Source organism: Abramis brama (genome assembly GCF_963993115.1).
Source record: "Abramis brama genome assembly, chromosome: 22".
NCBI classification, from domain to species: Eukaryota; Metazoa; Chordata; class Actinopteri; order Cypriniformes; family Leuciscidae; genus Abramis; species Abramis brama.
In genome coordinates, this window is record NC_139984.1 from 8,780,957 (window position 1) to 8,893,071 (window position 112,115).

Below are 112,115 nucleotides of genomic sequence, written 5' to 3' on the forward strand. Positions count from 1 at the left end.
GATGAACCACTGATACGATTTTGGAAACATTATTTTAAGGTAAAAAATGTTCCTTAGTGTTGCTTTAAATATATTCTGAAGCACAGAATATATAAAAAAAGAACTCTGATCAAAATTGGAGAATACTTTCAGATTCCTCCCTATAACAGTCGGGTTCCGGAAGTACTAACTCCATTCGTTTTCTCCATAGGGATATTGATTTTAAACAACAAAAACCCACTGAAGTACTGCGAATGATGTAATCGAGCTGGTCTCCCTATGCTCTCAAAATAATTAAATTTTTCAATAAACTTAAAATATATATTGTTTCTATCGATATAATCATAATTTTGAAATGAGTAGTTTAATATTTCTACTTCGGCTAAGTCATCTATGCTGTTCCAATATCAGACTGAGGTCGCATTTCAAAACAACTGACCTGTATCGGATTAAGGACCACATTTGGAAGCGGCACAAATCCAGAGGTGGACGAAGTACACAACTTCCTTACTTGAGTGAAATTATATAGATACCACTAATCAAATATTACTCCGTTACAAGTAAAAGTTGTAAAGACCGATTTTTACTTAAGTAAAAGTACAGAAGTACTCGTTTTTAAAAGTACTTAAGTATCAAAAGTAAATGTCAATGCATTGTTTTATTATTGTTGCATTGTTGTATGTAATACTTAAAGAAACCGTATGCCTCTGAATCTATGCCTACCTGCCCTCATATCAATATCAAATTTATTTCTAGAACACAGTTCCAGTAGTGGGATTGAATGTGAGATTGAATAAGTCACTCAATAACGTCCACAATGGTTTCCGACACCCAAATGGCTGTTCCCTCAAATAGTGCCCTTTTTAAAGTTTTTTGGCTTTTAGTATGAATATGTTAGCCTTACTGTTATCTATGAGCTAGTGTGCTCCAAAAAAGTGACAAAATCTGCATTTAGAAAACCAAACCCAGCGTTGAAAATGAAAATCAGGTTTATGTCAGAATCCAATGTCAGATTGAAATTGATCTCCAACGTTGGACAGACGTTGTATTGTGGTTGAAAATGAAAATCGGGTTGACGTCAGAAACCAACATCAGTCGGGTTCTGACGTCAACCCGACTTTTATTTTCAATCAATATCCAACGTCAATCTGACGTCGGGTTCCGACTTCCATGCAAATGCAACCCCTGCAACCAAAATCATCCACTGACTGATGTTACTTTCTACTCAAGGACCTTGACAGAATTGTAGTGGAGTAAAAGTATAATATTTGTCTTTCAAATGTAGTGAAGTTAAAGTAAAAAGTTTCCAGAAAAAATAATACTCAAGTAAAGTACAGATACTCAAAAAGTGTACTTAAGTACAGTACTCAAGTAAATGTACTTTGTTACTGTCCACCTCTGCACAAATCAGAATGGAAAAGATCAGATTCCATGTGGTTTGTGCTGTTCACACTGTCATGACAAGATCTGAGTCACATGTGAGCAAAAAAAATTGGGCTACATTTGCGTGCAATCGGATTTGGGCCACATGTGCCTGCAGTCTGAATGTAGCCTCAGTGGGGAATCGGCTGAATAGTGTAAGGATCTGTCTCAGCGTACAGTGACGCACAGTTTAAGAGAATTCAGACTGAAATACCACTCTTGGTCGAGCCAAGAATCAAAAGACTTGGCTAACCTTTGCTGAGGAGCAAGTTGTGTGGACAGAGGAGAACTGGTCCAAAGTTAATTTAGTGATGATGAGAGCAAGTTTAATTTGGCATCCAGCTGGGGAAGACTGAACACAAAGTGCGAAAGAAGTCAGTGGAAGGTGGAGGATGAAGTGCCATGGTTTGGGGGATGTTCTCTCCAGCAGGAGTCGGGCCTTTTATACAGCAACATGGCAGGGTGAATGCAACTGTTTATCAGAACCTCCTTCGGCAACATGCAAAAATCTCCCCATCAACTCTCACTTTAAATGCAGGACAATGGCCCCCTGTCATACTGCAAAACGGGTAAAGTAGTTCCTTGAAGCTAATAACATTGAAATAATGAAATACCCAGCCCAGAGTCCTGATCTAAACCTGACTGAAAATCTCTGGAAAATTCTTGGTGACAAAGTTATGACTAAAAAACCCACTACAGTTACCAAACTGTGGAAGAGACTCTGAGTATTATGTAGACACAGAGTATATTATGTATTTAATGTCAAATGTAGGCTACTGTACTTAATCATATGAAATTCACAATAAACAGTACAACACCTTGAACAAGTGAAACGTACATTTCTCTGTATGGAAACCAACAGGACGTTTAAAAATATAGCTAACATAAAAAATAAAGTAAGTATAAATGGTTCATAATTAAAACACAAACACACGACAAATAATCAACTTGAAACACAAAAAAACGTTTGACCCTTAAACCCACTGTATCAAGTCATTTCTGCAGAAAATCCTCACTCATCCCTGAAAATGAAATGATTATGATTAATATAAATAATGTCTTTACTTTGACAAATGCAAAAAAAAAAAAACTTTATATTCTTTAATAATAATCATTATTAATTATTCATTATAAAGGCAGAAGTTCATTGTAAAAGCAAGTAATCGAACTGTCTATGGGAAAATCAAATCTATAAAAAAAGGAATGACAACAAATTCCAGCTTCAATGATAAAATGAGAAACAGATTCAATATTTTTAGCAGATAAAAGCTTAATATAAATTAGTTCACTATATCATGACAGCAATATTACAGACACGACAACTCACTGTATTCCCTGTTGTTCTGTTGTCAGTTTTGTCTTATTGCCTCAAAGCACGTTTCATTCATTCAAGTCTGCATTGATTAAATTGCATCTGACATTAAATGCCCATACTCTGTGACTTTAAGCACACTAGTAACAACAACGCATTTGTAAAAATGAAGGAAATAATATTAGCTATCACATAATACAGTCAAATGGGAAACATTTTACAATACGGTTACACATTTAATGTATTTTCAAAATGAAAAAGTTAAAAGTAGCCCATTTGTTCTCACTGCTTGAATTAGTTTGTTCAGTGCATTGTCTGTATATCTTCTTTGCTCTGGGATTTTGTTCCACTGCATGAGAACATGTGCATGTGTTGTGAGAACAGCGTCAATTGCGTGACTTTCACAAATCTGAGACCCGGTTCATAGTCTTTAAGGGACTTTCTTTTTTTCTTATTGTGGTTAATTTAGCAGAACTGAAACTGAAGGTGTAGGGAAGACTGAGTACAGTTGAGACACTTTTTGCATTTTGATTTTTCACAGAAATAGATACTGAAAAGAAGTGAATTTCCACATGACATTTCGGTTTCACTTTATTTTGAAGGTCCCTTTAACACGTTCTGTTGACTATAAGTAACATTGCACCTACATGTCTACTAACTCTCATTAGAGTGTTAGTTTAGTATTAGCAGACTGGTAGGGTTAGGGTTAGATTAAGTTGACATGTAGTTGCAAAATTACTTATAGTCAGTGTCTGTTGGAGGACCATCACAATAAAGAGTTATCAGATATTAAGCAGACAGTACACTAATACTCCAGTGAAAGTTAGTTGACATGTAGTTGCAAAGTTACTTATAGTCAACAGTACATTCAAAAGGGACCATCAAAATAAAGTGTTACCGATATTTCATTAGCTTGTAGTAGACTAAGATATTATCAATCAATAATACCCACAAGTAGTTTATATTTTCCACAATTAGCTCATAAAAATAAGGTGCTTTTTGTCTAAACTGCACCCATATGTGGTACAGTTGAGACACCCATTTTTAATGATGTAAAAAGGTAACTAACTATTCATTGTAAATATAAAAAATAAAGACAAATAACAATTGGACAACATTTTTGTTTATTCATCCATTTATATTCATTCATTTTATTTAAATTAGCACTGGTATAAATTTATAAAGCAGGAACAATGAAACAATATTTATTAATAATATAGGCTACACAGTTTAAATATCACAAATATCAAATTTTATTTTCATTTGAGTCCTATGCTGGCTAATTACGACGTTTTCCTGTTATCATAACACTGAACAACTAAACAGTGTGTTTCCTAAAGAACTCTATCGGGGGTACAGATACAGGGGCGGGTCTACGTGGTGGCCAGGGGGGGCAGTCGTAACTTAGTGTCCATTTACGTCAAAACTAGGCTAAGTTATAGATTGATTATGCTGACATTTACACTCATTTTAAGAGAGAGAACATTATGTGAAAAGATTAGGCTACTTTGTTAGCGGCTATCTTTAACACGAACCCATCCTAAACAGCACGCCGCTGTGTGCATCGGTCCATGTTGTGCATGTCAAATATCAGTCATAATCAATAAACGTAATTTCTTATGTTTTTTGTAACAATATTTATTTATTGATCCTTATTAATTTCATTTCAAATACAGTTTCTGAATGTTATTTACATATAAAAACACTTATGCTATTCATGATCAAGTATCGTATTTAATGGAAACTTATTTTTACCGTTAGTAACGTGAGGCAAAAGAATTAAGGATAAACTGAAATTCACAGCATTTCAACAACTTCTGCTCACGTAGGCTATTTGAAGCGCGCGTCAGAGTGAAGACTGTGCGCGAGCCACAAACAAACACAGTAAGTTATCCGTGCCACTGATCGCAGCGGCAACGAGCACTTTGATCACTTGATTTAAGAAACAACACATTTCAGCGCTATATCGCCTCTTATTTAACAAACAAACGAAATGAATGCTCTGCTAGTTAACTGAAGATGTTTTGTTTATTTGTATTGGTAGCCTACATTCGTGCCGCGAGCTGTTTCAAAAGTGGTGGGATATGTAACCCGCAAATTACGGCGTCTTTTTTCGCCTGTAAAAGGATATTTTGGGGTCTCCTTTTTTGTTGTTGCACCCCACCGCACAACATATTGAAGATATAGCTATTTAGTTCCTTTGCGACTGACGTGAATCAGGTACTCAAAATGGCGGCAGACAAGTTTTAGAAGTGAGTGACGTCAGTGAGGAGACGTTGGTGACATCATCTGATATTCATCTATAATCATCGAGGCTAAACATCATATTATGCGACTTCGCATTACTTTACGGAGAGCTTACGACCTACTAGCTGCGTTCTGCCTTACGAACAAATGGCGCAACGGAATAAAGTTCAGTTAGTTACAAACTAGCTAGTAGTTACTAACCCAGCAAACATGCCAGTGTGGTCCCACTGTGGGTAAGTGTGGGTTTTCTGTGGGACAGTGTGGGCAAGGGCAAACCCATTTGGGCCCCTATGTGGGCTTTCTGTGGGCAAGCCCACTGTGGGTTGGCCCACAGAAAACCCACAAGGGCCCCCAGTGGGTTGGCCCATGCGGGGCCCATAACAGTTTTGCCCATTTGGGCCCCTATGTGGGCTTTCTGTGGGCAAGCCCACTGTGGGTTGGCCCACAGAAAACCCACAAGGGCCACCATCCCCTCCATCCCCTCCGTCCCCACCATCTCCGCTGTTGACACCATCTCAACGAATTTCACCAGCCCCTGCACCACCTGGCCCACCAGTACCAAGAAGGCAGACAGTTACACGTAAGCACTGATTTCAGGTTTTTACGTCTCATGAAAAGAGGATATTGTTGTATTAGTTGCAGAATAATTGTAAATTAACAGTACATTAATGATTACAATGAGTTTTTGGAACCTTTTTCAAGATTTCATATTTTCTCTCACTGTCTCACTGCTTGTATGTCTGTCTCTATCTCTCCAGCAACAGAACGTCTAATCATCTCTCAGTTAGAACACCTGAAAGGGGAGGTTGCTGTTATTAAGCAATTGCTTTTAAAGCTCACAAAACAGAGCACTGTGGATGCAGACCTGCCAGAGGGTGTCCATTTGCCTTTGAAAAGCATGCTAGACCTTCAAAACCTAGAACTCCAACTGAAGGATGAGGCTTGCTACAGTGCAATGGTACACTTGGTTTTATTAAATATTTGGTTCTTTAAAAGTTGCTTTTGATAAAAGAGCCTGCTAAATGAATAAATGCATTTAAATAAATAAAGTTTTGTACTTTTTCACTACAGTTTCATTATAGCTGTCCTGTGAATACACTGATGTGTTACTGCTTTAATTTAGGCAAAGTATCTGGCAACAGTTGGGGGTACAAGCCCAACCTCCAACACCAGACGTCTCCTGGTCTCCATGCTGACCACCCCACTTGCCCAGCAACTGTGCTGGAAGGGCTCTGGCCAGAAGATGGCCACATATTATTCAAACGTAGTCAGAGAAGGGCCTCATCGTTCTCTCCGATCACATATAGGCCTACGTTCCGAAACACTCAAACTGCGCTGCTTTCACAGATGCTTTCTGTACTCCAGTAATGTGCCGCCACATTTTTAGCTAAAATCCAACGAAATGGCTGACTTCGTTTAAATGTCAAAGAACAACAGTTGCAAAAAAACAAAACAAAACAAACAAAAAAAAACCCCGCAAAGACCCGGCCCCTTTAGTTACTGTTGCTATGTCCGACAAGCTACACCGCGCTCACGCCAAACCATGATCTCATGCAATGAAAAACACATCGCGCAGCAGAGACACTGACAACACGCTGACAGACAAGACAGTCCAGGTTACTTTTGATATTAAACAAAGTCTCAACGTTAAAATTTGGTCATTTTTAAAGAAATTTAGACAATACCGTTTTTTGGCTCTGTAATGTGTCTTGACAGATCGCTGTGGTGCCTCAGTTAAAGCTGCTCGTGAACCGATCATCTCTTCCTTCTAGTTAATTTATTGAGAATGAGGACATACTCATAGGTAGCTTGCGGTCACGTGACGAATTGAGCCCGTCCACCATTTTGGGAGGATACGCTATCGGTTGCCAGGGGCAACAGTGCAAGAGCAATACAGAGACGGAGCAGGAAAGACGGCTCGAGGAATTATAATAGAAATTACGAGAAAATTAAGAAGAAATGGAGATGAATGCGGCAAAAGAAAAGGGTCCTTACAGGGAGAAACTTACTACCAATGCCAAACATTTTTTTTTTTTTTTTTTTACTTTTAAAATTTAAAATACGAAAAAACTGTAACACATGGTTGCTACGGTTTCCACGACAATCGTGTGAGACACTGGAGCAGTTTTTTTACACATCAGTGTTTTCCAGGCATTCTAAAATAGTGCGACAACCTCCTCTACTACCAATACAAACAATGAACGGCGCTGGCGGGTATCCTCCCAAAATGGCGGAAAGGGGAGGATGACGCGGTCTCTGAGGGCGGGGCGCTGTGTCGTGACGACATCTCCTCATTCTCAATAGCATCAAATAAACATGAATGAACATAAGAAGGAATGTAGTTTTAACTGCGGAAAGATGTCAGTAGGCCTACTCAGTACACTACTTTTCAAGTTCAAATCCTCCAACGTTGAACTCTCCTGACTGCTTTGTCGGACAAAAAAAGGCGGATTCGGCGGATTATGATTGGCCAGATCGCCGTCAATCAAACTCCCCGCGAAGGGTCGATTCTCATTGGCTACCTGCCAATGTGGCAGGTAGATTGACAGTGTTACCCGCCAATTGCAGAATTAACCCGCATTTGGCGTGTGGTCGGGTGTTAATTTCAGGCCCTGGGTACAGTATATAATGTTTATATGTGATAAGCCCTTATAACAGGAATAAAAATAAGACAGCTCACCAGTCAGCACTTACGCTGCAGTACACACTACACTACACTACACTACACACTACAGAAGACAGCTGTCTATACCCTCACCAGTCAGCACTTACACTGCAACTGAACGTTATTATAAAGTGTTACCCAATAAACCATTGTCCTATTCAGTCATTCACAGTACTTGAACAACCCTTATTTTGTTTTTAACATTTGTATTTCAATTGATCCTTTCTCTCTTAGATGCTGTGACAAAAAGCAGTCAAGCCACAGCATGTGAGACGGAAGCCTCTATAAAAACGTGGCTCCGTAATGCCAGGGACAGAGATGGGGGAAGGCAAGGAAGGGCCAGAGCTGCAGAAATACATACTGGTGCCCCTGAGGGGATTGGTTTTTAATTTACTTTGACGTGTTTTAAGTGTTCTGTGTTTCTGTTTTTGTGGTTATTGCTGTTTTAAACTGTATTATTATTATTAATTATAATTATTATTGTCCGTAAATAAATTATTAAAAAAAAAACATGACCCTCGATTTATTGCTGCTAACAAGTGCAATTATTCTGCATATAGTAATATGGGTGTACCTACACGCTGTGTGCTCAAAATATGCACCTGCACCCACAGTGTGCCCACATGCAGCCCATATGAGGGCCTGCTCTAATTTGTGTGGGCCAGCCCAAAATCAGCCCACACTTTGGGCTGTCCCACTAGGGCCCCACCTGGACCCCATAGTGTGGGCCCCCACACGTGCCCCGCATTCCACGCCGGTATCTGGGCCCACAGTGGGCTGCCCACAGTGGTCCCACACGGGCCCCTAAGGGGTTTGCTGTGGGCCCACAACTGGCCCCAATGGGGGCCCACTCTACTTAGTGTGGGCCAGCCCACAGTCAGCCCACACTTTGGGCTGTCCCGATGGGGCCCCACCTGGGCCCCATAGTGTGGGGCCCACATGTGCCCCGCATTTCACGCCGGTATCTGGGCCCACAGTGGGCTGCCCGCAAGGGCCCCAAAGGAGCACACACACACCCTTAAGGGCCCTTTCACACCTGAAAGTCCGCACCAAGGTCCGAACCAGAGTTCATGTTTTGATACTTTGTATACATTTGGTTAGTTTTGGTTTGGTTTCACATTGCAATTATGCGAGCGCACTAAAGAACTTTTCATGACGTACTTGCGTCCTGTCGTCATCATCTACATGGCTGCATATTGACATTGCTTGGTTTGTAAACGGACGTGCGTCTGACGTCAGCGTGTTGTCAATTTGGCGGGTAACTTTGACAAGAATGAATGAACAGACGCATATCGTTGCCAATATACTGTTATTATTACGGCATTACTCCCTCCAGCACCAACTATACTCGACGCTAGTTCAAATTCGCCAAATGAACGTCCTCGTTGTGCGAACATTTTATCATCGCCGGCAGGACGCTGGACAAATGTGTGTGTGTGTGTGTGAAACGCTGTGGGCAGGACTGACAGATCTGCACATAAATATTCTTCTTCAGTTGTTTAGGCTACGCGGGAACCACCGGGACTTCCTGTAAATAGTCCGAAAGTCCGACTCCGAACCATACAGAAAATGCTTTCACACTAGAAACGAACCAAACCTTTGAACAGTTTGATCCGGACCGAGACCACCTCTTTTCGTCTGACCAAATTTCGTCTGTTTGGTCCGGACCGTGGTCCGGGGGAGGTTTCACACCTGTAATTTTGATTCGGACCAAACTGAAAAGTCCGAAAGTCCGGACCAAACAAGGTAGGTGTGAAAGGGCCCTAAGCCTCTAGTGTGGACTTTACGTTCCAACTTGTTGGATTACATATTTTATTAAATGTTTAATTTAGTTTTAATTTAGATAGTATATAAACTGAAAAAGACAGCTGTGCTTTTGTCTCTGTGATCATGCGAAGATATGGGTGATACCGTCAGGCTGATTGGATGCTGATTGGATTGAGACTGCCGGTCTGGGGCGGGTTGCTTAACCTGTCACTCATTTACATGCTTTGTTTGAATTTGTCTCCACCTTCAAAAGTCCCTCCTCCTAAAATGCCTATAAGACACAATGTAAATTTATGTACGTCAGATCATGTTGGAAGTTTCTACAGCCGCGTACAGCGGAGTTCTCAATAAAGAATAACTTCTGTTGAACGCAATCCCGACTGTCTCACTGGTCTCTGCTTCGAACAAAGAAAACTTTACAACAAACTTAAGAAAGAACTTACGAACGGCTGGTGCAACCCTACCACGGTGCGTGTCCACTACAGCGGCAAAAGTCCGCTCAGTGCCGCTGGCAACGCTGTCTCCGCTTTGGGGTGTGTCTGTTGCGAGTGTGTTTAATCGAAGTTTTTTTCAACACACGGACAGTATAATCATCAGCGATGCACGCGATTACATTTAGAAATAGACAAGCTTTGTCGAGAACTGCCCAACCTTTTGACGCTCTCGGTCGCTCTCAACGCTTTCTCCGGTCCGCTGTCAATCCCAAAATGCAACTGCGCGAGCGTGAAGCTCGACTTCCATAGGAATGAATTGAAAACGCTAGATGATTTTGTTAGACGGTTTGCCAGTCACCACCGAAACAGAAAAATCCAGCTGTTTTAGTTGAGGTCTGCCTTCTTTCTTTTTCGACTGTTTTCCTCTCTTTCTGCTACTGTTTTTATCGTTTCTAAACTAAAGACTGTTCTTTAATATATTAGCAGAGCACAATGTAATGGTTCCATATTTTATTTTTAAAGGGTCATGAAACCAACGTTTCTGAGATTTTAACAGAGGTATGTGTGTTGAACACCATTGAAGACAATGTTAGCATCTGTTAGATTTAATAGTAGGGGGAAAATGGTTAAATTTTAGTTTTTATATGCTATTTTCTTCTTCCGGGTTTAAAATCTTCATTGTGTCCACGTCACAGGCTGTGACGTGGCAGAGCACTATAGTACTTTGATGACTCATCGGTGTCTCATAATTATTAATGAGACTGAGTTTTTTATCCAATGAGAAGACACTTTCTCTTAATTATTCATGACACCACGTGGAACTTTCCAATGTACATGTCAAACTATGATATCGCGTAGTAGATGAGAGAGGCAATGATGGGACGCGCGTTTGTTTTCGTGGTGCAAAAGTTCCAGTGCATCTTTCCCCGCGATGCTGCCCGGGATGGACTCTGACTGCGGGCGGCTGGTTGGCCATCAACCACGGACACTTCTAAACTATGTGTGTGTAGCAACCATTCAACGGGAGAATGGTGGACTTCGGCCTTGTACGTCACCAATGCAGGTTTCATCTTGCAAGTGATGCGGTCCCGAGGACTTTTCTATCGCTTCAGAGGTGTGTGTGTGTGTGTCTAAAATGTAACCCTGACCGTTTTACTTGCCTTCTGTTAAATCACTCGTTATTAAAATTTAGATATTTCGATAATACCTCAATTGTATGGAACGTATGCTTAATTTGTGCAAATTTCTGTCACTGTACATCTTTATTATGTGGGTTTAAGGGGGCGCGTAGATCTAGGATATGTAGGCTACTGAACGTTTTTTTTTTTTTTTAAGCGAATTTTTAAATTATTTTCAAATATATGCATTTATAGTGTGTATATAAACAAATATATATTTTATAATGACATAATTATACATATACATGTGCATTTATATGTTTTAAATACAATTATAAGGTGTCAGTGTATTTCATTAGACTATAACTTTGCCAGCTATATAAAAAAAAGCTGTGTGTTACTCTGTGAGTAACTCTGTGTTACTCAGCTTTTTTGTAAATTAACCTGAAAGAAATGTTGAATGAAACACTATGATGTTTTGGCCAAACCATTTGAATTATTACAGTGGAGGTATTTATTTATTTAATATTATTTGAAAGAGATTGTGAATAAAACTACTGTATATTGTAATGGCCAAACTAATTAAAATAAAATAGTTGACATCGTTTCTGCTTCTGGGTTTTTAAAATTGCTCATTATTAAAATTGCTTTTATTTTATAAACTTGTTAGTTTTATGAAAACACTAAAAATAATAAACAATTAACTAAATTAAATTAATCAAAAATGTGCTTTATTACTACATTTGTTTACAAGTAAGTTATAAGTTTACAAGTAAGTGATCAAGTTAAAAAAAATAATAAAATCAATAGGATTTACATAATATACTGTAGAATTTAGTTGTTTTTTTTGGTCACTGGCGGCCACCAGTTTTTATTTATGCTGCCTAAATTCAGAAAGCCAGGGTGGATGTAATTATGATTAAAGGAAATCTACATATCAAGAGAACAAAACCCGTCGTTTGATTGACTCATGACACCATTCATTTCCTCAATGGTAATCACTATCGATAAGGAAATGCTTCATAGCCACAATGACCAATAACCGGGTTAACATTTAAACGATCATCACTCCTCATGACAGCAGCGCTTGGGCAGGGCCATCCTTTGGATACACGCATAACACACTTCACTGAAGGAAAGAAAGACCGTGTAAACACGAAGAGTGACTCAACGACACTAGAAGTGATCTAACTCGTGGACAGAGACATGCGATCTATAAAATAATCTATTTTAAGATATAAAATATCACTTTTACTTTTAGGCTACAGCTGCATAGGTGATATAAAGGTAAGTGGATTAAACACATTTGCTTGAACTTTGTGTCAAAGCATAGGCTAACTGGACAATATTTTGGAAATAGCCTACAGGCGCTTTCGGACTTTTCAATTTTTTTTTTTTTTGTTTATTTTGGTATCGTGGATGCGTTCAGAACGTTCGAATGGAAAATTTTGTCATTCATTGGTGCGTTCAGGACTTAAAATGCTTCTTTTTTTATATATATAACATCGTATTTGTACTCCGAATAAAAAACGGTCGTTTTCTTTGTAGATAAGAAGAACAAGATAAAAACGTAGGCTACTATATAGCCAATTATATATATTTCTAAATATTTATTTTGGTTTGTTTGCTTTTAATGTGTAGGCTACATAATTATGGTCTGATGTGACGGTTCCTTTCACCTAGGCTACCCTGTAAAACCGGCTTATAGACAAAAAAACTACCCTAACTTGTTTGCATTGCAAATGTAGGCTATAGTTTTAAGGGGCGCAATGTCAGCGTCAGTGAGCTCAGGTCGACACACATGCGAGATTTATTAACTAAAACCTGTTCGCCTCGTGTAGCCTACTCTTCATTTTGCTTTGATCTGTAGGCTACATTAGCAACAAATATGTTTCATTCAGTTCCAATAATAGTAAAATTGTAGATGCTAAAGTTCACCTTTGCTCATGAGGAAACAGTCAGTCATGGTTTAAAGAAAGGCATGTTTCAAAATGTATCAGTAGGCTAAACATGCAGTTAAAACACATAATGGCAAATCCTTTTTCTGCTAAACATTTAAGGATTCCTTTACTGCACAACCAGTTCTTTTATCGTTGAAATTACCTTTCAGATTTACAAGGAAAATGAATCAGTAAAAACAAGGAAGTAATTATTACAGCATACTCAAACACCCAGGGAAGCTATGTGTAATAAGAAATTTGACATGTAACAAATCTGTCAGTTTGTAAACTCTCTCTCTCTCTCTCTCTCTCTCTCTCTCTCTCTCTCTCTCTCTCTCTCTCTCTCTCTCTCTTCTCTCTCTCTCTCTCTCTCTCTCACACACACACACACACACACAATCATGTAGGCTACAGTAAAGAACTTTCAATGGAAGTCTATGAGAACATTCTGGAAATGTGCAGCCTATAGTTTTGATAAAATGCGTTTATTAACTAAAAATAGTTTTATTTGAGCAGTAAATTTGTCTACGTTGTCATTTTAGCTGATATTACTGCTCTAAGCAAACTTTGTGCGTTAATGAAGTACAGTAATGCCTGCAGGTGTTTTAAATTATGTAAACACGTTATTATGTCATGTGGCAGCTTGCAGGTTTCTGGCTTAAGGAGGAGAAAAATTGGATGTAAGATTAGTACACTATTCTGTCACTCTGTGAATATGTGTTATGTTCCTCAGCACAGTTCATTATTGAACAGGGAAAATCCATGGAAACCACAGAATTCTGGATTCTACAGAATAAATTTGATTACATAAATTGATTAAATCAGAAATTATTGACTCCAAACACTTTTTGCTGAAAAGTGATAATAACACAACCATGAATTTTGAAAAACATTTCTGCTAATTTGCAAAAAAGGCCTAATACTAGCTAATTTGATTATGCTAAGTTAAAAATATAAATAAAAACTTTTCCATCGAGTACCGTTTTTTTTTTAATTCACAAAATATGAATGATTTTTCAAATTATAGAAATGTATCAACTTTAATGCACTTAAACAAAATGACAAAAAGAAGTATTGAAAATGGATCATTTAACTTACAATCTGCAAAGGAGTGGAAAATATATGTTCAAATACGCCATTTAATGTCAAAGAGCTTTACATAAACAGTTTATAAAAAGAAAAAATTCACAATCTGTAATTTCCCAACGCTGTTTGGATGAAGTAAAACAACCACAGATGTTGCAACAAACCAGTGTTGGGCTTAAGTTACTTTCAGAAGTAATGCATTAGAATACTGTGTAACTTAGTTACTTTTTATGGAAAGATATGCGTCACCTTACGTTTATGTTTTTGTCACCTGGGTTGGGCTGGGTTATGCCAATAAATGGGAAAACAAAGTAACTTGCGTTACTTCTTTGAAAAAGTAACTCGGATATTTAGTTGTAAATGTTAAAATAAAGCATTACTTTACTAGTTACTTGAATAAAGTAATCTGATTACGTAACTTCAGCAAACACCTGGAGCATGTTTGCATTTTCTTCTGTCACTGGCCATAAATCTAACTTTGAAATCAGGATTAGGCTTAAAATAGTCATACAACTGAAAATCGGCTGACAATTGAACAAAAATAAGTTTAATCTGGCTCAGAGGAAGATAGGAATCGTGTCTTTGTGTCAGTTTTTCTGGTGATTAAGGGATGACTTTTTCACCTTACAAATGGTTGTCGAAAGCAAAAATACCATGAAATGCTCAACATGTGGCCATTTTTGGAATCAGCACCCCAAATTTAGTTTGAAAATATTGCATTTTATTGAGAAAATATGATGCAGGGTGATGTAATACATTTTCATGTTCACAAATATATCTTTACCCTCTTCTTGCAGCTTTTCCCTGCCCTCTGTTTGACAACTTACTAGTTTGAGAAGCACTATTTTGCTCTTCTAAATGGCAGTGTTGAATGTGTCAGCTGAATGGTTCATAATCGGACATTAATTATTCAAACTGGGTCATGTGAATAATTGAACAATGCAGCTACTGATTAAAGACAATCAAACATGTTGGAAAAACAGCATTTGGAGCGACAAGTGACACAAGTCAGACTTTATTGTTGCTGGTACAGTATTTAAGTGCATATGTGTCTTTAACAGAAAAAGGTGGGTGATGAGATGCTATCTGAAAAAATTCGTCCTGGTCGGAGCTGGTCTTCTCATTATGACCAGCGTCTACATCTACACGCAGAGAGCAGAATCAGGACTGCTCAAGGTAAGCTTGTGCTAATAGCATGATTATTAAAAAACTGGCATCATTTTCTCACCCTCATGTCGTTCCAAACCTGACTTTTCTTCTTTCGCGTAACACAAAAGAAGAAGAATGTTGGCAACCAGACAGATTCCATTGACTTTCACTGAATGGACAGAAAATATTTGTTTAACAGCAGAAAGAAAAAAAGTCAAACAGGTTTGAAACGACAAAAGGGTGGAGTATCTCTTCAAGATATCCACTGAATCTTTACTTAAAAGTGGTTGATTCTGTTGAATTGAATTCTGAGTTTGTCAAAAAAAAGTTTAACTTTCTATATTAGTTGTCAAAATAAATAATTGCAACAGTTCTATCATACCGGAATTAAAAAGGAAAACAAAAGTTCTCATTTGAATCTCCATGTGCAAGAATGTGAACAAGGCGGAAGTCAACAGCACATAATGTAAAATGTTATGTTTTTCATAATGTAATGTTGCCAGAATGTAAAATTAAGTTATTTTATGGATTTAAAAATTATCCATTTTTGTTTGTCCTTTACAAATTAACGCAAAATGAATGCCTATCGTCTAGTACAAATGCACAGTGCTCACATTTATTTGGGACATTAAAACATTACATATCAGTTTGTGCCTTATATTGTGATCTCACATAGCAGAATATTTTAATCCAGACACATGTGACGCATATAACAAATACATGCATGCAGTTTTGACAGCTTTAATCGCCTTTTTGATTCTTACATGAGTTAATTGACGACAGAACTATGGCTACAGCACACCACATTTGCACGTGATGTGCGTACCGCAAGCACAGTACAACAGCCGTCAGCCGTATGACAGGAAAGTTAGTTTTGCTGACATTTGACCTGACAACATCTCATCTTCCCGAAGATAGCCAACTGAATAACGCCCTTTTCTCAGCATCTGACAGAAGTGTCACAAGCTTTCACACACATTTTCTAAAATAAAAGTATCATCAGAAAAAAAGAGAATTACATTTGTTGTTGACTGCACACTATTCGACTTCCTCAAAACGGTCTTGCAACCCACCAGTTGAGAAAGATTAACTCTATATTTACTATGTGCATATCACTGTCTGATGTTCTGCTGAAGCTCATTCGGCACTTGCTCATTTCCGCACTCGTTTGGCTTGCGCCTGGCGCTGAGGTGAAATTGGAGTGTGCATCTGAAAAGTCTCATGTTTTTTGTGGTCTTAAAGAGACGGTTCAGCGTTTTAAGAAACGCAATTTTTGTCAATAAAAAAAGAGACAGAAACAGCAGTTGTGAGAGGGGTGGCCAAAGGGGTGGCCAAGCTTAGACCAAGGGTGGCCACGGCCACCCCTGGCCACCCCCTAGCTCCGCCAGTGACCCCCCATGTTAATATTCCCAACTTTACCAGTAGCACCTCAATGCAATACACGAGATCCAGGGGGCGGAGTTGGATCCAGATATAAGGGGTGGAGATTGGTAGGTTTAGGGGTGGGTTTAGGGATTAAGGGGTGGAGATGGGTAGGTTTAGGTATATGTAAGGTGGGAGGAGTTGGATCTGGATCCGACTCCTCCCCCTGGATTTCATGTTCTGCAGTGAGGACCATCTCAACTTTACAGCAGAAAAAAAATATGTTTACAGCCTGGTGCAAAAAGCCCTTCATGCCAACTGTGAGGGGGTGAACTTTTTTATAACTCATCCGTTTAAATTATATTAAGCTTGGTGGAAAACGAACCAAATCACAAAATCATCACTAGAATTAAACAGGTACACCCCACTCTGGCACAACCCAGAATTCATGATACAGAACAAACCTCTTTATTTCCCCACATGGGCACAAAAAGGAATCACACATCTTCACCACTTATTTGAGAACCAACATTTCATGTCATTTAACACACTCACACAGAAATATGGGGTTGGGAGAGAACAATTCCTTCAATATCAACAACTTAGACTTCAAATTAAAGATAAAACCACACTTACAAACAATACATTACAACCTTCCCAGCTTATAGAAGAAATTTTGAAAATTAATAACTTCAAAAAATTAACCTCCCAACTATATACATTAATCTCCAACCAAAACACAACAATAACACTCCCAACAGCCAAGTGGGAAACCGACCTGGCCGTCTCTTCCAACCCTGAGTACTGGGAACAAATCGGTAGGAATACATTTTCCATGACCGATAACACAAACCTGCAGCTTATACAATATAAAGTCATTCATAGAACTCACATCACCCAAAGTAAAATGTTCAAAATGGGCCTACACAACACCGAAATCTGTTCACAATGCACTTTGGGTAGCACAGACGACTATTTGCACGCCATGTGGCACTGCCAACCAGTTCACTCTTTTTGGATTACAGTCACTGAGACACTGTCCACTATCCTGAGCCACAGAATCCCATCATCACCAACACTTTGTCTCATAGGCGACTCTTCCGAAATCCATATCCCGCAAAAATACAGGAATCCGTTGCTCATCTCTCTAGCTGTCGCTAAGAAAGTAGTTCTCCAAAACTGGAAATCAAAAAAATCTTGCCACATCAAACACTGGACAAATTTAATCTCAGAATACATTTCAATGGAAAAACACAATGCATACAGAAGGAAGCAAACATCAGCCTTTGAAGACACCTGGTCACCATTTTTGACATTTCTTAATACCACACAAACATAACTACAAGCCGTGTACATTACCAACTTTTGTTTTTGCAGCCATCACTTCATACATACACATAGGCATACACTTACGCATAACATGTTTCCAAACCCTTTTCCCCCTCAAACACCCTAGCCATGACCAACTAATATAAATCTTAGATTAACAAATAAAATTTGCTTAAGATCATTCTACTTAATCAATAATAATACGTTTTTGTGTTTGTCAACTGTCTTGTCCCTCTGTTGTCTGTCTATCACCTTGTCATGTCTTATATGTTATGTGTTACACTCTGTTCGTGGTGTTATAATTCCCCCCCCCCCCCTCATGTACCGAGGGTCTTACTAAATTGGTTGAATGGTCACGCACTGTATATAAATCTGTCATCAGTATTGTAATATATTGTGTATATAATTTGCTTTATTAAACAATAAAGTTGTCCTCCGAAGAGGGGGGGTGGTGGCGGGCCAAAAAAAAAAAAAAAAAAAAAAAAAAAAAATTATATTAAGCTTTAAAGTTCTGCATAATTAAGGGCGTGGCCACTTGATTGACAGGTGGATTGCCGCTGATGACACTACTAGCCGTTTGTCTGTTGTCTGTTAGCGTCACGTTACCTCAGCTAATCCGCCTCTTTGCCCGTTTTCGGTTATCCGGGAGTGACGCGCTGCCAAGATGGCGACGGCCGGCTCCGCCCACTTTAGGCTTCAAAATCACTCTTCAGAAACCTACGGGTGACACTACGTCCATATTATTTTACAGTCTATGGTTGTAAAACATTGTACAATGGATGTAATAGTTCCGTCAAACTTGCTTATGGCACTTCACAAAGGTTTGATATTCATCGTGGCATTAGGCAAGGATGTCCGCTCTCTCCTTCTTTATTTTTGTTAGTCACCCAGGTTTTGGTAATGCACAGTGTTGTAGTCGAGACCAGCTCACTCGAGTCCGAGTCGAGACCGAGACCAAAGAGAGTAGAGTCCGAGTCGAGACCGAGACCAAAGAGAGTCGAGTCCGAGACCAAAGAGAGTCGAGTCCGAGTCGAGTCGAGACCGAGACCAGAGAGGTTGGATAACCTAAGGTTGGGTCTAAAAACCAGACCTAAAGATATCTATATAAGGCAGACATTTTCAATACATAGTTGAGCTAGAGGCTCCACATCACATCTGACCAGGCTCCTGCTGCATTTGCGTGGCACAAACGTTAGTCTCAAGTCATGCGCAGTTGCGCACAAGAAAGTCAGCAATCATTGGACGTTTCAATCAAACAACAATTTAAAGAAATATTAACATACAGTAACAATCATGAAATATTTTGAATGGGACTCGAGTGGACTTGGGAATAAGTCCGAGTCCTAATATGTTCGAGTACGAGTCAATTCCGAGTCAAAATGCACACGAGTCCATGACAAGACCGAGACCATTAAAATATGGTCTCGAGACCGAGTCCGAGACCGAGTCCGAGTCTCGAGTACACAACACTGGTAATGCATGTAAAAAGAACAAATGCATTAAGTTGAACTTACTATTAAATTCAACGAATCATTTTTTTCATTTTTTTTCAGTGTGATGTTACTCTTAAAAAAGTGTCTTACAAAATACTTCACAGAATTTATCCTGCTAAGCATGTTTTGGAAAGATTTAAGCTTAATATTTCATTTACTTGTGAATTTTGTGCACTAGAAAAAGAAACAATTTTGCACCTGTTTTTTCACTGTATTTACTCAAAATTATTTTGGAAAGATTTAGAAACCTTTATTAATAGAAAACTGAAGTATATGATGGAAATTTGTGTTTTTGATGTGCTTTTTTATACTCAGAATGACATTTGGAATGTAAAGAACAACATATTATACAGTTATTTATTTTATTAGGAAAATACCATATACATAAATACATAGAAGAGGTCTCAAGGTAAACCAAAATTTCCACATTTTATAAATGACTTTACGTTATATGTACATCTTTTGGAACAAGCAAAAAACAAAACAGCAATGAAAACATGTAATGCTTTGAAAGCACTGGATTTTATGTAAAACAAGTTTGCCCCCAATTTTTTTTTTGTCATCATTTACTCACCCATGTTGTTCAAGACCTGAGTTTCTTTCTTCTGTTGAACACAAAATAAAATATTTTGAAGAATGTTGGTAACCAGACAGTTGACGGCATAGCCATTGACTTCCATAGTTTTTTTTTTTTTTCCTACTATGGAAGTCAATGGCTACCGACTGGTTACCGACATTCTTCAAAATATCTTATTTTGTGTTCAACAGAAGAAAGAAACTCATACAGGTTTGGGACAACTTCAGGGAGAGTAAATGATGACAGAGTTTTCATTTTTGGGTGAACTTTCCCTTTAAGTGTGACACCTAAACCGTGTGTAGCAACTCATAATGTAATAACTGCACATAATGTAAAAACGGCACATAATATATACACTACCGGTCAAAAGTTTTAGATCGGTAAGATTTCTAATGTTTTTAAAAGAAGTCTCTTCTGCTCACCAAGGCTGCATTTATTTGATTAAAAATACAAACAAAAACAGTAATATTGTGAAATATTATTAGAATTTAAAACAGCTGTTTTCTATGTGAATATCTAGTAAACTGTAATTTATTCCTGTGATCAAAGCTGTATTTTCAGCATCATTACTCCAGTCTTCAGTGTCACGTGATCCTTCAGAAATCACTCTAATATGATGATTTGATGATCAAGAAACATTTTTATTTCATGATGCTATGATGAATAGAAAGTTCAAAAGAACAGCATTTATCTGAAATGGAAAGCTTTTGTAACATTAAACACTACCGTTCAAAAGTTTGGGGTCAGTAAGAATTTTAATTTTATTTTTGGGGGAAAGAAATAAAATAAATCAATACTTTTATTCATCAAGGATGAGTTAAACTGATCAAAAGTTACAGTAAAGACATTTATAATGTTAGAAAAGATTCTATTTTAAATAAATGCTGTTCTTTTGAACTTTCTATTCATCAAAGAATTTTGAAAAAAAAATGTGTACACAACTGTTTTCAACATTGAAAATAATAATGAATGTTTTTTGATCATCAGATCATCATATTAGAATGATTTCTGAAGGATCATGTGACACTGAAGACTGGAGTAATGATGCTGAAAACTCAGCTTTGATCACAGGAATAAATTAAAGTTTAAAATATATTAAAATAGAAAACAGTAATTTTAAATTGTCATAATATTTCACAATAATACTTTTTTTTTAATTTATTTTTTTTATCAAATAAATGCAGCCTTGGTGAGCAGAAGATACTTCTTTTAAAAACATTAAAAATATTACCGATCTAAAACTTTTGACCGATAGTGTATATACATTGTTAAGTATTAATAATAAGTATTACATTATTATTGTAAAAAATGTGTACATCATGAGAAATGTTTTACATTATAAACTCACCAAAAACGTCATATTTGCATAATTGTAATAGCTTTTAAAACATAAAAAATATTAGTATACCCTTCCGTTTTAAAATATCTAAATCCAGTCTTAAACCACCTGCAAAATGCAACAGATTTAAATATTCAATGCAACAGATTTAAATATTCAATTATCATTATTATTATTATTATTATTAAACAAAGCATTGGTATTCCTTTACAGTACATTTAAAATATCTTAAATTCAGTTTTAACCTGCCTACAAAATCCACTAGATTACTGATACTACTACTACTACTACTACTACTACTACTACTACTACTACTAGTAGTAGATTAATGGTGCAAAAGTTCTGATTTTATTTTTCTTTCTTTTTTACATCACAAAACCAAACAGTTTTAGCAGAGGTGTGTGAACTTTGTATAACCTCTGTACGTTGTATGATTGTTTGTTGTACTGTATTTTTCAACTTGACCTCTGATGTACATTCATTCAGGCTTTGTTTTGCTGTAACTGATATTAAAGTCTCTGTGCTGACGTTGGCTGAAGCAGATAACGTTTTATCACACACGCACGCCTCATTTTTACACAGTATTGGTATTTAACACTGTTTGTCATTTAACAGTGTGTATAAAGTATGTATACAAGAAGTTGTTATAGTAGTAGTAGTAGTAGTAGTAGTAGTAGTAGTAATAATAATAGTACTTGTCTAGTGGATTATGTTGGCAGGTTAAGACTGGATTTAGATTTTTTAAATGTGCTGTAAAGGAATACAAATGCTTTGTTTAATAAAAATATAATAATAATAATAATAATAATTGCATGAATATTTAAATCTGTTGCATTTCGCAGGTAGGTAAGACTGGATTTAGATTTTTAAAAATGTACCGTAAGGGAATAGTAATATTATTTATGTTTTAAAAGATGTTACAATTATGAAAATATGACATTTTTGGTGAGTATATAATGTAATACATTTCTCATAATGTAAAAATTATTACATTATGAGCTCAATATTTTATTACTTTGTGAGAAAATTATTACATTATGAACATTTTATTACAATTAAAATATAATACTTATTACATTATGTGCAGTTATTACCTTATGAGTTGCTACACCGTGTTTTCCCCTTACCTTGAGGGAATGATTTATTTGAGGATGTTGCTTATCATTTCTTAAACACTTCTCTTAGGAAACCATTAAGTGATTCATGACAGAGACTCGGGATATGTCAAATTTCTGTTGTTGCCATGCACACGTTATTTGTTAACACAGATAGCGGTAAGTTTTCACAGAAAACAACATAACATGGATAAGGAAATCAAAAAAGAAAACTAAATACAAAAGAGAAGGACCATATGAGATGGATACTCAAAGAATGACAGTTAAGGGGAAATATCCAGTATATCTCATGCATAAAGCACCTTAAGTGTAATTTTCCAGTATGGGCACTGGACCTGGGTCTGTTTACACGATAGCTACTGTTTGCAATTAAAAATGGAAAACTTTAATGTGTTTTAGCCGTTCATATACATGACAACTGTGTTTTGGGAGATTGAAAACACAAACTTTTGAAAACTGGTTTCAAAGTGCAAGTTTGTTAAGACAATGGACCACTTGCACTGAACTCCATGACGCACTTCCGTTTGGAAACAATACATATCACTTATTTCCTGTTTTCCTGACATGTTTACTTTCAATGTACTGTGGTCAATGAGTTGAACCTAAAATAAGTGTCTACAATAAGATTTAAAAATTTGGACATTTTTATTGACAGAAGAAGGGATTTTCTGATGTTTACTTTGTGCAGAATTTTCCAAACTCATCGGAACATGAAGTTTTAATCCAAACCAAGCCAATCTGGTGTCAGTGTTCGTCTACGCTAGTGACCGCGACGCTGAAGTGTGTGAAAACAGATGAATAACATCAGTACGAATCACGAACATTTATTTATTTGGATTAAATATTTTAATCATTCTGTGTCATTTTTCAATGTCAATCTTTTTACTATTTACATGTCCTTGCCCAAAATGCGTAATTAATATTCAAAGAAGTTGACTGTCATTCTCCTCTACGCTGTGCGTTACTGTTGAAGATTAATTAAATAGCCTAGCCTATATTTAACATCGTTACAAGCACCTCGCGAGCATTCATTCATTCAGCTATTTTAAAAAGACTGGAATAAAGCACCAATGCACACAAGCAATCCTTTTTATTAGTCAAATTCATTAAAAAAAAAAAGCAAACTCAACAGGTATAAAATATAAGTAGGCTAAGAGAAAAACACTGCTGCAGGTTAGTGGATAAATATATTTAGCTTATTTATTATTCAGAATGAACAGTTGGAAAGAAAATATATTTATTGGAACATTTCAGTATGGGACGCCATTTGTAAAGCGGCTCATGCTGAAAATAACAGCAACATTTTGTCACATTTAGCTTCAAACAATGTGTAAAAAAACTGGTATGAATTTTTGACGGTCACATTTTACCACATTTACAACAATATTTGTCAACTTAGAAATATTTTAAATAGTTAAATATAAATATTAAATGTTACACCTAAATGTTAAATGCTAAATCTAAATGCTAAATCTAAATGTTAAATCTAAATCTAAATGTTAAATCTAAATGTTAAATCTAAATCTAAATGTTAAATATAAATATAAATGTTAAATATAAATATTAAATCTAAATCTAAATGTTAAATATAAATGTTAAATCTAAATCTAAATGTTAAATATAAATGTTAAATCTAAATCTAAATGTTGAATCTAAATGTTTCGGGTGAAACTAAATATTTAACTAATATGCAAATTCCAAATGCCGGTAACCGGAAGTGCCAAAATAAAAGCTCGAGGAGGTCAGTGTGTGTTTATAGCATGGTTTATAGTGTCAAATAACGAATAAAAACCATCTCATAATAATAACTATAATATAATGATAATAACTACCTAAAATAATAAACACGTTTGGAGAAACTGTAGAGTTTCGTGATGAGAGTGATGACATGATATTCAGTCAAAGTGAGCCCCCTCGTGGCTATTATGGCTACAGGTCATAAGTCCCGCACTTTTCATAAAAGTGACACTAGCCTACTCTTCAAATACAGTTTCTCCAAACGTGTTTATTATTTTAGGTAGTTATTATCACGATAATCCATGTCCAAAAGTCCATTTCCTCAGATGAGATGTTTTTTATTCGTTATTTGACACTATAAACCATGCTATAAACCACTATAAACACACACTGACCTCCTCGAGCTTTTATTTTGGCACTTCCGGTTACCGGCATTTTGAATTTGCATATTTAGTTTCACTCGAAACATTTAGATTCAACATTTAGATTTAGATTTAACATTTAGATTTAGATTCAACATTTATATTTATATTTAGATTTAACATTTATATTTAACATTTAGATTTAGATTTAACATTTAGATTTAGATTTAATATTTAGATTTAACATTTATATTTAATATTTATATTTAACATTTAGATTTAGATTTAACATTTATATTTAACATTTAGCATTTAGATTTAACATTTAACATTTAGGTGTAACATTTAATATTTAGATTTAACTATTTAAAATATCTCTAAGATGACAAATATTGTTGTAAATGTGGTAAAAAGTGACCGTCAAAAATTCATACCAGTTTTTTAAACATTGTTTGAAGCTAAATGTGACAAAATGTTGCTGTTATTTTCAGCGTGAGCCGCTTTACAAACGGCGCCCCATATTTCAGCAGGCTCAAGATAATTAATACAGAGTTATTCATTGTTTTAATCAATTGGCATCCATAAAACGTAGTGATGATCTGCATTCTCACGTATGTGCGCTGAACGCTCCAACCGGAAACTCCCGATATGCAATAAGTAGAACGCGGAAGTAGTTGTGCAAGTAGTCCATACCGTTATCGTCTCTGTGTAAACTACAAAAAACTTGAATTTGTCATGCGCATGTGTATTACGTGTTCAGTCGGAGCGTAGTGTTTCTTTACAAAGTGGCATCGCCATCTACTGGCCTGGCATGAATAATACAGCGATTTTAGTCGTTTTCACAGACCCATGTGAATGGGAATCATTTTGACAATGTTGTCGTCTGTACGCGAAAAAGGGCAATGGAAAAACGTTTCTGTTTATAGTACATCGTTGTCGTGTAAACGTGCCCTTAAACTGCCTTTCCACTGCACACGACAAATAACAGCCAATGGATTCTTCTTATTGAAGTGTTGTATAATGTGTGTGGTATGCTTACTACAATACTTTATATTGGATTGCAATTAAAATTAAAATTTCAGTTTTTGTGGATACACATCTTTTGTGTTCAGTCGGCACGACACCACAATGTGTGACCCCCTGTTGCCGATCTGTTGTGTAGTGTGAGAAGAACAGCAATCCGACGACTTTGAAAATCATGTAGTGTGTACCCACCTAAAGCTGTGTTCACACTGCCAGTGACTGTCGCTGCATGTCGCCAGTAGCTGGCGGCGAGGTCGCTGGTGGGCGTTCCCACTACTGTTGTCTAGGAAAGTTTATGAATGAAATTCACAGATCTTATTTTGTAGACACCGAATCAGTTTTCTTGCAGCTAAAAACAAACATTTCGGAGGGAAAATACTAAAAATGGAATCAGTGCATAAAATGCTTAATATTAGAGATGAACGAGAAACGGCAAGTGTCATCGCGGCTGGAAATCGTGTCGTTGGAAATCTCCAGCTCTCCATTGAAATGAATGGGATCTGCGTGTCGCTGGCAGTGTGAACGGGGCTTAACACTAAACCTCCTGTAGGATCAAGTTTGTAGTTGATGTTGATGTAATATGATGAACTAGACCTGTAAATTTGATGATTTATGAATTTTTTGTTGTTGTTGTTGTTTTGCTACAGGGTCCAGAGAACTGGATTTGGGATAGAGAGACTTGGGTTGAAGATCTCCAGAGCCATTACCTGCATTTCAATGTTTCCATTAAAGTTCTGGCAGGAGACCTCCAGCAGTCCAAGAGTGAGTTTATCTATTCACAACTAGCAGAGAATTTACCGGAAGAAGTTCTGTTTAGATACAACAGATTTCGGAGATAATGCTTGAAAATCACTAAAGGAAGTGCAATTGCAATTTATGTCCATAATTTTATTCGATGTAGTTCTTTAACTAAATTACTCTTAAAATAATCAACATATTTATGAATAAGTGCATAAGTGCAGCTTGTGCGGACCATTCACACGAAACATCTGCAATACTTTGAAATCAATGGTTAATGTACATGTGCGCCAGGCGGATGTCCTCGTTTTTTTCACCAGTTCTTAAAATAACTTTTCAAGCTGAATTCCGGACACTGATGCCTGACTGTTTCTGCAAGACTGCATCCTGTGTTAGCTCTGCTAGACATGAAAGTTTTGTTTTTCAGTAAAAGGGCGTGCTGTATTGAAAGCTAGCTATTTGCAGCGCCAGCATTTTTGATCATTTTCACAAAACTTTCATGGCCCCCAAAATCTTCTATTGAATGAACAGTCAATATATCAAAAAACATTTTCACACTTTAAAACATTTTTTAATGAACTCTTGAATGTGGGTAAGTTTCATTAAAAAAAGCACAATTTTGAACAAAAAGCTGAGAAAATCACATTGTCCGGATCAGATGGAGTAGATCGAGTCCATCAACAGCCCCAAAGCTTCACAGTCCTGTAGCTCGTCCTGGGTGGACATTTCATTCAGTAACATTAGGCCGTTTTGATTTATATGCTGTTGAATGTTTGGCCCTGTTCACACCTGGTATTAAGATACGTTTCGATCGATCGGATCACAAGTGGACGACTCTAAATACAGGAGTAAACGGGTCTAAAACGACCGCTTTCGATCACTTCCAGAGGTAGTTGAAAACAGATTTGACCGGATTGCTTTCGTAGTGTAAACGCTCATGTGGACGAATACGTTTGAACAGCCACAAATACTGACCTGGGCCCGGTTCCCCAAAATGTTCTTATCGCTAAGTAGTTCTTAACCTATTCCTTAACCTCTCTCTTAACGTTATGGCACGATTCCCGACACATTCGTACAGTATATCTTCTGTAAGTCATACGTTCGTAAGGTTGGTCTGGACCACTCTTAGCTTTACCTTATCACTGTTGCAGGTCTATATGAATATAATTCTGAAGTTTTAATACACCCAGACAGTGTTCAATTAGGCTAATTCAAGTGTTTTCATGCAAAGAATAAAATTGTCATTACACTGATTGTTGTTAGATTTTTAATTATATTATTATACAATATTATTAATTTAATTAAAAAGCGCTTTTAAAGGCCAGTGAAAGCATAGGCTACTGTCAGTTAAGTCCTATTCGGACGCTAATATTGTTTCTCATGGGCTCGTCCGGTATTTTAAACATTTACAGGGGTGAGTCTGTGATTTTAGTGCCATCCGAATCCATAATATCAGTGTTTTTTCTCACCCAACCCGCGTAAAAATCCCTGTTCAAATTAGTACCTTCTGTTTTTTGACAAACAGGTCGTGTGGTGATTTAATTGCCGTCTGAATCCACATCTCTGAGTTTACAAGAGATTCAAAATCCACTGTTTAAATCCTTTTTGATCACCGAGCACCGAGATGTAGGCCTACACAATATTTCATCGCAGCTCCACCTCAGCAAACAAAAATGGGAAAGAGATGAAAGCACGTACAAATTTGAAATGGTTATTATGGCAGCAATATATGATGCAATTTAAAAATATGTAGGCTAGGCTATTATAGGCTATTATAGTTTGGATTATTTTTTATAATATCCCATGAGTCCTAATAAATGCAATGCAACTATTTCTGAAGTGCTTCATTTATAAAGATCACCGCTTTCTCACATAAACAGCCCCTGCACGAGAGAATAATTGATTCTCGAGCCATCGATATCAGCCAATTCAGCACCATCGCCACGGACAACACCCGGTAACGTCGCACGTAAGAAGGTATATCTTAAGCAGCTTCCTAAGGTATGGTTCGGGGAACACACTTAGGAACATAAACAACTTTGGTAAGATATATCTTTCGAGTCTTCTTAGCGCGCTAAGAGTGAGCGTTATCGGGGAACCGGGCCCTGATGAGTAAACATTATGGGTAGTGCTCTAGCCAGACGAGATTCAAACTTTGTTGGCTAAAAACCCAAGGTTTAAAGATAAAAATGTACCAAGCACAATGTTCTCTCACCATTCCTGATTTCTAACACACACTCAGTGTTCGGCTGGTCTTGTGTCTGTCAGAGCAGAAACTAAAGCTGCTGTTCTCCGTGTGTTTGTCCGTCGCCTCCAGTCGTGTTCATATCTAAACTGCGCAAGCTTATTTCAACCATTAGATCGAAAGATTTGAAAAAGCCCATACATTTCCCCGCCCATAGACCCTCCCCTCGAAGAAATCAGGACAGAAGTGGTTGAAAGTGGACAAAAGAGATGGATTAAAACACCAGGTGTAAATGGGAATGTCTCCCTCGTCTACTTGTGATCCGATCGACCGAAACGCATCTTAACACCAGGTGTAAACAGGACCTTTGATGATCGTGTTAGTTTACATGTGTATAAGCCATGCTTCTATGGCTTGTTTCTTCTTCACCTGTTTTGATCCGGAGATTCTGTACTCTTTCAAAAGATGCGTAATAGCGCGCCCCCCCCCCCGTATAACCATGAAAACATGGATTGCTGGAAAATTCCATCAATGCTGGGGAAAGATTTATGACTTTGTGAACTTAATGAATCCTAGTAAACAACTTTGTAGTCACATCCCTGTGGTTTCATCCATTTTCAGAGTACCTAACGGTGGGCCTCTCGTCTGTGAAGAGGAAAAAGGGCACTTATCTTCAGGACACTCTTCAGTCAATCTTCACCCAGTCCTCAGAGGAAGAGCTGGATCAAATGGTGGTGGTCGTCCTTCTCGCTGACTTTGATGTGAGCTGGATCCGGGAGACCTTACAGAAAATCACAGAACAATTCCACCTGCATCTGTCGAAGGGTCGACTGCTTGTTATCCACGTCAACGAAGAGAACTATCCTCCCCTTACAGGACTGAAGAGGAACTTCAACGACGCTCCCGACCGCGTGTCCTTCCGTTCGAAGCAAAACGTGGACTACTCCTATTTGCTCCATTTTAGCAGTAACCTCTCCCAATACTATATCATGCTGGAGGACGACGTGAGCTGTTCGAAGAACTTTCTCTCCGGTATGCGTGAGCACATCCGTTCGATGGACAACTCGAAGTGGGTCACGCTGGAATTCTCCAAGTTGGGCTATATCGGAAAACTCTACCAATCCAAAGATCTGCCCATCCTGGCCCGTTTCCTTTATAATTTCTACCAAGAGATGCCCTGCGACTTCCTGCTGTCGCATTTTCACAGATTGTTGATGCAGGATAAAGTCATTCGTTTCCGCCCATCTCTGTTTCAGCACATGGGCACTTACTCGTCATTTAGGGGGACATACAATCACCTGAAGGATGAGGACTTCATCGAAGAAGTTGCTGATAACCCTCCAGCAGACATTCGCACGAACATTGAGACTTTTGAGACCAATACAGCTGAAAAGGCTTACAGTCAAGATTTAGGGTATTTCTGGGGCGTTTCCCCTATTGGCTCAGAAAACTACTTTTTAGTGGCCTTTCATGAACCGGTTCTTATCTCTCGTGTCCAAATACGAACAGGATCGGATGGAAAAGATCAGCTGGTCTCTGCTGATGTGGAACTTGGGAAAACTCTGGTGAAAACGGAGTCTGCGTTGGATTGTTCGGAATTTCACACGCTAGGTTCTCTTCAGAACGGACAGTTTAATAAACCCGATGTCCAGAAACTTGTGCCCACAACCGTGGCATGTTTACGAATTCGAGTCACAGCACCCCAAACGGACTGGGTTATGATAAAGAAGATCCAGGTCTGGACTGTTAAAGCTGAAGAAAAACATGAGAAAAGCGGTTTCTAAAGCTGTTCTGCGGCAGAAATGAATTCTTTATCATCGCTGATGTAGATTTGAATCTTTAAAATCTGTGTGTGAGGATCAGGGATATTATTATAACAAACTAAAACTAAAAACATTTGAAAAAAACTGTTGTTAACTGGAAAAACTTATTGTATTTCAGCTAGTTGCCAACATTTCTCATTTTCCTGTAGTAACTTGATTTACTAAAAAAAGTTAAATTAAAATTGAAATGAAAACACAACAAAATTACCTTTGACTTAAAATGAAAACAGAAAATATAAATATAAAATACAATTCAAAGTATTAATACAAACTATAATAATTATCTTAATACTGCAAAAAATAATTGTATTAATCTGTATTTTGATTGTGTTTTCAAGTAAAAATATTGTAATAAAGCAGAATTGAACAGGATATTCAAACTTTCAGAAAATATATGTTGAATTAAGTTTATTTTTCTAAAATATTTTGTTGTTTTGAATTAATTTGAACTTAAATATGTTACATTTGTTTTAATGAACTTAGTTTTAAAGTGAAATTAACTTTGAACTTTTCTTAAAACACTTTTTCTTAAAACTCAAAAGATTCTTTTGATAACTTTTTGCAAGGTTTCCCAAGATAATACACATTAATTTTCATGCAAGTAATGTTAGTATAACAGGAGTTTAATTAATTAATGAAGAATTTAGTATTTTGTCTGAAGAATTCAGACAAAAGAAGAATTTAGCCTCTGGTCAATCTGCTGCCTTACATATAAGTTACAAAATGTTAACATTTTAAGAGATAAAAGTACCACAAAAAAAACCCATCCTCAATTAATATAAATTAAGGCCTGGTTATGTGGTTGAGTGGTGAAAGAGGATACCAAGAAGTAAAGAACATTTTACAGTCAAAATATTTACATTTACAAGCCTTTTTTAAAGTGAATGTTTGTTAGGAATATACTGCCCCCTAGGTGTAGTAGCCTTGAAATACATTCTGAAATACTATTTTGTAATTTCATGGCTTTAAGCACCAGTGAGGGGGAAGTGCAGATACTGCACGCGCGCGCGCGCACACACACACACACGCTCACACACACACGCTCACACGTTGGGTTTCCATGTTTTATGGGGACCTTCCATAGACACAATGATTTTTATACTGTACAAACTATATAAACACACACATTTTACTTGAACTTAATTTTGTTCAGTATTTGGTGAAAGGACTCTAAAAGACCTAGATTTTATATATTTGGATATTTTATACCAAAGTGACGTTGCATTCATCATGTGTCTGACAATCATATCCGCATGTGTGATTTATCAAACTAAGCCTTAAAAACAGGGTACTGATGCTCGCTGACTACTGTATGTTCTCTCCACCTCAGAACTTCTGTATATATGAATGTTATAATTCTGAGATAACTGCACAACTCAATTGCATAAAACTGTATGCTTGTTGCACAATTACGTAACACCAGAAACCAATCTGTTTCATATGTTTGCTCTATGAATTTAAGTGTTCTTTTTTGTTTTTGTTTGTGTGACACTTGTCTATATGACAGCCAATTAAACACCTTTCATGGCTGTGGAGGCAGGATAATTTACATTCTTTTTGTCATTATTGCAAAAAAAAAAAAAAACCTTTTAGGATGGTACTCTGCTTTGCATTATGTGTATTGAAATAATGAACTGCTAACTGTATGTTTTGTGTTTATGTGTGGGTGGTCTTTAATGAACTGTATATTGCACTATTTTATATAGCCTTTTGTTGAAAATATTTGATGCTACACTACAGGATATGAAATGGTTTAAAATTTTAAATTTTAAAATTTGAATGTGTCTGTCTTTTCATTTTTTTCCCCCAAATCCTAAAACGCTCTGTTTATTTCCGAGGTTAAATGAGGTTTTAATTATTACAGTGTTCTCTGACTTTTGGAGCCCACTGTAGATACAGTGTATATTGTGTTAGATACATCATACACTAATAGGTTTTGTTTTATTCATTACCAAATCATGTAATAGTAATTTTAATTGTAAGTGTAAGTGTGAACACGATTTAAAAATGATAAATAATAATGGAAAATATGCTTTGCGTATTCTTTAACACCAGCCTCAATGACTGGTCGAAGACACTCCTGCCCGTGGATGGTGCTTGAGGGAATTTCGTTGAGAGTGTGGAGTGGGTGCTGGTGCAGTGGGACCGTTTACCATCTGCCTTGCAAATGAGGACAATGCCAGCCCTGCTCCCCCGCTCCAGACCCAGAGCCCAGTCAGCCTTCTATGGGGTGAGATTTCGGTCACAATTCTGCGCGCGCAAGATCACATTTTGAGCGTGCAAAAGGGCATTTCGCACGCGCGTGAACTGAGTTTTGCTGAGAAATGTTCGTCTCGCAGATAAGAAAATATTGCGAGCGAACGAAAATCAATTTTGCATTTAAAATAAGTATTTGGATGTGCGCGGACGTTCTCTTTCGCGTGTGCAAAGTTTCACTTTCTTGCTCCTTTCATACCAGCCGTGAGCGCTCTCTAAGCGCAGACGGCTCGCTTGCTCAACACAACCCAGCATTACAATATGCCATAATTCCAGCCAATCAGAGATGAGATGGCTAAATTCTGATTGGCTGGCTTGAAAACCAATCACAAGACTCCAGTAAAGTTGGCAGTAAATTCACAGATTCGAACTAACCGGGTCAATAACTCGTGAGCTAAACGTTGTTACTGCACAAGTAACACCTCTTTTTAATCGTAGTAATGTAGACAAGCAGCTACAACCTAATTTTCCTCCAAACGAGCTTTCCCTCGCAGTGGACAAAATACATTGATCTCTATGCGCAGGCGGCAGCGAGACAGATCCGAAGGGACCGTCTGAAAAGTTCAAAACCCGAAAAGCGTTACTACGAAAACAGTCAATAACTTCACTGGCACACACTATAGTGTCATCAAATTCAGTTCACACATCACTGCTGTCCTGATGGTTATACTACAAGACTTATTTTGTATAAATATCGTTTTGCATATTTTTTATGATTATTATTTATGAAAAATATTCAAAAACTTCACTGTAATTCACTGTATTGTTGGCAAATTCAGTTCACACATCACTGATGTCCTGATGGTTATACTACAACACTTATTTTGGGAAAAATATATATTTTAAATTATATATACAATTGTAAATGTATAATTTTTATGAAAAATATTCAATAACATAACTGTAATTCACTGTATTGTTGCCAAATTCAGTTCACACATCACTGCTGTCCTGATGGTTATACTACAACACTTATTTTGGGGAAAATATATTTTAAGTTGTATATACAATTGTACATTTATGATTTTTTTATGATTTTTATGAAAAATATTCAAATTTACTGTATTGTTGCCAAATTCAGTTCACATATCACTGCTGTCCTGATGGTTATACTACAACACTTATTTAGGCAAAATATATATTTTAAATTGTATATACAATTGTAAATGTAGAATTTTTATGATTTTTATGAAACATATTCAATAACTTCACTGTAATTCGCTGTATTGTTGCCAAATTCAGTTCACACATCGCTGCTGTCCTGATGGTTATACTACAAAACTTATTTTAGGGAAAAATATATATTTTAATTTGTATATACAATTGTAAATGTATAATTATTATGATTTTTATGAAAAATATTCAATAACATAACTGTAATTCACTGTATTGTTGCCAAATTAAGTTCACACATCACTGATGTCCAAAGTTATTGAATATTTTCATAAAAATCATTTAAAAAAAATCATAAATTTACAATTGTATATACAACTTAAAAAAACATTTTTTCCAAAATAAGTGTTGTAGTATAACCATCAGGACATCAGTGATGTGTGAACTGAATTTGGCAACAATACAGTGAATTACAGTAAAGTTATTGAATATTTTTCATAAAAATCCTAAAAATGATACATTTACAGTACAATTGTATATACAATTTAAAATATATATTTTACCAAAATAAGTGTTGTTGTATAACCTTCAGGACAGCAGTGATGTGTGAACTGAATTTGGCAACAATACAGTAAATTACAGTGAAGTTATTGAATATTTTTCATAAAAATCATAAAACTTCTACATTTACAATAGTATATACAATTTAAAATCTATATTTTTCCCAAAATAAGCGTTGTTGTATAACCATCAGGACAGCAGTGATGTGTGAACTGAATTTGCCAACAATACAGTGAATTACAGTGAAGTTTTTGAATATTTTTCATAGTTTTTGAATATTTTTCATAAATAATAATCGTAAAAAATACGCAAAACGATATTTATACAAAATAAGTCTTGTAGTATAACCATCAGGACAGCAGTGATGTGTGAACTGAATTTGCCAACATTACAATGAATTACAGTGAAGTTTTTGAATATTTTTCATAAATAACAATCATAAAAAATATGCAAAACGATATTTATACAAAATAAGTCTTGTAGCCTAGTATAACCATCAGGACAGCAGTGATGTGTGAACTGAATTTGATGACACTATAGTGTGTGCCAGTGAAGTTATTGACTGTTTTCGTAGTAACGCTTTTCGGGTTTTGCACTTTGCAGACGGTCCCTTCGGATCTGTCTCGCTGCCGCCTGCGCATAGAGATCAATGTATTTTGTCCACTGCGAGGGAAAGCTCGTTTGGAGGAAAATTAGGTTGTAGCTGCTTGTCTACATTACTACGATTAAAAAGACGTGTTATTTGTGCAGTAACAACGTTTAGCTCACGAGTTATTGACCCGGTTAGTTCGAATCTGTGAATTTACTGCCAACTTTACTCAACTGCACTAGTTCTCTTCCGCAGTCGGTGATGCAGGGAGTCTTGTGATTGGTTTTCAAGCCAGCCAATCAGAATTTAGCCATCTCATCTCTGATTGGCTGGAATTATGGCATATTGTAATGCTGGGTTGTGTTGAGCAAGCGAGCCGTCTGCGCTTAGAGAGCGCTCACGGCTGGTATGAAAGGAGCAAGAAAGTGAAACTTTGCACACGCGAAAGAGAACGTCCGCGCACATCCAAATACTTATTTTAAATGCAAAATTGATTTTCGTTCGCTCGCAATATTTTCTTATCTGCGAGACGAACATTTCTCAGCAAAACTCAGTTCACGCGCGTGCGAAATGCCCTTTTGCACGCTCAAAATGTGATCTTGCGCGCACAGAATTGTGACCGAAATCTCACCCCATAGCCTTCAGCCATGCCCTCAGCGGATCAAAAGCCAGAGCCCACCGCTGACATGGAGACCAGCCCGTCTGGCACCAACAACCAGGCCACGTTCAAAGTCACATAAATCACATTTATTCCCCATTCTGATGCTCAGTTTGAACTTCAGCAGATCGTCTTGACCATGTCTACATGCCTAAATGAATTGAGTTGCTGACATGTGATTGGCTGATTGTGTGTATATATATACCACACACACTATATTGGCAAAAGTATTGGGACACCCCTCCAAATCATTGAATTCAGGTGTTCTAATCACTTCCATGGCCACAGTTGTATAAAATCAAGCACCTGGGCATGCAGACGCTTCTGCAAACATCTGTGGAAGAATGGGTCTCTCTCAGGAGCTCAGTGAACTCAAGCGTGGGACCATTAGAGATTTCCACCTGTGCAATAAGTCCATTCGTGAAATTTCCTCACTACTAAATATTCCACGGTCAACTGTTAGTGGTATTACAACTAAGTGGAAGCAATTGGGAACAACAGCATCTCAGCCATGGAGTGCTAGGCCATGTAAAATTACAGAGCAGAAGTCGCGGACTTTCTGCAGAGTCAATGGCTTCAGACCTCCAAACTTTGTGTGGTCTTCAGATTAGCTCAAGAACAGTGTGTAGAGCTTCATGGAATGTGTTTCCATGTCCGAGCCGCTGCATCCAAGCCGTACATCACCCAGTGCAATGCAGAGAGTCGGATGCAGTGGTGTAACGCCACCGCCACTGGACTCTAGAGCAGTGGAGACGTGTTCTCTGGAGTGACCAATCACACATCTCTGTCTGGCACGAGTCTGGGTTTGGCGGTTGCCAGGAGAATGGTACTTACCTGACTGTATTGTGCCAAGTGTAAAGTTTGGTGGAGGGAGGATGACGGTGTGGGGTTGGGCTTGGCCTCTTAAGGGGGTCGCACACCGGACGAGAAGCGCAGCGTCGCGTCGCGTCTAGGACAACTCGAGGTATCGCACACCGAACGCGCACTTTCTCAGTTTATGGCCAGCAATATTCTTATGTTTAAGGACATTATGGAATTAAGATAATGTCTGTACTATGTTATGATTGTACTGTACAATTATATACAATCGTTGCTAAGTCTGCAGTCTGAACACTTTACCTCAGAACGTCCGTTAACTGAATGAATTGAGAATATCACCTGAAAATCCGATAACATCAGCAGTTTTCATCCCGCAGCTGATTTCTGTAAATTAATGTAAAACTAAATGTATATTGCAGCACAGGGTGAAGTCAGTATATACATTAACGATGATTTGAGACAAATAAATGTACATTTAATATAAAACTATGTAAATGGCTCTCTGTGTCACGGCAGGATTTTGAACAAGGTCCTGAGCCGTTGCTGGGCGCCGCGGCCGCCGGTGTGTGTACACTCATAGTGAATAATGTGTTTGAATTTTAAAGACGCGACGCTGCGCTTCTCGTCCGGTGTGCGACCCCCTTAAGTTCCAGTTAAAGGAACTCTCAATGCTTCCGCATACCAAGACATTTTGGAAAATTTCATGCTCCCAGTTTTGTGGGAACAGTTTGGGGATGTTCCTGTTCCAGCATGACTGCGCACCAGGGCTCAAAGCAAGGTCCATAAAGACATGGATGAGCGAGTTTGGTGTGGAGGAGCTTGACTGGTCTGTACAGAGTCCTGACCTCATTTCGTCCAACTCGTGCCTGACCTCACATTTGCACTTCTAGAGGAATGGTAAAAAATTCCCATAAACACACTCATAAACCTTGTCTAAAGCCTTCCCAGAAGAGTTGAAGCTGTTATAGCCACAAAGGGTGGGCCAACTCCATATTAAACCCTACGGATTAAGAATGGGATGTCATTCAAATTCATGTGCATGTAAAGGCATAAACTTTTGGCAATATAGTGGCAATATCCCAAAACTTTTGGCAATATAGTGTTCTATATATATAGATGTATATAGGTATTAAATCTGAAATAAAACGGCACATTCACCTTTGACCTCTGACCTTGGCTGAAACAGGCTCCTATCTCAGCTGCCCCTCAGAAGATATGGCTGAGGAGACATCCCAGAAAATAGGGATGGGTCATGTATCCCCGTGACCCAGTTTTTCCTGGAGCAACCAGCGTGTATCACGTTGCCCTCTAGCGTTAACTTCCATGTCCCCTGTTCAACGTGACCAGGTCGACTTGCTGGCGAGACGCTGTGAATGTAACTGATTGCACAACCATATATTGTCCTCCTGGAATCCTCTGTGCGCCCTAGAGAATCTTTCGATTATAAAGGGCTCAAATATCATCCTAATTATATAAAATCCGCTAACCCTGACAGTGTAATTATTGAGGCTGACAGTGCACTAAACATAGACTGATTCAGTTACAGTCACCTGGAGTCAACGCTGTGGTCAAGACCAACACACACATCAGACTGAGGCTTTCTTCTCCTGCGTTCTGTCATGTTTCATTGCTCGCTTGACCTGAACAAGTGAATTAAAGTGGCTTCCTTTTTTAATATATATATTTGAAGGTTTCTTTGCAGGTAGGTCAACTGATTGATGGAGAGCTGTATGGATATAAGAGACTGAACTTCATTTGGGATTTGGAACTATAATTTCCAAAACAAAAAAATAAACAACTACTACTATTATGGTTATGCTAGTAGCATATGCATTAACCCTCATGTTTTAACATATTTTCTCATTCTGATTTTACTGCCTGTTTTTTACACAATGTTTAAAGTGCCAGATCAGGTGAAAAACAGTTGCTGGCAAGCACTTAAAAAAAAAAAAACATTAATAATGGAAATTTCAAAATCAACCTAATATTTTACCGTGGTTTAATTCTGACCTAATTCAATCTAGCTGTTATAACCCTTTATTTGTCCATAAAAAGGCATTTTAGCTGTTAAAATCTATGGTATGTAAATTATTGTACGCTTTTATTTTGATTTATTTTGCTAAGAAATTTTATTGTGTTTTATACCCAAACTGAATATTTTTCAGTGCAGATTTGTGAAATTCTAATAAAATTCATGAATAAGTTACAAAAATATTAAAGTCACAATATATTAACCTCATACTTTAATATTTAGATTTGTTCTTAGGCTATTAAAAGGTTTAAATTAGGCTATTAAAAGGTGAGAATTATATTGCAATGTGTATTTTATACATATTACATGTTTAAATTAGTGTAATAAAAAAGAACAACGTGAAAAATGCTTAAAAAATGCATCATTATTCAGCTGTATCTGACCCATTTATATATATCACAAGTCTGATCGTTCGACCGACTGAGTTTAACATGTTTCCTTTCAGGTGTCATGATGAATTATGTAATGAAAACATGTACAGATCTAATGACAGGAGAACCAGGGTTCAATAGTTCATTTAAGTGCTAAATGGTTTGTGGTATTATTATCTTTTTTTCTATATATTAAATATACATTTAACCTGACTGATTCATATATAAATCAACTGTACTGTACACTACACACAAAAATTGGGTCAAACAGGTAGAAAATGCTTTTTAGCAATTAATAATAGCAATTTCAAAATCAACACATTATGATTTTTTTAATATTTTCCTGTGACCTAATTCAAACTAAAAAGGTATTTGTGCGGTTTCAATCATCTTAAATTCACATTTAGGACTTTTAAAGACACATTTAATATAATAAAAACATTATGATAATGTCAGTTAACATGATATAATGTTTAATAGTTCTTTAATGTACATCCAGAAATACTGTAAAAAATGGATGTGCAGGACTTTTTTAGGGTATGCTAATGTAGTTGTGAGTATATAAATAATTCAATGAGTAATATTGGTTATACACTTTATTTGAATGTGTCCATATTACAGTGTAATTACACATTTAAGTACTGAGTAATATTAATTAACTAAATGTACTTACGGTTAGGGTTAGCGTTTGGTTGAGGGTTAGCTGCATGTAATTATGTATAATTTATAGTTATTACTACAGTAACTACATGAAAAACATATAACAATGACACTGTAAAATAAAGTGTTCCCACAATATTTTTTTATTTTGAATAAACCCAGTATTTATTTATCTGTAAAGCATACAACATGTTTAATGAGTTAACATATTTAACATTTTGTATTAGCCAACTCTATGTTTGACTGTGAAAATATGATGATCCTCGAGTCTTTTTTTCATCTTTGAGACTAAGTTTTGAGACGTCGAGCGGCAGCCGCTGTTGCTATAGCTGCAGTTTGGAAGCATGTTGAAGCCGGCACATGTCCGGAGCTTTAGTGAGGATTAGACATGGAAGACACTGTCCAGGTGAACGACGCAACACGTGAAACTGACACTGTCTCCGTCTCTGCACAGACCCATTTACCCAGCAGAACTGGGACATGGCAGCAAATGCAACACGAAGGCAACTGATCAAAACCAGCATAAAGACAGAATATATAGACAGATATAGTCAGAAAACTGTTCGAACGGGAAGCTCAGCAAACACACAATGTTAAAGGTGTAATTGTGCAGATGTCATCCTAAGAAGCTATTTCCACTTGATTTGAACCTTAAAAACATTGTTTGTCAGTGTCTAATATCTAGACGACGTACAGTCATATTAAATGATATTTTGACTTCGAATAAAATAGTTTTGAACAATAAAATAATTGATTTATACCATGGTCTGTCTAAATGCTCTGATTGGCTGGAAGGTGTGCACTAAAACTGTTGAACACTGTAAGAAAAGTTGCTACCGTAAATTTTTAAATACAACAACTTGGTTTTTTGAGTCATTTCAACTTAAAATACATCAAACTGACTTAAGAAAAAAAAGTTGAATCTTGAATAACATAAAAAAAAGTTGAATCTATATGTGAACCAATGGGAATATATCGATGCCTAATGTATATACGTGAATATTTTCATGAATGTGTGTTTATTATCAGATATTTTCTGCCATTCATAGCTTAGAAATTGCCATCTAGTTTGATTTTCACATTAACTACATATAAAGGGGAGATTATAAACATAAACAAGTATTTCCAGCATCTAATCAAATTGTTAAGATACAATTATTCATAAATGCAGTAAGTCATGCTGCTACATAAATGAGGGCACCTGAAATCAAATGCAAGATGCTTTCCGTGATTGCCTGATTAGCAGTTCTGGAGCGGGGCAGTGCGTGGCCGTTCACCCTGGTGTCACGTTGATTTGTGGAGGACCCTCCCTCCCTGCAGATCCAGATAAGAGGCACACAACAACATTTGGGATTAGTGCGAGTCTAAAAAGCAAACGAGGAACTCTGACTAAAGCCAAATTTGGGTGAAAGGAGGACTTTTCTTTCCATTTTTTACCCTCATTATATGAAGGATTCTCAACAGCATTGATCAGAACACCGTGAGCTGGTTTTGGATTTGGGACAGGCGCTGGATGAAGATGAGGATGTTGTTTTTCTGCAGTCTGCTTTTCCTGATGGGAGGAGATGTTCTCCTGGCCTGCTCTCTGAAGAACTACACGCTGTACGTGGAGAGACACGAGTGCGGTCACTGCATGGCCGTCAACACCACCATGTGCAGCGGAATGTGTTTCACGCAGGTAACAACACACACATCCACGGACATCTCGAATGATGTGAGAGAGAAAACCCACCGATTCCATCCGGTTTCATGGCGAGTTTTTACTATAAAGAGTGAAGTCTCAAAATATTCAGAAATCAATGTTATTTTAGAACATGTTGAATTTAATATTGAATATATTTAAAGCTTTGAATCAAACAAACAACTAATATCTTATTTATGTCATTTCATATGAAAATAGTTCTGTTTAATGTATGCTTTTTGTGTTTGCAGTGTGCGTGTAAAAGAGATAAAAATAAAAATAGATACATATGGTCACACTTTAGATTAGATTAGGGTCCAATTCTCACTATTAACTATGAATTTTCAGAATAAGACATTAATATGTGCTAATATTTAAATTTACATTTATTCATTTAGCAGACGCTTTTATCCAAATGAGAACAATAGAAGCAGTGAAACTAACAATAGCACAACAATATGCAAGTGCTTTGACCCTTCTCAGTTAAATCTAACGCAGTAAATGTTATTTTTTTTATTTTTTTTTATTTTATTTATTATAGAATAGAATAGAATAGTATAGAGAAAGTGTTAGTGTTACTGGATCAAGTGCTGTTGAAAAAGAAGCGTCTTCAGCCGTTTCCTAGTAATATTGTAATATCCTATATGCATGCTAATAAGGCAACTAGTTAATAGTGAGAATTGGACCATATTCTCTAAAATGTTACTGAGAATATTATTCATAAATGACTTGTTTTGGGGTCATAACACACACTGCATATAGCCTACATTACGTGAAACTCCATTAATAAGAACAATTGTCTCTCATTAGCCAGTCTGTTATATTTTTTAAAGGTTGCTTGTGAAATAAACCAGGTCCTGAATCAATTTGGCCCTGAGAAACTGGCATGAATCAAACTCTCAGAAACACTACATATATCACGTGAAACGAGATAATAATAATGGCACATGTATTGTGTATGGGACAGGACACGAACGTGAGAGGATTTGTGGGCAAGCGTTTCCTGATTCAGAGAGGATGCATGCATCGTTCTTTGGTCTATCATTCTGCCAGGATGCCCGGCTGCCCCGTCCACATCGACCCCCTCTTCTTTTACCCGGTGGCAAACCGGTGCCGCTGCACAAAGTGCAACACTGCCAAGAACGAGTGCGTCTACAAGCCGAGTCACATTCCCAGCAAATGCTCCGAGCACCTGCGAGCAGTCTGAGGATGAAGAACGAGGACCTTTCCTTCTCATAACCTTCTGTGTTCTGTTAGAAAGTGTTTTTGAATTCAAGTATTTATATATTAATGAATGAGTGAATATTGCAGGTGACAGAAGGTCTTTGTTCTGGTTCTCCTGCCCGCATCTTTTTCACTGTAAATCTCTGCATTAACCACTCAAGTCTCATTTACTGTAACTCCTAATATCATTCACTACTTTTTTTTTTTTTAAACAACCAAAGGCTTCCTTTTTGCTAGCAATAGAAAAACACCATCAAAGCACCAAAATACATGTTTAACAAAAAATGATTAAAAATGTCCACAATGACAATAAAACATTAATCTTTTATGCATGAAAACATTTTGAAAATTGCTAATTACTTTTTTTTTTTTTTTTGGTTTGCAGAATATATTAACATGTTAATTATGCTGTAACTACGTTTGCATGTGTGTCAGTAAAATAATTAAGTTTTATTATGGAATCAGCAAAGTGTATAAATAATGTTGTGGAAACTGCAAAATAAACAAATGATAAGATTTGGTCTGATATTGCCATTTTATGAAAATTGCAAGCAAATTTGGGATTTGTGTGATTTTTGGTTTTAGAATCGATGCAACTATCCCTACAGGCTATAACTATAAAGCAGAACAGATACTACTAATAAAAAAAATCAAATTAAATGTATGGTCATGTATGAAACATCAAGTGAAGTTTATTTTCAGTTAAGAGTTGGCAGTGAAAACAAAAAGAAAATTATGAACACATTATACTGCCCTTGTTTTTGTCATACCTTTATTTTTTTATATATATACTTTTTTATTTATTTATAGAGTGTTTAATGTGGCACAACAAAAGAGAAAGGGGAGGTTTAAAGATTCTTTGGTGAATTCATAGAAAAATCCTCACCGGAGTGTGAAGTGAAATGGGCTAATGATAACCAAAGAGGAGCAATCTGAACTTTCCATTGTCGTTTTTTTTTTTTAAATAGTCGTCTAAGAAACAACAGCCATTTTGTGCGAAATCATTTTTGTTTGCATGTTGCAGAAAACCAGTCAGTGCAGCGATTAATGGTTTGACATTTGAGTCAAGAATTCGCACGTTCAAGGCAAATGTATTTCTGTTAAGGAGTTTTATACAGTTTTGTATGTCAGTGATTGCACTTAATTTGTCAAACTTGCCATATTGATTTTAATCATCGTGATTTAGGTTAGATCTTTGGTTAAAGTTTGGTTAAATGTGGTTACAGTGTACTTCCGCATGTACTGACAGGCAATTCATGTGAACTAAAATATACTTTAATGCTGGTTCATTTACACTATTATTTGATTAAAGCTATTTGTAATAATAATAATAAAAAATTCTAATAGCAATAGCAATTTAATTGCAATTTAGTATATTTAAAATGTATTTCAAAAAATCTATTAAAGGGTATTTTAATTAAACACTAAAATGTATTTTTTAATACACTTCTACAGCATTTATTAATCTTAGTTAATGTTTATTTCAACATTTACTAATACATTATTAAAATCAAAAGTTGTATTTGTTAACATTAGTTAATGCACTGTGAGCTAACATGAACAAACAACAAACGATTGTTTTTATTAACTAAAGTTAACAAAGATTAATAAATACTGTAACAAATGTATTGTTCATTGTTAGTTCACGTTGGTTAACAGATTATCTAATGTTAACAAACAAGACCTTATTGTAAAGTGTTACTAAAATGCATGACTTATAAGCTCTCAAACATTACCCAGCACAAATATTACACAGGACAGAAAGGTTTCTTGGTCACAAATCTTAGTCCAGCATTACATTAAATACAAGTTTGACAAACAAAACATTTTCCACAAACACTCCTGAGATAAGTGCATGTTTAACTAGAGAACTCCAAAGAAACAAAATTGCTTGTAACCAATTTTTTTGGCAATAAATAAGAAATTGCATGTTGTTTTTATTTAGTACTGCCCTGATAAAGCAGTTTCACATAACTGATATTTACATATACTCCACAAGACAAAATGATAGCTGAATTTAAAAAGTGAACCAATTCAAAATTGTACATTTACGCTTGATCGGTATAAGAAGAGCTTTTGTTTTGTGGGTTCAATTACAACTATTACAAAGAGTGAAAGCATTCACTGCTCAGGATGGAAACGCAAAGCATCAGGAGTCCATCAGTTTAATTCAGTGTGAAAAGATGAAGTCAAAATGAGAAGTATGCAGAAGATGCCGGAAAAGGTAAGAATGTGTAGGACCTGGAGGATTTTTCTGAACATTTAAAGCTCAGGATGAACAAATGACTCATCAAAAAAAAAAAAAAAAAAAAAGATCCAGTTAACTGGCACAGCAATGCTGCTGCCCTCTTCCTTTGGTCTGTTACCTGGAAATATAGGATGTTTAGAGGGGGATCTGTAAATATAATTTATTTCTTGCAAATGGAAAAGCTTATCCAAAGCATTTAAAAAGACTTGATCGCAGTGATTTAGCTTATAGTGTGTGATGGCTGGGCAAGGAATAGGCCTAATGACATCGCTGTCCTCCTTCACTGCTACACTCCCTCAATCACACTCTGGACTACATTTCCCAGCATCCCTCCTGGTTCTCACCTCAGCCGCACCTGCCACTGATCATCACTTCATTAACACACACATATAAACACACACCTCGTCGTCTGGTATACACTGTAAAACCCAACAAGTTAAGCTAACTCATTTCATTTGAGGAAACCGATTGCCTCAATTCAATTAAGTTTATAAAAACAATAGTTATGAGTACTCTGAACTTATTTCAGTTGAGTTTACTAAAAGTAGATATACATTGCAGTCAATAAATTAAGTGATTAATTAAGTGATTGTTGAGCATTAGTGATTAACACCTGCTGTTAACGAGCAGAATCAATGAAGGAAAGAGAAACACAAGAACTACAACTGACTTCCAACCACAGCCTTAGATGAAATCAACTCAAGATAAAAGATGTTTAAATCTCTGAAGATCTCAGCAGAGGAGGATTAAACCACTACACAAACAGCATTACCAGCTTCACTTATTACTAAACAGTTTGACTTTTGTCATGCGTCTACAGAAGTTGTTATTGAGAATGAACAGAGGGTTAGATGACAATGATTTATTGAGTTTCATTTAAAGACACCATGATAGTGATCCGTGTTTGCTTTAGTTGGGCTCTTGACCCTTGACTTTATAACACCAGTTTTTTTTCTGGCTGCTGTAACTGAGTGTTTATAAAACACATTTGTTAGGGCACATACGCCAAAAGAAAATATGAGCATGTGGTTGTGTTAAGATAATACAAATCATCATTTAGTGACTTGATTCTCTGATGTTTTCCAGAGCCTAATCTCTGATTAGACAGGTGATGTATTACTTGTATTATTCATTATAATAGAACTGATTCTGCTGTAAGGCCCATTGTTGTGACAATCAGATTTTAAAAACCTCTATGGTATCATGCTGACTTACACAGTAATCAAGAATCAGCATATGAATCTCAACAATGGTGACCATTAAAAAATAATTTATGCCGCAATGCATGCTGGGAGCCATGGATAAGTTTTGTATTATGCTAGTACCCAGCATGCATCATTTTTTAATGGTCACCATTGTTGAGATTCATATGCTGATTCTTGATGTCTGTGTGAGTCTTAGTAAGGCAATACCTTTTCTGTGAAACTTTTTGTGCACAACTATTTGTAAAATCCTTCATATTATCTGATGTCTCAACATGGCTAGCTCTTATGCTGTAGAATCACAGTTTTGAGTGAAACTAATATGTTGCCCTTTTAATCAGAGATCAGACTCTGAATGAAATCAGTGAATCAAGTCACTAAATGATGATTGTCATCATCAGTCCTTCACCATCAACACTCGATCAGACTTCTCCTTGGCTTTTGTGCCATAACAAATATGCTTTATAAACACTCAATTACAGCAGACAAAGAAAATCTTAAGTGCAAAAGTCAAGGGTCAAGAGCTCAACTAAAGTAAGCGCTGATCTCCATCATGGTGACCTTAAATGAAACTCAAATCATCAACTTCTAAACCTTTGTTAATTCTAATAAGAACTTCTGTACAGTAGTAATAAGTGAAGCTTGTAGTAATAAGTGAAGCTTGTAATGTTGTTCGTGGAGTTGTTTAATCCTCCTCTGCTGAGATCTTGAGATATTTAATGTCTTCTTTTATCTCCAGTTGATTACATCTAAGGCTGTGGTTGGAAGTCAGTTGTAGTTCTTGTGTTTCTCTTTCCTTCAGTGATTCTGCTTGTTAACAGCAGGTGCTCATCACTAATGCTCAATCATCACTTAATTAATCACTTAATTATACAATTATCATTCAGGGATCTAGAAATGTTCTATAACTCATTCAGTTTGAGTTCTGTTTCAGTCATTCAAGTTTCGGTAATATTTGAGTGCTGTGAACTCAATTGTATTTAGTACATATTACTGTTAGGTTTTACAGTGTAGTTTAAAGAAAAGACTATTTACCTGCTTTCCTGACGCCAGAGTATCACATATTCTCCTGCGAGTGTTTCTACTTCCTCGTGTCTCAAGCGTATTCAGTCGTGATTACCTGTTAACTTACCGCTAAGCTTACCTGCTTTTATCTGCTCATCTGCCGCAATAAAGTCTGTCCTTATTTCTGCTAACCATCTGTCTGAGACTGCTGTTCCATAACAATCACCTCATCAATACGGGGTTGTGATTCCACACAGCTTGCACCGTATCTCCAATAAGTCATCTGTACTGATCCTGCAAAATTAATAAATCCAGACAAGTACAAAATCACATATTACAAACACAGAGTCACTGAACATCACACTCTTCTAACGCAAAAAGGGGAAAATACTTAATTATTATTATTATAAACAGTATTTCTTGAGGTGGGTGATATAGGCTACTGATTATTACTTACAATTATATTATTTATTATGTGGATTACATGCATATAATTGTCTACGAATGTCAGATTTTATAGGGTCTGCTTTGAAATGTGTTCTGTAACCTGGTGTCGATCAAATCCAATGAACGGCGTTTTTTCTTGGTGTCTCTGTTCATGTTTCCGTCCCATTGCCTTTAGGTAACGCTTTACAATAAGGTTCATTAGTTAACTACATTAGTGAGCATGAACTTATGATGAACTGCACTTATACAGGATTTATTCATCTTTGTTAATGTTAATTTCAACATTTACTAATATTTTATTAATTAAAATATTGTTAACATTAGTTAATGCACTGTGAACTAACATTAACAAAGATAAGCAAATACAGTAACAGATGTATTGCTCATGGTTAGTTCATGTTAGTTAATACAAATACACTAATAAACCTTAATGTAAAGTGTTACCCACTTTTTTGTGTGTGTGTGTGTGTGTGTGTGTGTGTGTTAAGAAATATAGTGTGTTAAGAAATGTAGTTATGAAAGTGTACTTTCTTTAGATGGACACATTTTAATATTATATTATCTGCAAGTACACTTTTTTTAAAAAGTATAATTTTAAGATTTGAAGTACACTACAAGTGCACATTCATTAAACACACTTCTTTTGCACACTTCAGTGCTTCCAATTTGTTCCAATGGAACAATTTTCATTCAGAAATTGCTAGTCAGCAACTTCCTCTTGTAAAATGTACTCTAATAATCTTTATTTACAACATTTTTTTTTTTTTTTACAGTGAATAGTACAAATCCACAATCATGTGAACTATTAAAAGTTAATTTGATGTAAATCAATTTTGCATAAATTGAAGTGTAAATATAAAAAGAAATCCTGCTATATATTAACATTTTTAGATTTCAGCACAATAAAATATGAAGTATATAAAATACTGTATGAACACGATTGTTCTTCATGTTACTTACACTTCTCACAAATTTTTCAATAAAAGTAAAAAAAAAAGTATTATGAAAGGAAATGTTTTAAAAAATATTTTATTAGAGTCAATCAGGTATAAAATTGTATGAGCATGTTTTGGAAGAAATCCAACGTTCTTATTTTATTTTATTTTTTTACCCCAAAGATTTATTCTAAAACTTAAGAACGCACTCAAATGTACTCACCTAAAATCCTTAAATGTGTATGCAAGTGTGAGTGTCTGTTTGCATGCTTCTACTGTAAGAAGATCCTGCTCCTCTGATTGGCCGTGCAGTCAGTCCTAGCAGAGACACACAGTGAGGGAGTGGACGACCGTGTTGCCTGAGGCTCCTGGGAGGGGTTTCTGTATATAACCCTTCTCTGCTGCTTTGCACACTGACTGCTCCTCTGTCTACCTCAGTCCTCAGACCAAGCCACAAACCTCTCACCATGGCTCAACAACCAATCAGGTATGAAACACAACCACTGTATTCAGTAAAAACCCTTTTGGTGCTACGGTATTATTGTAAGTAGTCTCAACCTGTTGATTTGAACTCGTGTCAGTCTGACATTGCCTTGCTTCTTTGTCATTTATCTTTACCTTCAAAGCAGTGCCTTGATTTTGTATAAATGTAAAATGGAAGAATGGGAAATTCAATGACTATGAATTTTTTGGGGGGGTATTAATTGATTTATTCACTCTTTTGTTGTTCGCAAGCCTCCCTGCCAAGCTCATCAATGGTGGAGTTGCTGGACTGGTGGGTGTTACCTGTGTTTTCCCCATAGATCTTGCCAAGACAAGACTCCAGAACCAAAGAGGAAGCCAACGGGTCTACAAAAGCATGTACGTTTTGCACACCACATTTGTAACATTTAGTTTATTTTAATTTAGGAATTTTAATTTAGTCTTTTCCAATCCACTTTAAACTCTACACTGAACCCTTATTGAAAGTTCACTCAACCTTAAACATGAAAGCATTTTCTTTGAAAGAGAGTTCCTGGGAGAAAGTAAGATAATTATCTGTTATGGAGGTCTGCAAACTCGTTTTTCTTTCTCAGAACACAATGTGAGTGTAAAGTGCGAAGCTTATTCAGGCTTCACTATTGTTTCGGAATGGTGATATAACTCAGTAGACAATAACAGATCATTATTATTGTGATTAGGATGGACTGTCTGATAAAGACTGTTCGATCTGAGGGATACTTTGGAATGTACAGAGGTAAGCAGTTTTAAGTTTATCGTTTTTTTTTTAAAGAAAAAAAAAAATCACTTGACCTTCATCTTTTCCTAAAATCTAAAGCCCTATAAGGACATCTTCATAAAGCAACATTATTTGCATGTCAGCACTTTATACCTTTTACATAAACCTGCCCAAAACACTGACTCAAAATGATTTGACTGAACTGGGTGTTGGTCTTGGCAGCATGTATTTAAATACATGTAACTGTGACTTACTTTTAGATGTTTGATATACCCTAGTCAACAATTGAAGTGGATCAAAACCTTTCATTAAAGTTATACATGCATTTTGAACAATACCCATTCTTGTCTTGATTAACCTTTTTGATCCACTTGCTGACTACTGTAGTTTGCAATGTTTTGCATATGCAAACAACTCTTACAATATTATTTATAAGAGGATCCGAAAGCAGGAATTATATCCTTAGAACAACTAAATTAAAACATCTTTGTACTGGTGCATATTTTTCATAGATCGACTTATACGTTTTCTTCCTAAAGGTGCAGCAGTCAACCTGACACTGGTGACTCCTGAAAAGGCCATCAAACTGGCCGCCAATGATTTCTTCCGCCAGCGACTCAGTAGGGGAGAGTACGTTCCCTCCGCTTCTATCAAGAGATTGCACTGTACTTAAGAATAGTTACATGAAAAGAGGGTGAATGATACACACCTGTGTTTCAGACTCAAGCTGAGCGTGTTTCAGGAAATGCTGGCTGGTTGCGGGGCAGGGATGTGTCAGGTTATTGTAACAACCCCCATGGAAATGCTCAAGATCCAGCTTCAGGATGCAGGACGACTTGGTGAGGCATAAATACTGACCCAGGTTCACCTTCTATCATGACGAATCTACAATTTTCAGTGCCCTTAACGTTCATGATGTAATCAGTCATCAAATCAGAGAATATTTCATCATGTAATTTCCCCAAACCCCAACACACTATATGATTTAGTAGACTTGCAAGGTTTTCATTGGGAAGGAAGATATCTGACTGGCTGTGCCGTTTTTCCCACATTCAGTGGCTCAGCAGAGGAAGTTACCCATGCTCCACACTGTGAAACTCGGTACGGCCAGTCCAGTCCTGAACTGCTCCTACAGCGTGGGTCCTGTGTCTTCAACCAGGAGAGTGTCGGCCATTCAAATTACCCAGGAACTGCTTCGCACAAAGGGCATCCAGGGACTTTACAAAGGACTAGGTGCAACCCTCATGAGGTAAGACTCCATCCTGTAATGTAAATGGGCAATCCATTCCAGTTAAAACTGTGGTTGGGGAAAACAGAATTTTAACAAATCTAATTACCACACCTCTAAATAGGAGGTACTACAGTACCACTAGCCTAAAAACCACAATCAAATATTGGTGTAACACAGGGGTGTCCAGTCTTGCTCCCGGAGGGCCACTTTCCTACAGAGTTTAGCTCTAAAGCCTGGGACACACCAAGCTGATGGTCGGTCGTTGGCCAATGTCGGGCTGTCTTTGAGTGTCGGTCGGCTTCGTTTTTTTCACTGTTCCACACCATTTGCGGTCAGGGTTTTTTGGGCCGATTCAGCGTGTAGAATCGGCATCGGTCGGTCGGTGAGAGAGAGGACTCTGATTGGCTGTTCAGCTTAGCGAACGATTCAGTGCACTAGAACAAAAGCAAAAGTGATGAAAAGAACAAAGAAGTAAAGACAGTACAGGCTGTTTTAATTTTACATAATCTTACCTGATAATTCAAATGCACAAATATTTTCATAACAACATGAGCCAAGTGGAATGAACAAAGCGATCAGAGTGATTGATATTAAAAATGGTAAGCTAGGACTGCTTTGTTTACGGGTTGTATATCTGCAGTCCTAGTGTCAGTTTCCCTTTTTGAATGACGAATATAGACTATTGATCCCTGCTGATGTAGAAAGATACAGTATTTACTTACACGCAGGGGCAGAACGCACATGCTAGTTGACAGTCGCCTTTAGTCCTTTCGGTGTGTTCAAGCGCAGCTTTTGGGCTTAGACTACAGCAGACGAGAATCGACAACACAGTCAGCTTCCATCGCCACTAGTTCTTTGGTGTGTCCCGGGCTTCACACATCTGTCTGGAAGTTTCTAGTGATCCTGAAGACATTGGTTATCTGGTTCAGGTGTACTTGGGGCTGGAGCTAAACTCCGCTGAAAGGTGGCCCTCCAAAAGCACGATTGGACATCCCTGGTCAAGTTGAACTTGTCCCTAGATCAACATACATGTTTGTCCTCGAACAACATTGCCATCAAACAATTATAGTAGAGTTAGAGCCTTCAACAACTTTCTTAGTAGCCTATCATTCCTCTCAGATTTCTGGGGTAGGTTGGGGTTAGGGCTGTAATTGTTTGGTAGGTATGTTAGGCAAATTACACTGATCAAGGCACTTCCAACAAGGTATCTCTTTAAAACAGACCTTGGGTCTTCTTCTTGCAGGGATATCCCCTTCTCTGTGATTTACTTTCCACTGTTTGCCCACATCAACCAGCTGGGCAAGACATCTGAGGGTGACGATGCACCTTTTTACTGGTCTTTTATTTCGGGCTGTGTGGCTGGATGTACAGCGGCTGTGGCAGTCAGTCCTTGTGATGGTGAGTGTTCAAGATTGGCTGAACAACATGTTTGAGCAGATGTTAGTGTATGTGCAAAAACTAAGGTTGATCCATTTCTATCCAGTGGTGAAAACCCGACTCCAGTCACTCAATAAAAGTGCCAATGAAGACACCTACAATGGCGTGTTAGACTGCATCAGGTATAGTATCCAGCAAATTGGATAACGGACATTCTGGGAAAGAGAATTAGTAACCAATTTGGTTCCTCTTCTGTTGTAGTAATGATGATTTTGCTCTTTCTTCCTACAGAAAGATAATGCGTAAAGAAGGACCAACTGCTTTTCTGAAGGGTTCCGGCTGCAGGGCGCTAGTCATCGCTCCACTCTTTGGAATTGCTCAAGTGGTTTATTTCATCGGTGTTGGAGAGTTCCTCTTAGGACAAACCCCATTCAACCTTTACTCTGTCTAAACATCTTCACACTGTGAAACCAACTGAATTAAACTTTAAAGACCAATGCAGCTATGATGCAACTAAATGTTTGAGAACAAACCAACCTGGTCACATGACAATTTGTCATTTTTATATGAGATGGTAATATCGTTCAAATCTGGGTCATAAAAAAACACAAACCTACTTTAGTAATCGAGAAGGTTACATGATCCAAGTTATAAGACATCTTGTGCAAATTATTATGTGTTTCCATGAATGTGTGTTGAAACAAATGTTTTTTGGAGAAGACTGAAAATGGCTTAAATGAGTTAAACTTCATGTCTTTACATGCTACCTTTAGCATAGTCAATATGCTTAATCAGGAAGCTAAATCATTGCACATGATTAGGTTTCTTTTTCTATTGGAAATGTATGGTCAGAGACAGTCAGATTTATCCTCAGTGAGGGTTGATTTGAAAGCGTACAGTCATGATTCATGCACTCAAAGAGCCAGAAAATCTTGTAATATCTTTTTTTCTATGCATGTGTCCTCCATTAACAGTTCTGTCCTACCTTTCTTGTGATGTTTTAAATATGCACAATATTATGGAGGCGCTGCTGATTAATGTGGACATTAGCATGGAGACATTTCTATGAGGACATTGTTATACAATATACATGACTCTAAAGAGACACAGATATGGGAAGTTTGATTCCTGCTGAAGTGAGGTTAGAGTTTTACACCAACAGAATTAAAAGACATTCTGTTCAACCTAAACTTGTTAAATTGTCATACTTAGAGCTTTAAACAGGTCTATACACATCTTGAACCATTCCAAGCAGTTCACATGTTCAGAAATTGGGATTTGTTTGGGATTCACACATTAAAATAGAAGAAATATAGAACTGAACAATGACACTAAAATCCATGTGTGTTTTATTGTTAATTCCACAATGTTCCTAATTTTGTGGTTAGTATGTGCAAATGCATTTTTTAAAAAGTTTCTTGAACATTTTGAGCTGTTTTCAAATGGGAAATGCCACAAAATTATGAAGTTTGTTTGACTAATCTATTTGCTACTAACACTGCTGAATAATTTGGAAACTGTGTATAACGATACATTAAGCAAAACCCTTTTTAAGATGTAGTGAAGTATGTGATTCTTTTCAATTTTAAAATAATTGTAATTTTTCAATCAATATTTTTCAAAATATTCGATCTGCTTTGTAAGGAAGTGAAAGACACTAAAAACTAAATCTAACAAAACTAATGATGATTTGTTAAAAAATGACATGGAATTCATTCATTAGTAGTGCAGTGGTTGTACTCAAGCCTGTAAACAAACTGTATCCTTAAGTCTTAGCATTACTGAAATATAACACTTTAATTTTTAGCCCAAAAAAGAATAAATATTTTATACAGTATGTATTATATACATACTGTATGTATTATATATGTGTATTTTATATATATATATATATATATATGTGTGTGCTTCAGTTAAAATTACAAGTTAAAGATTCGAATAACACATGTGTTGCAGTAGTGTAAAGGAAACTCACACATACAGACATCTAAAGTGCTTGGCGAGTGTTAACTAAAGACATATCTGAGTTGGTGAAAAGTGCACACTGTGCAGTGTAGCTGAAACTTTAGCCTGTGTGATTCTGCCCAAGAGCTTCCTGCAAAGCATTCACTTGCAGCTGACGTGCAGTTCATGTCAGAAAGACTAGACAAAGTCTTGACTTGTACGTGATCAATTGTAGCTATTTTTGTATTTTTTTTTGTATTTAAAGGCACACTTTTTAACACTTATAATAACTCTATAAGATAATAATGAAGAATAAACATTTCTGTTTGACCTTGGTGCTCATGTGGCAAGAAATATAAATAGTGACACCAAATTGTTAAAACATTTTTTTATACATTTCTGAGCTTTTCTAGGAGATTTAGGCATTTTTAAATAATTTTATTTCCATTTATATATCAATATCATATCAAAAGCATTTGCATTTGTTTAATGCCAATATTTGGTCAGAAATTTAGATTTGATGAGACATTGTAAAACTACTTGGTGGGTCTAAATAATGTGGAGAAAAAAAAAACCTTTTGATTTATATGTAGAATGAATGGGTAGTAAAAGCATACTTTTCACCTTATGACTGCAAGCTAGTCACACACGCGCGCGCGCGCACACACAAATATAAGACTCAAGCCTGTCATGTGATACAACATGGATTCAAGACTGTGCTACTAATATTTCACATCCAGTGCCTTCCAATGCAGTCAGTTAAACAGACAACCAGTGATGATGTAATGTGATGAGGGGCCCCACTAAGGTCCTGTGGTGTATCCTACTCGGTTTGCTTGAGAAAGCGCACTCACCCATGCTCCCATAAAAATCTGAATTTAACGGACGGCCCTGTTTACATGGTACGTCTTATCTGTGACGTGTCGCTGGTGATATGAAAATCTGAAAAACACAAGACTCAGAAACTTCAAACAAGTTTATTTGTTCTCGTGCTGCAATGTTCCTGAGAAACTCGAATGCTATTTTTGAACTTGTTCTCCAGAAAATAAATTAAACACACAAATTATAAACACTAACATCAAAAAAACTGCAGTGTTATGTTTACAGTACAATCTCTACATCGTTTACACAAATTGTAAGAATGACACACTAAAAATTGTTTACAACACAGTCTCTACACAAAAGCTACAAGCTCCATACTATTTATTTTACAGTCTGAACAACCACAAATGGTTTGCTGTTGGGTATAAGGACAGAACTACTTCAACAATGAATGTGAACGAAACACCTGTTTCATGTGTTACTCTCTGTTAGCATCGACTACGACGTATCCTAATCGCTACTCTAATGCCACTTCAACTTGAGGAACTTCAGCAGTGATGCACCAGCAGAAATATATCTGACCAACCAAAGGCTGTCCCATTATAAATAATAGAAAAAGAGAGATTTTGCCCCTTTTCCAATCCTTTCATGAAAAAAAAGAATCATTCAACAAAATATTAAAGGATTAGTTCACTTCAGAATTAAAATGTTCTGATAATTTACTCACCCCCACGCCATCCAAGATGTTCATGTCTTTCTTTCTTCAGTTGAAAAGAAATTAAGGTTTTTGAGGAAAAAATTCCAGGATTTTTCTCCATATAGTGGACTTCAATGGGGTCCAATGGTTTGAAGGTCCAAATTGCAGTTTCAGTGCAGCTTCAACGGGCTCTACACGATCCCAGCCGAGGAATAAAGGTCTTATCTAGCCAAACCATCTGTCATTTTCTAAAAAAAATAAACATTTATATACTTTTTAATCACAAATGCTCATCTTGCATTAGCTGTGATGCGGCACGCATTACATAATCACGTTGAAAGGTCATAGTGTGACATAGGCGGAAGTACAGGCCTAGTGTTTACAAAGCGAACGTGCAAAGACTAAGTCAAACGGCATTTACCAAAAAATAAATAAAAGGTAAAACAATGTTGTCGGACGATTTTGAAGTTGGAGGAGAAAAAGGCCCAGCCCTACCCTACATGCGATTAAAAAAAGAAAAAATTGTGGGATTCCTGGGATCGTGTAGAGTCCTTTGAAGCTGCATTGAAACTGCTAAAATTTCGACTGAAGAAAGAAAGACACGAACATCTTGGATGACGTGGGGTTGAGAAAATGATCAGGAAATTTTAATTCTGAAGTGAACTAACCCTTTAAGTTGTCTTTACGGATAAATTAAAGAAGGCACCTTAATATTCAAATGCAAAAATGAAAAAACACTGGCCAAAGTTGCCTCTATACACATCAACCGCACGATACAGATCTTCATGATCACAACAACTATAGTAAGAACTTATGAAACTCTCACACAGCTTTGTACACAGAAATGTAAGCGTTTAAAAAAAAGTACATCAGGACTGAGCCAAGTTCAGTTATGTGGAAAATTTGGTTCATTACAATTTGGAGATACTTCAGTGTTTATTCCAAAATTTTTAATTTGATCAGTTGAAGTTGAAGGGTAGTTGATGGAAAAACATAAAATAAAATACTGTCCAACATCCAGATTTTAGGGTTAAAAATGTTTGGGTTCAAAAGTGTGAGACGTTGTTGAAAATCCGGAAAACAAAATCTAATTAAAACCTCAAAATACGCCATATGGTGCAGATGTACCTTGAGTGACCTGAGTTCATGCCCTGGCTCGAGGTCCTTTCCCGATCCTATTTCCCTCTCTCATTACTTCCTGTCTTAACTCCACGGTCCTATCCAATAACTGGCAAAATCACAAAAAAAAAAAATCTGCCAAATGCAACCAAATGCATGTGTAATTTATTCATGCATTTCATATAAATGCATGTTTAAAATAGTTTTAGATGTAGCGTGTCAACCTTAAGGACGCTGCTTGGACTGCTATCAACTGGTGAATGAATCAAACAAATGATTCAAATGCTATTCATGTCTGATCCGTTTCGTCTTCACAGCACAGATGGTTGGATGCAACCACAGACAGAGAGTATGGCACCAGATAGTGTCAGCCTTGAGTCTTTACTTATAGCTACATGCATAAAATAACCAGGCAACTCCACACCACAAGATCCACAGTGAGAATGAGTCGATTTGGCTCCATCGAGACCCAGAACACCAGGCAGTAACGTTATCAGCTGTTGCATAACAGAAACCTCGCCAGAGTTCAATCGCAAGAAAGCGGAGCTGGAAATATGTGTTGGTGTGTTTCTCCTGAAGTGGAAAGGACATGGAGAAATTCCGAAGCAATGCTTAAGGAGGCTTACTGAACAATATGGACTTCAATGATGCAAGGATTCCTCCAGCAGAATGCGAGTTTAGGGTTTTCTGTGCATGTGCGTGTCGTTTTGATCATTCATAAATGTTTATCAATCTCTTGGTGACAAAGAAGACTACTTTCTTTGTGTATAAACATTAAACAAAAGGCATCTATGGGTCTTCTCACCATTCCCACCAGCCGTGGGTTTGCCACAGAATCCCTGGCATCAAATTACACAATATTTTTATCTGACATCTGAAGCCACACAGCAACAGCTAAGAATAGCATGAAAACGCAGATCAGCGTGCACTAAAACTGAAGTCACAATCTAAATTACATTATTAACACACATTTTTTTTGTCGCACTTGGAAAATCCAGCTCTGGCACCTAACCAGTAGGCATTGAATAATGACAACCCAGCAATTTGAAAGGGTTAAAACAGGATTATGTGTACAGGATTATGGACATGGAGTTTGTTTTCAGCTCCTGAGTTTATAGGATGGCAGAAGAACCCCTTGAACTTGGTTGGAATGTTATTGTTGTAAATGCGTGTCAGGGCGAGGAAGACTGTGTTAGATCACCTCCCTGCTGTTCCGGATTGCACAGCATAGGACCATACTGAAGATCATGCCAATAATCTGTAAAGAGAGAAGATGTTACACATACACATAGTTGATGGCACTGTTTGCTTCCTTAATAATTATCTCTAATCTTACTGTATACAGTAGGTGCACATTATTCTGAACTGATCGCAACACAAATTTTGGCTGAGAATTTACCCTCAAAAGATAGTCATTATTGAGTTAAATGAGAAAAGCATCAAATGGACATTACCAAAAATTGCTTTTGAAAGAAACATTTTATGTGATTAAACAGAGAATTTATTACACATAAACGTTGTTTAGGCTACAACGGCCATGATTTATTATTATTCTTTTTAAAGGGTTAGTTCACCCAAAAATGAAAATTCTGTCAGTAATTACTCACCCTCATGTTGTTCCAACCGCGTAAGACCTTCGTTCATCTTCGGAACACAAATTAAGATATTTTTGATGAAATCTGAGTGCTGGATCACTTCTCCATAGGCTGCTAGGTGACCAAAACTTGCTGGCCCAGAAAAGTTATTAAAGAGATCGTTAATATAGTCCAAGTGACTACAGTGGCTAAATCTTAAGTATATCAAGCGACGAAAATACTTTTTGTGCGCAAAAACAAACAAAAATAACGACTTTATTCCACTATTCATTTCCTTCTCTCTGGGCCTCTAGTTGGTTCACGTAGTGTTTTTGCACTGCGCGTCTGTGTTACACGTCACCACGTAGGCTCACTATTGGCCGACGCTGGTCATGTGTGTGATGCGTGTTGACGTGCAACACAACCAACTAGAGGCCCAGAGAGAAGGAAATAAATAGTGGAATAAAGTCGTTATTTTTGTTTGTTTTTGCACACAAAAAGTATTCTTGTCGCTTGATATACTTAAGATTAAGCCACTGTAGTCACTTGGACTATATTAACGATCTCTTTAATAACTTTTCTGGGCCAGCAAGTTTGGGCCACCTAGCAGCCTATGGAGAAGTGATCCAGCACTCAGATTTCATCAAAAATATCTTAATTTATGTTCCGAAGATGAACGAAGGTCTTACGCGGTTGGAACAACATGAGGGTGAGTAATTACTGACAGAATTTTCATTTTTGGGTGAACTAACCCTTTAAGTGAAGTGATACTCTACGTAAGAAAATAAAACTGCCTGTAGATGGCGGTAAATGTCTAAATTAATAAGTCATTGAATCATTCATTCATTCGATTCGTTCAACCGGCTAATTCATTCAGTAATGTAAATTATTTTCTTTATGAATTGGCAATTGAATCATTGGTCAAAACGCAGATTTGATTGATTCGCTCAAAACGTAGATTTATTCTGAAACGAAACACAGCTGTGTGTTGCTCAGAGACACACAACAGTTCAGCTGTGGCTTTTTTGTTGGCAAAATTACGACAATAATAAAATAGACAATATTGTGTCTAAAATTTAACACAAAATTAACTTATTTATTGAACCGTTGAATATCACATTTGCACCCGTGCTATTCGGGACAAAAACATCACTCGTTTGACATTGCTTAACTATGTCATATGATATAAATATAAAACTCATACAGGGGCATTTTTGCCTTGATATCTTGAATTTTAGGGGCATTATAACCACATTCAATAGGCTCCATCACACAGTGAGTTGTTTCCCTGGATCATGTTCGTCACCAATCAACTGTATGAAATGACTTTCGTAGGTCTGGGTGTAACGTTTTGGTCATGTTTCATGTCTGTCATGTGATTCCCTGTCATAGTCATGTGATCCTGCCATGTGTTCCCTTGTCTGATGTGTCATGTTGTCATTGTTTCATTGTTTCACAGGTGTCACTTGTACTGTCATTAGTCCATGTGTATTTAAGCCCTCATGTTTGCCATGTGTCTTTGTCAAGTTTTGTTGGTCCATGTCTCACTGGCTGAGGAACTTAACCATTTCTTTGCCCGCCTTGAGGTTAAGAAACTCATCACATTTCCGCCAACCTCTGACACCTGCCATCTCACCCTACAGGAACACGAGGTGAGACGAGTGCTCAAAACAGTGAACACAAGGAAGGCTGCTGGCCCGGATGGAGTATCTGGCAAAGTACTCCAGGCCTGTGCCAATCAGCTTGGTGGGATCTTTACAAAGATCTTAAACCTTTCACTGACATTAGCCATCATCCCACCCTGTTTAAAATCTGCTACCATCATCCCTGTTCCTAAGGGCGTTTTCACACCTGAAACCACACCAAGGTCCAAACCAAAGTTCATGTTTTGATACATTTTATACATTCGGTAAGTTTTGGTTTGGTTTCACATTGCAATTATGCGAGCGCTCTAAAGAACTTTACATGACATACTTGCGTCCTGTCGTCATCATCTACATGGCTGCATCTTGACATTGCTTGGTTTGTAAACGGACGTGCGTCTGACGTCAGCATGTTGTCAATTCGGTGGGTAACTTTGACAAGAATGAATGAACAGACGCATATCGTTGCCACTATACTGTTATCATTACACCATTACTACCTGGAGCACCAACTATACTCGAGGCTAGTTCAAATTCGCTAAATGAACATCCTCGTTGTGCGAACATTTTATCGTCGACGGCAGGAAAGGAGGAGAAGACTGCAAGCAATCCTGCGAGAACCACCGGAACTTGTAAATGATCTGAAAGTCCGAACCATACAGAAAATGCTTTTACACTAGAAACGAACCAAACCTTTGAACAGTTTGATCCGGACCGAGACTACCTCTTTTTGTCTGACCAAATTTCATCTGTTTGGTCCGGACCGTGGTCTGGGGGAGGTTTCACACATGTAATTTTGATTCGGATCAAACTGAAAAGTCCGGAAATCCGGACCAAACAAGGTAGGTGTGAAATGCCCCTAAGAAAGCAACCACAAATAACTTACATGATTACAGACCGGTTGCAATAACACCAATTATCATGAAGTGTTTTGAGAGATTGATCTCACGGCACATCAAATCCAGCCTTCCCTCCACCCTGGACCCACACCAGTTTGCATACAGACAAAACCGGTCTATGGAGGATGCGATCAACATAGCCCTTCACACTGCACTTAACCATCTTGAGCAGCAGGGGACCTATGTAAGAATGCTCTTCGTAGACTACAGTTCAGCGTTCAATACAATTATTCCAGTCATTCTAGCACACAAATTGACTGAACTGGGCCTCTCTCCTTCCATCTGCACCTGGATAAAGCACTTCCTCACAAACCGCCCACAAACTGTTAAGATTGGCCCTCACCTCTCATCCACCATCACGCTCAGCATCGGCTCCCCACAAGGCTGTGTACTAAGCCCTCTACTCTACTCCTTGTACACACATGACTGTACTTCCATCCATTCTACCAACAAAATTACAGTGATTGGACTCATCTCAGGAGATGATGAATCAGCCTACAGAGATGAAGTCCAGAAACTAGTGGTGTGGTGTTCTGATAATAACTTGTCTCTGAACACTTCAAAGAAAAAAAAGCTAATTTCTGACTTCAGGAGGCGCAGCGTGAAACCAGCCCCACTCTATATCAATGGAGACTGTGTGGAGAGGGTCCACACCTTTCAGTTCCTGGGAGTCCAAATATCCAACGACCTATCTTGGTCTGCTAACACCTCAGAAATAATCAAGAAGGCACAGCAAAGGTACCACTTGTTTAATCTTTTGCCCTCAGGCAGACGGTACAGATCCTTAAGAACAAGGACCACAAGACTAAAGGACAGCTTCTTTCCAGTGGCAATTCGGACTCTAAACTCAAAAATGCACTAATGCACTAAAAGCAAAGGTCAGGGTTAAAATACTATTCCAGTCACGTTATTTAACTACATTTATTATTTTTTTTATTCCAATCTCTCCTCTGTCTATACTGCTGTCTTATGTAATGTGCAGTATGTCAACGTGCAATATCACCACTTGAACACTTTAATTATTATGACTTAAAACAAATGCACTAAATAAGAGGTTAATGTGAATACTAAGTCTGTAACTGTAACTGTATAGTCTAGAGTTTATTTCTTGTTGTGGTTATATGGTTGTCTGGTTATAAGGTTATATGTATGTCTTTCAAACATCATTCAGGAGCAGCGCTCCTACTTTCGTTGTATGCAAATATAATGACAATAAATGCTTTCAATTCAATAGAGATGGAAATTAAAATGTACTAAATTGACTACATTGAAATATTGGAATTTACCATGACTCCTGCGATTCCGATTCCCACATAACCGACGATGAAGAGCTTACTGTTGAAAAACTCTTCAATGGCCACGTCACATTTCTGCAGACAGCGAAACACACTGATAGTATGTTTCTTTTAGTATGTACAACATCCTTCTACAACAGTGGTTCCCAAACTTTTTCTGCCAGGCCACCCTTTTGTAGAAAAAATATTTTCAAGTGTCAGAGCTTTGGAGTACGAAATAAAGCCGGGCATCAGTTTACTGTCTGGGATTTTGTCGTGACACGCCGCATCCATGGCTTCTATTTGCTTTGTCGAGTCGTGCTGCTCGCGTCTGTTGTAGTTGTTTAAGTAGTTTGAAGTAGATTTATTGTCTGATTTACGTTTACCTGGCACTGGCAGTTTTTTCACAAACTTGTCCATTCTTATTGCAGAACCATGCTACCCTGGTAATCCAGAGTTCTCGCGAGAGCACAAGTTGAATTTGCTCAGCGAGTTACTCTGGTGTCGAGTAATGATGCTCATTAAATATGCCCCTCGATCTGAGCTGCACCAATCACATCGGGTTATCTGATATAGGCGGGCCAGAGGCGAGATAAACAGATGACGACAGCGCTGTGACGTCGAAGTCATTAGTAAACATTGCAAGATGACTATGGATGAATACAAGTTGTTTGAAACGGCTTTGGCCGCTACAATGAACGAGTTAGACTTGGCTTTTTATCTAAAACAGAAGACGCCGCTTGAATCATTCCTTTGCAAGAAGGACGTTTTTGCTGTTTTGCCGACCGGATACGGTAAGAGTCTAATCTACCAGTTAGCTCCGCTAGTAGCTAAGCATATGGGGCTTATTGTTGTGATTGGTCGTAGTGTTTTCCTATTGCGTGCAGTGAGATTTTCAAATGCATGCTTGGTGCCGCCCCTCGAGCTGGCCGATTTTCATTAGTCGACGCCAGACCATTAATCTTTCAGATTTAAGTTTGGATTTCCAGGTTAGAACCATGCATCATTCATTTATTTTTTACACGGCTCCCTGCAATACTCAATTCTGATTCTTAAATCGCGCTATCTAGCGGTCTGTAATTGCACGACAGCAACCGCTACTACTAATAACACACTGCTCAAGTGGGTACTGTGAGACATTTTGATATAATAAAATATGTCAAATTAATATTTTGTGTTCAATTATGTGGCAAGTAGCCAGATAATAAGCGGGATAATTTTTCAGTGGGGTCTTGTATCATCCTGAACAGGTTTCTTTTGCATAACAATTTGCCAGGGATGGACTAACACCCAGGGCACTAGACCAGAGTGGCGGCCCGGACAAGCTGGCGGGGGGTGATGATGGGGGATGGGGCGACCTGTCAACACCACCACCCATACGCAATGAGAAATCGGAGTGCTACGCTACATTGTTAAACCCATACGCAATGGGAGATCAGAGCACTAGCGCACGGCCGTTTCGTAATCCATCCCTGCTGACTGTACACTATCCCGCACCCCCCTTTTATAACTCCGCACCACCCAGTTTAGGAACCACTGCTCTACATAATTCAGTTTCAGTGCATGTTGAACAGGTGTCACACTAACTGAAGGTGTTTACAATTTTCAAATTCTAAACATACTGGTATTTACCAAACAAACTTTCTCCTTATTGCATCAGAAATCCTCACCTGGATTGATTCGATGCCTTGACACCAAGTGGGCTCCATTGTAGATGAGCCACAGCAGTTCAGCTGCAGATGTGAAGCATTACAAATTCAATCATTCATGACAAGGTTGGGCAAATATACAACCTTTATATTATATTTAGTATATTAATGTTGTTAGTGTGAACTGAAACTAAAACTATTTAAAACTGATAATTGAAATAAAGCTGAAAAATACAGTAAAATAAATATTAGATGAAATACTAATTCAAAATAAATTGATACTTATAAATTATATTTATATTAATAAATACTGTATAAAAGCGTATAAAATGACATAAGCGTATGACATTTCAAAAATAACCATTGTATGCAGTAAATATTGGTTCCATTTAGAGTGTCTCAAGCACGTGTAAAACTTTTATATTTATTATTCCTGATTAAATCAACAAAGAGACACACAAAAACTTTAATAAAAGTGTAAACTCACAGTGATGTAGTAGGACTTGACAGTTGCATTATTGTTGTTGTCTCTGGCTGAGTCGTTATAGAAATTTTTTATTTCCTCAATAATCTACATGAAACATTAATAACAATGCGTCAGAAACGTCAGACTAATATCATTCCAAATGAACTCTGAAGCAACACATTTCCAGTTTAGTAGTACCTTATCTTTGTTGAGAAACCCAAACACTCCTGCTGCAACTTCTGCTCCAAAGATGACCAGAAGACAGGTGAAAAACTGCCAGGCAAGAGAGACACAGCACCTGGGTTACTTCTGCTTTATTTTCCATATTTTTTTATTAAATAAAAGATTCTGTTTTTTTTTTTTTACTCCTTTCTCAAATTGAAATGTTTAAAACAGCATAAGCATCAGTAAGATAATGTATTTGATAAATGATGTGATGTTTTGTGGTATTAGTTGATTTGTCTCAATCTAAAACATTCCATCCTGTTTGAAAAATGACACATTTAGTATGTGCAATTTTGATATATATTTGATACTATGATATTATCAAGATTTTAAAAATGGTTAAAACATTTTTACAAAATTTATTTGAAGTTGACATCCGTGTTAAACCAGAAGAATGATCACTATCTCACTCACCAATCCCAGCAGGCACTGAGACTCCCTCACAGCACCACAGCAGCCGAAGAAGCCCACCAGCATCACCAGACCCCCGGCCGCAATGAGGATATAAACCCCTGCGCAGGACGCAAGAATAAGGCAACGGTCAACAAATAACATGACAGGTAATATAACGACCAGAACCACATGTAACACACCAAGCCATTTTATGCTTTTTCAGCACCAACTGATGGTAATATCTGTGAAATTTTGAGAAATAAAAAGGCCTATTGTAAAACGTGTAATACTGTTAATGGTACAGTAACTAAAAACAATATTTATTTTAAAAATATTTCAAATATTTATTAAGCTCAAAGAGATGATGGATGTTTTGAAAGCATTTTTTAAATCTGTTGTCATTGCAATTTCCCACCAATATTAAAGCTTGAGGGTTTAAGTGAAGAAATTAAGATTTAAGTATTGTAATCTTAGTGTAAAGTATAATAATTAATATACAGTACTTATTATTACAGTGCAGGCTTTTATATAGGCCTTAGTGGTCCCTAGTACTGTATCTGAAATCTCTTTCCAAAAATTCAGCCTCAGTGCAGAATTATAGCCACTACAAGCCAGTCCCAGAATGAGCTTCCTTCAGACGGGCCGTTTCGGTGTCTGTAGCTTTAAATACTAATGAGGAGGAGAAAGGCGGCGCAAGGTGGAGGGTGGGTGTGGCCTTGACCATCTTGCGGCAACGGTACCATGCATGTTTACATTGCATATATTGCAATGGCACGAAGACACGCAGTCGTGTTTCCAAATGGTTAATAATAAATTCTATTTATTTAATTCTATTTTATTATTTTATTCATAATAAAATATTATGTCTGGATACGGTACTTTATTCGGATGGTTTACAGTTATTATCATGTAGCTAAAGCTAACCTACTGTTGCCTTTTCATGAGAGATCTGTAACGTCTGTAATTTATCTTATTACAATTACATCAAGCTCTGCGATCTTGAAATGCGGATATCACGCGCGCCATATAACCAACAGGAAAACGGTTATACAAAGAAGTGTACAACACTCGCGTTACAGTGTGTGTATTCACACACATACTTGATGCTGTCTACCTTTACATTAGCGCAAGTAACTTGCATAGCTGTATAGCTAATGTTACAGCCACATTCTATGTGTAACAAGCTAGGTAACCATAAACAGTAAAGCAACAATATATCATTAGTTGACTTACTTGTCCGAGGTGTGTAACGTTAGCTGAGCCAAAGAGAGTTGGTACTGATCCAGACTTTAGTTTCAGACGTTCAGCAAGCCCAGCTCTGTATTGACCCTTCGGTGTACATCCAATTATTGAGCAATTATTATGCTTCGCTCGCTCAAAAGCCATGATATCTCTCGTGGACAAACTAAAATCGCGCGCGCGTTCTACTTCCTAGCTCATTTTCTCATGGGCGGAAAATATTCTCTGGGCGGGCGAAGCAGAGAAAGGGGAGGTAACATTTCTACTTATAACGTCATAAGGAGGAGATTCAAGATCAGCGCAGTTGAGCTTCCATTTTCTCAAAGGCAGAGAAAGATATCAAAAGCTTGATTTACACCGATTAAAATTTCTAGAAACTTGGGGACCATATACAGGCTAGGGGAACTCATATTAATGTTAAAAAACCTCAGAAAGTGAAAATTTCATGTCATGGGACCTTTAACATAATGACGACAGAGTTGCGACGGTTCCCTGCTACTTGAAAACAAAGAAGAGCTGCTGCTGGCGAACAGTCTTTCGAATTGGCTTTGGCCGCGACTCTGGAGGACTTGGAGTTAAGTTTTTCTTTGAGAAAAGAGCAAAGAACGGCACTTAAGTCATTCTTAAAAAAGGAAGATGTGTTCGTAGTTTTGCCGGCCAAATATGGCAAAAGCTGAATCTATCAAACGTTAGCTCCGCTGGTGGGAAAACGCTCTGGTTGGTTGAAGCGCTGTCCTATTGCGTGCAGAGGGAATTTGAAAGACAGCCGTTTATCCCGCCCCTCGGATTGAGCCGTGTCTATGGTGAGTTGCCAGACCCAACATCTTGATGTAGGCTAAGCAATATTAGCAATAATGCAGATTTCAAATGATGAACACAGTCCTGTTCCATCGGAGAAACTGCCACTAATGTGAATGTGAACGCTAAAGAATAACTTTCTCCAGGTATTGGACCTGTCACGGTTAGGTGGCTGTAGCGAAGCGTATACTCAAACAGATCTTTAATCCAATAATCAACACAAATTTAACAGGAGAATCACTATGAGATTACACAGCCACGTACACATCGACGTTAAACAATACTGTTATCATACTGAAACTGATGGCTTAAATACACAGGGCAAACAAAGGAGCTAACGCATTAATTAACAAGGTAACAGGTGAGTGGGATGAGTTAATGAAACAGGAAAACTTGGTCAAAGGAAAACAGCAACTGAACACAATGAAAACTAAGGGGCTGTTTACACGACACCGTTTTCAACTAAAAACGTAAAACTTTTTATGTGTTTTGGCCGTTCATTTACACGACAACAGCGTTTTGGGCGTCTCTGTGTAAACAACGAAAACGCGAATCTGTGAAAATGATGACGTCATGCACGTGCATTATGTGTTCAATCTATAGTGTTTCATCGCCTTCTAATGGCCTGGCAGCAGAATACAGCATTTTTTGTCGTTTTCGCGGATCCGTGTGAATGGGGATCGTTTTGACAATGGTGTCGTCTGTACGCGGACAACTTCTCAGTTTTAAACACATCGTTGTCGTGTAAATGTACCCAATGGTTGGCCACACACTTGAAGATTTGAAGATTTTGCACCTAATTTGCACCCCCTAGCCAGTAGCGCGGGAAAGTGGGGGGCTGTGGACTAACATAATATTGTACTTTAAAAACGTGAAATAAAAATAAATAAATGGACAGCGTTAACTAACTCTATTATGCCTAATGTACTGAGTGTTCAAGCTATGGAGAAAATGAATAAAGTTTGAATTTGTCATGCTTTGTTCCGATCGATCAGAGCTCGTGAGCGTAGAGCCCATTTCTGAATATTCCGCTCCCTCGCTCATTCCGCTCAGGGTCGCTCGCTCAACCCAGAATGGCCTGCTGGTTCGAAAATATGTGGAATAAGGGCTGCCTCCGACTAAAGTTTTTTCCTAGTCGACTAGTAGTTGTTCATTTAAGCCATTAGTGGACAAATCGCCCCTTTATATTAATTTTATTACTTTATTGCTAAATACAGGATAATGAGCGTGTACATAATATAGCCGCACTCAAGCGCACGGCCGCACGCATAAAGACTGCCACAATAAACCTGCAAAAGTATGAATGTGTCAAAAATAGCAAGGAGACATTTAATTGTTTTTTTAATAAACTGGTGTTAATTCTGTGTCGCTGCAAAGATGAATTTGGCGATGCGGACTCGCATGAACGCCAGAGAGAAATACATGTGAAATGCACATTTCATATGGATTACATCAGAGAGTAGCCTATTTCTTTTCGTTTTGAATAGTTTCGTTTAAAAGTAGACATTTCACGCTTTCTATAATAGATAGCCTATATTTCTCAAATCTGTGATGCACAAGCTGAGTTTCGGCGCCCTCCAGTTCACGTGCAATGCAAGTGAATGTGTCGGCGTCTTATTACATTGTCTGCTATATATTTGCTTCTTATTTATTAAATACAGGCAATTGGTTGATAAAACATTGATCAAAATTAAGATACAATTTATACAAAACGAAAATCTTTTAAAAATTGTCTTTATACAAAACAAAACTCAATGAAGTGGTGAAAATCATGTCTCCAGTCATATTTCGCATCTCATGATGTATCTTTATCTTTCTCATGCTGCATATGCTCACTTTCATAATCAACATTGATTAAATTAAAAAATAACATTAGCCTATAATATTTAAACATAAATATGAAACTAAATGTTTTCTTTAATGGCTACAACACATATACAGTACAGAGAAATTTTATGTCTTGTTGTCAGCCACAACATAATGACGTCACATATTTTCCAACCCAGCCCCCAGCCCCCAGCCCCCCTCGCATGAAACAGCTTCCAGCGTGCCTGCCCCTAGCGATGGGGGAGTGTGGCCTGATTCAAGGCTTGTCGCAAACGACTTTTTGGCCACAAAATCCTTAATTGTATGTTGTCATTACGATTATTTTACTGCTCCCGATCGCGTTGGAGCCGCAAGATCCCAAATCGTAAATATCAAACATGAGATCTCAGTGAGATCTCGTCTCACTGTGGAAATGCTACTACATTCGACAGGCTGTCCGGACGAATCTTCTAGTGTGCATTCGGAGATTATAATGCTAAAAATTGGTTGAAACTGTCTGTGATCTCCCACAGTTTTAAATCCTCTAGTGTGTCCCAGGCCTTAGACAAAACAGAACAACCCTGACAAGACTAGGACTGGGGCGGTTACCGCATTACCGCAATACCGCGGTCACATGATGCCTACCGCGGGTCTGAGCTCGTCACCGTCATCACCGAATTTTTTTTTTGATTTAAAGCGGTTTACCGCTATACCGTGGGAATTTCTTGCTTTTCAACCGCGGTAAGAAAAAATCCATACCGTTCCAGCCCTAGACAAGACCTCTTTGTCTTGACATTGATTGTTAGTTTCAGCAAACAGCTTCATCATGCCAAACAGGATACTTACAGAGGTGGGGATACAATCTTGTATAACCAGGCCAGAAACAGACTAACAAAGACTACTCTGAAAAGCTGAAAAAACAGTTCTCAGCCAACAACCCGGCAACAATCATCAAATGGCTGAGGATCTGAATGTGTTTTACTGTCAATTTGAAAAGCCCAGTCTCACACCCCACACCCACTCTGACCTGCACTTCACACAATCACCAACACCTCCTGCAACCCCCCCCTCCTGCTATTCAACTTAAAGGTGGGGTATGTGATTCTCTTTTTTGTCCATTTATTCAAAATCATTTGAAATCCTATTCCTAACCCACTTACAGCCACTGAGTTAGAAGCACTGAAATGAAAATTAAGCAATTTAATCATCTGTGGAACGGGCAGGACTCGAAAAACTCCAGCCAATCATTTCCAAGACCACCTAGAATCATTGGACAGTAAGTTCATCAATCAAACGGTCGTACCATACCCCCCTCCCCCATCCCCCTCCCTCCACATGAATGGGTGGAGTCAGGGCCAGCGTTGGAGGAAAGAAGGTAGGACCATTTGAGTTGTGTATTTTCAAAATCTGCCGGCCGTTTTGCAAATCCCATACCCTACCTTTAAGGTCTGTGTGGAGGACGTGAGCCGAGTTTTAAAAAACAGAAGATCAGGAAAGCTTCAGGCCCAGACCCAGTTTTCACTTTTTTATTAAAAGTCTGCGTTGACCAACTGGTCTCAATCTTGTGAAGAAGGAGCAGTGTGAAGTTCCCTGCTGCTTCAAATGCTCCTCTATCATTCCAGTCCCCCCCAAAAAACAAAATCATTACAGCTCGATACATCATTGGACTTATTGACTACAGACCTGATGCTCTCACATCAGTGGTCATGAAGTCATTTGTTGGCCAGCCTGAAGGACATCACTGGACACTTGCTGGATCCTCTTCAGTTTGCCTAGAGCAAACAGGTCTGTGGATGATGCAGTCAACATGAGACTGCATTATATCCTGCAACATCTCGACAGACCTGACTTGCGCAAGGATCTTATTTGTAGATATCAGTTCGGCTTTCAACACCATCAAACCAGATCTTCTATCATACAAACTGATCCAGCTTTTCGTGCCCACTTCAATCTGTCAGTGGATCACCAGCTTTCTGACAGATAGGCAGCAGCTAGTGAGATAATGGTGAAACTCACATCCAGGACCCACACTATCAGCACTGGTGCTCCTCAGGAGTGCGTCCTCCCCACTGCTCTTCTCACTGTACACAAATAACTGCACCTCTAAAGTGGAGTCATTCAGTGGAGATGATCGTGGACTTCAGGAGAAACACCCCAGCACTCCCCCACATACCATCAAGAGCAGCACTGTGGCAGCAGTGGAGTCATTCAGGTTCATGGGCAACACCACCTCTCAGGGCCTGAAGTGGGACAATCACAGAGACTCCATTGTGAAAAAGCCCAGCAGAGGTTGAACTTCCTTCACTAGCTGAGCCACAGGAGCTGCTGACACAGTTCTACTCAGACGATATTGAGTCTATCCTCTGCACTTCAATAACTGTCTGGTTTGGAGGCTGAACCTGTACTGGAGACATCAGAGGACGGTTCGGACTGCTGAGAGGATTATTGTTGCCCCCCAGTCCAACCTCCAGGACCTGTACTCTCCAGAGCGAGGACAAGGGCAGGTCAAATCATCACAGTCTCCACTCACCCCCGGCCACAACCTATTTGAACTGTTGTCGTCCGGACAGTGCCACAGATCACTATAGGCACAGGAACAGTTTCTTCTAGGCTATTTCCCTCTTGAACAGTTAAATGCCTTCCAAGTACAATATCCTTGTAAATTCATTAAGTCCTATTTATTCATATTATTATTCACAATACTGTAAATATGTTCAGTATCTGTACATTTTTATAATGACTAATCCTATCTGTGTCTAAAAATGTATTCTTAATTGTTATCATGTGTCTTGTTATATTTATATACTGGAAGCTTCAATACCAAGGTAAATACACTTTTGTGTGCAAACTCACTTGGTAATAAAGCTCTTTCTGATTTCTGATTGTTCAGCGGGAAGTAATATAACCGGATCACCAGCAGAGGGAAGCACAAGCGTTATATGAGTCCTTTTGTGAGATGACAGCATGTTTTTGAGAACAGCGAGACCGCACACAACACTTAAAGATGATGTCATTAACTTTCACTCCAGCCTCTTCCATCATCTTATTATCCTCATTAGAGAGAACAGAAAGAGGGCAAGGGGTGTATGAATTCCCATCTGCCCCAACAACAGAGAAAAAGCTGACAGGTTCAGCATCCTCAGACTCTAGCCTCAAAATGTAATCGAGAGACATAAGCTCTTTAGTTCATGAGGAGTTCTTCCTGAGCCATTGTAATTATGCTACAGGAGACCTGGGACAGGTGGGAAGTCTGGAAATGAGATATAAACTCTCTTGAGAGAGAGAGATAGAGAGGAGGATGTTGCCTCCCTTTTTTATTATGCAGGATAAAAAATTACAGATGTTGATGTTAAGTAATTACAGTGCTTCCAAAGTCATGCTGTAGTGTGTATGATATTCCTCAAACATTCTGGTCAGGGACAGGGTATTAACAGTTTCAAAAGTTGGGGGTCTTTTGGACTCTTTTGAATGTTTTTAGAGAAGTCTCGTGCTCACCAATGCTTCATTTATTTAATCAAACATACAGAAAAACAGTAATATTGTGATAGACTGTACTAATACTTACTAATGGCGCTTTTCCACTGCATGGTACGGTACGGCTCGGTTCAGTACGGCTCACTTATGGCGCATTTCCACTGCATGGTACGGTACGGTACGGCTCGCTTTAAATGGTACCGGCTCTGTTAAGCTTCCAAGCGTACCGTACCGATACTAAAATGTGACGTGAAAACACTGCAGATCACTGATTGGTCAGACAGAATCATCACTACCAGCGTCATTGTATTTACGACACGAGACACTCCCGCTAGATTTAAATAGCCAGTAGACAACAGCCAATGCTGTAGCGCCTGTTTTAAAAGTATTTGCTTAAAAAAAAAAAAAAAAAAAAAGAGTATAAACTTCAAAAAAAGAAATGGCTGAATCGTGGTCAGTGGACGAGGTGCAGACGTTCCTCTCGTTGGTTGCCGAGGAGTGGATGGGGAAACACGGAATGAAAAATTCGCATTTAATATGATGATATCATGGCAGTAGAGACGGCAACTATAACGATCAGTCCCACCCACTTTGAAGCGGTACTAACTGCAGTGGAAAAGCAACCGAGCTAAAGCGAACCGAACCGTGCCGTACCAAGTCGAGTCGTACCACGCAGTGGAAAAGCGAAGCGAGCCGAACCGTTCCGCGCCGAGTCGAACCGTACCGAGCCGTACCATGCAGTGGAAAAGCGCCATTACTTACATTAGCATAAACTTTGATTTATATATATAACTCCAGTCTTATGTGTACTATCAGTTTTTGGTTGTTTATGGGTCAAAGAACTGCTTTATTTTATTGAGCAGACTGTTGGATATTTAGCCAATTTCACAAGCCAGTAGGCCACAAGTACAAAGCTATAGGTAATCACAGCCTTGCTGATATTTTGAAAAGTGTGATATTAGCCACTTTCCGACCGGAGGAACCTTTTCACAGTTCCTAGAACTATTGGCTAAAGTACCCGGATATTGGCGTGTTCGCACCGCAGGAACTAGGAACGATTTTAGTTCTAGGAACTCCATTTGTAGGAACTAATTTGGGTCCTACTTCAGAGTAGGGTATAAACCAGCACTATAGGAACTATCCGTGACGTTAGTGTACGCTGATTGACCGAACGCACGCGGAACATCAGCACCCGCCATTTTTAAAACAGCTAGAATGTAAACACACAGATTATAGCCTATATATTTACTCCATAAACTATACAAACATGGAAAACAGTGATATATGGGTCTCTAAACCTTTATGCTGAAGAGAAAATCCAACGCAACTTTGAGGGGACCAAGCCAAACATGATTATGTTTATCTGCCCAGCTAGCAACACTGGACATCAACCACACAGCATAGGCTAATAACCTTTTTTCATATACTGTCTACTTTCTATAACAGTTCTATCTAATAAGATATTAAACAGTACTGTTAGACAGATTGCTAACTAATAAACACAGAGAATGCGAGCATTGTTTGCTCTGGCGTTCTCAGCGCCGCCAAAATAAAGGTCCGTCGCGCCGTCAAAATAAAAGTCACCGTGCTTGCGTCACTCCCTTACCCCTCCTACCAGTTCCTATGGCCACTTGGCCAGTGCGAACGCAAACAGCAAAACCGAGTTTGGGGGAGAGTAGTTCTTAGAACTGTTTAGAAGTGGACAGTTCCTAGAACTAAGTTCCTATAACTACTTGGTCGGAAAGCGGCTATTGATTTGAACAGAGAAGAGTCCCAGCTCTTCAATCAAACATTAGAAGCCCTTATAAAAGTAATAGCACAGCTCTCCTCAACAAGTGGCATGATTTAAGGTTTCATTCATTTCTTTAACACAAATAATCCTTAGGTTTAATGATTAGGAACTATGAGAAATGGTGATACTTGTCTTTGCAAACATCACTAAACAGAAGCATACAAAACATGTTTTTTCCCGGAACATATACTTCTTCTGGGCTGAGAGTGTTACTTACTCAAGCTCAAAAGCCTCTTACCAGAATCTCCAGAAAAAAAAAGAAGCAAATTAGAGCGGAAACTAAAATAAAGTGTTACAGAAAGAGTGCAACAACTTTTATCTTCCCTCTTGACTAAAAACAATCTTGTCACACGCTGGTAATATTTACACCGTTGCCACAGCTGTGGAGAAGACCATACTTTGTCATTGCTAACTCTGTAATCTAAAAGTCATGTAAAATGTGTGTGTGTGTGTGTGTGTGTGTGTGTGTGTGTGTAGACAGAGAGGACTATGAAGCCTGAACTGTTCACTGTCAGCATTGTCAGATGGTTTATTCCAAGGAGCGATTAAGGTTTGTCAGGTTAGGTCCCGTTAACCCCTGCTGCTAGATACTGAAAAAACATCTTTCTTTATCTATGGCCATTACAAATTATTTAAGTATTCTGAAAAAATATAATTAAAGCAACAGTATAATGCAAAAGTTGGACTTATATAGTAAGTCTATAAATATAATTGTATGTGGGTTGTATTTGTATTTAAATGTGACAAACAGGTTGTAATAAGTGTGTGTGATGCTTTAAAATTATCATGTGGTTTTATGACTGTGGGTTGCAACTCTTCATCTGAGCTGATGATGAACTAAAATGATTTGTTGGTTTAACTTAAAAGTAAGTTACCTGGTTGCCTTAAAATTTTAAGTTCATTGAAATTTAAATTTTGAGTTAATACAATGAAGGAGATTGGTTTAATCAACTGAAAATCAAAATATTATGTTATCTGAACCACATTAATTACTTAAGTTGATTTGACAAAGAAAAAAGTTGTGATGATAAATGATAAAAAAATATATTTTTTTTTTTACTCTCTCACACTGGCTTCTCTTCACAGCTTTTAGTACTAAAAGCCACAAATGAGGTTGATGTCACTGACTGAACCAAGCTGGAGGAGGGTGTTGGAGGATAAGTATATTTTCTGACATCATGGAAGTAAATGCCCTCCTCTGCATCTAGATATAGCATTGCATGACCTCTCTCTTTCTCACTATCCCACAAGGTTGAACAGTTGCTACAGAAAACCTGAAGTCTTGCGGTTTCCTCCAAGTAAGCACAATTTGAAATGTCACTTCCTGTTTTCAGAAACACCCAACCTTTGAAATGTACAAGAACTCACTGTGTCTCACGAGGGCTGGGCAGAAGGCGGTGGAAACTTCACCACCCTGAGTGGCCTCGGATGTTTCCATCCACTACCAATAAACACTAGCTCTGTCTGTCATACATTTATTTCTGTTTTACAGTATGAGCTACATTGGCATCCAAAAACTCCACTAAATCACTAAACCACTAAATAAAAAAACGTTTTAATTTAATTTAATACATATTTGTCAGAAGTGTTTATACATATATATACATACATATATATTATGATTTATATTAATTAAAGGTGCTCTAAGCGATGTTGGGTGACGTCACTTCTTGTTGTTATTGTCAAACAAAACGGAGGCTAGCTCGACCCTCCCTCCTCCTCATCCCGTCCCCCCACCCCCCTCCCTTCCGTTCTTCCTGAAACAGAAACGGAAACTTTTCCAATGTAAATTCGGGACTTTGCGCATTCCTTCTCCTTTTCCCTCTTCTTTGCTATTTGTTCATCGGAACGTCATCTCTTTGGTCATGTGTCGGCCATATCAAAATTCAAGAGAATATAATTCTAACGTTAGTCGTTGTCTAGGACATCTCTCCTCTAGCTAACTTCCCTCTTCATGCTTCTCTGTCCTCCACTCCCCACACCCCCCTTCATGTGCTCGCGCACTAACCCCCCACCCCCAAATCATTCTTGTCGGTGATTGGCTGGAACACTGTTTGTTATGTTTTGTGGTCCAGGCTGGGCCAGTTTGTTTTTGTTGCCATTTGTGGAGCCTGGGCTGTCTACAGAGACCGCGTTTTTTTTACAGTGTGTTCAGGGGACAGGCAGCTAGCGGATAGTGAGGAGATGTTTGCGATATGTGACAAAAAATTTCAGCCTAAAAAACGTGTGACATCACTTAGAGCGCCTTAAAGGTGCAATGTGTGATATTTCTGAGGATCTATTGACAGAAATGCAATATAAGATCCATAACTATGTTTTCAGTGGTGTATAAAGACCTTACTTAATGAACCGTTATGTTTGTATTACCTTAGAATGAGTAATTTATATCTACATAACCGCGGGCACCCCCTTCTATGAAGGTCGACATATCGTGACGTCATGTTTCTACCGTAGCCGACAGCGAACAAACAGTGCTACAGAGTGCGTTTCGTCACTAAGTTGAATGAGAAGCAGCAGAAAAAGACGCAGCAGAATACTCAGGTTGTCCCTGACTCTGCAAACGTGGAGAAAAACATGCTGTCTGAACGACGCCTCGGACATCGTAACATTAGCTATTTCCCCTTACCTAGTTGCTTTGATGCTCTTATCCATAGCTCTTATCTTATACTAACTAGCATGGAAACAGGCTATGGTAAAGTCAGTGAATAAAAAACTAACACAATGATGAACAAGTAAAAATAATCGCAATAACATGTGGTTTTACTGAATAATTAAGTAAATATAATTTAATATAAAATATAATATAGAGAAACCTCATTGCTTGACTTGCTCCTCTCTGCTGACTCAGACGACATCTTCCGATCCTACATTGGCCACCGTAGCTTCTCATTCGAGTTTGCAATTTGAAGGATTGGCCTTGAGTGACTGACTGTTTGCAATTCGCAAATCTCACCACTAGATGCCGCTAAAAATCACACACTGCACCTTTAAATTATAGTTATTATAATTAATATTTATGTCATAATGATTATTTTTTTTAACTATTTTCAAGTGTAAGTTTTGAATCACATAATTTCAATGATCTCAGCTCCACTGTATATTTAAATATATGGTTTCGCACCCCCCTGGTGCCCGAGAGCGGAAAAAACGGGTCGGCGTCAGGAAGTATCGCGTGATATCAGGTCTCGTGATGTAACGAATTGCTTGACGGCACTGCACACGTACACGCCCCCATTCAAGCACCGGCTAGCTATAAGCAAAGGGCAACGATAGATTGAGTTATGGCTGAGGCTGTAAAAAAGATGCAGAAAGCTAGGAAATCTTTGTGGAAAATGGCCTTCTCAGCTGCCATAGTTGCAACTCTTGCGTCATCAGAACAGTGTGTTCAACGCATCACCGTTTCTGTTTAAAAAACGTTGTGCAACGTTTTGTGAGGGCTGAACGCAGCCCTGGACATTGCCCTTTATAACAATGCAAAAAAGGAGGCATCCGGATTTTTGTATGTCCATGGAGAAGTAGTCATGAAATATTATCAAGTGACTGCTTACCGATAAAGAAGGTATCAGGCCCGTCTTCTCCTAAAAGTGACACGGTATTTGGATCAAGTCTCAGCCAGAGTCCCACAGCCAGAACCAGCGAGCCCATCAGCTGCAAGACCAAGAGCAACAAAAATCTTTAGAAGAAATCCTTTCAAATCCAAATCTGCTTTTTTATTCTTGGAACACAAAAAAAAGAGACATTTTTGAAGAATCATTATCAGACAAAATTAATGAGCAACATATTATGTTGATATGTGCTAAATGACGTTAGGCCAACTAAATTAAATTCTTCAAAATGAATTAATTTTACAATAAATAAATAAAACATTTCAGACCTTTATCTAAGGCATTAAAAGTATGTACTCTCTGACTTATGTTTTCTCTTAGTTACGGAGAAGTGGCACAGATATTTTTCCACTCTGGCAGGATCCTTCAGGTCTTAAATCTAGTAAGACAGACCGCAGAATTCAGGCACCATCACTCTTAAAAGAACTCTTATTACTGATGATAAAGAAAGCAGACATTCATCAGTCAAAGCACATTCAAAAGATCATCCGTTGGTTTGAGTAGAGTCTGATTCAATTTACAATGTCCCTCCCAGTTTTACGCTCTTGGTCTCCTGCCACCACTGGGCTTCATAAATGGGTAACACATGTTAAAATGGGCTTTTGTGTAAAACCAATACCTCTGAGATGTCTCAGGTCTAAAGGGCAAAGGCTATCTAAAGCTGTGAAAATCATACTAAAAGTTAAATAGAAATCCATGAGAATGATGCAAGACAGGCAAGACTTTCCTCACCCTGTCCTGAGTCCTCCAGCTGTCATACAGCACACCCCCCTTCGGGAGATGCAAGCCCTCAAACACTCAGTAACCCACTGCAGTGTAACATCATCCGGCTGACTTCAGTGCACTGCCCCACCCTGGGTCGCCCCACACCCCCCCTCCCTCCAGAGATCAGGGTTTATCTGTAGGACAAAAGACCAACTGTCTGTCTGTTACACACTACGCTATACAAGACAATGAGCGAGTGTGTCTGCGCGTGTGCTTCAATAATATTCCCTAAAATATATTCATTACACACACAAAAATGTGTGTGTGTGAATACAAACATACATACAGTATATATATATATATATATATATATATATATATATATATATATATATATATGCAGAATACAAAATAATAAATATTGCAACAGGATTATACTGTATGTCTGGAAACATATTTGCATCTTATTAATTAGTGACTGTGACAATGTGGACATGCTCTGTAAAAAATTATATTCTTACTCGTTATCTTTGTCTTGTTCTTTTGGCATTTTTTTTCAATACTTTTAAGTCTAAACCTCTCTAAATGTATTAGTTACTATAAACTAGTCTAATGTTTAAAAGTTGAGGTTTGGTACTGTAAGACTTTTTAATATTTTTGAAAGAACAAAATACAGTAAACATTTTTAATATTGTTAACTATTATTACAATTTGAAAGAAGTTTTAAATTTTACTATATTTTATAATGTAATTTATTATTTGATGGCAAATCTTGATTTGATAATCAAGAAACATATTATTATATAGGCCTATACATATATTATTTTGCTGCTTCATATTTTTGAAGAAAACGTGATGCATTTTTTCCCAGGATATTTTGAGGAAAAGGAAGTTCAAAATGTCAGCATTTATTTGAAATAGAAATATTTAGTAACATTATAAATGTCTTGATCAATTAATCAATTTAATGCATCTTTGCTGAAAAAAAATAAAAACAATTTCTTAAAATAAATAAATAAATAAATAAATAAATATACTGACCCCAAACTTTTGAACAGTAAATAATAATGTTATACAAATAACATAATAAAAAAATAATAAACAATAATTACAAGTAATATCCAATGACTTTGCTTTAAATGTAAATACTATAGTAAACGCAAAAATAACAAACAAAAGAATCATAAAGTCTCTCATACTGAGTCTAACAGCTTTAGGCCATGCAGTTTCCACAGTTACCAATTGTTTGTTGGGTCACTTTTTATTTTCAAGGGGGATTTTACATGTATGGAAACAAGATTTGGCTTTTTCAAGTTTATTGGGAGTTTTATGGTGTCTTTAAACAGACAATTTCTGAGCACATTTTTATGTAATTTCCATAATTTCTGCAACAAACAGAGCTTTCATTTGTAGCAAAAAAAAGAAAGAAAAAAGGCCACGATTAAACTACCAGACATTTCTTTGATGTTTCATGTTCCAAGTGACCAGATGAATGTAATATAAACTAAATATCATGAGATCATGTGTCTATATTATTTAATGAAGAACTTGCAGCAAACACAAAAACACCAATTATATGCTGGAAAAGAAGGTGGAACATTTCAAACTGAGACATTACGAAACAAGAAAAAAAGAAAGACGGGGGGAAAAAAAGAACGAAAGAATTGGTCAACCCAAACCCAGGAAAAGCTGATTAGATCTCCTGGTGGAAAACAGAATCCAGTCAGCTCAGAGAAGTTTCCGCATAAAACAGTAGGCAAAAAGTCCCTGGATGACCTCCTTCTTCTGGCGAGATCCTGAAGTGTGCATACGATGGACACTATATTATCCCATGAGGCCGTGGGAGAGGATTTGTGAATGGCAGTGAAGCGATGCAACTGAAACTGGTAGATCACATGATAATGACAACATGGCGAATGTAGTACGTCCAGATATTATATATCTTTAGGTTCTGTGTTAAAAATGACATTGTGAACACTTAGTGAATCAGGACTAGATGTATTATTTTCTTTTTTTGGGTTTGGACCAAAAAAACAAGAAAACTGAACTACAAGTGTGAACACACCCAAAATAAACCTGACTACTAGGCCTACATCTTGACATTACATCAACTAAAGTGCATTTTAAAGGTCTGTTTAGATAGAAACATAACTGCACAATTTCCAATTTGGGAAATGAGGTTCTTGCAAAGTTATTATGGCAAATTAGGCTGTAATGACATGAGGGTTGTAGTATTGAGGCGTGTCAGTGGAACGGGAGAGTGCTCTATTGTCTCACTCTGAGGGGTGTGGTCAGAGAACATCAGGGGACGCTCTCCACACACACACACACACACACACACACACACACACACTACACTGTACCCGACCACCTGCTGTTGCTTCTTTGTGTAATTATGGCCTTACATTACCACAAGCTGAAGCAAAACCTCTCAGTGCCCAGTTTTTCACACATTTTCCTTTCCATTTGTGTCTGCCAGCCTGAGGCGCGAATTTAAGAGCATAGTAGACCAATCCCAACAAACTGGGTCATCTGACCAATCAGAGCAGAGTAGACCAATCCCAACAAACTGGGTCATCTGACCAATCAGAGCAGAGTAGACCAATCATAACAGACTGAGCCACCTGACCAATAAGAGCATAGTAGGGCTGTGACGGTGGCAGTTTTTTACCACCGCGGTGGTAATGGACCCAAATACCGGCGGTGTTGCGGTGTTTGGGGGGTTGTTTTGAAATAAATAAATAAAAACAAAGAAACAACACAATAAAGCCTCTAAAGCATTGCAATAAATATCAGTAAATACTGGTAACTTACATAATATAATAAATCTATTCTATTTAAGAAAAATCTTAATCTATTTAAGAAAAAAAAAACGTTTGTTTAATATTTCCACACAAAGACGCGTGATACAGCCTACCGCTCTGCGCTTTGAGAGGGATGTGGGACACGAGCAGGAAAGAGACCATCAATCTCTTTTCTGATATCTTCATGTTTTCTACTTGTAAAAGGTATGAAGAGCGAATTTTATCTTCCACATGGGCAAGACATTTAAAGCTATGTTTGCGCGCTGCCAGAGAAAGCCAAACTAAAATCACCCGCGCGTGTGAAACGCGCTTTACAAATGAACTTGACGCGCCTATACCAATATGTCTAATAACAAGCACAAACTGTGTTAAAAAGAATTTGACGTAGGCTACATGTAAAAAATGTAGGCTATATCTGTCCTACAGCGTTTTTTCTACTTTACCACAGTAAAGAATACGAAAATAATCGACCTAAAAGCGAACAAAGGAAGAAACGTTTATAATCCCCTTTGGAAATGGGTGACGCGAGTGAAGGTATGGGGAAAGAAAAAAGAGATTCCATGCAGGGATGAGTCACGATTTTTGAATATTCGATTATGTTCTAATGTCTGTTGTGCGATCATTCTCTAAAATAAAATCTCCATGTTCTGGTGCTGATGCGGTTGACGCGTTCATGTGGGTGACGCTGCCAATAACGCACACAACAGCTGTCACAAACCGGCAAAAGTAATGATTATGAACGTGTCAAATATAGCAAGGAGACATTTGAATTGTTTATTAATAAAGTGGGTTTTTTTGTGTCAGTGTTGGGCTGCAAAGATGAAGTTGACGATGCTCACTCGTCATCTTCGCAGTGAACGCGTCTATAGAGAGAATTGCACACTATACGGAATACATAAACATATGCTAGTCGGTTTATTTTCGTTTTTAATTGTTTTGTTTAAAAGTAGACAATTCAACTTTCTATATGGAATAACTAATGGAATATTTTTAAATTCGCTGATTATCGGGTGAAGATCGCAAACCAGAATTCAAAGCCGACAAAGTTTAAATTTATGGACTCACGCACAACTCTCTCATTCGTCATGAATTCAAACTTTTCCATGGCTGCGCCTGCAATATAACATTTAATTGCTAACCTATTATTTATTTTGTAAACAAAGCTTTGTGTGTCATAATATTAATGTAAAACAGCATTCACATACAATCTTTTTTTTTTTTGCAAACCACCGCCGGTACTCCTCAGCCACCGCGGTGGCGCTTTACAACCGCGGTGGTGCGGTTGTCAAGTTTACCGGCACAGCCCTAGAGCATAGTAGACCAATCACAACAGACTGGACCATCTGACCAATCAGAGCAGAGTAGATCAATCACAATAGACTGGACCATCTGACCAATCAGAGCAGAGTAGACCAATCACAACTGTCTGGGCCATTTGACCAATCAGAGCAGAGTAGACCAATCACAACAGACTGGACCATCTGACCAATCAGAGCAGAGTAGACCAATCCCAACAGACTAGACCATCTGACCAATCAGAGCAGAGTAGACCAATCACAACTGTCTGGATCATCTGACCAATCAGAGCAGAGAAGACCAATCACAACAGACTGGGTCATCTGACCAATCAGAGCAGAGTAGACCAATCCCAACAAACTGGGTCATCTGGCCAATCAGAGCAGAGTAGACCAATCATAACAGACTGAGCCACCTGACCAATAAGAGCATAGTAGACCAATCACAACAGACTAAGCCATCTGACCAATTAGAGCAGAGTAGACCAATCACAACAGACTGAGCCATCTGACCAATCAGAGCAGAGTAGATCAATCACAACTGTCTGGATCATCTGACCAATCAGAGCAGAGAAGACCAATCACAACAGACTGGGTCATCTGACCAATCAGAGCAAAGTAGACCAATACCAACAAACTGAGCCATCTGACCAATCAGAGCAGAGTAGACCAATCACAACAGACTGGGTCATCTGACCAATTAGAGCAGAGCAGACCAATCACAACAGACTAAGCCATCTGACCAGTTAGAGCAGAGCAGACCAATCACAACAGACTGGGACATTTGACCAATCAGAGCAGGGTAGATCAATCACAACAGACTGGGTCATCTGACCAATTAGAGCAGAGCGGACCAATCACAACAGACTAAGCCATCTGACCAGTTAGAGCAGAGCAGACCAATCACAACTGTCTGGGCCATTTGACCTATCAGAGCAGAGTAGACCAATCACAACAGACTGGACCATCTGACCAATCAGAGCAGAGTAGATCAATCCGAACAGACTGGACCATCTGACCAATCAGAGCAGAGTAGACCAATCACAACTGTCTGGGCCATTTGACCAATCAGAGCAGAGTAGACCAATCACAACAGACTGGACCATCTGACCAATCAGAGCAGAGTAGACCAATCATAACTGTCTGGGCCATTTGACCAATCAGAGCAGAGTAGACCAATCACAACAGACTGGACCATCTGACCAATCAGAGCAGAGTAGACCAATCACAACTGTCTGGGCCATTAGACCAATCAGAGCAGAGTAGACCAATCACAACAGACTGGATCATCTGACCAATCAGAGCAGAGAAGACCAATCACAACAGACTGGGTCATCTGACCAATCAGAGCAGAGTAGACCAATCCCAACAAACTGGGTCATCTGGCCAATCAGAGCAGAGTAGACCAATCATAACAGACTGAGCCACCTGACCAATAAGAGCATAGTAGACCAATCACAACAGACTAAGCCATCTGACCAATTAGAGCAGAGTAGACCAATCACAACAGACTGAGCCATCTGACCAATCAGAGCAGAGTAGATCAATCACAACTGTCTGGATCATCTGACCAATCAGAGCAGAGAAGACCAATCACAACAGACTGGGTCATCTGACCAATCAGAGCAAAGTAGACCAATACCAACAAACTGAGCCATCTGACCAATCAGAGCAGAGTAGACCAATCACAACAGACTGGGTCATCTGACCAATTAGAGCAGAGCAGACCAATCACAACAGACTAAGCCATCTGACCAGTTAGAGCAGAGCAGACCAATCACAACAGACTGGGACATTTGACCAATCAGAGCAGGGTAGATCAATCACAACAGACTGGGTCATCTGACCAATTAGAGCAGAGCGGACCAATCACAACAGACTAAGCCATCTGACCAGTTAGAGCAGAGCAGACCAATCACAACTGTCTGGGCCATTTGACCTATCAGAGCAGAGTAGACCAATCACAACAGACTGGACCATCTGACCAATCAGAGCAGAGTAGATCAATCCGAACAGACTGGACCATCTGACCAATCAGAGCAGAGTAGACCAATCACAACTGTCTGGGCCATTTGACCAATCAGAGCAGAGTAGACCAATCACAACAGACTGGACCATCTGACCAATCAGAGCAGAGTAGACCAATCATAACTGTCTGGGCCATTTGACCAATCAGAGCAGAGTAGACCAATCACAACAGACTGGACCATCTGACCAATCAGAGCAGAGTAGACCAATCACAACTGTCTGGGCCATTAGACCAATCAGAGCAGAGTAGACCAATCACAACAGACTGGACCATCTGACCAATCAGAACAGAATATGGGCCATCTGACCAATTTAATTAATTTCTTTTGAAACTTATATGCCATGTATTTAAATATATTTGTAATGAGTTTGTAATTTAGTACATTCAAAATATATGACTATATTAATTATATAACTTATTAATGTAATTTCAAATAACACACTACATTTCAAATTATAATCCAGTACTTTAAATGTGCTAGTTAACACATCAAAGTCTGATTTTCTGATTTTTTTTCAAGGTCTGAAACGTTTTTGAAAGTCTGGGTTTCTGACAAAGGTAAAAACAATAAAAAAACATACATGAAGGGCCAAGCCATTACACCAAGACAATTGTAATGAGACCTTCATCAAAGAAAAAGAAGAGTATATAAAAGTGCCCACACTTAAAGAGACACTCATAAACACGCACGCAACGCCCAGAGACAGCAACACACTAAGTGCACATCACACACACAGCCACAGATATCCCTACAGACATGAAGTCTTTCAAACGCCTAATGGTGTTTACCACAAAGCCACTCCTGTCCTGTTAGCATCAATTACCATAACTCATGTGCCTCTTCCTCTCCTAATGTGCTGGTCTTGTCCGGATCAAGTCTGTATGGTCGATAACAACTGGTGATTAAGAAATATAAACCACACCCGGGTCCAGTCAAGTCAAGCATGTTTAAAAACTGCAGAGTCTGACTATATATGCTGTACACCTATAGTTACACTTGCAATTTTATTTATAAAACGGATAGTTCCAGTCCTTGATTCTGATTGGTTGAGCCGCGTTCGAAGCCGTTGTAAATTACTCAACAAACACACACCTGTGACCGCATTATTAATATTACTGCGCAACTGCCGTTTGTGATTCTTTGTTGCTGCATGTGTTGCTTAGCAACCACTTTGGAACTACATTGCTTGGCGGAGGAATACATGTGTTATAACGTTTTATTACATGGCTTGGTTGAATTCTAATATAGAATGCGGTGTGTTATTTCTTGATAACAGGCCGCTGCTAAGGATAACACACCGTTGCCATGAAAAACAGAGCGTTGCTATGGACGCAGGATTCTAACCGTAGAGACGGAACGGACTATTTTCTTAAGCGGAAGCAATACAATCGTTTTTAAATCAATAAACTCCTTTTTAAATCAATATTTTGTGTCAAATTATTGATTTATTTGGTGGGTAGCCATGTAATAAGCGGGACAATGTAGAGCGAGGCGGTTGTTATAGCGAATACAACCCCTTCAGACTGATTCAAGACCTGATCAGCCTGTTGGGGTTGTATTCGCTATAACATCCGCCTCGCTCTACATTATCCCTTATATATTTTTAGTTGCTGGTGTTTATTTTATGAATAAAATAAATATTAAAATGAATATTTTTTATGGAGTAACCGTTTTATAAAAGCAATAAGCCCCTTGAAGCCGAGTTTTACAGTGGATTTAGAACAGCTAAAGGGGTTTTAGGCACTCTGCTCCGTGTCGTATAGCTAACAACGCCCCTTAGCTGCTCTAAATCCACTGTAAAACACGGCTTCGAGGGGCTTATTGCTTAAGTTTACTTCCAGTAGTGGCCTTGTTTATCTCAACACATCAACTCATCATTTTTATCATTATTGCAAAAAATTTGTTATAAGGCATCTAACTGGTTACCAAAAAAGGCATGGAAGCAGTACAGCCAAAAATAAAACATTAGGTTTCCTTTTTACTCAAAAACCACATTATTGCTGTCACAGTAAAGGGGAAACATAGAGTTTGTTGTCCTGTCTCACTTCATTTGTCTTCAGCGACAGTTTGCAGCTCTGACCTCACTTGTTTATGTCTTCCTGTCGGCTGTGCCAATCTGACAGCATTATTAATAATTAATCAGGCTCTCTGATTCAACACACATCAGGGGAATATGATTTCCATCCATGATAGGACAAATTCTGTTTGGATGTATGGGTACTGCATACACTGCAAACAAACAAACAAACAAATTAAATGAATCATGTCACAGATATCTTCATTTTTATTGAATCCGGATCTTTCCTAAATGAAGATGATGATCACTGGATCTTCACTGGATAATGAGCAGAGAACAAGCTAATGTAAACAAACAGCCAATGCATGCTAAATGCTGTCAGTCAGACAACATGAATGATAATAATTGTGAGATTAATGTGGCTCTAAACAGGCCAGAGATCATTATCCTCAACAATTTCCTCTCTTTGTCCTATTCTGTCTAGTCCAACTGTGCCCATTTTCCATGGCTGAGCTGCCAGGTTGTGAGCGAGAGGTTTTAGCTGGGGAAAAAAAAGAGACTGTTCTGAGGCTATTTAGGTTTTTGTGTCAAACTGAACAAAGCAGAGCTCTCATGCAGAGATGTTCCTCGAATTGATCCTTTCATTTACTGTCAAGAACATTCCGGCTACATTTTAAAGAGAAGCGGAGATTGTTAATCCAGGATTGTTAATCCAAGATCCTCTCAAAACAGAACTATGGGGATTTCAGCACTTCAGTTTGATAAAACAGGAATCTTGATCAAATAACTGTGTTGTATCTCTAAAAAGAAGAAGTTATTGAGCAAGAAGTTGTGTGTTTGCATAAATTTACTAACAATACCCCATTGCGCTCACTGGTTAACTAGGTCATGATCACCAACTGTCTCTCTTTAGCTCTCACACACACACAAACACACACACACACACACACACACACGCATGCAATCTTTAGCCCTTTTCTATCCTATTTCCCTGTCGGCCTCTTAATCAGGCTTGATATTCTCAAACTTCTATTCTTAACTTCTGTTTAACCACATTTTACTGTATTAAAAATAAAGGTTCCAAAAGGTCTTTTTTTTTGCAGTGATGCCATAGAAAAAACATTTTTGGTTCCCTAAAGAACCTTTCAGTGAACAGTCGATAAAGGAGGCCTAATATGGCATTTTACAAAGTCTTGATGTAGTTTTTTGGCTCTACTTGAATAGGTTTTCATGCTCGAATGTTAAAAAACACATTATTTTTCATATATTCTCCACTGTTGCAGCTCCTCTCTTCCCAGTCTGTCAGTAACGCTCTGTTTAGTTCCTGCCTCGCAGAAAAGCTCAGTGTGCTCTGATTGGTCGGCTGGATCAGTGTGTTGTGATTGGTCAAGCACTTCGAGTGTGTTTGAGAAATGTCCCGCCCCTTATCATAACCGTGAGTTTCAACACACTACTAACTCAACCAGGCCCCGCCCCTTTATTTTACGTATGCAGTGGACAGGAATTATTTAAATGAGGAATATTGTGATGTGTTCGTTGACGTTCCCAGGAGAAATTTTCAGGTTTCAGGGAGTTCAGAAACAGTGTTACTGATATAGAGAATAACTCCCGCTGGAGGAACTTTGTAACTTTGCAGAGCTTTTTCATGCCCAAACAGCAACACTACACACTAAAGAAAGTTGTAAAAAAGCATGATAGGTCCCCTTTTTTTCTTAGTGTGAAGAACATTTAAAAAACATTTCTATTCACACTAGTCCCTTATTCTGTACGGATCCAGAATGGAGATGGAGCTCAAAGGCCAGCAGAGCTTGTCTGGATGGCCTAGGAAAGCCACCAAAGCCTCACAGGAGCAGAGATTGGAAGTTGTGCTACGGCAATGTGGTTCACAGCCTTTTTCAAAACACTGATGAACATCGCAGGAGCTGCAGTGGAAAGAGTTACACTGAATACTACAGGAGCTACAGTACCTTTGACTGAAATATGGATGTTTTGGGATAACTGTTTGGAGAAGCTCAGATAAATGAATGTTTGGAATGAAATACTTAAGTACTGCTTACTGCACTGTATAAAACTGGCATAGGATTTTATTTGAGCCTATTTTCACTTGATATTTCAATTGCTAGTAAATGTCACTAATAATTACAAAGAAATGGCAAATAAAATAAAATTAAACATGACATTTTGAAGTAGAAATATTACAAAAATCCATGAAATTCACAGCAATAAAACAATTTAAGTTAATTGTTGTAAATTATGATTTAAAGCACTGTGTATTTTGGCATTCATAGGCATTTGATATACAAATATACAAATACACATTAAGATACATTGACAATATCTGTGATATGCTATTAATTTCCTACAGAAAATCATAAAGACTTGCCAATCAGTTTATGAATGCTTAAATACAGCGTTTTTACCTGATAAATTATATAATGCAACTTATTTTTTTACTGTAAATTTCATTGATTTTTAGTGTAATATTTCTGTGTTACTTTCATAGACTGTAAAAGGGTTACTTTCCATTTCTTTGTAATTTTTTGTTAAATGTACTTAATTATTTGTTTAAATTTTACAGAAATATACAAAGCAACTGCAAGTAACATTGAATTAAACATGAAAATTTGAGGCAGAAATATTACAATTTCTAAAATATTACAATATTTATATAAAAATTATATAAAGAAATTATATAAAATTAATATATTAAAAAATACAATTAAAATGGCAGCTGTGGTTGCCAGAACATTTTAGGTTTTACAGATTTAACTTAAATTTACAGTATTTTTTTTTATTTTTTTTCATTACTGATATAGTGTTAATATACCAACATGCTAAAATCTGTTTTGTATTTGTTTGTAAAACATACTCCAATAATCTTTGTTTTATTTACACCTTATATTTTTTAGTGTATGCAGCTTTTCAAACTGTACTATTCTACAGTTTTGTCACTGTATACAGTTATTTTGAATTTATTATATGCAGTTTTGTGTCTAAATTATTATTTTTTACATTTATATGCTCCATAAATAATCATTAATTTAACATTTTTTGCAGACTTAATACAATATGTCTTCTTTAATTTGCCCAAACAAGAATATTAGTTCAATTTAGATATGTTTGCTCTTCCAAAATTTTATTGACAGTGTACTTAAATTAACATTTTGGCAAATATAGTAGATCATCTAAATATTCAAGATTCAAGAACCTTTATTGTCACTATACAAAGTACAATGAAATTAGAGCAGTCTTTACAGTGCAATCACGTATTAGTGCAAGTTAAACGTCCAATTTAAATAATTTAAATAATTCTCTGTCAAGGCATTAGTGCAAATTAAGCCAGTTATTCCATAACGATGTATAAAGTAGAAAAGCCGTGTGAGTATTGAGTATTGCAAACTTATTGCACAGTTGTGGCAGAAAATCCGTAAGTGTTGCATTGTTTTGCATACTAATGGAGTGTGCAATAGTGTGCAGTCAAGTATTTCACAGATCTTTCAGATCATACAGATAGGTTATTGCACAATAGGCAGTAGATTACTGCATAAGGTATTGCACACAATGGGAGAGTAGTAAATGCAACAATAAGTCAACATATACTAAGTAGTATAGAATGTAAATAATTTTATGATTATATTTGTGATTAGAATGAACACAAGAGCTTGTGAGAATGAAATTTAGCTCCCGGTAGTTACTGGTAACTACATAAGATAAAGCATTTATTTAGCTTTCTTTATTTATACGTGTGTGTGTGTGCGTGTGTGTGCGTGTGTGTGTGTCAAACGGAAGGTCAAAGTGCCAGAGCAGCAGCTAAAGGGAAAATGTCACTTGCTTAAAAATCTGATGCTAAAATGGCTGAAATTGTGGGGGGGAAAATGCAGGAGATATGGTAATGTAATACAAAATACTAATAAAGTTTTACGAGAGCTCTGTTATTGTGGAAACAGAAACCGTTTCAAAATTTCAGACTTGTTTTAATGGGAATCTAGGCGTTTCTGTGCATAGATGTGCATAAACCACATTCATGTCAATTTACTGTTAACAGGCCAAACAGATACACCCAAAAGCAGAGCTCTCAAAACCTTTGACCAATGAATTTCCATGACATTGTTCACTATAGAAATACTGTGACAGAGACGTTTAAAGATTTGATTAATTTTAGTAATTTTTTCCTGTCTTTAAATTACTATTTTAAAATTCCTTGATATGTCCAGGTTTACCATGCATGCAGGTAAGACATTAACCAAGGCTTAAAGAAAAAGAAAAAAACACACCAAAATATAAATGCTGTTGTATTTAATTTCATTCCATTTTTTTTCATCCCAGATTTTCTAATATTTTATTCAAAGAGTAGTTATTCTAATCACTCACGTTGAGAATTTATTATAATACATGGTTACATGATTATTAATTAAAGCAAGGTTGCATATTTACTCCAGAAAATGTTTTACCATGAACTATCATGTGTAAGAAAAGTTTATGGTTAATCAGATACAAGTGTCCTCAATGAAAATTAGCCAGGCCTTCCTTAAACTGTGCTTCCCGTGCCGTAGTTAATGCTAATATATGCAGAGCAGTGTGTCATTCATGAATGAATCAGTGTTTTAACAAATCTTTTAAAACGTAGAAACCATTATCATGCACTTACTCAGTTCACTAAAGCCGTTTTAAAGCACCTGACTACTGCCATCAAAGACTGGCTATTTGCATGAAATAGCATTTCAAGTGGAGTCTGTGAAGGGAAATTGTATTGTTTATGCCAAACGAACGAACACACTGTTCATGGAATGAGTCGCTTCGTCTGAACGAATGAACTGGGACTTGTCAATGAACTTTAAAGTCTAGTTTAAAAGTAAATTGAATAACTGAATAAAAAAAATAAATGTTTTAATTCATTGTTTATGGATGAACTGAACTGAATGAATGAGGCGTCTTTCTTCAATGAACTGACTGACCCCTGCTTATTAACGAATTAGGCTTAATCGAATCTCGTTCATAAACTAGGATCTATACAGACCAACAGGGCATTAAAGCCAACATTAAACGGAAGTCTTTTCTTCTCTATTATGACATATTAGTGAAATGGCTTCTCGAACAAGAACAAATGTAGGGCGGGAATTGATTGGATGGGTGTGGTTTGCTATTGGTCGATCTAATGTGAGTGACAGGTTGTCCCGCCCTCAAGCTATCATCAGAGAAAAGAGGGAGGGGAAGTTACTTTGACTGAAGATTACAAGAGCACATTAATTAAAAATAATAATAATGACGTGCATGCATAAATCATTTGTAATAAATACTGCAATATTTGCACTCAAAAAAAAGGTACATTTTGATTTCATGGTGGACTGTCCAATGAGTGAATGATTCAATGATTTACTCATAATAAACAATGCTCACTGCTCGCCTCCTACTGGCATAACGATATCCTGCAGACGGGTTTACTGAACTTATCCAAGAGGTTTAAACGAATCTATTCACTGAACAGATTCAAAAGATACGAAGTCAGTGGGGAGAATCAAAACCCCGTCCTACAGAGCGCCAGTGTCCGGCTGCTGCCCTCCAAACAAACACACGCTGAAGGAAAAAGGGGCGGATTTTCCTCAGTGGAAAATCTGATTTGAGTCGTACGAGCAGAGACTCTCAGCCTCCCCCCGAATCAAGCTTTAAATTCCTGCAGAAGGTGTGTAAACACTCTTAACAGAACGAATATTTGACTTGAAAGTGCACAACAACTGGCTCCAGATAGCAAAATATAGACTACTAAAATACCTCACATGATGGCATGTAAATACAACACTACTGCATTAGGCTACTTACCCAGAATATAAAGTTGAACACGAAGAGGAGATATTTCACACATTTCATTCCGCCTTCAACTTTCCCCATGGTGAAGGTACAAAGTGAGCGACTTCTCTTTCAAAAACAGTGAAATGTGAAGATGCTGTTGTACTGCACGAGCTCTGTCAACATCTGTACGAGTAGCAGGCAGCGGGTGATTTCTTCAGCGCCTCTCTCTGACTGGCCCGCCCCTCTGAATAATGTGTCGGGGGGACTCGAGGGGGGTTCGGGACGGGCAATGCTCCATCCAGGCACTGCACAGTGGCTTCTTTCATGGGACTGCGCGATCCCAGTCAAAACAGAGAAAGCTTTTAAAGGCTTTTTGTTTGGAGAGCTACTGAGCACAAGTAAATAAACATTTAGTTTTCACTCTTAAAATCAATTTGAAAAATGGAATCATGAAACAACTAAATTATGAAATCAGAATAAACAGTGCCAAATCAGAAAACTCTAGCGGTCTAATTTAATATTATTTTGTAGGCTATTTGCAGCTTTAAAAATGTATTGGGTAGATGTCAATTTGACATGTTAAAGTCGGCATGAAACAGAATTTGCATATCTTTTCTTCCCTGTTGTGATGTTTAGCCTAGCTATGTGAGTGAAACGCCTTTTCAAACAAGAAAAAACATGTAGGGCGGGACTTGATTTTTTCCATTGGGAATTGATTGGATCGTTGGGGTTTGCTATTAGTCGATCTTATATGAGTGACAGGTTTAGTGGCATATCTAGAGGGTAGGCATGGGGTGGCGCTGGCCCCCCGAATTATGATTGGCTCCCCCTGGTGCCCCATTGGGCTATAGCAGTGGTTCCCAACCTTTTTTCCGGGAGACCCCTATTTTAACATTTAAAATCCTTAAGGACCTGTTACGTTTTTAATAAATGCAACAGCAGAAACATTAAAATAATAGCATTAACTACGGCCGGATTTGACTTACAACATAATGTTATTTATACTAACACACTACATGTTCACATAAATTATTGACCAAAATATTTTATGTTTAATGACAAACCTGACATTCCAGCCATTAAACCATTTTTAAGGAACAGGATGAGTCAAAATCATTCTAGGTATTTTATCAGCTAAATTAATAATTCTAGATACCTTATTATCCAAATTGTTTAGATTTTTAGAATGCACATTAGCTTATTTTCCATTAGCTGGTTAAAATTTACAACAGTGCATACAAATGTGGTCTAAGAGGCTGTTTACAAAACATCATTTTCAACTAAACACAGAAGACTTTCTATGCGTTTTGGCTTGGGCTGGGAATCAATTAATTTTTTTTAAACTAATTAATTGCACAATTTGCTGTAATTAATTGAAATTAATTGCATTTCCCCCAAGCTTGTAATCATCAATATTTAAACTTAGAATCACCTAATTAAATTAAACAACACAGGGAAAAAAAGGAACAGAAAATAGCCCTATATTAAAATAATATTAAACATCAATATATCAATATATTATTGTTTTTCAATAATCAATCAACATAATCAATTTAACAGTTTTTTTTATATTTTTTTTTACTAATTATCAAAATAAAATATAGTCCTACAAAGCTATTATTACCAGAGGATGTGATCAGAGCAGGTAATTTTACCATTGTTGCCCAGCATGGCTATACCAGCTCAGCAAACAGAAGTCTACTACAGAGAAATTTCACGTTATTTGAGCGGACTTTGCTTTTCCAGTGCGTGATCGGTACATGATTGGAGCGTTTGGGCCGTTAACGACAGAGCAGAACGTGCAGCGCAAACATGGAGCGGAACATTGAGCAGAGAGTGCAGCGCACCGACACACACACGGAACGGAAAAGACCCGCTCATGAAAGCTGCGTGAGAACCTGATCGCCGAACACGGAGGGGCGGGATGGCATATTTTCGCCCTTTTCAATAGCAGCCGCAACAGGAAATCATTCAAACGAGGCAAAAAAAAAAAGTGCTGCATTAATTGCGTTACTTTTTTTTAAACGTGTTAAACATCTCAAATTAATCAAATTAAAAGATTAACTCGTTAATTCCCCCAGCCCTAGTTTTGGCCCTTCATTTACACAACAACGGTGTTTTGGGTGCCTGAAAACGCAAACTTTTGAAAACGTGTTTCAAAGTGCAAGTTTTTGAAAACGGTCTCTGTGTAAACAACAAAAATGTGAATCTCTAAAGACGATGACGTCATGCACATGCGTATTACATGTTCAGTCTATAGTGTTTCATCGCCATCTAACGGCCTGGCAGCAGAATAAAGTGTTTTAGTCATTTTCATGGATCCGTGTGAATGGGAATCGTTTTGACAATGGTGTCGTCTGTACGCGGAAAACTCAAAGGAAAAACTTCCCCATTTTAAACATAATGTTGTCGTGTAAACGTACCCTCAGTTTCACAAACAAAAACTGCAGACAGGCTGAATGAAAATGTAAATCCACTCTCTGTAAGTAGGTGGCGCTTATGGAACAGCAGAAATAGAGCTGTGTCCCCGTTAACCTCCGTAAACAAAGCAGCACTGGACTTATAAACACTACGAGTTAAACAGAGGAAAGATGAAAAGAAAAGGCCATCAAAACTTTTCTTAAGGCTGTCAGTTCCTTTTAGAGATACATTCATAGAATTCATTCATTCTTTAATTCATATAATTTCCCTCAGCACTTGGTTGTAAAGGTTGTAAGACCTCTCACTTCTTTCTGACATTTTGTCAAACAAAACGTCTCGGTTACATATGGTAACCCTCGTTCCCTGAAGGAAGGAATGGAGATGCCACGTCAGAGTGATCCGACTGATTCTCACTAGAGAGAAAAATCTACTTCGAGTGTAACTAAACGAGCCAATGAACATTGGCATGCAATGATTTATGCCAATGGTATATAATGAGCAGCAGGTGCATTGCATAATTGCATGAGCCGAGCAGGTGACCCGGCCGCGCAGCGGGGTACAGGAGCTGTGGCGATGGAACGTTGCGTCTCTGTTCCCTCCTTCAGGGAATGAGGGTTACCATACGTAACCGGGACGTTCCCTTTCAGTCAGTCACGTTCAATGCCACGTTGGAGTGATCCGACTGATAGGAATCCCTACCAAAGCGCCACAGCTGCTGCCCTTTTCCAGTGCTCTGTGCAAGCCTCCTGCCCCTTCTTGCCTGGAAGGACGATAGGAGAGGGCTTATACAGAGAATATCTGTCACTGTTGTTCCATGGTAACCCATTCAGTGAGATTATTCGATAACACTGGGAAAGCGTGCCCTTTCCGTTAGGAAGGAGAACGCTGCGGAAGCTACATTCTTCCCCGAAGAAGTTATGTGAGACATACATATGGACTAACCCGAAGGTTGTACTGCATATGAAATAGTGGGTGAGACACAGGCTTCGGTTTAGGAGCAGCCGTGGAAGAATACACATATGTGATCCCCGCAGCGTCGCACATATGGAACCCAGCCTAGACCTGGTTCTCAAGGATTCAACAGATAAAGGACCGGCGCCGGAGGCTCCGCCACGTCCAGCTCCGAGGGTGGTGGAGGACTCAACAGGATTTTCACTCTGGAGAAATTTAAGTGCACAGTAGGGCGCAGCAAGCCGACAGAGCCGGGCCTCTCAGTGCTTCTACCCGTTTAGGGTGAGAACACGAGAGGAGACCAGCTCTACACGTAGGCTATAAAACCTAGCGAACGTGTTAGGTGTCGCCCAGCTCTACAGATATCTGTTAGCGAGGCGCCACGTGTCACCTAGCGAACGTGTTAGGTGTCGCCCAGCTCTACAGATATCTGTTAGCGAGGCGCCACGTGTCAATGCCCAGGAGGATGCAACACCTCTCAAAGAGTGAGCACGCAACCTGAGCGGACAGGGCATGCCTTGTGCTTGGTAAGCCAAGGCGATGGCATCCACTATCCAGTGGGCCAACCTCTGCTTGGAGACAGCCTTTCCTTTCTGCTGGTCTCCGTAACAGACAAAGAGCTGGTCTGAGGGCCTGAGGCTTCAAGTTCTGTCCACGTACAGTTGCAGAGCGCGGACGGGACAGAGCAAAGCCAGGGCTCGGTCTGCCTCCTCCAGGGGCAGTGCTTGCAGGTTCACTACCTTTCCCTGAATGGAGTGGTAGGAACCTTGGGCACATAGCCAGGCCGGGGTCTCAGTACCTCGTGGCCGTCACCCGGCCCAAAATCTAGACGTGATTCGCTGACAAAAAATGCCTGCAGGTCCCCTACCCTCTTGATAGAGGCCAGTGCAACTAGCAGCAAAGTCATTTTTTTTGCTCAGTGAAAGGCAAATAAAAGAAAGAAAAAAGAGGAAATCGACCCCGCTGACGTGCCATGACACCAACACCGATGAAATCGAGAGGTTCTCCTTGAAGAGCTTGCTCTTTCAGAAGACACTGCTTGCAGACAAGAGCATAAATGAAACGCTCGGCTCCGAAATAAAAAGCTAAAGATGCAATGCACCTGCTGCTCATTATATACCCGGGCTGCGAGGCAGAGCAGCTGCTGCAAATCATTGCATGCCAATGTTCATTGGCTCGTTTAGTTACACTCGAAGTAGATTGGCCTCTCTAGCGAGATTCCTATCAGTCGGATCACTCCGACGTGGCGTCGAACGTGACCGACTGAAAGGAAACAAAAACTGCGCTGCATGCTGTGTCTGCGTGATACTGTTGCTTACTTTTCCCTTAATACTTGACAGTATTTACAATAAGTTTTTCCTGCCAAACACGGTTTTAATGATGATTAAAATATTAAACCGTAATACAAACCAACCGAAATTTCATCGTGGTTTATCATCAAACTAGTAATCGTTTCAACCCTAACCCTCAACCTAGAGTGAGCTTGGTGACCCCACGTAAATCTTAAGCGACCCCCAGTTTGGGAAACACTGGGATAGAGTACTGGCCCTGTCCCAAATGGAACCCTAAGCCCTCATGATCTTCCTCCGAGTCCACACTTTCATGACGTAATGCCGTTATGGTCTGAAAAAGTGTGCACCGGGTGCATATCGGCCGCTCGCGAGCACCCTTCTGAAACCTAAAATGACAAATGGGACACTCTACGGTCTTGTGGACATACGCACACAGCGGCCATTGTAAGTCAAGTGCACATCATAGGTGCTTCTCAGTCGTCCTAGTGCAGCTGCATATCTCGGCTGCAATGTCATCAAGCTCCGCAGAAGGCCATCTCAATTTGAAGGATCCTTGGAAGTCAGCCTCCATTTCACCTCCTTCATTCAGCTCATTTTGAAGGATGCATCTAGTTTATCATTTGCATTCGTTGATCACCCACAATACACACTCCAATTCACGAAAAAGAACTGACGGAAAACAAGTCGGCATGAGCTTGTCTGGGTTCATTATGAAATGTATGACAAAAATGTATTTTATTGAACAGATAAATTGCCATATGTAGCTCTCTAACAGTGTTCATTGTAACACATTATCTATTGTGAAGGCTCATTTCATTATAGCACAGTGTGCTGGAATTTATTTTCAAGGAAGTATCGTGTCTATTAATGGGTAAAGCTACAGTAATGTCTTCAGCTAATCAGCTTGAGATTCTTTCCATCTAAACTGGTTATATTTCTTAAAGGCCCCCTAAAATCAAAATTAAAGTTTTTTAGCTTTTAATATGAATATGTTAGCCTTAAGATTATGAATAAGCTGGTGTGTTCCAAAACAATGACAAAATTCGCATGGAGATAAAAGCATTCAAAACTTACAGTCTCTCACTTCCGCTAAAATGGATCCCTATGCTATAAATACCACCTGGCCAAAGCGACCACTGACACGTCACGGAGCAAAATGTGGAGATGTGTGTTCGGTTGCTCAAACGCTCAAGTTTTATTCCATTTTCCAACTGTACGTTGGTTAAGAATGAAATGGCTAATTTACTCACACCTCTACTATTGAATCCAACGTATCATCAGCACTCAGATTCGCTTCCACGGTGCTGTCAAATATGACTTGCAGTCTGTGAGGAAAACTAATGCTATTGGCTATTTGAAAAGGGGGAGGAGCAATTCAATATGTCCCGCCTTAGCTTCCTGTTTCAGTGGAAATTATGTCAACGCATCATGCAAAGGCACTTTAAGGGTCTTTAAGCCACACCAAGGGTCTTTAAGTCAAGTAGTGAATGTTTTATTAGCAGTAGGATTAATTTAATCAGCATGCATATTACATTTCATAATTAGGATATGCAATATGCATATTGTATAATTAATCTGATTTAATATAAAAAATGTAATCAATTAACTGTAGGGTGACCAGATGAGATTGGCTGAAATTCAGGACGGTGTTCGGACACCAGCCATGTCAACGAAACCAATGAATGAAAATTAGCTTATCAATGCACATCTAAATTCGCGCCTACGGTATCTTTGAAGAACTTAAAAAAAGAAACAAAAAAGATGCTGCAGCATGAAAACAGCATGCACATCCGTGTTACTGTACGTGCATTGAAGGGGTTCAGATGTAGCCTATTGTGCAAGGCATTTCTTAAATTCCAGTCACATCCTGTCAGTTGTAGCAATTGTAGTGTTCTTAGCAAGTGTGCACTTAATTTAGCCTGCTTTCAAAAATATGGCAAAACAGCTCAATTAGATTAGATCAGGATTTATCAAGTTTAGTTGTTTTGAAAATCTACCTGTTTGTTGTTATAATCATTGCTTTGGTTTCAGTCACCCTTAACTGCAAAAAAAGAAAATGATTTGAAATGGAAAATAAATGCATTCGCCAGTGTACCATGAACCAGTAATTAATTAAACCCGTGTGAATCTCGCTAATAAACTAAAGGGTGCCAGGACCAGGCTCACTTACAATCATGTAGCCCAGAACTAAATTAATATCAGATTTTTTTTGTTCAAATTAGCCATCTTTATTTTTCTGCCTTGACAGAAAGGGTGGGTGAAATTGTGTTCACTGTTTCAGTTACAGATGAATGGAGAATCCTTCATTAGATTATATCTCTCATTAGATTAGCATGTGCATGAGACCCTTCCGAGACACATGTCAGTGCTATTTTTGATCAAAGCAGCCAGGGGTCTGCACAGTGTCTTGGTTAATTTACCTCCATTACCAAATGAGCTGGGCAGTCTCCTAATCCAATCTCAGAGCAATTATAATTTATCTTTTTTAAAGCTCAGATGTCTCAGTTATTCAGTTTAAAACACTGAATTCTATCCCTCACAGCCTTGCTTTCATTCCTGCTGTCAAAAATGAAATATGGAACCTAAAGTCAATAAGCATCAATATTTTCAATAATTCCAGCAGATTTTTTCTGCACAATAGGCTACATCGTTAATCCAGTAGGTGGAGAGAGGTGACTGTGAGTCATTTGAATCATTTAGGCTACTCAGAACGCTGATTCATTCAGTAACTGAACTGGATTTGCAGTATATTAGCTACTCCTGCCGACTATTTTTATTTTATTGTTCTATGGCAGGAATAACAAGAGTAGTAAGCAACTATGCGGCTATGAATTCAGCCATCGTCTTTTAAAAAGAATCATTGAATCATTTACCCACGATTTGTTCAAAAACATCCAGGAACAAAACATCACACCAGTGTGTTGCTAGCTCGCTCGGTGGTGAAACGGATGTGTTATTACGGACAAAAACGGACAAAGTTGTAAGTTACTCGATATTAAGTTCTTGTTTTTTGAACTGTTGTTTTAAAACAATATCACATAATAACGTGCTCCATTTTAGTTACTTCAGTAGACCTAACTTCTCAGAAACGGCTCAGTCCGTCAATGCTAGTTTTAACTGGATTGTCTTCACGTGCAATCGAAATTATCCTAGGTAAGGGTAAGGAGTTTCCTAGGTAAAAATTGCACATGAAGACCTTCTGATGTAGTATTTACCACTCATAATTGTGAGCCCAAAATGCGAGACGAGAAAAAAGTAAGAATTGTGAAATGAAAGTCGCAATTTTTATTTTTTATTCCGTGGTAGAAACTTTAATAGAAAATTCAGCAGCTTCAAGAAGGTGTTTTTCCTTTCCTATTTACATGCTCATTCACAGCCCTCCTGATAAATGGTCACATAACGCACACGTGTGTGATATTAATGTCCTCAGTCATTCTCACATTCATCCCAGCCCTCAACACAATAATCTGAAGGCCAATTTGGCATCTGTGATCCGAAAGCATAACAAATATTCAAAAACACATGATATCTCCTAAAAATGTTGACCACTCAAGGTCCCGCCATTAAACCACCAGAGTTGTTCTGTAGGTCCCACAGAAGTCTACTTGCTTCCTCTGAGAGCACTCATCCTAGAGTAGGATGGGACTGTATCCTGGCAACTGAAAAGCCATCCTGGCAACCACAGTGAGAGAGGGGAGCAGTTGAGATCCGTCCTTTGAGATTCACAGAAGAACAGACAAGTAAGCATTAAGAGCTCTGCCTTTATTTCTGTAACGACTCCGAATACATTATAATGAGTGTAAATAGGGGTCATGGGAAGAAATGTGTGTCTCAGGTGTCGTTAAAAAAAGTGAATTTGTGCAAGATTAAGTGAATTTGAAGTAAAAAACGTAATGCCTGTTTCCCTTGTTGCATTTCTTCCAACTGTGGGCCATTAAAGGGTTAGTTCACCCAAAAATGAAAATTCTGTCAGTAATTACTCGCCCTCATGTTGTTCCAACCCCGGTAGACTTTCGTTCATCTTCGGAACACTTGTACGTCAGAACGTAGGCTCACTACAAAATGAATAGTTGAATAAAGTCATTATTTTTTTATTTATTTTTTTGCGCACAAAAAGTATTCTTATCGCTTGATAAACTTATGGTTTGCAAGTTTCTATAAAGAGGCACTTAACAGAATGATATGAGCAGATGTGCTGTTAACCCTTAGAGACTGGAAATAAGATAATCACATAATGGTGTGGCTCTGTGTGTGTCTGTGAGTGTGTGTGGCCTGTTAAACCCTACGTTATGGGGACAAAATGTCCCCTCAAAGATGCCAATATCTGAAATCCTTGTCCTTGTGGGGACATTTTTGGTTCACCTGATGAAAACAGCTTATAAATCATATAGAATTATCTTTTTTGAAAACATAAAAATGCTGAAAGTTTTCTGTGATGGGTTGGTTTAGTGTAAGGCGATAGAATATACAGTTTGCACAGTATTAAAAAAAAAATTATGTCTATGGAAAGTCCCCATAAAACATGAAAACACAACGTGTTTGTGTGTGCGCGCACGTGTGTGTATGTGTGTGTGTGTGTTATTTTGTACCAGCCTTCTTGTAGAGGAGATTTCTCAGGGGCTCAGTAACTGTCTGCTGTACTGCTCCCTTCAGGATTAGCTTCAAACTAAATTTATCACAGCAGCATATCCTAATTCCTAAAATTATGAACTTGATTAAACATAAAAAATTTTCAGCAACAAAACATTATCTTTCCTGTATTGCCATTATCATCTCTGTGAGATTACACAATAATAGTCTTATTTGGAGGAGACCTCTCACTTTAAAGGGACAGTTCACCTGAAAACTATATATTTTTTTTACATTATATATATATATATATATATATATATATATATATATATATATATACCTTATTAATATGAATCTTCTGTAGTGCATGAAGCATTTGAAAATAGTTTCTCATATTAATTTATTAACTAAATATATGGTTTCATTTAATTAAAGAAGGTTAACAGATAACTCCTCAGTGACCGTTGAGATGTTATAGTTATAGTTAAGTATTGTCAATTATATTGCCAGTAGATATGCTCAATACAAGCGAAAGATGTTTGATTTAAATTTACAACATCATTTTGTGGATCGTGTTCTGTCTGAATTTGTTGTGTCAGAAATATGTTGCTTTGCTCATACAGCCCATATTGTTTCTAATATGTAATTTTATAGTCTTATTAGTCTATTTATAAGTGGTATGCCGGCTGATTATGAAAAGTAAATATTTAGAAAAAAAAAAAGACTTTATTGTAATGGAAATTGGGAAAAATGTGTTTAATTGTTTCAGCACACAGTAAACCCTAACGCTAAAAATAATTAATTGGTTTGAGTAGAACAAACTTAAATTATACTAATTAGTAATTAACTTTTAAATGAACTTTTATGAGTATTTAGCACTTTCCTTTTCTTTCAAGTTCACAGAACTGATATATTTTAAGTAAACTGAACTGTTTGGTTTTGAGTTTTAAGAAATTATTTCTTTTAATTTAGAAGATCTTAAGTTTAACTGAAACTGGGCTGGGATTTCTATTTCCCAGCATGCTTTGCCCATGGCACCCGAAATGGAGAGTAAATGCTAAAATTAAGCATGTTTTAATGGTTAATGTTTTTTTTGTGTGTGTGCAAGATTAATGTTAAGTGGCAGATTTAGTAGTGATAGATGTTTTATGCTAATTTAGAAGAATTTCTGTTAATGTTGATTTTATGAGAGTTACCGTCATGGTGACAAGTGGTGCATGCGGGCGGCTAGGTCTGAGAGCAAGTGTTAATAGCTTTTTATGCTGCACTTATACAGCAAGTGCTATACCATGCTATTATTAACAAATTGGCAAGTTAGCATTTATTGAACTAGCTTGTTATAGCTAGCTATATATGAATTAAAATGTTCACATTCAGGTTACATGAAAATTAAATGTATGGATTAGTTTACTCAAACATTTCAAGTTAAGAACAAGTAGGCAACTGATTGCCTTACATTTTTTGAGATTTAACAACTTATTTGGGTTTACAGTGCATAAAAAAGATTCACCTGTCATCCAACATTTACAGACTGCATACATACTTCTGAGCACAAGATGGCACACTTACACTATTTACATGGAAATCATAGACTGATCAACAACACTGTCTCTGAGCAGTGACAAACACAGTTTCCCTTATGATGTTCTTTTAAAAGCACTTGTTTCTGCTGACATCCGAGGAAGTGGCACTTTTGGCAGATGAAATTTGAATGATGAAAAGTCAGTTAGAGCTAATAATATGTATGCTTTGGTCTTATTGAAGAAAAGTTAAATAATAACTAAATAACTGTAGCTTGTCGTTATTCATCAAACTGTTGCGCAGAAGCATTTAGAGTCTCTGATGATGATGATGATGGAAAACTATAGGATAATCATATTATTATGCAACTAATATGCAACCAAACTAGTATACGAGTGTAACAAACTTGTTAGTTATCCAGGCTCGAGGCAATTCAAGGAATGCCTATCAGATAATTTTCTCATTTCAAAGACAAGTCTTGGCATGACATAATTCTGTTCTCACAATATTCACAGAAAAAGAAAGTAAGAGTGGCACATGTGTTTTTGGCAGCCTTTATGTTATCTAATACCTGCTATTGTTGAGCGTGACACTGAGACTTAGACAGTGTCTCTCTCATCAGCCTGTGCAGCTGCAACAGTCTTTCCAGTCCAACCACCCAGTGTGTTTCTGGACATCGCACGACACGTTACCAGTTACATCTCAGCTGCACTTGGGCTTTTAATGCTTTAATCCAGTTATAATGACAGTGATACTGTAAGTAGAAGCTGTTTAGTGCTTGTGTGCCCTCGAGTTCAGCTATTCTCACAGCATGGCCTCGTTCAGTTCACTTTCATTTATACACACATTTATTAAATAATACCCTCTTATACATTCATATTAAATTGACATATAACTGTCAGTTAAGTGAAACAATAACAACACCTTATCAAGTTATGTTAACTCGTTGTTATTAGTTCATTAATGTTAGATGCGTTTTAAGGGTAATTTTATGTTCACACTACTGTTTAAAAGTTTGGGGGCAGTAAGATTTAAAAATAAATACTGTTCTTTTGAACTTTTTATTCATCAATGAAAATTAATCAGCTCAACTGTTTTCAGCATCGATAATGATGAAAGAAATGTTTCTTGAGCAGCAAATCATATCAGAATGATTTCTGGAGGATCATGTGACACTGAAGACTGGAGAAATGATGCTGAAAATTCAGCTTTGATCATAGAAATAAATTACATTTTGTGATATATTTGTCACGGAATGGTGAAATAGTGAGAGAGGATTCATGTGCAGGAAAAGGGATGTTTATTAAGTAAATAAAATCAAAACAAAAAAACTCCCCATGGGGGAAAACAAGACAGGCATCTGGCAAAACTGGAAACACAGCACAGGACTGCAAACACAGGGAGACTAAATAGGGAAGCAAACAAAAGAGGGTAACGAGAAAAGCAGGTGGGGCAAATTAATCAATAATCAGGTAACAAGATGGGAGGGGCTAGACAATAGACAGGAGAGCACATGGCACAAGGAAATACACGACAAGCCATGTGCTCACAACAAACCAGACTATACACAAACACATGACAAACCGGGAGTGTCAGAGCTCTGTCACCAAACCAAGATACAAACCAGACAGGGATGCGTTTCCTGAAAGCATCGTTGGCCAACTATGGTCGCAAGTGCATCGCAATGTCCATTGAACTCTATTGGTAACAAGGGAACTTGCGACCATAGTTGGCTAACGATGCTTTCGGGAAACGCACCCCAGAAGTGACAGAACCCTGACAATATTCAGATAGAAAACAGTTATTTTAAATTGTAATAATATTTCACAATATTACTGTTTTATTAAAAGCCTTGGTGATCATAAGAGACTTTAAACATTAAAAACATCATACCAACCCCAAACTTTTGAACGGTACTGTTGGTAAAAAGTATCTGACATTGAATAACATCATCAACTGATTAATAACTAATAACCAGTGTTATGGAAAGTTACTTATATTATGTAATGCAAAAGTAATGTTGTAATATTGCATTATGTAAATGCTTTTTATGGAACGTAATGTTACAGCACTTTTGCATTACTTTTTCTCACATGAGCTGGGCTTGCTTTTTAGTTTTTAACACAAAAGTTATATTTTTGGCAAATGTAAAGGCCCTGTCAGGTTTCACACAGGGAACAGACGAGATGGTAAGTTGAATGTGTTTATTTAGCAGAATGGATCGGATCCAGAGATGAATGGTGAGTAAACTGAAATTAGATAAACAATGGAAGCTTAGCTGAATGATAATCAAGTCTCTCTTTCTCCTTGCAGATGATGAAGATGAAGGCTCAGAAGATGGATGGTAGACAGGCTGATGAGGATCGTCTCAGGTAGGTTTTCAGGTAAGTCTTGTAGGAAGGGAGTCTGTGTGTCTTGAATAGACGAGACCAGACGAGGAGTGAAGGGAGAGTGCTGAATAAATAGGGCATGTTAACGAGGGAGTGCAGGTGATGATGATGGTAGGATGGTATCCTCCAGGATGGTATCGCCGACCCCGGCGGCGCAGGACGAGGAGGAGACCATGGCGAAGCAGGCTGAGGAGGTGGCCACGGCGAAGCAGGCTGAGGAGGAGTTCCAGGGATCCCCAACTGAGCCAGAGGGACCCAGAGCCGAGGCGACACCACAGGTCTGGAGGGCCAAGGCGGATCTGCAGGCTCACGGGACCGAGACGGAGAAGGGGCTCTGGAAGCCCGTGGCGTAACCAGTGCGAGGGAGGATGACTGAGGAGCAGGAGGGAAGACTGAGCCCGGTGGAGCAGAAGGGATGCAGGGCAGAGGCGCAGAGGCGCAGCCGGCAGCACGGAGTCCCGAGGTGGAACCAGAGTGACGGCTGACCAATGCGAGGAAGGAAGGAGGAGTGAGCCTGGTGGAGCTATAGGGCTGACAAGACCCGGCGGAGGTGAGGGCACAATGAGCCGAAGAGAAGCTGCAGGGTTGGAGGACCAAGGTGGAGTCAGAGGTTCAGGTGACTGAGGCGAGGACAGGGGATCCACTGACCAGGGCGATGCTGAGGCCTGGAGTCCCGGAGGCGGCTCCAGAGCAACACTGGCGGGTAGCTGTGGATGGGCAGCAGGGTCGACAGGGCTCAGTAGAGGCAAAACAGTAGAGCATGAAGACACCAACAGCGGAGGTGGGAGAGGGAGGCTGGGTGGGATCAGCGATGAGGGCTTTGAGCTGGACAGGACCAGCGGCGAAGAGGGCTTTGAGCTGGGCAGGACCAGTGGCGAAGAGGGCTTTGAGCTGGGCAGGACCAGTGGCGAAGAGGGCTTTGAGCTGGGCAGGACCAGTGGCGAAGAGGGCTTTGAGCTGGACGGGACCAGTGGTGAAGGCTCTGGGCTGGACGGGACCAGCGGTGAAGAGGGCTTTGAGCTGGGCAGGACCAGCGGCGAAGAGGGCTTTGAGCTGGGCAGGACCAGTGGCGAAGGCTCTGTGCTGGACGGGACCAGTGGTGAAGGCTCTGTGCTGGACGGGACCAGTGGTGAAGGCTCTGTGCTGGACGGGACCAGCGGTGAAGAGGGCTTTGAGATGGGCAGGACCAGCTGTAAAGAGGGCTTTGAGCTGGACGGAACCAGCAGTGAAGAGGGCTTCGTGCTGTCGCTGTGAGCAGTCTCAGCGGGGCAGACCCTTGCTGGCTCTGGCTCGACTGGGCAGACGCTTGCAGGCTCTGGTTCAGCTAGGCAGACACTAGAAGGCTCGATATGATTCTGGATGAGGATGGGTGAGGAAGTGAAGATGACTGGTGGCTGTGGATCAACTGGGCAGATGAGAGGAGGGAGATCGGAAAAGTCATCCTCCTTGAGTTGCGTTTCGGACCCAAACTGAAATGCCGGCTCGGCTGGACACAACCGGATGATGAATGGGGCTGCGTAGAATAATGAAAGCTGACTCATTCTGGAATCCGAAGGATTCTGCATCTTGGTCTGGTCTTCTGTTAAATGATAATCAAGTCTCTCTTTCTCCTTGCAGATGATGAAGATGAAGGCTCAGAAGATGGATGGTAGACAGGCTGATGAGGATCGTCTCAGGTAGGTTTTCAGGTAAGTCTTGTAGGAAGGGAGTCTGTGTGTCTTGAATAGACAAGACCAGACAAGGAGTGAAGGGAGAGTGCTGAATAAATAGGGCATGTTAACGAGGGAGTGCAGGTGATGATGATGATGGCTGATAGAGTGCAGGTGTGCCAAGGAGGATGATGGGAAGTGTAGTGCACACACAGATGAGGAAGACAGACAGTGAATGTGACAGGCCCTTTCAAACCACAGGTGAAATGAATGAGCCTCAGGATGAAGGGAATATAAATTCACGCCTGTACAGTAGAGGTCGCAGCTCAAACAAACCTTTCAGCTGTGCTGCCGTTCTGGATCGCAGAATAGGATGCAGGAGAAGAAAGTTCAACATTAGTTTGGCTGAATTGGATCAGCTCCAGCATTAAAGGTCAGAAGCAAAGACATTGGTTAATAAAGTGAGATTAAATCAACCCAATCTCATGAAATGCATCTCTACAGCACACATTGTGTTTATCATGCAATTTATATGCAAAAATGAGTTTTTACGTTCATATGATACCCATATGTTATGTAAACCCCTTGGGTAGGATTGGTGGTGTGGGGTACGTGGGTATTACACGCCATAAAGTGCGTTTCATATGCATGTGAAAACTGCGAATAATATGCACGTAAAAACTCATTTTCGCATTTAAATTGCACGATAAATACAATGCGTGCTATAGAGACATGCTATAGAGATATAAGATCAGGCTGGATTAAATACATAAAGTATTTTTGTGTTATTTAAGATATTTAATTATTGCAGATTTGCGTAATATTCTGCGTCTGCATTGCACAGTTTTTATTAATTTTGAGGAATACAGAATGTGTTTTTGTACAAGTGAGATGAGGTAATGCTCACATTAGATCTACAGTAACCATCATGTTTACACACAGCGCACATCTGCACTTAATCACAATTTCTCTCAATATGGTGGCAGGAGAGCTGTCGGTCAATAAATGGGAAAACTTATTTGAAAAAGTAAAATTTTATTGTAAATTGAAAAAATAATGCATTACTTGTTACTTGAAAAAAGCAATCTGATTACGTATGTCGAGTTATTTCTAATACGTTACCCCCAACACTGCTAATGACAATGAATCAGCTGATTGTGTTAACATATCTCTATGATAAAGTGTTGCTTTTGTTTCACTTAACATAATTAACTGACTTGACACGTCAGTGAAGCAAAATGATTGATTTTTCTTGCTTCTCAACAGTTTCTCATATAAACTGTTTGGCATTTTTAGATTTTAATTGAGACATTTTTAATCCTTTTTATCAAGATGACCATTGGACGGTCTCCACAATGTAGGCGATTTCAGCTTTTACTATCATCAAGGTGACATTTGGTCTCCACCTGACCCACATACATATTCTCTCCCATGCTCTTCTTCTCTCTCTGTCTAAACTCTGTAATCAGAAAACATAAACATGTTCTTGTTGGGACAGTCTCTCACAGACTGCTGCCAGGACCTTCATTAATTCAGGATGCCCATGCACGATTCCAGATGCCGTTCAGCGCGTGCTCCTCACCAACGGCAAGACTGCTGCTTCGCTTTACATGTGATCTCCTAGCTGGAGATGCACTATTAATGCCGATCTGTTTTTCCCATTGTATATCTTCTTGACGTGACCCAAGGATCCAGAGTGAGATTCTAGCCTGAAATGTCTGCTAGACGTTCCAGGTCACAATTGCATGGCTGGTTGCACTATGAGTGCAAGTTTTGTCTCATTTATTTGAGCTTATTTTTATGATCCAACATGGATTGGAAAGGAAAGAACACGAGGGATCCCAGATAGTCCCTTAGTAGCCTATTCCAGGCAATACATTCATCTCTGAGCGGGAAACAGACAGGGAGATGCTTTTTTTTGAGTGCCAACTCTACGTCAGTGGATGAACTTATGATACACCCTTGCACATCTGTCAGTACTGTATAAGAAAAACAGTTGTTGCTATGGGTTATAAACAGCTACTCACTTAAATTTTACACTTCAATGGGACTTTGCCAAAAGTCTGTAATAATTTTCCAAATGAGATTCTTCATATTCCAATACTAGATTTGCATGTAAAACATTATATAATCAATAAGTTATGACAACATATGTTTTTACATTGCTTTAATTCATCAAAATAAGTTAAGCAATTTTCAACTTTTTTTTTATTTTTTTTTTTTTTTTAGGTCAGTTTAATGCAATTTAAGTTGAAATTACTTAAGCATCCAAGTTGATTGTATTTAAAAATTTAAGGCAGCAACATTTTTTTTTTAGTGTTAAAGCCAAGCTGTTTAAAGGTAGCTAAAGTTTCTTACTGAAAAGCTACCTGTTGCCATTCTCATTCATCTCATCTGTGTTTTTCTTGGCAAACACCAACAGTTCTGGAAGTATGTGACCTGAATTCTGCTATCCGTACGACGTAACCGATTGGCTCAGTTGGATGGTTCAGTGCAAAGATGTAGAGGGACAAAAATACAAGGATTTGTGGAATTGTTTTCCTGCTTCAAACTAAACCCTTGTTAAAGAGAAGTACCATTTATCATACTTTTTAAAAGGAGGAACTGAATGTAATGTTTTAGGACACTTACAGTGGTGGTCAGAATTAATGGCACCCCTGGTAAATAAGATCAAAAATGGCTGTAAAAAATAAATCTGCATTGTTTATCCTTTTGATCTTTCATTCAAAAAATGTGCAAAAATCTAACTTTTCATTGAAGTAAAAGAATTGAAAGTGGGGGTAAATCACATTATAAAATAAATGCTTTTCTCCAAAACACGCTGGCCATAATTATTGGCTCCCTGTTAATACTTTTTGCAACCTTCTTTTGCCAAGACAACAGATCTGAGTTTTCTTCTATAATGCCTGATGAGTTTGGAGAATAACTGACAAGAGATCAGAGACCATTCCTCCATGCAGAATCTCTCCAGATCCTTCAGATTCACAAGTTCATGTTGGTGCTTCTCTTCAGTTCAGCCCACTCATTTTCTATAGTGTTCAGGTCAGGGAACTGGGACGGTCATGGCAGAAGCTTCATTTTGTGCTCAGTTATCAATTTTTGTGTTGATTTTGATTGTTTTGGACCGTTGTCCCATTATAAGATTTCTAGCAGAGGCAGACAGGTTTTGATTTTTTTATCTGTTGGTATTTGCTAGAATCCATAATACCATGTATCTGAACAAGATGTCCAGGACCTCCAGCAAAAAAATAGGCCCACAACATATAAGATCCAGCAGTATATTTAACCGTAGGCATGGGGTACTTTTTATCCCTGTTTACACCAAACACATCTGGTGGCTTTGCTGCCAAAAAGCCCTTTTTTTGTTTCATCTGACCACAGAATCCCGGTCCCCTTTGAAGATCCAGTTGTGTCTGACAACTGAATATGCTGGAGTTTATTTTTGGAGGAGCGAGGAGGATTTTTCTTGAAACCCTCCCTAACAACATGTGGTGATGTAGGGGTTGTTTGATAATTTTATATAGGCTTTCTGACCCCAAGACTCAAGTAATCTCTGCAATTCTCCATCTGTGATCCTTGGAGAGTCTTTGGCCACTCGATCTTTCCTCTTCACCGTCCATTAAGACAATATAGACACATGTCTTCTTCCTGGCAGATTCGTAACATCTTTAGTTGATTGGAACTTCTTAATTATTGCCCTGATGGTCAAAATGGGGATTTTCAATTCTTTAGCTATTTTCTTACAGTCACTTTCTATTCTGTGATGCTCAACAATCTTTTGATGCACATCAGAACTATATTCTTTGGTTTTACTCATTGTGATGGATGATTAAAGAAATTTGGCCTTTGTGTATTCATCATATTTAAACTCCAGTGAAACAAGAAGTCATAGTTAAACAATTTCATGTTCCTAGTCACCCTGGTGTGCTAAATAAAGGTAAATATTAATGGGAATATACTTCAGAGATATTTTACTCGTAAAAAATTCTAGGGGTACCAATAATTGTGGCCGACGTTCCTCCCCACTTTCAATTCTTTTACTTCAATAATAGGTTAGATCTTTGCTAATTTTTTGAATGAAAGATCAAAAGGATAAACAATGCATAAAGGATCCATAAAGGATAAAAAAATAATTTGTTTACAGCCATTTTTGATCATATTTACCAGGGGTGCCATTAATTCTGACCACCACTGTAATTGCATTTAATTTAAATAAAAATTTATATCAACTGCAATTAGTTGAACTTTAGAGATCTTTTAGTCCCACTTAAGGACATAAGTACATCTTTATTTTCATAATTATTTATTTTTGAAATATGGTTAAAGTTACTGCTGAATGTACTGACAAGCATGTATGGTTACCAAATATACTTTAATGTAATTTCTATTGAAACTTTTATGTCATGTGTTTAAATATATTTGTAATTGCACAGTTGTAATGATGAAAGTGCAATTTAGTACATTTAAAATATATTTACTTTAAATGTAATATTTAATAACACAGTTAAATGCTAGTGCTTTACCTGTGCTTTATGTTAGTCAACACATCAAAATAAGTGTACTTCTTTAAAGCAGGAGTAAAGATTATTAAAACATAATTTAAAATGTGCTTTAAAACAAAACATTTAATTTGACATTATTTCAAAGTGAACTTACTTAAAAGTGTACTTAAATGTGTTGAAAAACAAAATGAACATTATTTGGGCTTTTATTTGAGTAATATTATATTATCTTAAGTAATTTTTTTTTTTATACTTTTTTTATACCCAAATATACTTTTAAGGTTTAAAATGCACTACAAGTGCACATTCAATAGAATTATGTGCATTTCTTTTTCACAAAGGGAGACTGCAGCATGCAGAGAATATTTGAAATCACGCTCAATATGGCAGAATGGAAGACTATAGGCATTAGAGTATTAGAGGATACTCTATGGATTAGAGTAGCTACGTGATTTGAGCTCAAGAAGAACAATATATGATGGTATTCTTCAAACAGAGACAAATTCTGCTAGAACTAGCATTTGATGCAGTCTAATTTGCCTTCAGTAAAAACATCGACTCTTTCCACACCTTAATAATAAAGCATCCTACTTGTGAAACACTCCAACACTTTAATCTTTAATCATAGATTTAATAAAAAGTATAACATTTATAAAAACTGAAAATAAATAGCACACTCAAGACTTAAGTTATTCACAAAATGAAGGTTAAATTGAGTCTGTATGCAACTCTTCAAACTATGGAAGCTTTCTGCCACCACTGAATTAAAAAAAGGTAATTGCGACTTTTTAACTCACAATTCTGACTTTTTTTCTCGCAATTGCGAGTTTACATCTCACAATTCTGACTTTATATCTTGCAATTCTGAGAAAAAAAGAATTGTGAGATAAATCAATTGCAAAAAAAGTCAGAATTGCGAAATAAAAACTT

The 112,115-nt window shown here is 38.1% G+C and overlaps 4 protein-coding genes across 4 annotated transcripts; 3 read left to right on the forward strand and 1 right to left on the reverse strand.

Moving 5' to 3' along the window:
• The first annotated feature begins 11,917 nt into the window (after nucleotides 1–11,917).
• LOC311073667 (alpha-1,3-mannosyl-glycoprotein 4-beta-N-acetylglucosaminyltransferase C) lies at nucleotides 11,918–31,982 on the forward strand. Its single transcript, XM_084099575.1, has 4 exons — nucleotides 11,918–12,231; nucleotides 15,032–15,146; nucleotides 26,104–26,218; nucleotides 29,001–31,982. Exons 2-4 carry the CDS (start codon nucleotides 15,045–15,047, stop codon nucleotides 30,161–30,163), a joined length of 1,380 nt encoding a protein of 459 aa, XP_083955701.1. The 5' UTR covers nucleotides 11,918–12,231; nucleotides 15,032–15,044; the 3' UTR covers nucleotides 30,164–31,982.
• Nucleotides 31,983–40,490: 8,508 nt separating this feature from the next.
• LOC311073735 (thyrotropin subunit beta) lies at nucleotides 40,491–42,773 on the forward strand. Its single transcript, XM_084099674.1, has 2 exons — nucleotides 40,491–40,939; nucleotides 41,910–42,773. The coding sequence occupies exons 1-2, from the start codon at nucleotides 40,775–40,777 to the stop codon at nucleotides 42,147–42,149; spliced, it is 405 nt and encodes a 134-aa protein (XP_083955800.1). The 5' UTR covers nucleotides 40,491–40,774; the 3' UTR covers nucleotides 42,150–42,773.
• Nucleotides 42,774–48,313: 5,540 nt separating this feature from the next.
• Nucleotides 48,314–53,693, forward strand: slc25a55b (solute carrier family 25 member 55b). Its single transcript, XM_084099453.1, has 9 exons — nucleotides 48,314–48,490; nucleotides 48,739–48,864; nucleotides 49,185–49,240; nucleotides 49,762–49,852; nucleotides 49,943–50,061; nucleotides 50,279–50,471; nucleotides 51,697–51,851; nucleotides 51,937–52,012; nucleotides 52,122–53,693. The coding sequence occupies exons 1-9, from the start codon at nucleotides 48,471–48,473 to the stop codon at nucleotides 52,279–52,281; spliced, it is 996 nt and encodes a 331-aa protein (XP_083955579.1). The 5' UTR covers nucleotides 48,314–48,470; the 3' UTR covers nucleotides 52,282–53,693.
• Nucleotides 53,694–54,735: 1,042 nt separating this feature from the next.
• Nucleotides 54,736–92,133, reverse strand: tspan2b (tetraspanin 2b). The gene is made up of 8 exons (XM_084099576.1): nucleotides 91,918–92,133; nucleotides 77,193–77,292; nucleotides 64,557–64,654; nucleotides 64,116–64,190; nucleotides 63,939–64,022; nucleotides 63,473–63,535; nucleotides 61,815–61,898; nucleotides 54,736–57,670 (listed from the first exon to the last, which is right to left on the reverse strand). The coding sequence occupies exons 1-8, from the start codon at nucleotides 91,984–91,986 to the stop codon at nucleotides 57,605–57,607; spliced, it is 639 nt and encodes a 212-aa protein (XP_083955702.1). The 5' UTR covers nucleotides 91,987–92,133; the 3' UTR covers nucleotides 54,736–57,604.
• Between the last annotated feature and the right edge of the window lie 19,982 nt (nucleotides 92,134–112,115).

Coding starts and splice junctions, on each gene's coding strand:
- tspan2b (XM_084099576.1), bottom strand. CDS start 91,986: ATGGGGAAAGTTGAAGGCGGAATGAAATGTGTGAAATATCTCCTCTTC. Junction 64,191..64,556: donor CTCAGTGCCTGCTGGGATTG/GTGAGTGAGATA, acceptor CTTGCCTGGCAG/TTTTTCACCTGTCTTCTGGT. Junction 64,023..64,115: donor GGTTTCTCAACAAAGATAAG/GTACTACTAAAC, acceptor TGTTTCATGTAG/ATTATTGAGGAAATAAAAAA.
- slc25a55b (XM_084099453.1), top strand. CDS start 48,471: ATGGCTCAACAACCAATCAG. Junction 48,491..48,738: donor ATGGCTCAACAACCAATCAG/GTATGAAACACA, acceptor GTTGTTCGCAAG/CCTCCCTGCCAAGCTCATCA. Junction 49,853..49,942: donor CAGCGACTCAGTAGGGGAGA/GTACGTTCCCTC, acceptor CCTGTGTTTCAG/ACTCAAGCTGAGCGTGTTTC.
- LOC311073735 (XM_084099674.1), top strand. CDS start 40,775: ATGAAGATGAGGATGTTGTTTTTCTGCAGTCTGCTTTTCCTGATGGGA. Junction 40,940..41,909: donor GCGGAATGTGTTTCACGCAG/GTAACAACACAC, acceptor TGTATGGGACAG/GACACGAACGTGAGAGGATT.
- LOC311073667 (XM_084099575.1), top strand. CDS start 15,045: ATGAGATGCTATCTGAAAAAATTCGTCCTGGTCGGAGCTGGTCTTCTC. Junction 15,147..26,103: donor CAGAATCAGGACTGCTCAAG/GTAAGCTTGTGC, acceptor GTTTTGCTACAG/GGTCCAGAGAACTGGATTTG. Junction 26,219..29,000: donor AGACCTCCAGCAGTCCAAGA/GTGAGTTTATCT, acceptor ATCCATTTTCAG/AGTACCTAACGGTGGGCCTC.